At 41.6% G+C, this 134,861-nt stretch overlaps 6 protein-coding genes and 3 long non-coding RNA genes across 20 annotated transcripts; 5 read left to right on the plus strand and 4 right to left on the minus strand.

The window, feature by feature from the left end:
- Positions 1-8,890: 8,890 nt before the first annotated feature.
- LOC147050759 (uncharacterized) lies at positions 8,891-31,221 on the plus strand. The gene is made up of 3 exons (XR_015067258.1): positions 8,891-9,145; positions 9,237-9,327; positions 28,179-31,221. It is a non-coding gene; the product is annotated as an uncharacterized LOC147050759 (long non-coding RNA).
- A 1,411-nt stretch (positions 31,222-32,632) lies between these two features.
- Positions 32,633-70,253, plus strand: ppp2r3b (protein phosphatase 2, regulatory subunit B'', beta). Of its 5 annotated transcripts, none has more exons than XM_085920239.1 (15): positions 32,633-32,779; positions 39,357-39,471; positions 55,812-56,206; positions 63,832-64,017; positions 64,229-64,332; positions 65,222-65,324; positions 66,624-66,698; positions 66,770-66,856; positions 66,925-67,081; positions 67,165-67,213; positions 67,828-67,917; positions 67,994-68,169; positions 68,299-68,417; positions 68,480-68,586; positions 69,720-70,252. In XM_085920239.1, the coding sequence occupies exons 3-15, from the start codon at positions 55,847-55,849 to the stop codon at positions 69,856-69,858; spliced, it is 1,752 nt and encodes a 583-aa protein (XP_085776365.1). In that variant the 5' UTR covers positions 32,633-32,779; positions 39,357-39,471; positions 55,812-55,846; the 3' UTR covers positions 69,859-70,252. The 5 variants fall into 5 exon arrangements, with proteins under 5 accessions (XP_085776365.1, XP_085776367.1, XP_085776366.1 ...); XM_085920241.1 differs by lacking the exons at positions 32,633-32,779; positions 39,357-39,471 and adding exons at positions 54,896-55,143; positions 68,952-68,991 and having other exon boundaries at positions 69,796-70,253; XM_085920240.1 differs by lacking the exons at positions 32,633-32,779; positions 39,357-39,471 and adding exons at positions 54,897-55,143; positions 68,952-68,991 and having other exon boundaries at positions 69,720-69,867.
- Positions 70,254-70,266: 13 nt separating this feature from the next.
- On the minus strand, positions 70,267-81,075 carry LOC147050761 (cohesin subunit SA-2). Of its 2 annotated transcripts, XM_085920235.1 has the most exons (32): positions 80,926-81,075; positions 80,008-80,109; positions 79,818-79,908; positions 79,243-79,407; positions 79,087-79,183; positions 78,919-79,007; positions 78,775-78,846; positions 78,359-78,563; positions 77,962-78,101; positions 77,817-77,890; positions 77,626-77,749; positions 77,440-77,538; positions 77,019-77,098; positions 76,826-76,933; positions 76,578-76,698; positions 76,379-76,496; positions 76,196-76,299; positions 75,890-75,982; positions 75,734-75,820; positions 75,008-75,208; positions 74,701-74,777; positions 74,550-74,637; positions 74,372-74,452; positions 74,073-74,165; positions 73,737-73,911; positions 72,405-72,541; positions 72,149-72,250; positions 71,917-72,074; positions 71,730-71,846; positions 71,219-71,382; positions 70,779-70,848; positions 70,267-70,691 (listed from the first exon to the last, which is right to left on the minus strand). In XM_085920235.1, the coding sequence occupies exons 2-32, from the start codon at positions 80,055-80,057 to the stop codon at positions 70,574-70,576; spliced, it is 3,498 nt and encodes a 1,165-aa protein (XP_085776361.1). In that variant the 5' UTR covers positions 80,058-80,109; positions 80,926-81,075; the 3' UTR covers positions 70,267-70,573. The 2 variants fall into 2 exon arrangements, with proteins under 2 accessions (XP_085776361.1, XP_085776362.1); XM_085920236.1 differs by lacking the exons at positions 79,818-79,908; positions 80,926-81,075 and having other exon boundaries at positions 80,008-80,107.
- A 402-nt stretch (positions 81,076-81,477) lies between these two features.
- Positions 81,478-84,429, minus strand: LOC147050762 (uncharacterized). The gene is made up of 8 exons (XM_085920629.1): positions 84,080-84,429; positions 83,868-83,986; positions 83,188-83,248; positions 83,045-83,112; positions 82,856-82,958; positions 82,223-82,341; positions 82,006-82,154; positions 81,478-81,757 (listed from the first exon to the last, which is right to left on the minus strand). The coding sequence occupies exons 1-8, from the start codon at positions 84,138-84,140 to the stop codon at positions 81,649-81,651; spliced, it is 789 nt and encodes a 262-aa protein (XP_085776755.1). The 5' UTR covers positions 84,141-84,429; the 3' UTR covers positions 81,478-81,648.
- Positions 83,884-86,399, plus strand: LOC147050763 (uncharacterized). The gene is made up of 2 exons (XR_015067272.1): positions 83,884-84,653; positions 86,191-86,399. It is a non-coding gene; the product is annotated as an uncharacterized LOC147050763 (long non-coding RNA).
- Positions 84,758-98,698, minus strand: med14 (mediator complex subunit 14). 4 transcript variants are annotated; one of them, XM_085920625.1, is made up of 29 exons: positions 98,268-98,698; positions 96,859-96,885; positions 96,669-96,774; positions 96,414-96,587; positions 95,895-96,024; positions 95,693-95,821; positions 95,519-95,626; positions 94,910-95,042; positions 94,121-94,271; positions 93,932-94,043; positions 93,605-93,730; positions 93,456-93,534; positions 93,100-93,259; positions 92,812-93,006; positions 92,295-92,429; positions 92,125-92,201; positions 91,667-91,827; positions 91,439-91,585; positions 91,010-91,254; positions 90,228-90,497; positions 89,772-90,015; positions 89,308-89,430; positions 88,912-89,115; positions 87,953-88,191; positions 87,697-87,876; positions 87,160-87,267; positions 86,480-86,605; positions 86,210-86,399; positions 84,758-85,824 (listed from the first exon to the last, which is right to left on the minus strand). In XM_085920625.1, exons 1-29 carry the CDS (start codon positions 98,441-98,443, stop codon positions 85,751-85,753), a joined length of 4,329 nt encoding a protein of 1,442 aa, XP_085776751.1. In that variant the 5' UTR covers positions 98,444-98,698; the 3' UTR covers positions 84,758-85,750. The 4 variants fall into 4 exon arrangements, with proteins under 4 accessions (XP_085776751.1, XP_085776754.1, XP_085776752.1 ...); XM_085920628.1 differs by lacking the exon at positions 98,268-98,698 and adding an exon at positions 97,855-98,261 and having other exon boundaries at positions 84,759-85,824; XM_085920626.1 differs by having other exon boundaries at positions 84,765-85,824; positions 88,939-89,115; positions 98,268-98,697.
- Positions 97,860-99,663, plus strand: LOC147050765 (uncharacterized). The gene is made up of 3 exons (XR_015067271.1): positions 97,860-98,100; positions 98,208-99,542; positions 99,603-99,663. It is a non-coding gene; the product is annotated as an uncharacterized LOC147050765 (long non-coding RNA).
- Positions 99,664-101,267: 1,604 nt separating this feature from the next.
- usp9 (ubiquitin specific peptidase 9) lies at positions 101,268-129,291 on the plus strand. 3 transcript variants are annotated; one of them, XM_085920622.1, is made up of 47 exons: positions 101,268-101,523; positions 104,894-105,157; positions 106,559-106,704; positions 107,036-107,115; positions 107,859-107,971; positions 108,344-108,562; positions 108,671-108,786; positions 108,865-109,116; positions 109,195-109,330; positions 109,406-109,558; positions 110,106-110,210; positions 110,441-110,647; positions 110,935-111,071; positions 113,462-113,595; positions 113,674-113,764; positions 113,887-114,000; positions 114,081-114,309; positions 114,458-114,553; positions 114,639-114,850; positions 114,922-115,162; positions 115,806-115,955; positions 116,059-116,179; positions 116,279-116,409; positions 116,613-116,891; positions 116,990-117,115; positions 117,874-118,011; positions 118,096-118,262; positions 118,371-118,479; positions 118,551-118,697; positions 118,800-118,946; positions 119,110-119,317; positions 119,518-119,738; positions 119,813-120,000; positions 120,071-120,244; positions 120,464-120,605; positions 120,731-121,487; positions 122,312-122,435; positions 122,505-122,730; positions 122,822-122,951; positions 123,082-123,267; positions 123,501-123,721; positions 123,807-123,895; positions 124,589-124,745; positions 124,916-125,128; positions 126,322-126,351; positions 126,633-126,731; positions 127,414-129,291. In XM_085920622.1, exons 2-47 carry the CDS (start codon positions 105,062-105,064, stop codon positions 127,663-127,665), a joined length of 7,809 nt encoding a protein of 2,602 aa, XP_085776748.1. In that variant the 5' UTR covers positions 101,268-101,523; positions 104,894-105,061; the 3' UTR covers positions 127,666-129,291. The 3 variants fall into 3 exon arrangements, with proteins under 3 accessions (XP_085776748.1, XP_085776749.1, XP_085776747.1); XM_085920621.1 differs by lacking the exon at positions 101,268-101,523 and adding an exon at positions 101,704-102,353; XM_085920623.1 differs by lacking the exons at positions 101,268-101,523; positions 126,322-126,351 and adding an exon at positions 101,703-102,353.
- A 1,173-nt stretch (positions 129,292-130,464) lies between these two features.
- rpl8 (ribosomal protein L8) lies at positions 130,465-132,289 on the minus strand. 2 transcript variants are annotated; one of them, XM_085920630.1, is made up of 6 exons: positions 132,129-132,289; positions 131,523-131,666; positions 131,308-131,449; positions 130,933-131,151; positions 130,738-130,853; positions 130,465-130,660 (listed from the first exon to the last, which is right to left on the minus strand). In XM_085920630.1, the coding sequence occupies exons 2-6, from the start codon at positions 131,658-131,660 to the stop codon at positions 130,502-130,504; spliced, it is 774 nt and encodes a 257-aa protein (XP_085776756.1). In that variant the 5' UTR covers positions 131,661-131,666; positions 132,129-132,289; the 3' UTR covers positions 130,465-130,501. The 2 variants fall into 2 exon arrangements, with proteins under 2 accessions (XP_085776756.1, XP_085776757.1); XM_085920631.1 differs by lacking the exon at positions 132,129-132,289 and adding an exon at positions 131,961-132,109.
- Positions 132,290-134,861: the final 2,572 nt, after the last annotated feature.

Raw genomic sequence — 134,861 nt, forward strand, 5'->3', positions numbered from 1 at the left:
TGCAACATTTATACTTTTATTTTTGAAAGCATGGAAGCCTGCATGTGTGTTCAAACGCCTCCTCCGTTGAAACAAAGCTTCCTTCACCAAGAATGACAAAAATGTAAGCAACTCGGATGTTTTGAGAATGAGCCCGTGTCGAATCGTTGTGTATACTTTGTAGCCACGGGGCACTGAGATGTCAGGAGGGAAAAAAGAAAGCATGAAATTGACATTGCCTTCTTAAACTGGGGCTGGATTTGCAAAGAAAACACAGTAATCCACATCGCGTTCAAAATCAACCCCATTCTACTTGTATCTTGCTCTCTCCGCTAACAAGTTACATCCCCACATTAATTGGCCGTTATCTTTTCAATGATCTAAAGTAGGTGTGCAGAATCTGGCACGTGGGACATGCAGGGCACAAAAGAACATTTGATCCGGTCCAGCATGCATTTCGAAAACACAAGTTAAACCTCCTAAAAAAACATTTAAAATACAAATGCTCATATGACAAAATGTTTGAAAAATAAATACATATTTTTCTTCTTAAATTTTGCATGGGTCTCAGAGAGAATAAATGCTTAAATGGGCTCTGATAGGGAAAAGGTCGACAGCGTTGTGGTGAAGGGTGAAAGGCTCCGCAGGGGGAAAAGCAACAATTGCTACAAATCAATAGTGTGCAAATAATTCATGGCTGATCACATGGTGTTTTAGCTCCTGATTTGCAGTAGAAATCCCTGTTTTGTTTGCCTCCCAGAGGGCAACATGAAAGAGAGTTGGGGTAGTGGGGTACACGGGGAAGGAGGGGGGGTATAAATAATAATAGGAGGACATTGATCATTTTTGGGAGGGGTGTGTCGAGACAGCTGAACCAAGACACACACACACACACGTGTGTGTATGTATACATTATTTAGACTGGCTTGTGTGCATTTTCTTGCAGCAAGTTGGCGTCAGCGCCCCCTCGGGAGTGGTGGCGATGACCCTGAATGTGGAACAAACCCTGGTTTGAACAGTCGGTCACAGCTTGTAATTAATTTGGCCAACACCAAGATGGATCGGGTTCCCTCCTGGCAGGGGGAGACAACCCGCAGACGTGTTAACAACGTCTTCAGAGAGCAATGAGGCCCATTTGCAGTAAGTGTCTTGCTTTGTATGCCGGGCCATAAGGGGGGAGTCCCTCTGGTGTCGGCCAGTGGAGGCTTTTTAATGGAGTGATGCTACGCTGTCTCAATCGCACTATTACAAGCTGGTCCACTGAGAGAGTTCATAGATGAGACTCTCCCGCATGTTGCATGCTTGAGACTATGTCATTTGAATGAACGGAATAACACAAAGACCGAGTGAGGGGTGTGAGGAATGCAAAAAAGAAAAGCAGAGGACAGCGTGACGATAACAAAAGGCCTCCTGGAAGGCAGCACAGTGGGACGCGGGTTGCAATCTTGCATCATAAAAAGATGATTCTGGAATCATTTTCGACTTTGGCCTTCCTCCAAATGTATGTCATGTAGTATCACCGTCTTTTTTTTTTTTTTAAATCTGTACATGAGCATCACTGAAGACTATGTAGTGTATGTTGGGTCCATTGAAGACTAAACTGTAATAAATGTTCCTGACAACGAATGAACACAACAACCTTACCGAAGCCCAAATCTTTATAGACTTTTGTATCTTCTTCATTGATTACTCTATACTACCTTACAGTTTAAGCATTGATGACCCAATATTCTTAGATTCAAAAACAAACAAATGTGCATCATTCAAGACCAAATTGTTCCATCCATCCGTCTGTCCGTTCCTCCGTTCACCCATTATCTATCACTCAAGACATTTTTTGCAAGTTTCTTTAGGTATTGTACAGCACCTTTAGAAATTTAAAAAAATGGTGGGCATTGGTTCGTTGATTCTATACTGATCTAAATTGGTGGAGAATGATGAGAGGTAGGGGAAGGGGTGGGGGGGCATGGCGCCTATCAAGATGGTAGTGTCCTTAACGGCTGCAAGCTAAAATTAATCTGATTCCCTGTCGAAGATGTAAAGAAGGTACCGTACATACACGTGTACTACTGACACGTCATGGGAAATATAGCATGCTAACACATTAGCTGTGACATTTCTGATCTTTTGATTACATCTGCCCTCTCATTCCCCACTCACTCGGTCATGTGACGCGCATGTGTAATCAGCATGTATTAGTCGTTGATTTTTTATGCGAAAGAGCCAACAGTAAAAAGCCCTCAGCCATTCTCCTTGCCTCCAAAGTTGTTTTTCTCGAGAAAATTAAACGATTGACTAATGGTATAAATGCCATTAATTAGCAGCAGCAGTTGGCCAAACAGTCGTCTCTGCCTGCCGCTAATAAGAAATCAATTAGCAAATGAATTGGTCATTAAGTGAAGAGCTCATCTTGGCCTGGGCTTTTTTTTTTTTTAATGATTTTTTTTTTTCTTTCTAATGCCTGTGATGGCGGCTAATTGCGTGTGTCATATGGCGCTGGAAGCTTTCAGCATGCCTAATGAAGCGTCATTAGATCATCACTGGCACTCTTGGAAGATTCGCAAGGAAAAACCTGCTTGCCAATTATTTTTAATTGCCACACAGAGCACAAACAAGCGAGCACCCTCCGCACCTTGTCGGCCCAATACCACATCTTCTCCACGACTTCATTTGGTAGCGATTAGAGCGCCGCGGCCGGGCTAGGCTAGTTTTTAAAGAGCCCATCATCTCAAATGGCAAAGCTCGTTGTCACTGCATTTTTTTTTTGTCTGGCTTTGATGGAGGCGGAAAGAGAACACGGCAGACGGGTCTCTTTTTTGCCTTGTCCGTACCATTTTTGTGCCGTTGTAAACAGGACAGACACTGCACGCAATATCACAAATGGCGTGTGACATTGTCATATCCTGTTTAAACAATGTATGTTCAATTAATGTTTTTCCTGTTTCGTTATTTAGTCTTAAGATGCTATATAGTACGCGTTTTGGTTAAACAGTAATGCATTTTTTTCCAAGATAGTATCAACATATGAGTTTTTATCAACATCGAAGACAATTTGGTCTTGAATGGGGGGGAAATACATTTAATGCCTGTGTTTTTGTGAAGATAACTCAGGGTGGTTTAATCTTTTCTGTTTTTGCCTTGTAGAACCTTTTGTCAAAATGACAAAAATCATCCAAACCATTTTTGGAGCAAATTTTCTCCTGTTAAAAGATAGCCACTAACTAAAGAATTCTGTGTGGTTATGAATGTTTATGTTAAGAAGAATTTTATTATTTAGGAGGGAGAAACGATTGTTAGAGAGCATCCCTTCTGGGCATGAATATTAACAAAATGGACAAAAAGCTTGACATAAACGTCATTGTTGTCCTCTAATAAGATTGAGGCTCCTTCTCACACAACACGTGTTTCCAATCTGACCCGGGATAACTGTCATATGATGAAAAGAAAATTGCTCGGAAGTGTCAATCCCGCTGATGGGTTCTGACATTTTCCGCCTACCCCCATTCCAAACGTGGGGTCTTTTCCTCCTCATTGCGGTGCCAACATGGCAAACAAACACAATACGCTGGCCTCAGCCAAGGACCAAGTTTTGCAAATAGAACAAAAGAACCAAATTCAATTGTTGCCAGAACAAAAGCTTGGATAGCGCAAAGTGTTTGTCAAGACAGCTGCCATCCAATCGGATTTCTTCTTTTCGTCCGGAAAAATGCACACTTTGAGACAGTAGCCAAGCGAGCTGGCAAAGTTGCACAGGTGGTGCGGCCAAGGCTCCCGATGTGCAGCCCTGCCAAACACTTCGTCCCAGGTGCAAAAAGAGGGCCGGGCCTTTTGAGTTTGACGGCGGCTGCAAACGGCGCTCCAGATGTCCATCAATATTTAGCAGTCAACAAAGCGCCGGGAGGGGCGGCGACACAGCAGCTGACGACTGCTGAACTGTTGACTCTTACTTTAAGTGCCACAATAAAGTGGGCCACTGTGACACTTCGCTACCGACGGATAGTTAGAGCTTTCTGTATTATTTTAAACGGTCACTGTGTTGGGGTCAGCTGAAATATGTGTCGATATGGGCAAAAGTACTTCATGACAATCTTCTTTGTTTGACGCTATGAAATGATTCTTGTCTTGTGTCTATGACAGAATCTTACGTGTGCTATGGGATGACCTGCCCATCCATCGATTTTCTATCACACTTGTCCCCACAATGGCGGCACAGTAGGGCATTGGTCCGCCTCACAGTTTAGAGGGTGCGGTTTCGATTCCACTCCCGGCCCTCCCTGTGTGGAGTTTGCATGTTCTCCCTGTGCCTGCGTGGGTTTCTCCAGGCGCTCCGGTTTCCTCCTACTTCCCAAAAACATGCATGGTAGGCTGATTGAGCATTCCAAATTGCCCGTAGGTGTGAATGCGAGTGTGGATGGTTGTTCGTCTCTGTGTGCCCTGCGATTGGCTGGCAATCGGTTCAGGGTGTCCCCCCACACCTGCCCAATCATTGCTGGAAACCTGTTCAGATTTGTTACACATGGTGAAAACACCCCCAGGAAGACGCAGAAAAAGTCAGTTAATTGTTCAAAAAATTAGCTTGAAAATTAATCAAGTCTAGATCATAATTCAATTTTATTTTTTAAAAAATAGTACTATTATTTTGCATTTTCAATTTCCCGGATTACCTGCAATACCGCCGCGGACCACTAGAGGGCCGCGAACCACCGATTGACAATCCTTGCTTTAGAGTATTCCAGACGTTTGGAGCAGAAAATTAAAAAGAAGGAATTTGAAACAACGGTTTGTAAAATTGCTGGACTGGAGTGTGTGTCTGGTGGTACTTTAAATTCTTCATTCTTGTTTTAAAGCAAGCTCCCTGACAATGATAGAGTTCGCATTACAATGTTGGATGATCACATTATAACTGGTGGTCGAATTAATTTGTTTAGGACTATTCATACAGTACAAGGCATAATAAAAAGATCCGTCAGCTAATTAAACCTATGAATTGTATTTATTTTACTGTGCCCAAAAAAAGAGAAGAAGAATTTAACTCAACTCTTAGACAGCTGATGGATTGAAGTCAAGAGAGCAGTGACTTCACTTGAGCATGTGCACACATGTGCTTGCAGCGCCCTCAAATCGCATTAGAAGAAGTCTAATTGAGGTTTATGATGCCGAGGAGAGCATATGCTCTCTGGGCCAATTGAATCATTACAAGAGCGCTCAGACAAGGGTGAAGAGCTGCCAGAACCGCTGCGCCATCCCTCCATTATTCACTCCGGTGGTGCGGCATGTAGGGCTCAGTTCTCAGACGCCGGACCCCGCGGTGAGACGCTCCTTGACCGCCCTTGATGCACAGAGACGGCAGGGGAAAGTGAAGAGGACAGGCGCAAAGACAGCCCCTCACACTTAAAAAGGCAAACAGACATTTTATTTTATAAGCTTTCCACCGCCACCGTCGCACTTGATGAAATTTGCATGACACGTCAAAAAGGCCGCAAGAGGCTCTTTGGTGCCTGAAAAATACATCAGTCGCCATCTTTTGTGAGATGGAATAAAAATACACTTTACACACACACACACTTGCGTTAGCGTGTGCAAACAAAAAGGCCGGAGTCGGCATGGCGGCGGCGCAAAAAGCGGGTCGCGCGCCCCTCGGTGTCATGTCTCATCGCGATGATTTAAATGAATGAGAATGGATGGTGCCTTCTACCAAATGCTGTTAGGGGCCCACTTGCTTTATTTAATGAAGGCGCTGTGGTGGCAGGCAGGTGTCGGTGGCAGATCTTCCCTCAAACGGGGTCACTGAATTCACAAATTAAGTTAACATAACACTTGTCAGGGGGGGTCCACTTGGGTTTCGCCTCCAGATGTCCTAGTTCTGGATGCTTGTCTCTTTGGCTCAAGATTATGACAGCATCCCTCCGTTTACTGCTGCTGCACTATGCTCTATTAGACTCCACAGTCTCCACTTTGCTGCAGAACTCCTATTTCTTCTAAAATATGTCTAATAGGCCGTCCTTCTTCTCTGTTGTTGTTTATCAGTGTTTCTAATCTATGTAACATTTATTCTTCCTAGTGTCAATGGCAACTGAAAGTGTGAACAATTAAAACATGGCTTCTTTTAACTGTTCAAATTTAACACTAAATAAGATTTAACTTATTTAAATAATATTTAAAATATTTCATGTGTTCAAATTTAAAATTTAGATTTTCAATGTGCTGCATTAACTATTTTTCACATTTCTGTTCAATTTAAAAACAGATAAAATATTGTTATAAGCAATTTTTCCCTTAACGATTCAATCAAATCAAAAGAAGGAATGATGCACGATTGTTTCTCTTTTTCAATGTGGTGCATTTTTTGCCGTTTCTCATGGCATTATTTTGAAATTACAAACCTATTGTCCTAATGACCCTAATCCACTTATATTAAAGAAAATGCCCTTTTCTACAACACGCAATTGAGTTGAGTTACCATTCCGATTCCTTGTCCAGGTCCATTTGGCTGTGTTCCTTACCAAGTACTTTCTATCCTGGAAGCCAAAATAAATATTGCAAAAGACCAAAAGAAGGTGCAAAAGAGGTGCTGATTCTCAGAGGTACACAACTCAATTGCAGGCCTTTTTAAACATGCCTGCGGGTTCGGCTTCAGCATCCAAGCGTTATTTCCGAGCCTTAAATAAGTGATGCGTGAGTGTTGTAGCTGGCAAAGGCGTCAGCAGCAATCCCGACCATTTTTTTTTTTTTTTTTGCATTAACAATCCTAATTTATTTGACTGAAGCTGGGGCGGCGCACTTTGAGAAGAATGCAAGCGTTTTAAAATCGCCTAAACGGGTGTGCAAGCAGGCTGTCACGCTCATTTACGGCCTCCGCCATCCGCCGACCCACCGGTGACGTAAACTGTTAGCAGCCGTTAGCAGCGCTAAAAGGGATTACAAATGGAAATTGAGAATGAACGGCATTAAAAAAAAGCTCAAAGCCGGCTTATATGCAGAAGTACGTGGTCCATTACCTTCGTTTACCTTGGCTTTTATTCACCGTCTGACAGCAGTAAACAACTGTGAAAAGATCTTTACACGCGGGTGAAACTGATTGTGACGAGTGCTATCAAAAAAAGCACATTTCCAGGGCGAGGGAACTATTTAAAGTGACGCTTTATGGGGTTTATTGCGAAAAATGACAGCAGTTCTGATGGAATTGAGGAGAGCAGCATTGCTTATTCATGGGGAGTTACTCTGATGGATATGTACAGTGAGTCAATCATAAACACCTCTCATCCGCTAATCAGGAGGCAGCGTTGGGCCGGGGATGCCTGCGAGCGGGACTGCGGGACTGACAAATCTAATGATCAACAAATAATGGGAAGAAAAACAACAACGCTCGCAAGTCGAAATAAGACTTTCCAGACAAGTTGTGCTGAGTTTTTTTTTTGGGGGGGGGTTGTACCTTCCTCAGCTACGTCCATTTCCATAAACGCTGCCGGCTGTCTCACCTCCACCAGGAACGCCGCCCGGCTAAATGCCTCGGCTTCTCATTTGGCTCTCCTTTCTCTCTTTCGCTCCCAAATGTTCATTATCAGCATGGCGGCTCGCCCGGGAGAGGAAAAGAGTAGAGAGCTGAGATCATTGACAGCTTGATGTGATGGAAGTCAATTGAACTAACAGGTTTTTGTGTTTTTAGTTTCTAAATGGGACACTTGTGTCGGCTGTTCTTGGCTCACACACACATACACACTGTAGGCTGTAATGAGCAGGTTATGCAAAGGCACAGGCGGCTCAAATCTGTGATTATAATCAAAATCTCTCCACCTCGTTTCCGTGTGCAGGGAATCAATCCATAAAATACGACTTTATAGATTAACACTCGCCCCGGCTCAAATGATCTTGTTTTACATGATTAGCCGCTCAAGAGGACGTTATTAGTTCAGTACCTCACTCTCGGTCCCTAAACTCCAATCTTTTAGCAGTTTACAGCCTTCGGGGCTTGTTTGGACTTTTCCAGCGTCAAGCACTTCTGCAGGTAGGTAGGATGCGCCCGCCTGTCAAAAATGTCTGGCAGCGACACATCTGGCGACCCATCTGGAAGTCAATTCACACGTCGAATGCCACGCGAACTCGATGGTGTACTGTAGGCAGATGAGTGTCAGCAAGGCAAGCGATGCTCCACTTTACACAGAGGAAACTTCACAATCTATAAGAAATTGACTTTAGTTTTGTTCGTAAAGTTCTGACATTTTTCAGACCACGTCGTTTTGTTTGGCAAATTCTACCATCTGTAAGATTCTAAGAGGTGAATGCTGCGTAAGTAACAGTCGCCTCTCTCCATGAAAAAATAAAACATAGCAGACATCACACACTCATGTTAGCCACACTCAGACTTTTCTGTAAAAACGTTGCTGGTGTGCCACATGTCAGCGATGATATAAAGACACCATCCCCCAAAAAATGTCAGTGTGAAAAGAGGATGGTGTCCGTCTCAGCCTCCACCACTTTCATCTGATGGCTGCTCTTTGCAGTGTGATGTCATGTGTTATGAAGGTGCCATCTGTCACATGACATGAACGATCTGACAGAGGCCATGATGGCGCTCAGGCTTAAAACAAAAGAGGACAAGCCCATAGCGCTTTTCCTATGTGTGGCCAAGTTTTTGTAAATGTGGGAGGGCACTTACTTCCTATGTGTGTCAGGGAGTGAAAAAGAAGTAGGAGCTGTGATCATTGCCTTCCGATGAATACCCAAATCATGTTTTTTGTGAGATCGTCTCGTAGCTGTGTGCAGAGGGTGGGGCCAATGAGCAGATAAAATGTGTTAAGTTGTCAACGGGAGGTGGAGCTTGGCTTTATGACTTGAGTGACTTCAGCCCATCAAGGCGATAAAAACATTTTTAAGCGTGGAGACAGCAAAGTATGCTGTACACAGTGTGGATGTGGCTCATGGGAAAATTCAGAGCAGCTTTGATAACCTATTGCCGTTGACATGACAGACTTGCACCAATGGTGTTTTTTTTGTAAATTGCACTTCTGCATGACTGTCGCTTGAAATTGGCTCAGGCTCTTTGCCCAGCATAGCTGGTCATACCATGGTCTGGAAAACTTGCTATATAAATAAGTCCCCGCTGTTCCAGTCCATCAAAAATAGGCAGCTCAAAGATTTAATTTATTTCATTTCACACTTAAGGCAGGTAGGCAAATGCTCCCAACATGCAACTATTTGTATACGACACATTGAAAAGTATTTTTTTTATTTGTACACTTCTTGTGCTGTTTGTACAGGACAGTCCTGTGGAAACCAAGCCGGCTCACACAGGCCGCGTAAAAGGGGCTGTATGGTGTGACACGAGAAGAGCTTATTGATGGGAGACAGGTAAGATCAAAACAGATGGGAGAAGGAGATAATGAGGTGTTTTGATGTGACGTACTAGATAGAGCGTTCAAACACACGAGTCACCTTGTGCGGTGAGATCAACACACATACACAAACGCACACTCGTGCACTTAATAGAGGGCTCTGTCCTTGTCAGTCACATCTTCCTCTCTATTTTCTAACTTGACCTGTTGAACTACTGAGGAGCTCATAGATGCGGCTATTCCAATATGAACTATGTTTAGCAGAAGAGCTAATAAGGGCATAAATCATCTTTTGTAGAAATAATCTTGGTTTTACGACGTTGAACTTCAATTGGGGTTTAAAATAAAATTTGATTCTGCCTCGCTCTCATATCTATACTAATTGTATTCGTCTTTGTTAAGACACTAATTATGTTAATGATTCCTCACAACACCAATAAACAATGATTTGAAAAGATAGAAAACAGATAAATGTCAATATGCAAAACTTCATTCATGTAAATCCTTGCAAGTGTTAAGATTTTCATATGCTCACTTCTGTAATATTTCTCGTAAATCACAATGTCTTATCACTGGTGAGCTTTACAGGCCTGCGGGATACTCATGGGGTCTTTGGGTGCTACCTGCTTCACCCAGGCAACATGAGGGTGACTCCTGATGTAAAGAATATACAGTATAATATTGTGATTTTATTCTTAGCATTATAACATCTCCAAAAGTTCTGATTTTAAGGGGGTAGCTCAATGTATTATTGTAATTACGACTTGTTTTCTTTTTAAGTTTGTCTTGTAAAATGACTTTATTCTAATTAAACACAGTTTTGCACCTACAGCCACAATGATAAACAACTTGCCGAAATATTAGGCCTGTTAGAGTGTCAATCAAAGTTGTGCACTATTTGTCAAAATTCTTCACACATTTCATGCAATGGATCTGAAAAATGTGCAGCAATCCCGTATGTTGTGATCAGTTTTAATTTACCTGAACGCGTACATGGGTAGTATTCGTGTGTAGACTCTACAGTGTAGAAGCAGATAGCAAGGATCGTTGTGTGTGCGTGTTTGTGGAGTGACACGAGCGAGTAGAAGGGTGTCTTTGGATGTGTTCTGTTCGCACTGATGGAGAGATCACAGGAAGATGTTGTCATTGCAGCGTCACACCACAGACTCAATCGCATATTGATGACAACAATCAACAACCTTAAAAAAAAAAAGCAAGAGGAGCAGGCAGGAAAGGTTTGGATTATTTATTGACAACATTGTTGGCATGATGGCCTTATTTCATCAAATAGCGGACAGTCCATTTGAACAAAACTCAAAGGGACGGCGGGGATCACACATACTTCACATCGCGCCTGCAAAGACGGCATGGCCTGTGAAAGCAAAATATATGGTGTCGTTCAAACACAAGAGTAGCAAAAAATTCAAGATTTAAAAATCTTTATTTTTAATTTATCTTCAATAACTTAATAACAAAAACAAATGCCTTCCTTCTGTCGCCTCAGGAAACAAAATGAACACTCGGTGGCTGTAATTAACTTAATGTAAATGAGTTTTGGAAAACGTCTTTTGCGGCATGCTTAAGTTCACCGTTTTGAGTATCAAGAGTGATTGAATGCTTACTAAATGATCCCTAACAAACACAGGAAAAGCTACAAATGACATTTTCAACAAAACTAATAAAACTATAATCAAATGATGAAATATAGTCAGCTCACCTCAAATGAATACCTCCTTTCCCTTCAGGAAATAAAAATAAATGGCTGTAATTAACTGTAAAAACAATAAAAGCCTCTCTCCTTTTAATTTGATGTCGAAACTTTGATGCTCATTGTGCTGAGCTGAGCCCTCGTTTTGAAGTTCTTGCGTCAAAATTGCGGTCGGCTTTGAGTCCAACCATCTTTTATTTTAAAGCGAAAGAGAATGACGGAAGAGGATGCGGGATGGGAGAACGGACGATCTCAGAGGGAACGACGAGAGGCCGGCTCGGATGACTGCTGATGAGGGGAATGCAAAACACATGATCACTGATACAACAGTCAGGTTGTTTCAAAGTAAAATGTAGAGATAAAGGGACATAATCATTGTCAGTCTAAAAAAATATCACATTACTGCTAATTCAAAGAAAAAATAATCCTCAGTTTTGCCCTTAGAGAGTGCATAAAATGAACAATTTGTTCATTGTTGTGGTTGTAGTCCGTATAGGTGAGAGCTGTTTCTATTATTTTTGCAGGTGGAAAGCAGATGTAGAGAAAGGAAGGAAGGAAGTAGGGCAGTAGAATATGAAAGCTTTAGGCGGTCGAGGGTCTTGGCATGATAACAAAGGCACAACATATTGTCACCAAGGGGGGACACAGTTTGATGACATGCAGTATTGGGTAAGCAGTTTATGAAAGTAAAAATGATATAAACGAAACAGGAAATTTGAATCTCGGAAAATGGTCAATCAATGGAAAATGATGTTGTGCATCCACCTGCTGAATGGCTTGTCGAGCCATACTCATAATCGCTAATTATGAGTGACGGCCGAACTGTGGTTGATGTGGAACAGGCCTCCTAGTTTTATTCACGACTCTCGAGAGATCAAGTACACGCAGTACAAAACTCGGTCAGCATGTTTCAAATTTGTAGTTGACAAACCAAAAACTTACACACTTAGATCAGGGGTCACCAACCTGGTGCAGATCCCAAGGACCACATGAGTATCCCGTGGATGTTCTAAAAATAACATACAAGTAATCATTTGAAAATGTAAACATTGTCAAAATTTTTTTTTTTTTTTAAAAAGTGATGCTTTTGGATAATGATTTACATGAATGCTTTTTGGAACGGCTGAAGTCATGCAAGGCCATATCTGACAAGAAGTTGCTCCAGTTAACATTTGTCAATAGGAGTTAAATTTGAATATTCTCTCTTAAGCGCATGTGTGATAAAGGCATATTGTTATGGTTATTAAATCTAAATTGCAACAGTGCTTGCCTTATTTTTACACTTTTATGACAGTTTAAAGAAAAGGTTGACTTACCTCATACTGGGAAGTACCTCTGTTTTAATATAACTTTACGTTGCAATCCTTTGATCATAATTATGATCGGCACGACAGAAATGGATACATATCTTTATTAGAAGGGTTAACTTGTTTTTATACTTCAAAGTGTATCAACTCTAAAGTTGAGTTGAGTTGAGTTGAGTTGTATGATGGTGACAGGTGGACCATGGAACAGAGTAAAAATAAATTATATGTAGTGTGTGCATGCATGTGTGCTTACATGCATGCGTGTACGTAATAAAAAAGAGGGAGGTAGCAGTGTGTTGGTGGAATAAATCAGACCCAGCTGATGTGTGTTTACCTTGCCAGGCCTCGGGGGACTGCGGGTAATTGAGCATGAGCAGATAAGCGTTAGAAAAGCCATTTACCGCACATACAAGGTGCTGGCCTTTGAGGTAACAAAGCGTGAAGACAGCCAACGTGTTGCGCACAGCGGCAAGAGACATTATGTCGTTTGAGTGACTCTATGTTGAGTGATGATACACGTGTGGCCTCATAAAACATTAATAAAAACATCCTCAATTGAGTAGTTGAGCCAGCTCTGCTGATGCATAAATCAAGCGCCTCTTCATTCCAGCTTGCGGCCCGCTGCAACCTGCAGAACATCAAAATGTTATTTCAGTCGGCCTAACTGAGGGGCTGCACCATTTATCTCAACTAGTTCATTGATTTCATTCATATCTCCATTCACCGCAGCAGATGACTCGTGCATTAAAAGCCACAAGGGGGGGCCTCAATCTATCCATCAATAGAAATCAGTAGTATCAAGGGTTACATTAGCAACCGTATGCAGCCAGATTTCTATTATAAATTATTCCAACATACAAGCAAAAAAGATGATGGCCAACTCTACAGCTACTATTGCAAAACAGATAGTGTTCAACCTGTAATATTTATATTCTTCTTTTAAGGTGTGGAGTTTACATGTTTTCCCCCTTTGTTTGCATGTGTCTTCTCGAGCTACTGCGGTTTTCTCCCACATTGTTCATAAGTGTAATTGTGAATATCCATGGTGTACCCAGCCCCTCAACCACAATCAGCAGAGTTAGTCATAATTTCTCAGTGACTGATCCTAATGAGAACAAGCGCCAAACACCACGGCGAAAAACAAATATCCAAAAAGAACATGTTTGATAATTTTGTGAAATCTTCACATTCACATTTCAAGCATACATACCATACGGCTGTTATGGTTATTCAGTGTGGCCTGTACTCTGAATGATCCATGGTCAAATTGCCCATTATAACAAGGCACCTCTGTACGGAATATTCAGATGTTGTAAAAAGCTCAGAGCGTATAAACAACTTGAAGATAAAGCAAAACGCATTTTAACTCTATTTACCGTATGTTGTAACAACACCATTAAAAAGATACATACTGTGCATATTGCACACAGTTGGCACACCATACTGTGTGTGTGTGTGTGCATGTGTGTGTATGCACGCGTGTGTGTGCATTCCCGCTCTTGTAATGGCGTCATGAAAATTCATGATGAGAGCATGTTAAGTGCATTAGTCAGTCTCCTGAGTTCCAGCACATGAATAAAACCAACAAGGCGCGCAGGAAGGAGGAAAAAACATGGAAATTCATTTTGATGCCTAATTATTTTTGGACTTGACAGCCTGGCCTGTGTGCATGTGTGTGTGTGTGTGCGTCTTTGCGTGTGTGTGCGTGCATGTGTGTCTGTGTGCGTGCATATGCTATGCGTGCAGGTCGTCAGTGGTGCTGAGTAGATGCACGCTGCAAAACGGGGGTCCCTTCATTATGGCCAATAATGAGTACATCCGCTTCCCACACACACACACACACATGGGCTAGGGAACCTTTGTTGCAATGTTTTGTTCCGACACCTTGTGCGACAAACCAACACACTGTGCGACAAATCAACACTCGTTGTGCGACAAATCAATACAGTACGTGGCTGGAGTAGCATGGTTGCGGCGATCATGATGTCGCCACGCTTGCCTACTTCCTCCTCTCGTTATGTTTTGACATGTACCAATCATTACCGCAGCCCTAACACCTCAGCGTGTGTATGCGTGAACGCCACACTAAAACACACGCGCACACACAGAACAGGGAAGCAAATTATCATATTGTTGTAGAACATATCTGTTATTTGCTGAGCTGGCTGGCTGTTGTTTAACAATGTCTTGCATTTGATTTAGACCATACACGGGATTTAAAATGGAGTGTGTGTGTGTGCGCACGTGTTCATTTTCTCTAGCACTTGTCCTCATTAGGGTCGCAGCTGACTTTGAGAAAGAGGCTGGGTTGATCCAGGACTGGTCACCAGCCAACCACAGAGCAAAAAAAAATCATTCCAACTCACATTTACACCTCTGGAACAACAACAGTTAATCTAACTAGCGTGCGTTTGGAACGTGGGAGGAGACTAGAGTACCAGGAGAAAACCCGTGCAAGTCGAGAGACAAACTGACGTTAGAACAGAAAGAAGCCTTAATATCCAGACTGTTAGGCAGACCTGCTAAACCCTCGGGATTTTTTTTTAGCTTCTCGAGTTAGCTTGCTTTGTAACAATTTGTGCAACATTCCAACAGCATTGCAGAATGTCCCGTTTTCCACTTTTGTCTGTACGTCATAATTATTAACTGGTGCTTTTCTAAACTTTACGTAGTCATCTACTCCATGTTGATATTTTTTAAGAATATCAGACCCAAGATGGCAAACTTTTGAAGAAAACCTGAGTTAGTGCTTAGACAAATTGCGAAACGTTTTGTTTCTAACCTTTTTGTGTTATTCCACTCAGCCAAGCAACTCCCTTTGAAAGTTTTTGTAATTTTTAAATTATGCAGCTATTCAGTGCAAAGAAAAATCCAATTCAAACCAAGAATCCAATTGTATAATTTTTGTGGCTTTAGTCTGCTTGTAATTCCCACACAGTTGTTGTTGTCTTAGCGCACCTCTTGACTTGTTTTGCTCCAACAAAAACTCCAATTTTCCTGCAGAATGATTACTTATGTCTGATTGCTCCAGTGTGACTTTTTGCGGAACTTCCTCTTCTTGCTTCTTGGAGAAAACCGACGATATGCTTCCTCTCGCTAATGTGCGTCTGACCAAAGATTTTCCTACCTTTGGATAATCACAAGCACCTGTGTGGGGTGCATGCAAACGTAATAATAGTAATCAACCCCATCACTGGGGGAGGAGGGGTGCGGTGGCGAGTTCTTCCTGGCGACACGCTTCACTGCAATGGATGCGGCGGCGGCGGGGATGGGGCAAAGCTCCCAAGATTAGCCGTTAGCGGTGCATCCGGATGGAATTCATTGGTTTATGATTGGCCTTATCCCTACCACATTTGCCTCCTGATTGCTTGAGCAGACATTACTGGACGCTTCCATTGGAACAGGAATGAGAAAAGGGGGAGTGGGGGATAGAGGCTTGCGGACAATCACGTCTGTGTCAGGAATCAAAGGCTGAATCACTCACAATTGTCCTGTCTGTCCATTTTTTTAAATAGTTTCAGACATTATTTAAGTCAAAACAAGGATTCTATTGATAGTTTGTTCAGCCAGTCAGAGTTGGCCAGGGTTCGTTCAAATGTCCGCAAAACGTTTGCCAGTTCTGCAACAGTTTTATGCGTTTTTCTTGTCACAAGGAAGTTTTCAACATGTTAGAAATTCCATTGTGATAAGAAAAGTACAGGAAAAATTTTGGTGATCCTTTGACAAATGTGTGCGACTTTGAACAAACCCTGACGACAACGCAATATTTGCTCGCAAGAGTTTGCCGCTCAGTGGGATAAAGTCTTTCGAATATTTCTTTGTGAAAATGGGAATTCTAATAATCACACTGCTTTGTGTCAAAACAAGAATCCCCCTTAATTTCTCAAACATCTATTTAGTTTAATACTTCATGTCATCAATCTGTCATCAATCAATAATTTCTGTCAAATTATTGTCATCCGTTTGGCTTTCATTTCTCATATTTCCATGCATTTGTCAAATTATAAAAAAGTTCAACCATGATTGCTTGGAATCCTATTGATGGGATGAGAGAAAAGTGGTGCACCCAAATGAAATGTATTGGTTTATCCCGACCACATTAACCTTGTGATTGCTTGAGAAGACATTATTGGATGCTTCCATTCGGGATAAAAATGGTGAAAATAGAGGCTGGCGGACAATCACGTTCGCTGGCCCGTGTAAGGCCGAGCGAGTAATAGGACTCAGAGAGAGAGAGAGAGAGAGAGAGAGAGAGAGAGAGAGAGAGAGAGAGAGAGGAAGACGCAGAGGTTTGCTGCGCTTTGCTGAAGGGGTGGGAATATACCCGATCATCGATTAAAGTGCAATTGTGCAATTTCGTACCTGTTCTTGCACAATGAGGAATGAGATTAAGCTCAATTTGGAGCCGTTCAAAAGAGCTCCTCACCTTTGTGTTCAAAAGCGTACACACACACACACACACACACACACCGTGTCACCGCACCCCGAGGGAAATCAGGCGTCTGGAGACAGGTCAGCCCTGGCCCATGTATATATTCATGGGCTTAATCTGGCATCATTCCTCGCTGGTAGTAGGGAGAGCACAAATGTATTTCATTTACACAATCTCCATTTGGCCCGTGCTCACTCGGCACCAATACTTGGGGAAAACTAGGCCCGAAATGTTCGCGTAAACACGTATGGTCGTGAGGTGTAAAAAAACAGAAGAAGCAATATTGCAGAATGGTGGCAGCTGTGCTCATCAGTCCAAGCTCCAGGATGAGTGTTGTAGCCAGCAGATGCTGCGTGTGTATTAAACAAATGAATTATTAAAAGATGCTTGACACATGAAAAGTGGCTCCTCGGGCTATGAAGGAAAATGTTTATTCTTCTGCCACAAGACTTCTCCGTTGAGCGAGGCCGACACTTTAGGTGCATTCGCGTTCAAAGTGATGGTGCACCAACTTACCAATGCATGCTTTTTTTTACTGGTAAGGGATTTGTTCCCTGCCTGTTTTTTGGGGGGAATTTGACAACATAAGGATGGGCAATCACTAAGATGTCAAACTTCCGTTTATTGGTTTGTTCCAACACTTTAGTCTTACCCCTACCATGCATTTAAAACATTCCTTGGCACCTCTTCTCACTGTTTTGCTTGCACAGTTCTCCAAATAAGAGGCACAGAGTGCCCGCTTCAAGCTATTTATTTGTCACTCTGAGGAGTATACTGAAGAACTAACATATAAAACAAAAAAACACTGAAATTGTCAAGCAACTCACTGTATTTTATCCAGCAAAGGTTAGCTAGCTTGATACCAAGACCAGGCCAATGGAACGTAGCATACATGTTACATAATTAGAAGCCTTCAAACAACTCTAACACATGCGAGCAGCAACACTTAAAAATGAAGCATACAATACTCACTGTATTCTCCCCGCTCTGTGGGAACAACAAATATTAAAATGGCAAAACATGGTACTGCATTACAACTTTAACCTTTAATTAAGCCGCATCTTTTTGAGTATATCGTATATATAGTATGAGAGCATCTGCCCAGGGTGTTGTGGTACAAGAACATGCGCAGATCGACCCCTAGTGGCGCCCAAACGGCAGCCCTTTTGTCTTTGATTGGAAAAGTGCCCTGTCAACAGCAGAATCCAATGTGTTGTTTGTTTGCCTTTGGCCACGTTTTCAATCCATCCCCGTTTTGTGGTACTACCCTCGTCCTAGCTAGCACTTAGCTTGTTATCTACGCATCTACGCCGGCAAAACATAATGAAAGGCAGGCCAAATATAAGCTCCTAGTATGAGTATCAATCTATTTCCATTCATACCACAGAATAAGTTATCAAATTTGTGTTCAATTAAACAGGCGCAGATTCCACATAGATAAGTCACAATAAGATGAAGTACATCGAAAGCAGGGTGGTGTTCAGTGTGATCAGGTTTTGGGTCGTTTCTCCAAACTGGTTTAGTCAGTGCAGAGGGCCTAACCTTTTTGTCTTACAAGGTTGTGTAAACAGATACAAGTAGACCATCTTTTGACAACAAGCAAAGCAAGTATGCACAGATGTAACAGTTTCCACCTCAGGGGTGGACCATGTTGTATAACTCAACGTTTTGGCACAGTTAACTCAGTCACTGCTAACCCAGTTAATATCTTTGACGTCTATAACCGTCAATGGCACTGAATGTGTTAATGATTCCAATCAGCACTTCAAATCATCGTAAGATCAAAATAAGTTGTCAACCCTATAAATCACCATTTAAGAAGTTTAGACAACAGTACGATCAGCGGAGAGAGCTTGTTAAGGCCACTATTTATAAATTTTTGAGGACAAAAAGACTTTTACCATACATCATTAAAGTTTACATGGAGCAACAGAAAACGATAACAGTCGTGATGGTTGAGGTGGGGGTGTCACCATAACGATGAAAGCCTGTTTCCGTGTTAACTTTAATGACTTATGCTGTCCTTATGAGGTGGTTTCAACACAGCATCTGTTTGTCTTTCTGTTTGAGCTACATCGGCTTTCTCCAATTAAGGAAATTCCTCGCGTAGTTTACAACCTTTGAATTTGTCCTCCCATCGCGGTATTGCTTGTTCCCGGTGGCGGCGGCGGCATCCAAGAGCAAGGTGCGCGAGTGATTAGGGGATTGTGTGGACACCACCCGCGTGCTCTTAAACGCACCAGTGCTGGTTTAGCATCCATCTTTTCTACGCTTTGGAGTGTGATCAAGGACTCCTCTGTGACCTTTACGAAGCAAGCCTGTCGCTTCATGATTAGAGGGTCAGTGACTGAAATCGCTGCTCGACCCACGACTTGTCCCCGGTCGCTAACTTGATGACATCAGAGGCCGGAGGGGGGTCGCCGGGCCTTTTCCCGACCTCACCTTTCGCGGCGCAGATAATGAGCCGTCATTCCCTCCTCCACTAACACCCTCCTGCTCAACTGCAACCGGATCCCCCCCACCCCAATCGTTCTGCAGACCAGAGACACCCTACTGTTTCTGCTCCAGCAGCCCTCTAATGACTGGCACACAAGAAGAACATGGACACAACTCTGCCACCTGCGATTCGACTCGGCCTTTGAGCTTAGATGTTCTCCGGAGGAGGCCACCTCCACTGTCTGTGATGTGAACCACCGGCTCCCGTGCTGGCTCATTTGTCAGCCAAATCATTCCCACGGGAGTGCTTTGTGACAGCCTATTGTATCCTTGGATGATAGCCGCATGGGTCTACACATTGGAACACCAGCAAGCATTGGAGTGGAGTCATTTGTCAGCAGGCCATAGAACGACGACATCTTTCCCAACCATGACTTATTATTCACTCCAGTTGATTTAGTGATAATCCACACCACTTGAAATGTAAAATGCAGAACAGAGGTCCAACATCGTCCGGTGCCACTTCATTTAATTAATTTTTCACCATTTTCCCTGGTGAAATGTCAAACAAGGAAACAGCGGTAAATCAACAAAATACGCCCTACTCTATATTTTGGTATAAAAATACTTCTGTCTCAAATACCCCTCGGAAACATTCGAATGGTGTTGAAGCACATCCAGTAGTCTCTATTATTCTTTTTATTAAGATCATGGGTGATCATGCAACATTTCCGACAACTTTGTTTCGATGTTACAGAATCTTACTGTGTGTGGTTCTACGTGTTGAGATAATCACATAGACCACAATAACAGAATATGGGATAGCCTTATTTTTTGGAACATTGGGATATTAATTAGGCTATTGGGCATACAATCATTGCAATAAGTTGATGTTTATTTGGCTCATCTGCCATCAAATGAGCCTTTGAGGTTGGGAACTTGTAACCGTTGTTGAAAGGTGACGTTCTGACTTTGAACACTCAAATTGTCTCGTTTTCCTGAGGTGGAGCGCCTTGACAAGACAACCGTTGTGTTTTTTCGTCGTTGTTGTTGTTGTTGTCACCCAACTAAAATAATCAAAAGCTGTAACACTTTCTCATTTGCCCCCAAATCAGCATGCAGCTGCTTTGGTGGGGGATTGGTGACGTGTCAACGTGACGCCATGTTGTCACCATCTAAAGACTTGCATGCTGCATGTGATTCAACAAGGAAAATAGACAAATATGTTTTAATGTTGAATTCAAATTGATGTGGGACTCTGTGTGCAGAGTAGAAGTCCACTTACTCCATGACCACGAACGCACAACAAATATTGAAGTTCGTCATGGGCCGTGATTGAATGAATTATCACCTTTTGACACAATGTGACTTTACACATTGGCAAAAACGTATTGAAGCTTATGGCTAATAATTTTCTTCAAATTGATGAACACCATTCCAAGCGTCAGAACCTAGAATCACCTATGGAACATCGCAGTTTCATGTTCAGTGAATACAGGTTTTATGTTAGCGACAGTTGGAGCCTTGAACAAATGAATTCAAATAACATTTCCTTCAGGGGGAAAAAAAAATGATGAAAACGTATTTGCAGACAAGTGAAGTCAGCTATTATCACTCAGCTGTATTCACAACTCATTTATATAAAAGAAATATTTTTGTGCTGTAACCTAACATTGCAATCACATTGTTCAGGTTGGTCCCAATGCAAATGTGACCAGCTTCCAATTGTCACATGCAAATCTGTCATAATTTTTCCCACCACTCTCATTTTTCCCAGCTCTCTGCCCTCAGTTAAGCCCTGCGAACATAATTTGTCTAGGATGAATAGTTTGATGATTTATTGGCCAGCTCGCCGCAAAACGGCGCACATATACAATTACATGCGGCGTTCGTACCGTATATGAATGCCATTTCCCCACAGTCTCTTCTTATACGAGACACCAGCCATTTGTCACTTCGGCCACGCCAATAACAAGCCATCTGCCGTGCGTGGACATGAAAGATTAAAATAATATACAGTATGAAAGCTCCCCATTCACTTGCTAATGTCCGACATTCGCTGACGCACAGGCCAAAGCTGTCATCTCTCCCAGGAAGAGGTCATTAGCACTCTTCCTCTGTGCCGGCTGCCACCGGCCAAACCTCATTTAGCAGGGGGGGCCGCAACAATGGGCCGCCAAATGCCCGGCTAATCCTCGCCGTCCTTTGTATTCATTGAGGGCCGGGGGCCTCCTGAGGCGAGGGCCCCGCTGGTGGTGTATGTGTGCCTCGCAGGGCGGGGGTCAACTTCAAGTCCACGTCGGTGATTAGCAAAGTGAATGTGTGTGTGTGCCGTATGCGTTTGTGTGCGTACACAGGCACGCTTGGGTGATCCTGAGTAAATAAATAGCAGATTAGAGGAGGTGCTGGGTGGGGTGGGGGGGGCACAGTTATTGAGCCAAGCAAGTGCAATTGGCCACCATGCAATGATAAATGTGACTTTAGTGCAACTTTACATATGATTTGATGCCACAACTTATTATATTTGATGTTACTAAACATAAATAATTCTGATTTGCAAATATCGATTTTTTTTTTCAATTTCAATATAAAAGATTGAGCTAAAATCATAAAATCCTTGTTCTTATCATAACATAAGATAAAAGGGAGTTATTTTTCATTAATAAAATCAGATGGAAATAAAATGGTTTTATATCAAAAGTTGTAATATTGCATTAAAACATTTTTTTTTATAAGTCATAATATTGTGAATGAAAAGATGTGATGAGAATAAAATCCTGATATAAAACAGTGATGTTTTACAAGAAGGATGTGAGTTTAGGAGACTAAAGTCGCAATATTATGAGAAGATGTGATTTTACAAGAATAAGATTGCAATATTAAAAGAATCCAGTGATATATAAACCTTGCAGGAGAGAAAAGGGCTGTTTAGGTTGTTCAATTGCACCATCTCTAGTTAGTTTTGTCAAATAAACACATGAGCATCATTTTGTGTTTCTGTGTGGTCTAAATACTCCTCCCCCTCTTTCTCCATTCATCACCCACTCCTCTATCCTGATTTCACCTTCACACAAGCTTCTCTTTCTTACACGAGCGTCAATTATAAATAACCTTGTCAGTGTGGCCATTCAAAGAGAGAGACATGGAATCCAGTGGAGAGCGCTGTCTGAAGGGATAGATAAACTAACTTGGACTTTAATGTATGAAGAAGTGACATCCACTTCTGCCGGGAACACGCCTCGATATCATTAAAATATTTTGCTGCTCAAACCTGTCAAAGCAGTCAGAATATTACAGGAAAAGCAATGTGTTTGGAATTAAATTTTGATATGAGTAAAAAAAAATCCAAGAATAAATAAGAGTACATGTGCTTTGTTACAAGATAACACAACAACAACAAAAATCTGAATTTCAAATTTTTTCCTAATCTACGATTAGATAAAATGTCATAATTTTGTCATATGTAGTTAAAAGAGCTGCGGGGGAATTGTGACAAATACATGCTATTGCAAGATCTATTATCGTACAAAGTTCATGTTATAATACGCAAAAAAATAATAATAATAATTTAAAGATTAAAGTCTGGACATAAGGAAAAAAAAATCCACTTTTGAACGTAATAGCGCCTGGCACATCCGCCTCACAGTGTTATGAGTGGATTCCAGCTACGGCCTTCCTGTGTGGGGTTTGCGTGTTTTCCCATGTGCTTGCATGGGTTTCCTCCGGGTACTCAGTTTTCCTTCCACATTCCAATGATATGCATGGTAGGCTGAGTGACCACTCCATGTTGTCCGTAGGTGTGTCTGTTAATGTGATTGATTGTTCATCTCTATGTGTGCTCTGCGATTGACTGCCGATCAGTTTGGGGTGTAGTCTGCTTTTCGCCCGATGTCAACTGGGCTAGTTTTTTTGCATCTCTCGCAACCCTGAACAGGATAAGCGATGTTTAAAATGAATGAATGAATGAATGAATGAATGAATGAATGAATGAATGAATGGATGAATGGATGGATGGATGGATGGATGGATGGATGGATGGATGGATGGATGGATGGATGGATGGACGGACGGACGGGCGGAAGGGCGGAAGGGCGGGCGGACGGACGGACGGACGGACGGATGGATGGATGGATGGATTTTTAGAAAAAATCAAATATTAAAAAATCAAATATTAAAAAAGTCCATCAATTATGATAGCGATTTGCTCCGAAAACCTTCCAAAGTGGGGTCTTCTTGTTCTGCTTCAGTGTGACCACGAGTGATTGTTTCTGTCAGTCGTCCTGATTGGATTAAAGTGTCCGTCAATTACCTTCATCATTGACCTTCTCAAGCTGGTTAACTGCAAATTCCATAACCTAGACATTAATTCCGTGCACAGGTACAGCGCACACACAGAATGGTAGAGTTCATGGCAATATAAAGGAGCTGGGAAAAGTCAACCATGGTAAAAAATAGGTTAGCTCTAAAATAATCCATGTTGGAAGTTTCTCCCTATTTTTCCGATTTTGGTAGAAATCAAAGGCGGGTTTCAGGTCTAATTAAGTAAATGAATGCAGATCCCAGACCTTCTGGCTGCGGCTGAGGCCTTGGAGAGATCCAATGATGGAAATCCACCTCAGATTTAAATAATTAATATGACACCTTGAGCCCCACAGAGGACCGGGGTGGGGGGGTGGCAGGAGGTTGCTCTGTCTTGGAGTTTCGAACAATGTCACTGCCAAGTGTAATGCTGTTTGTCTCCATGAAAATTAGCTGCCACTCCATTGTGCCGCCTCCTCGGACCGCTCCCGTCTTTTGTCATGCTAACGGTGGGAGGCTCTGCTGAAGAAGGCCCGCGGCCTACGCCGCATATCCAGGCTGGAGCAAGCTGGCCCTGAGCTCTCGGGGACTCAGAGCCGAGGTCATTTTATGCTTTTTAATCCTCTTAATCCCCATTAGAAGGGGCTTGGTGGAGACAAATCTGCTCCCAGAGGTCCTTAGGATTCAAACGCCGTGCTTGAGCAACTGTATTATTTGATAACAACAATGGCGAAGGATGGCGAGGGAAACGTGGGGCGACAGACTGAACTAGTGAGAACAGGAACTCAAACAAGAAAGATGAGAATCTACAATGCGATTGAGGGATGGAGATCGCTATCTTGCCTCTCGTGATGGGGATAAACTGCGTCACATGACACACGTGAAAGTCTGACTCTCATGCTAATGACCCTTATGTTGGCCCCTGTGCCTCCAGAGTCCCCCTCCCCTCCGGTGTGTGGACGGCAGGCTCAGTGGTCTAGAGGAGCCCGGCATAATCCAGAAGGGACCTATTCAAATTAATACACTCCTGTTAACCTCATCTCAGACAAGCTCTCTTCATTATCGCTCCATTAAAGCTGCATACATGAAGAGGGCTGGGCCTCTGGAGAAGCCTTCCTGTCTGAGCAGCGCGACCAAAGAATCCAAAAGTCGAGCTGGGATGTAAAAACAGACAGGTCAAGACAAACAAGGCCAAATGTAAATCTAGTGATTTGATTTTGTCTTTTTACCTGCAGAGGTTACAAATATAATGAACTATTTTGTAACGTAAAAATACATACTTGCTATACTTCACTTGCCATTCTAATTAAAGAGTGATCACTTGAATACCCGACAAAGGAACCCAAACGCAGCATTGGTTCATTTTGTGAAACCAGACATGACACTTTGGTTGTAAGTGGTCAGCAAGTTGGGTGAAAGTTGCACAGGAAGTAGTAGCAACTTTGACAGCTCCTCAGATGACTAACTTTAACATTCTTTATATTTGAATCAACATTTTGTTTTTCCACAAGTGCTCCCATATGGAATCCCCTACTTCAGTACGCTTTTCCAGGAGTTGAGTTTAGGTGTTGAAGCAAACGTTGTGGGGAGCAGGCTTGCTGTCTGTGGTGTGCATATAGCCTGCAGCCAAAGACCGAGCAAAACAGCAAACACAAGTCTGGCCTGTCTGCCGGATGCCAGGACCGCTTAACGCACCAGAGGTACACTGCTGTTATATCACAAAGAAAGGCTTGAGAATGCCACGTATTACATAGCTGTGCAATTACCAAGTCAAAGCTTCCTAAGTAATGTTGTGCTTGGGATGACGGTAGCCCATAGCTACATGTTTAATGGCTAAAATCTCTCATTACGATTCATAAATAAACATCTCAGAGTTGTAAATTGTTCATAGATCTGCTCCTATATGCACCTTCCTAAGACCTATGTCTCAGTCTGACTCTTGCTTTAGGCCAACATTTGACAGATAGCATCTTCTACATGCGTTTGGCATCCCATAATTACACTCCTGACAATCCTTAGCAACTTTCCATCATATCATTATGGCAGAAAAATAATCCCCACAGTCACGACTGACAATATCGCTCCAACTCACTCTAAAATTATCATGTGACACATGAATGCGAATGTACGGGTGACTGCAGGGTTCATCCAAATTCTCATCCGACCAGAATGTCCCAGTCAGGACCTTCCAGGATACACCATCATGGGATGCATGACTGGAAGTGTATAATAATAGAGGAGAGTTTTAGACTGCTGCTATTTTTGGTAGAATGTGAAGAAGGCCGAAATAGCATGAACAATAATCTTGCCTCCTTATGTTGTTTAATATGCAAAGTAGAATGAAACCTCAACATAATTAAAAACGTTACCTCCGATGGATATTTGATGTCATTTCCTTAATTCAGAATTTTCAGTTTCAGTCGGATGACAAAATCTCTCTAAATGTTCTGAATTCCTGTTTTATCCGCTCAAATTCATTTCAAACACACAGTGCAGCTGGGAGCGTGTGTGTTAATGCTTGTTTGCACGTGCTGACAGCCTTTGAGCCAGTTACTCGCCTCCACTAAAAGCGCTCAGGGCACAAAGCTAGAACCTACCCCCCCCCCCCCCCCAACACCCGCCCCACACTCCTGAACATGGCCCCTCCGCCTCTGACAGCCGCTGAAGGTAAGCGTCAAAGACATCCTGACACACGTGCGTAAAAAGCACTTTTGATGCGGGGAAAATGGACCGCTTTGCCGTGTACAAACAACAACAAAATGTCAACGCCAGGCAGAGGGTCCAACGGGAGGCAACAACACACACACACTAGCTAACATGATATTACTGCAAGCACCAAAGGCCCTTTTGCTTGTCTGCCTCCATCTTGACACTGTTTGTATCATGATGCCTGTCATGCAATCATTCAGTATATGACAAAGAAACACGCATATCAACGTGTTCTTTCACAGATGCCTTTTTCAATTCACACTGGGGGACCATTTGTGGCACGCAGCTGCGTTTTGTCACTATTTCGTGGCATGGGGTAATATAACAATTAAAAAAAAAGTCCATATTAGAACATTATGGATTTGCTTGTGGACATACTTAAGTCGATATTCAAGGAGGGTCACATTATCTGTGGCCACACCGGCCAAGCGCAATGAGTTATGTTGCGGTCACATGTGGATTGCTGTGTTCTTTTCCGCACGTCTCCATTGGAGATTTGAGAGATTTAAAGCCGGCACATCGGCTGTGTTCACATGACTTTATTCCTTCCTTGCGCTGTTTTGCAATTGTGCGAAATAAAAAAATACACACAATGATGCAAACGTCCGTTTTTAAAATATGACAGCTTGCGCGCATCTGCAAAATCATCAACACCCGATCTCCCCACGCAGTTTTCGACCGTGCTCTGCACCAAGTTTCACGGGTCACAAAAACAGAACCCTCGGCCTGCGTAGTACTTCACAGTTTCAATATTGTGTTGCTGCTGTGGTAACAAAGGAGCAATTGTTGAGTTGGCTTGAAATGTAACTCGCAGCACTGTGGGCAAATAATAAAATTTGCTTCACTTCTTCAAACCAAATGTTAGCTGGCTCCCTCCTATCTTGAATCTGTCCTTTTTGCAAAGAGATAAACAAAATGATAAATGTTACAGACAAGAATTGAACAAGTTAACAAGGCACACAATTTAAAATGTATCCTTGTCTTCCATAAAAGAAAAAAAACATGCAAGCAACCAACTTTTTCCTTGTTGGTTGCTCCATTTCTTTGTGTAATTGTAAATACTGCTCCAGTGACCAGCTAATGGTTTTTGTTGCTGCTATTATTTGTTGTTACAAAGTTATCAAACATATTCTATAGAAATAGATAGATAAATACCCAGACCACCATTGTATTGGTTTGATGTGGGATTAATAAACACAATGTGAAGAATAAAAAAGTTATTTATATTTATATTCTTTGATTTTTCTGCATCTGATGACACTAATGGATGCTCTATTGGTGATAAAGACCTCTGGTTACCAAGTTTATCATCATGTCACAGCTACGGCATACAGTAATTCCCATTCAAAAGTCAAAATTACAATGTACAATCTGATAAAAGTTAGCAATTTATATATATATTTTTTGTTTACCTCAAATTGTTGCATTTTGTTTTTTTTAGAAAATGATCCACTTTGTTGTGCTTCCCCTTCCCAATCAATTTCCTCACATTCCCTGCAGCTCCTCACTCCCCCATCTGCCATGTTTCCCGTGGGTTCGGCCTTGGTGGAGGGATGGGGGTGGAGTTTGTTGGGGTCAGGACCCTGCGATGCTGTAGAAGATAAGTGCGTGCTTTAACCCAGGGCTACACCTGTAGGCTGGTGCTCAGCGATGCTAATCCCTCAGGCGTCCGCTAATACTGATGATCCGCATCTGAGACCCTCTCCCGTGGGAGTGCAGCAGTGTTGCATTGTGGGGGCTGACAGATGAGGCTACAGGGGGCTAACCTGTATCTGCGCCTGCATGGGGGCAATGCTTTTTTTCCCTCAGTGTCCACCTTTATTCTCGTATCTTCATTTGCAGTCAACAATGAGAAGAATTGCATGAGCAGGTGGCATCACTCTGCCTTCCCTGCTCGCATGCAACAAACAGATGTTTCTGTCTGCAAGTACCCTAACACCCCTCCTTCTTTTTCTTCTTGTCGTCTTCTCCCTTAGGCTTCTCTCTTTCAGTGAATCACACTATTGCCTCACAAAGGAAAGTCACAACTGCTCATCCTTCTGTTTGCCTGCCGTACATCTCAATGGCTACGTTTGCATGGATGCATTTCTTTTGGATAAGAAGCCTGATGGGGAATAAAAATGCTTCATGTACACAATTCAGACCTGATCCGGCCTCTTCCGATCAAGGTATCATTGTATATTTCCTTCTGTTTACAAATAAAAAAAATAATTTGTTACCAACTGTAAAAACATCAAGAGATGACTTCAACAAAAAAGTTGGTAAGAAGAAACTCGGTTCCTTTATCCATCCTGTGCGAGGTATTATTAAAATCAATAATTTTCTTTTAAGAGGACAGTCATAGCCAAGTGAGACATTTAATAAGGCCATGAACTTGCAAAACAGAAAAGGCCAAGTAATTAAATAAGGGCCCTTACAGTGTAGCACTATAAAGGCACCTTGAAGAGTGGCGGTAGCGCTCCTCGGGGTCCTCGCTGCTATCTGATGTGTTAATAAAACAAAAAAAAATCATTAGGCTAAATTAAAACGTTTTTTTGAGCGTAAGTGGATCCTTTAATGAGGTCAGAGGAGAGGAAGGCCATCGATTATCAATCATAGAGGTCATTAAGACACACACATACCCACGCACGCACACACACACACACACACACACACACACACACACACTGGTCAGCTGTCTCCACGGCGTCTTTCAAGGCTCACTTACAGGTGTCGCTGACATCCCCCGTCTGCTTATTTGGCACCTTGGAGCACCTCTGTCTATTTAATTAGCGATGCAGATATTCCTCCAGCAGCAGGCGTGCACATCTAAAAATACAAACAAAACCAAAAAAAGAAGTGATGTTAGAGAGACAAGATGCTGTAAAAGCTGACAATTATGTTAATGTAGTTGACTTTGGGATGGCGGAACGTGTGTGTAAACAGGACAGGATTAGCATCTCGCAGCAAACAAACGTTAGGAATGTTAATTGGATCCTACTTTGAAGCGTTAGCCTCCATCAAAATGTGCTGTTGTCTGGTTTAAAGAAAAGCCATTAACATGATCAAGTCATAAGCGTAGCGGATATGTTACAACAAAGAAGTCTTTTTTTTTTCAATTAGCTATCCCTTTTAAATATCAATGAATTGATATTCATATTTTACTGAGTAGCTTTTTTTTCCTTCCAATTTGGCAGTAAGATCCTTTTTTCTGTTTTCCGCATGATTATTTGAACTGCTGCGGTCACCCTGCTTTCTTGAAGACTTGTTTTGTTATGGTTGCCTGCATGTCTCCGTAAGGACACATCCACTCCATGTGAAGCATCTGTAATGTGTTGTGCTTTAGTGGAGTAGAGACAGCGACATAAACACGCAAAACATTCCCACCACTGACAACTCCGCCAAAGCCACATCCATACAAAAACACAGAGCGTCCCTGATCACAGCCACTCTCGGGCCTCTTCTGCTCGACACGATCGCTGCCTGTCATTAGTCAGCCAGACGCTAAATTATTCAAGCGTGCACATGTTTGGAAGCATCCAAACACAGTAGACACAATGCCGTGCAAAACGCTTTCATGCGCCGGGCGGGAAAAAAAAAAACAAGAAAAAATCGGACCCTTGGAATGAATGAATGAATGAATGAATGAATAAATAAGCGAAACAAACAAAAAACAAACAAGGGGGGGGGGAGTATGGGAGGAATATGACGACGTAATTTAATGCTTCCACTTCAATGGCTGCCAAATTAAAAGGGAATCTTAATGCACGTGTCTCTCGGCATTGATGTGCGCTCTCCGCAATATGGCTGACAATCTATTCCCCCACTGGCGCCCGCTGCCACTCAAAGCAAGCAGAGCGGCGCTACTGTAGCGATTAGACAGCCTCTTTTGGGGGTGCAACTGATGCCTTTTTAGTGGAAATAAAACCATCAGCTCCGTTGCATGTGTGCGTGTATGTGTGTGTGCGAGTTTGTGTGCTCCCATCCAATGTTAGCACTCCAAAGCTTCTCAAACAGTGTGATAAATAAATAAAAGTAGCTGTAATTTACAATTTTAGAATGTAAATAAATACAAATACAGAAAATCAAAAATAATCTAAATGTCAATATTTATACCAACAATCATCTGAAAACAGAAATACATTTTGAAAGAAAATAGTGTTGGACAATTGCTTTGTTATTTTTAAGATATGTGCACCAAACGAATGTGAAATTTCACAGCCAACTTGAATTCATTACACCGTGGAGCATTGCCTCACATGTCTTGATCACAGTTTGAAAATACAGGATTCAAATCTTGGCACCTGTTCTCTTCATCCTTGCTTGAGTTTTCTCCTGGTACTCCGGCTTCCACCCACATTCCAAAGACATGCATGCTAGTTTCACTGAAGACATTAAATTGTCCATAAAATGAATGCTTGTTTAATTTATGTGCCCTGCGATTCACTGGCGACCAGTCTAGAGTGTAGCCCGCCTCTCTCCTGAAATGCGACATTTCAATCAATATCCTTGATTCAAAAATGAGTCTAATTTACATTTGCATGTGTTGTCAATGGGTGACATCACAACCGCAATCAGTGGTGCTGAGTGACATCTATTTTGCCCAGTGATGGGTCAACAAGGTCGAAAAACATATATTGCTTTTTTGTTTTATTATGATCAAATGTGACAAAATAGATGTGGTTTGTCTCTTAAATCTTGCTAATGCCAAATGCTGGTCTGGCATGTCAAATGCAATCAATTAAATTTCAGTATAAAAACAAAACTATAAAAATAAATTATTATTTCTAATAGCGTAAAGGGGATGAGTCACAATCATCAAAAAACGTACCCTGTATTGAGTGCTTTAATGCAGATGCTTTCATTTTCAGTAAATTCTTGTTACATTACCATTTTGAGCAGGTGTGAGGAATTTCAAACTGGATTCATCTTTTTATTCCAAATCAAACTAGCAAAACCCATTTATGAACATAATCCATTCGATGCACACTGAGCCCAGGTTTGCTGACATCTCACATGATTACTTTTGTAACGCGTTACTCCCACCGCTTGGTCGGAAGCAACGCGGGCGTGGTAAAGTGGGTAAACAGCATTTGACATGTTTTCAATGTGGTTACATTAGAACACGCTGCGTTGGTTTGAAAAGCTAATAATCCAGCCATGCAAATCATCAATCATGGGAAAAGGCCTATTAATTATTCAGTCAAAGCGTCTAATTCAAGAATCAATGTCGGGAAGCAGAGGGAGTGCTTGGGATGAAGGGGGGGATAGGGAGGGGGGGTAATATAAAGGAATAGGGAATTACCCCTCGCTCTGTGAGCTGTGGCCCGTCTCGTCGCGAGCTGTCAAAAACAACTCGTTTCATCTCTTCAAGTTTAAAGACGACTTTGGAAACATTTTCTCGCACAAAACTCGTTAGGTCTTTGTTCCTCATTAGTTCTCCCCTTTACGGCTCCGCTCCTCCGCCTCTTTTGTCCCCCCACCACAATTCGTCCATCCTTTCTTTTTTCTTCGAAGTTCTTCGACCGCCTCCCTGACTCGGGCGTTTTCTTGAAGTTCGCCATTGTGCCCTCTGATCTGCGGCAATTACAATCTCTTCCTTGGGAATTCATTATTTACGTTCCATTAAACAAATCCCGTCCTCTGTGTCTAAGTGGTCGGCGGTAACGATGTCGTGCTCAGTCAGCTCTAATACAAAGACTGGCCATGTTAACGCCAGCTCCTCAAAAGGTGTTTCCGCAGGCTTCATTACTCGCCATAGACGCCCCAACCACTTCAAAGATCATTACCATCTATTATTAATGGATTAATATCCAATATCTGACTATCGTTAAAAAAAAAGTTGTGGACTGAGAGTTAACTTCAGAACGCTCTCATTTGTGCATGGGCTTCTTAACTTTTTGCACAAGAGTTTAGGCCTTGGAAGCTGTCTCCAGGCTTTTCTCATTTAGGTCACGGGAGTTCCTTCGATGCATTTAAAGTGGCACAGACAGCCTGAGACCACCTCGTTCCGAAAGAGATGAGGGTTTAAATCTGGCCATTAACGAAATAAAACCCGAACTGAAATCATTTAAAACTGACTGGAAGGTGCAGACAAAGCTTCTTGCAAAATGTCGTGTGTACATGTGCATGGAGAGCTTGCATTTGTACCTACAAAAGACACACAGTTATGTTCTGGCTTTGCTTTGCTACACCTGGCACTGTATGTCTTCAATCTGTACCAGGTCCAATGAGATATCAAGATGATCAAATTGCATCAATGGCCCAAAATGATATTGACCAAAGACAGTCCTCCAAAAAGGTAAAGATCCAAAACACACAGCTAATGCACTCAAGAAGAAAGAGAACGAACAGAGAACAGTATTGGTGCCAACCATTTTACATGTTGTCTCCAGTGACTATATATAAAAAATGAAAAAAAGTTAAAATGCTATATTTTTCTAATCATCAAACTTTATACACCTTCAATGTAACCTGTATTATATGCAATTTATCCATCCACCCATTTTTAATTGCTCTTTGTCCTCATTAGGTGAACTGGAGCTGATCCCGAGTCAATTTTCCTGGACAAGAGGACAACATGGACAGCCAGTCAAAGGTAAGCAATTTAAGTTAAAAACAGGTTGAAATTTTTCAATAAGGAGAGCTTTTAAAAGAAAAAAAAACCATGGATCTATACAGAACTCACAAACACATTCTCGAGTACATGTCTGCCCTCATTTCCAGCGACTGTTCTAGTAGGATTCTCCCGTGTTGCATTGTAGAGCAAAAGCTGTGGTCCGCAGAGACCATTGGAGCAATGTCATTTATTCAAAGGTATCTGCTAGGAGACGAGTGCAAAAAAAAAAGTTCCAAGCCATTAACCATGGAGCATAGTCAAGACAGTCAAGTGGACAAAATTCTGCATGACAGCTATTTGTTTTAACTAAAATCGATGGACTATTTTCAAGCGAGAAGGAAGGTGAGTTGGTGGTACCCTCTGGAATGTTCTTAAAATTAAGCTCCCATAGCCAGTATTATTTTATAAAATAACTTTTAGTAGGTGTGTGAATAGTACCACAAGAAAAAAAATCAAGACTCAAAACACAGGAAGTCTGCCAGACAACAAACAGTTTGTAGCCATTTACAGAAGTAAGTAAAATATTGCTTTAGGTTATTTGTGTTTTCCAGCATTTTTTGTGATTATTTTATCTCAGTCACGTCATTCCCTGTTTGTTATTTTGTTAGTTTTTATCCACTATAATAAGCTTGAAAATGACTGAGAGTCTTTGCTCCGCGAATATGTAAATTTCTGGTACTTATTACTTTTCTTTTAAACTCATCTGTAAAGCATTTATTTTTGGGATATTGTTGACAGATGAGTTTGGAATATGTCACTGTGTTTTGAGTTTGTGATATAGTATTTTCGCTTCAAACGATTAATCGAGACAAATCGATATCTTCAATTATTTTTTTGCTATTCAGGTCAGGGCTTGGTTCATATCCCCTGAGAAGTGGAGCTTTACTGTACACGTTTTATACCCATTGTAAGTGGACCTGTGGATGTGAGACAGTCAAGTGCACACAAGGATCAGGAAAGACAACAGAGGGCCTTCTCTCTACATGTTCAACAACACTGTGACTGTCAACAATCGGGCATAAATTATCAGCCTTGGCCCTTACTCTAGTTATTCTAGTAATTACCTCCCTCGAGGGCATGTGCGCACACACACACTCATTTCGAGCGCCGCACGACACCTCATGGTGAAGGGAGGGGCTTGCACACATCAACACAAGATTCATCCGGCCTCTTTGATTGGCCGCGGAAATAAAAAGAAAACAAAGTAAAACGCTTGAAACCTTGGGAATGATGATGCTGATGAAAGCTCATCACCACTTCCCATTAGGGGACAGCCACCTCGTAGACAGACGCTGACTGATTGACGGACAGTTGTGAGAAGACGAAACATTGCCATATCAGAGTTCAGTGAAAGCGGGCGGCGAGACAGAAGGGAAGAGTGAGACAGGAAGGAGGTGGATTGCTGACAAGCTCATCTCCATTTTTGACAATGGGGGGAGCGTCTGAAGCGGCGAGAACAGAGGGAAGACTTTAGCGCCTTTCATCTTGTCATAATTATCTCCAAGAAGCCACATGAAACGCTAAATCTCTAATTTTTTTGGTTGTTTATAAATTAGAGAACAAGGACATTTTTTCTGTGACAACTTTGATGGCTTTTTTTTTCCCCCTCTCTTCCCTCTGTGAATGCTTTAGCAGTCCTGGGCTAATGATGGCGTCTTTTCTTAAGGCCAACAGGGGCGTGAGGATGAAAATTGCAATAAAAAAAACAACACTAAACACAATTTAGCAAATGAACAGCGAGCTGAAGTGTCAGGATCGTTATCCAAATTACTGTGAGTCAGTCCAGTGCTGTCGTTCACCACTATTAAAAGGAGACATATTGTGCATATGCATTTTTTCCGCAATTTAAAACGCTCTTAGTAAAGCGTCTGTGATGTCGTTTGGTTGAAATATCTCAAGGGTGGAAAATGGTGTTAAAATGGTATGAACAATAATGGAGAAATATTGTTTGGATGAGAGATGGATCCACCGTGGAATGGTTGCCAATCAATGAATTATTGTCTATGAGAAAATCAACACAAATCAAATCAATATAGAGAATTTCGTTGCTTCGATTCTGTATATTTTTACATGTTTTAAAAGGGAGACAGACGCTGTCCACTTGTATGGACAAATTTGAGACGGCTGACCTGCGGTGACCTCGGCCAAAGGTTAAAGGTGATGAGGAGCACAGATGGCTGGTCAGCAGAGAGAGTGGACACTGAACAAAGTCAGATGTAGCAGGAGATTTTTGTCCGACTCATATGTGAATACAAAAAAATACACTTTATTACTGCAACAGCGCTATTTAAACAAAGATGTCATGTGTTGTATACTTGATTCATTGCTGGTGTCTGAGAGCTCAGTGCGCCTGTTCAAATTAGGGTTTTAAATAAGTACCTTCGGTGACCTGTGAGTTAGTAGTGACCAGTCATGGGTACACTGCCCCCTCTTGCCCAAAGTCACTTGGATAGGCTCCAGCACCCCAATGAGGACAAGCACAATAGAAAACGGTTGGATGGAGGTAAATTCATCTTAAAATTGCTGTTCAAAATCATAAAATGTCAACCGTGCACTGAAATCGAAAGAGTCTGCGTTGAAGCACTTAAATGGTGCCGTATGCTATCTGAGACAAATAGGTGGTGTCCTATTAATGAATTTGTATTTAAAACAAGAGTAGTCCAATTCTGTCTTCTTTGTCACCTTCCTTTATTTAGCCTTAATGGTAGTTTACAGCCACAAGGTAATCACTTGTTACTTTCTCGCCCTCGGTGTGAATCCCAAGCAGGTCTACGGTTGCGTCTGTGAATCCTAATGTCTGGATGGGGAGCGAGGCGGCAAGCCAGAGCGAGGCTGACAGCGGCGCTTGACACGGGCATTAAATCATGCCCCGAGGAGTCCTCCATCCACGCGCCCCCTGACAGCCACACTGTCATCACGGCCAGGCCACTTCCTATGTCTCTTGACATTGCCGATTCAGAATTAGTCACAGCATCAGATGTAAATTGGCGCTGTTCAAGGATGATAATGAGCGCCAAGATACATGTCGGTGTCGGTGACGCCACGCCGCCGTGATGGGCTGTCCTTAAAGCCGCCCTCCATTAGGCCTAATGGCGTTTTGGTGAGGGCGCAAAGGGGGGAGCAGGGCATGGATGAGGAGAAAGTTTTCTTGTTTGGGCGCCTGTTGCAGAGGCTGATGTGAAACAAAGTCAATTCAACCATTCCAACTTTTCCAGACTTCAACTGGAATGACTCGGTAGAAAGCCAAACAATTCTGAACATGTCTATTTTATTTGGGTGGTGGAGTTTCACTCCACTACTGCAGGAGGTCACCATTTTGTGACGCGTATTACAGGTGCCATTCGGCAAACTTTTATTCACTGATGCCTTTTGCGTTATCACAAAGTGTCATCCAAAGTATCAAAGTGTAATCCAATCCAATTCAACTTTATTACTTTGATTTAAGAACAACACAGATGGCCAAAGTGATTGTGTTTTGAGAGAGGATTTAAAAATAGGACGTTATATTTTACTGTTTTCCTGGTGGTCAGTTGACGGTTGAAAATTGTGTCAGCAATTTTCTACATGCGAGGGCATACAGTATATTAAAATCCATTAAAAAAAATGAAAATCGGATTGTGGAGGCCTGAATAAAAGTGGAACACGATATTGAAAGAAAAAACAAAAACATTTTTATGACTGCAGTTTTGGAGGGTAGCAATAACATTGTTCAAAAAACACAACAGCAGTATTACAATATGATTGCTTGGACGTAGCATGCATGAAATGTTTAGGCAAATATGCGACCAGTTATTTCACCATAGAGTAGTTAATGTAGCGGTTCACTTAGCTGACCTCAGTGCAGCCAGCATGGAATTCTATTCCACCCCCAAACACCTGACAGGTGACCAATCTCGGGAAGTCCACTCATTTGTCAAACTTCCGTCTCACTATTTTCCAATTGACAGTGCCCGCGCATGCATGCGGCGTGTACACTTACGCTAACATAATGCAGTAATGGCTGCCAGCGTTGCCATTTTGCCTGCCCATGAGCCAGCTAGCGCCTGGCCCAGATGCATACATTTGCCATAATGAGGCAGGTGGCCTCGACAGACGCTCATTCTGTCGCCACGGTGACACCGCGGAACACCGCCTTGCGCTCTGGGCATCTGACTGACAGTGCCAGTCCTAGTCCTGTCCTTACCCCACTCACTTTTCGAGTGTTTTTCTCTCTCTCCGCCTCTGCGAGTGAGTCTACATTCTCCTGCTTCCAAGCGATTCCAAATGAAGATAGCTCAAGGTCATTAATTGCAGCCCCCACACACTAACTGCGTTAAAATCTTGCCATAATTAAAATGTAATAAATAATAGATGATGTATATTTGCTATAATTGCCTTCTTGTTAGCCTCGTACATGCTAATTTGTGCAGGGGAGCTAATTATCGTTTCAATATGAAGCTATCGCTGCATCCAAAGAGAAGATGAAGCAGTGAGGTCCCGTTGAGGCTATTCCACAAGGTCAAGCCCCCGTTTCCCCTCAACCCCACCACCCCCAGCGCCCCAAAAAAGGGAGCGGTCCAAAATTCCCTAACAGCCATTTAATTATCAAAGTAATATAGGAAGTGAGAAATGGCAAGGATAAAAGCAAGTCGAGGCATTAACGAGAATTCCCAGTGGCCTCAAAGTAAAGACGAAAGCTTAAGACGCAAAATGGGAAGTGCCAGAAGCTGCTAGCTTTATGAAAAACATAACGACAGTGATCATTCAAGAAACACTTTTATTCATGGCATTAGTTGCTAAAGTGTGTTAAAGGCACATGATAGGGGTGAAACAATTTTATCTGTAGGCTGATGTGATCTCTTTTTTATAGTGGAGGTACAGACAAATGGGCAAACATTTTTTTTTCTTCCAATTTTGGTACTGACATTGGTTTCCTTTGAGTCGCCAGCCATGAATTTGGTGGAGCAAATGTACTTGTGCAATACTTACAGCCACGGTGGCCAATATGCTTTTCAGGTAAATGAGCGCCAGCAGAACAATAGAACACAAACACAATGAACACATTAGCACAATAGTTACTGACGGACACAATTCATTCCCAGAAACTCACACAAAGAAATGTTAGATTGCAATCAACTTGCATGTATCCACTATTTGTGACATTTTTAGGGGGTATGCTAAAAGATTCTTTTCCAGATTGAAGATCTACCTTGGCTTCATAAAAGTTGGAAAACACACACTCACATTCACACACAAAAGACAACGGCATGTAGCTGTGAAATAACACAAGCAAATCTCCAATGGGTGCCAATCAAAGGCTGCATTGTATTGCACTGTAGCCTGCAACATATTTTCTCCCTTGTTTTTCTATTTGGGATGCGTCGTTTTGCGGCTTTGAACGCTCCCCGCGTGGCATCCTCCCGCTGCTTTGTGCGCGTTTAATGTATCAGTCATTCAGGTGGGGAGTGACGGCGATGGCATTGTCTTTCAGAAGCGCCTCGCTCTCCCATTTTGCCGCCGCCGCTCTGGGTGAAAGTGAACGTGACACATCTTTGGATGCATGCAGGAGGCATGTTTATTGAGAGAGACGTGTCTTATTCTCCACACGTTTACATCACGCGGAGCTCGGCCAGGGCGCTCTTGATCCCAATCCCTCTGTGGATGCGTGAGGAGGGGTGGGGCTGTTCATGTGTATTTGTGTGAATAGAAAAACAGTCATTTCAAATTGATAGACACGAGAGTTAGGAACTTCACCAGTCTCTACCCCGACAATTCATAGTAGTATACCCCACAGTCTCCACTTGGCTGCAGTGTTCCATTCTTCTGATGCCCTTAATCTCCTCTTGGAACAAATTTCTCAACTTACTGTGCCAGAGAAGTAAATAGAGGATGTTTTCAATAATGGGCTGCCACAAGCCAGTCAGTTAGAACAGAAATATGACTTGACTCAGCTTGAATGAGAAAAGAAATTCAATAATGAAAATGGAATATTAAAGTGTTTCAAAATATCTGTGTAACTATTGAAAACTAATAAAACTAAAAAAATGAGTGGCTAGAATGGGTTAATGGCATTTCAAGTCATTTTAGTATATAAAATACATTTTAAGAGTAAAGAGTTTACCGGACAACTTTATCTAACAATATAAATATTCTTCTTCTCCATCCATTTAGTGTGTGCAAAACAACAGACTGAGTAACAAACTGGGCCGAGGTGCTGATGCAGTGTAAAATTGCTCTGTTCCTTTAAATTAATGAGCACCAGAACACTTCTGCAGTGCTTGGCTATTAGAAGAGGAAACTATTTGAAAGTGAATTTTAGATATCCGGTCGTGGTGCCTTTTTTTTTTGCCTGGGAGTGGCAGGTGAGCACACACACACACACACAGCATGGATGATCAAAAGGGGCCAACGGCTGCCGACCATTATGCCAATGACACTTTGAGTAAAAAGTCCAGAGAGCGCTGCGACATGACAGCCATTAGGGATCCAAAGTGGGACTTTAAAGGGCAGCTGAAGGATGACTGTCAGCGCCCAATCAAAGGCGCACAAAGTTAAATCTTCATAATGTGTCGCGCAGGAGAACTCCAACGCTCCCAAGGAAAAGAGGAAGAACAAGTGTCCCGTGTACAGCGGCGACGCCAAGCTCGGGCCAGCAAACATCAAGCAGACCCCTGAAACAAAGGCCTGATGAGGTGAGTTCAGAGAGAAACCAAAACCAATGGCAGTGAGCAGGCGCCATTGTGCGGATAGATCATTAAGTTTGAGCTAAACTCCAACACCTTTGTTTCATGTGAAAGAGTCACTGAGTAAGTAATGCATCACACTCAGGGACCCCTAAAACTTTTTCACATGGAGTATCACACACTTCATGGACAGTTGTGGGCATAATATGAGTTGGGGCTTGCATACGGACACCCCCATTATTTGTTCTGACCCACTGTACAAGTCCAATCATTTTTATTGTTTTTTTTCCCTAAAATTGTGCATTGAAGCTGCATTAATTTTATCCTTTTTTTACACAACCCATCAAAGAAAAGCAAAATGCATTAATTAATCACCAAATAAAAAGTTAAGTGAAATACAATATTTTATAATTAATAATATAATCTATCTATCTATCTATCTATCTATCTATCTATCTATCTATCTATCTATCTATCTATCTATCTATCTATCTATCTATCTCTATCTCTATCTCCCTCTCTATCTCTCTATCTCTCTATCTCTCTATCTATCTATCTATCTATCTATCTATCTATCTATCTATCTATCTATCTATCTATCTATCTATCTATCTATCTATCTATCTATCTATCTATCTATCTATCTATCTATCTATATAGATACTACATATATGTATATATACGTATATACTGTAACTGTAACGTAGTTAATATTTTTTGTTTTATTAAGTAATCGTACATCATAAAAAATGACTGAACTATATTTAAAAAGGATAATCTCACCGCTCTTTTAAAAATACTGTAGCCCTTGTGCACAAAGACTTACAACCCCCTGCTTTATTAGGGTTCATGCTAATGAATTTTATACCACCAGCATCTTCTTTTAAGATTTGATAAGACACAGCGTGCAGCATCAGGTGCGTTTATGTTACCACATTGGACTGGAGGTTTGGCATTGGCACGGGCCGAGCGTTCACCGCCGCTTCTCCCTTCTTGGCAGGAGGACAGCATCTAATGCATCTCTGTGTCGCATAATCAAGGATTTCACACTCTTTGAATCTTTGATGTGGGAGAAGCCCACCACCATCACTGTACACACACACACATACACAAACACACACCTCTGATCTGCCTCCAATTAATGATGTCAAATGAGTGTGTTTACAGGCTCATTAGATTACCACTGCCGAAGTAGAGCACCGCCCTTCCACACAGACACACACACACACATGCACATTCACATGCATACTCACACACGGACCAAGGCTTCCTCTTTATTGACATGTCCTTGGAGGGAAGCCTCTTGGTAAACCACCCTTAAAGTACTTGCCAATGTATTTCCTATCTGTGGCTCAGTATGGTAACTCATCCATGATGGCACACACACACACACACACACACGTTTGGAGGCTTTTTTGTGCTGGTTTGGGTACAGTCAGCCAAGCAAACTGCAAGGGCATCTAGACTCAGAATGACAGGTGTGCTGGGCCTGTAAAAGCTTTATTTCTTCATTTTGCTGTTCTGAATTATTTGAATTGGGAATATATTTAGGCCTTTAGAGGTAAGGGAATTTTACAGTGCTGGGACAGCGATGGGAAATGTAGCATCTGACTTGTTTTAAATGCAGAAAATTAATTTCAACTGTCATTACATTAAATCCTTATTTTGATAATGTGGCATAATGAGAAAAAGTTCTCGGGACACAAAATATGATTTGCTGACTTGCATAGTACCTTAGCAACAATGGGGGGGGGGGGGGGGCTTTGTTCTGACAGAATAATAAAGACTCAACTGACGACAGGTCCTGCATGAGCAAAACAAACAATCTGAAAATGTTTCAATTTGCTAATAAACAATTGAGGAAATAGACAACACTCGCATGTGCTTCCTAGGCTAAGAACCTTTGAACACCAGAAGCTGGTGACTTTTAGGTTGGCATCAGACAATGAATTTACAATACAGTACAATACAGTTTTATTTACAGTACTATATAGCACATTTTACTCAGTGATCCCCAAAAATTGGCGCATCAAAACTGAAACAGAAGATCTCAAATCAATCCACTTTCAACATCTCGAGCCTCTGGTGTCATGTGTAAAATAGCCGTCAGAAAGCACCAAATGTTTTCAGCCCGATAAAACCTGAGAAGTAGGTGTCAGGTCTGCAATGTCATACAGATTCTGGCATTGTAGTGTTTCCTGTAAATTGTCCCGCCTCTCTTACTACTGACAAAAAAGTTGTCGAGCCAACACCTTCTCACAGACAATGAAATAAAAGTCATCAAATGACCAACTCTTGTCAAGAATAACAAAAGATGAAGCGGCAGTCAAGCTCATTACTATGCGTCAGAGTTATTCATGTTTCATTCATCAAGCAACTCACTCATCCTTTGGTCCATGCACCAGCTTGTTTGCATGCAAAGCAGCTTTTACCTCCCTATCGCCCCCTGTTGAGTTGGAGGTCAGCCCCCCCCCCCCCCCCATCAATGCGGACTCTCACCCTAACGCACGCCAAGGGTTCTTCACTTTCAATACAGTACACTAATGAGATGAGTGTGAATCACAGGCAGCTGTTGTCATTCATATTTCATAGCTACATATATGTTTTACCGTACATCTGTGATGGATGTAATTGCCTCTTTAATTGGCGAGTAAAGTGTGGTAAAGTGTTCAGCTGGGTTGTATGGATGTGAAAGGGAAGTCATTAAAGGTCATAAAATGTCTGCTTTAAGTGTGATGTAAATCGGCCTGCGAAGGAAGTTAGCATTTTGATGTTTCTTGCAACACGTTGGTGAGTTGTAAGGTTACCCACTGTTGGTAAACTGGGTTAAATAATTAATCTACAACAAAAGGAAGTATATGTTGGAATGTAAATTCAGAGTTTATTTTTCAATTGAAGTTACGTCCAGAATTATTCATACCCCTGGGGATGTACCCCGCTCTTGCTTAAAGTTCGTGAATGGCTCCAACTCGTGACTCTAGTGAGGATGAGTGGCACAGAAAATTGATGGATGGTTAATTTCACATTCCACATTTTTTGTCACTCCTAATTCAAATGAGTTGTATTTTTTCCGTGTGAGTGACCTCCACTGAACAGACATAACATGCCTTACTCAGCACTACCTGAACAAAATAAACAACACACACACGCTTGTGCACGTACACGTATTCACACTCACCAGAAATTGATGTGGTGAAAAAGACTGCTTTCCTAATATATTTTTTGACTTTGTAAAATGTTTTAAACCGGAGCAATAGAATAAACTGCACTTGCACACTCATTTTGAAACTACACACACACACACATTAATCCTCTAACATTTATTGCCTCCCACTGGGAAGTCACTACATTAAGATTTTTCCCATCTTACATTCCCAAATGTTGGCTTAAACTGTTTAAAGACTTACTGGTGGCAACATTCCTATCAGGCTTGATCACATGAGCCATTCCGACTGAAGCTTTTTTTTTTATATATATATTTATAATGTAGCCCAGGCATTTCTTTTTCACCCCTATGGTTGTCTCATATGTGGTTCCACACACTGGAGGCTTTGTGGTTAAATTATGTATTAAGGTCAATGTCAAAACAGGGAAGATGTGTAATCTGCAGGGAGTTTCCTTTTATTCATTATTACAGTGAAGGCTGAGCACAACTGTCAGCCGGCCGTGCTTGTGCTTAGCATGGAGCCCCCCCCCCACCAGCATCACCATCATCATCTCCCCCTTGACTCCCCCCCTCTCCCTTCACCTCCACCACCACCCTCTTCATCATCATCCCCCTCCCTCCTCCCCCGGACAGGCTCCTGATAGATTTAGCCAGCTAACCCATCTCACTTTGGGATCTCCCTCTTCTTACAGCGCCAATCTGAGAGCTGTCAAGTGCTCCGACATGCCGTGTCATCAATCTGATAAAGAGGGAGAGGGAGTAGGAGGGGGGATGCAAGAAGGGAGGTGTCATGCCATGCACTTGTATTTCGGGGTATTTGTCTAATGTGGAATCATGTCAGGATACAGCGAGGCGACACGCAAAAGGCCGCCACGTGTGACTTCACACTTGTAGAGGAATGGGGGCCGGGGGGTGGGGGTGGGGGGGAATCAGAGGAGTAGAAGTAGAAGTGGTGTGTGGTTTTGGTCAGGGTGTAATGAAATATCTATATCCTAAAATTGCATTATCAACTTATCATATTGATACGACACCAAAAATATGGTGTGACCATAGTCACCTCTGAGTTATTATTATTATTAGAACAGACTTTATTGTGTGAACAAAGGAACACAATGGCTATCAATAATGGAGACATAATGAACACAATTTAATTATTATTATTATTATTATTATTATTATTATTATTATTTAGCATTTTCTGAACCACTTCTATTTTTTTTCATTATTATTATTATTATTGTTACATTCATCCAAAATGTGTTGAAGAACATGTAAAATAAAATAGTTTGCATGATTTGTCTCACAATTGATGGGTTCTGGCTTTGAAACTGTCAGACCCTATGTGATGTTTGTGTGTTAAATATTATTTGTTTTCTACTTTTATTTCTAGTTGAATTTTAGTTGATGACCTGATACCAGGACAACCTGCAAATTTCATACAGGGCTAAGCCAAGATTCTTGACTGTGAGACAGGAATTGTTTTTCATGCTGAAATTCAGAAATCAGCGAATACAATTTTAGCTTATTTATTTAACAGTAAATATATTAATAAATACAATACTACTTTGTTGTGGATTTGGGGGGGCATTTTTTCAATGTTAAAAAAAAGAAAATAATCTATTATTGATTACTGAATTTGCATTACTGCAGAACTTGTATTTATATTTTGTGTTATGTGCATCCTCTTCACAAATATTTTGGAGAATTTAACTCGTGATTTTTTAAATCTTAGGCCTGAGTTTTTCAACTCACTACATTTTGGTGAGAAGAATTCACATAATGAAAATGTGATTAGATTTTGAAAAAAATATGAATCACATTTAGAGCTGTCACTATTGAATATTTTTGGTGGCAATTGAGTATTCCATTGATGAATCCAATAATCAAAGCTGAGCAACAGGATAAACAATGGTATCATCCAGTATTGGAATATTTGTTTATTATTCTGCATTGTGACAATTTTTGGGGTTAAATGTTTTGGGAGCTTGGTTGGGCTTATATTTGTTGAGTCATGCGTTCAATGTCCTGCCAGTAAACAAATACCAAACACGGCCCACCCCTTCCACGACCTTGCGCCTCCAGTGTCGACCGCTCCTCACGCGCTCCACTAGTGGTGCTCGCCAAAATGACTCCTGACTGCTGGGCCTAATTAGCGGCTCCTCACTGACCCGCGCCGAGGCGAAAGGCCTCGTCAGAACACTGATTCGACAAGAGCCCCGTGCCGGCCCAGCGCCTCACACTAATGAATACTAATGAACGATTAGCACTGCGGGGACATCGACAACATGTCAGCCCTGTCCAAGTGCCGAGGCGGAAAGATGACGCCGCGCGAATATGCAAACGTCTCAGCGGAGATGCCGGGAGGAGGCGGAGAAGGCGTGAAGGTTAAACAACAAAGTGTGACGCATTTGTTTAACAAGACAATATTTGTTAACATTGTCTTGACCTTCACTCCAGTTTGATGATGACTCCTACTTGAAACACATTTAGTACCTTAAGTGGATGTTCACTTGCTAGGCTTGGCCAAATTGAGAATATTCCAGACCTTTGCCTTCAAACGGTTTCAAGACCTTCTTTCAATAGATGTTTTGTAGTCAATATAGAGTCAATAAAGTCTTTGCCTGTCTTCCATTGCAGAAAAGTATGTTGAAGATGATTCAAATTCTGTGACCTCAAAAAGTCTTTTCACAGTTTAGGCTCATCATCCATCCATTGGTTTGATAGCATTTGGCCGAATGTGATCTGAGAGTATCAGATATTCGTTGTCAGGCCATCACTTGCTGCTTGTTCTTGCTCTTGCTCCCTTTACTTTTGTCTTCAGTAGTGAAGCGCAGACTTTGTTGGTTTTCAAAAAATTATGCAATCTTTTGCCTTTACAAAGTCTTAACTTGCTTTCACAACATGGTTTTTGAAGAATATCGAATTTCTTTTCCTTCAAAAAGTCTTTGCTTTCAAAATATGTTTCAAGTCATACAAACTTTGCCAAGCCTCCATTGCAAACCAATTTACTCGCTGCTTGTTTGTGGGTACACCTTTGTCTTCAGTCGGTGAAGACAAATATCCTCAACTGCATAGAAATGAGGCCACTGAGTAGGTCAATAAATAATATTCATTTCACCAAATGTGAGCAGTTGCATTGCAAGGCCTTCACTTGCCTCTTGTTTGAGAGTCTTGCTGCCTACATGTTAGCAAAGTGTCCTGTTCCTTTCTTGTCATAGCAGCCAAGTGTGTAGATCTTAAAGCTCGCGTATCCACGCGCAAACTAAAGTGCGTGGATATTTGTGTGTTGTCTGCCAATGAAGAGATCTCCAACTTCTCGCCGTGTTTGATCTGCGCGTACATAATCTCCCGCTCTTTGAATTTCATTTCCGCCGTCACGTAAACCCTTTTCATCCCAGCCGACTGTTGCTGCTCTAATAATAATATTCAGCTTTCAGGTCACCGCCAAATGCTAATTAGGTTGCTATTTTAATTAATATGTCCCTGCAGGTTTCCAAATCAAATCAGCTTTAACGCTGCAGAGTGCACAATAAATTACAGTCAAGCCCAAAATATAAGCATTTCAATGGAAAAAAAGGAGGGTTTTACGGTGAAACAGGAGCAGCTCTCATTTGAACTGTGTTTACATAAATGGCTCATTGTTTAATAAAATTACCTTGCATACTGGGAAATGTTTGAAGGCACTGTTTATGTTTCACTTTATTACTCATAGAGGCACAGATGAACCTGATTGTAAGTTTAAAGAATCAGTTTAACCCGATTTTAAAATGTGCCTGAGTAGAAAATGTGTGTTTGATGTGTGAATGTGATAGTTGGTGCACAATGTTTAATAAAAAGTATTTGAGAAATAGTAGGATGCAGGAAGTTTCTGTCGTTTTTTTTTTTTTTTATATATAAGTGGCTCACACGTGAAGGTTTCTCAAAGTCAAAAGTCAAAGTCCGCTTTATTGTCAATTTCTTCACATGTTAAGGCACACAAAGAGATTGAAATTACGTTCTAAGAGCGTAACTAAATTTTAAAACTGTATAAAATGTTGCCATGTGTGTTTATTGCTCTCATATTGAGTGACAATTGACAACCATTTGTCAACAAAAGTAAATGAACAAAAATATCAGGTTTATTTTCCACCGCCGCATAGTCTGGATTACATAGATGATGTGACATGCACATACTACTTTTAATGGATTCAACTGGTAAATGTGCCAAAGTAGAACCTGCACATTAAGCCAACCACAAACCAAGTGATACCGCTGAATGACCCTAAAAATTTCAACCAGCTTGGACTTGGCAGTTCTGAGGGTGAGCGTTCGAACCCGGGTTACAGCATTCCTGGGTGGGAGGAGTTTGTATATTCTACTTTTGCATCTATGTTGTGTGTGTGCTTGTGTGTGCGAGTGTGTGTGTGGGGGGGGGGGGGTCGTGCATGCGTGCACACACAGTATACACACTGCATGTGTCGTATACTCCGAAATGAAAAGCTGGGTTAGTTAATGTTGGATGTTGAATTAAAGATGTAAATCCTGACACTTTGGCATGAGGGACAGTGGTCTCCAAGGTCTGGATTATTCTTAGCATCTACCAATTAACACCATGTCTCTTCTTTTATGTTCACTTCAATTAGAAGCCTTTACCATTTTTAAATTCTTTTCTTCTCACTAGTTGGATAGTGTCAGTGAGACTGATCAAAGGCGGCCGCGCACCATAGGTAACGCTGCTTTGCATAAAAATATCTGCATATTTCCTTTTCGCATGAATTACACAGAGGAAGTGCGGGGGAAAGCAGCTGCACCAGGACACTCACGTCAAGAGGGAAACACTTAGACGTGCACATGGAGTAGTGCCAGGATCCGGTTACAACCCGGTGCTGACCCTGTTCAAGTGTTCAAGAATACGTAGGATGCATTAAAGGGGAAGTCAAGTCAAAGATTGATTTAATTTGTTCTATGCGTCCCCACAATACGGCATTCTGATTAAAATTGCATTTGTGGAAAATGAATTAAGCAGCAAAAGCCATCTGCTTTTATCCATTTCTAGCGGCTGCCATTTTACCACTTGCTGTCGACTGAAAATGATATCACAGTCCTTTTTTTTTTTTTTACACTTGCTAGATTATTTAGCTCAAAGTATTCTAATGGATTTACAAATGAAGCTTGCTCCTCCGATGAACACACGACACCAGCTTTGTTTGTGCATCATCATTGCATTCCAATCTTTGCTCCTCCAATAAATCAATGGGTAAATGAAGTGAGTGGCGCTGAGCGTTAAGCAAGCGCTCTATTGATGCTCGCTCTTCCTGCACATATTGAACGCTCTTAAGGCCAAGTGCTGACATCGGAATAAAGAGGACGGCCGTGCGGTTCAGCAGCCTCGGGCAAAATGGAGCCATGAAGAAGAAGAGGAAGAAAGCCCATCATCTGAGTCTGAAGTGCATCCAAAGTGCTCTTTGTGGTCACATTTACTGCTTAAAAAGACTCTTTAATGAGACATATGGCGGGTAATATAAGGAGGAACTCCACTCTAGTCATAATTACCACATAACTGTGATAAATGATGAATTATGTGTAACTGTTGGCACTCGTACAGCAGCTCGGGCTTGTTTTGAAATGTGTCACTTTAACTGAAGACTCTAAACAAAGCCAGATGTTGTATATATATCACGTTTGACATTGCATAGATTTAGAAGGGAGTATTTTTAAATGTGCTGCACTTTCACCCCCAGTGAAGAACTGACAGTATATTTGATCCATTGTTCTTGACTTTGTGATAATAATAATGATAATAATAAAATGGAATTAAAGGTTGCCACATTCAGACATCAAAAGTTGACGTCTGTGTGTTTTCATAACCTGAGTGTCACAAGGCATTAGGAGGAAATGATGCTGGGAGAACACAGCACAGACTGCCATCTAGCGGTCAAACAGATCACTATTTGGACCAGAAAATATGAGACATCCTCAAATCATGCATGCACATAGATTTTTTTTTGATCATGTGATAGGTTTAGAGAGTAAAAATGTGTGTTTGAAATTTAATTCATAATTGTGTACTTTCAAGTCCTATTATAGTAATAATATGAGAACACCTTTTTAGGTGTATTTTTAGGTCAAAGTCATAATATGATATTAACGTTGTTACACCGTGGTTTGGGGTACAAAGGTCATTTTTTTTAGATCAAACTAGTAATATTACAAGAATAAAATCATTTAAAATTTTGAGATTCATTTTAGAGTATATTCACTCCCACAATCCAACCTACTACAGACAGTTTGTAGTGTCGTTTGAAATGTTTGATTGAGAATTTGTGATGTACAGTACAACCTATAGTTACTAGAGCACATCTGCCTCACAGTTCTGAGGATCGAAGTTTGAATCTTTCTTCCAGCTTGTTTACATGTTCTGCCTCCCACATTCCTAAAAACAGGCCTGTTAGGTTCATTGAAGACTCAAAATTGCCAATCAGTGTCAATGTGAATATATTTCTCGATGTACCCTGTGATTGACTGCTAGTCAGTCCAGGTTTCGCCGAAAGTTAGCTGGGATAGGCTCCAGCTTACCCACCAACCGCACGGGGTCAAGTTATAGAAAATGGATAGATGGATCGGCAACCCGACAGCTCCCTCGGCTGGATCTTTTTTTCCCATTGTCCCTGTTAGCCCCGATGTAAATAAACTGTAATGTTAAAAAATGACAAGCGATTCATCTTGGATGAAATTCTCACCCAAATTTTTCCACAAGTTATACGGTAGTTAATTTTATAGTTTTTGTTTTTTTTCGTGATCCTACTAACAAACAACACTGCTATTTACACATCAGGATGACAATCATCACACAGTGATACACAAAAGCGCAGTCTCACATTAGGTTCAAAATGATCCTGTCAGTCTCTGTGCATTAAAGCTCGTGAGTGCGGTGATGTCCCGCCCACATTGCCATCCTTCAATTGCTTTTTATTGATTCTGTCCTGTCAGTTAGTGGATGCTCATCCTTTTCTGCGACAGTCCAGCAAACAACACATAAATTAGGTTATTCTGTTACTACTGTGCTTTTTCACATTTATTACCATTTATGTTTCAACACCAAATAACAGCCGAGCAGATCGAAATTAGGTTACAGGTTATTTTAATGAGATAAAGTACAATAGATTACCAAATGACTTGTTTTGTCTTTTGTTTTCATACTGATTTGTGCATCTGCCTGTCGCTATTGAGAGATTATCTCAATTATCTATAAATTTTATACATTTAATTAATTGATTGAAACTGACAAAAACAAACACTTATTTTTTTTATGCTTTGTGTTGAGAGCCAACATTTGAGTTACGAGCAAGGAAATAAAAAAAGAAACATTTTAGGCAATATAATACCCTCGCATTTCCTGTGTGGCTAAATATAATTGAAGTCAAATTATTGATCTACTTTATTTTGGTGCATGTATATACAGTAACAATAAACAATTGGAAGATGGAAGATTTCATTGCATTTATCTATGGCCTTAAATTTTGAATCACTATTTAGAAGTTTCTGCATCTATGTTGATGATGTTGCTCCTCTGCCCTCCTTTTTTTTTTAAAGAGAGGCGCTCGTCAGGGGAGGGATAGCAGCAGAGCTTTTTTGATATTGCGGTAAGGGGGCCGACATTAATGCTCATAATTCATAACACCAATCAAGCGGGCTATGACAGTAATTAGCTGCTGTTTATTGTTTGCTTATTGTTGTAGTCTCTTCCTATTTAGAGGTTGGCAAGCAGAGAGGCTCCTTTGAAGCATATTAGATGACGCTTTCAAGATGAAAAGGAGAATTGCAGGCGCTCATTGGTGAACTGTGCACAAATTGCTCACCTTTGTGTGCAACAAATGTGTTTCAAACACTGAGATCAAGATAAAGATTGCTAACGGAATAGCATTAACATGCCAAGTGAAGCTTTGATTGTCAATCTAAGATAGGTGTTCACTTCTTTCTACTTGCTGCAATAACACAATCACAACATTGACGACAGAGTTCAAATTTGTTATCACGGGGCCAGCGTAGTAGATCTTGATGTCAGTATTTCACATTCTCTGTTTGGTTGGTCAGACGGCATTATTTTAGTATATGATGTGTACGTACTGCGACGTGACTAAAATCTTCACTCAATAAAGGTAGGTAAAGGATGCCGAATGAATACGTATAGAGGTCGTCGTATACATGGAGGCGGTTGTAATTACATCCTTGATTTTACTAGCAATAAAGTATAAAAAAAAAATGTATAAATGGATCTTAACATCCTGGCCGAGATTCACTGTGGTTGTCTATGACGTCGTGTGGGCTAACATTAATGGTCGTCCAGACCAACCTGCCTAGTTCTCCTTCTTCACAGCATGAAAGTAAGAAAAAGATGGAAATAAGTGAGGCCTTGGTGCTAGCAAGGTCATTAGTGCTTGCTTTTATCCTCCTCTGCACTTATTGAAGGTTAGGGAAGCCTTGTTCTCCATCACCCAAGGCCTCACCTTTGAACATACGTGCACCACACACACACACACACACACACACACACACACACACACACACACACACGCACACATACGCAGGTATCTCTTTCATTTGGCCTGCTTGAATTTCATCATTCGCTTTTACATCACATTAGCGGGATGGGGCGTGTCGGCGCGTCACGGGGCCGCTGTTACTCCAGGAGAAGACGTGAATAATGTACGGGCCGAGACAGCGGCAACATGGCACATTGCAGAAACACAGCAGAGGAGGGGGAGAAAAAAATTCAAGGACTTATCTGCATAAATGTGTGTCTAGATTTTATTTCATTACAACGTGGATTGGTTTCATGAAAGGGATGTGAGTCAGTCAGTGAATATCAAAGTATTACAACTAACTGCTTTAATGTGATTGACAAGCTAGCGTCTGGCTATTTTTTGACAACAAATGAGGACATATTTGATTTAAAAGAACATATTTTTTCCTTCAAATGACTTAAAGGCAATCAGTGCTTCCCTGTTACTATCACGTATAATTATTGCCACGTATAATTATTATCGGTGGGCATTGTATGAAGTGTAAATTGACTGAAATGTAATACCGATATAAGTGCAGTGCTCAGTGACCAAGACAGCATAAACATTTTGTTAAAGTCAAAGTCGGCTTTATTGTCAATTTCTACACATGCCAAGACACACAAAGAGATTGAAATTGCGTTACCCACTATCCCACGGTGACAAGACATATTACAAAACATCACAAAAAGTAAAAACAAGAAACCTCTGATGGGCATTAACGTCTTTGTTAAGGAACAGTTTTTGTATTGAATCTCAGGTGTCGATAATTTTGCAGCAATTGTGCTGAAATGTGGTTCTCTATTGGCATTTTCAACACTAGTCGTAGCCTTTCATGAATATATGATTAGAGAAGGAAATCTCCAAAGGCCTCAATAGACAGAGTCAGTTTCTAGTCACATTGAAATGAAAGGAGCGCCCTACATTTTTTTTTTTTTCACATGAAATCTAAATGTTGACTCAAGACAGTTTGATTGTGCGTCATGTGATCCTCTCAAGGAGTAGTTTTTTTTTTTTTGTAAAAAAAAGCAGTGTAAACCATGAAAGAGTCTCTGACTATCCATCGCCAGTTTTAGAGGTTCATAACCACCGCGGTTCATTTGAACAGTTTATCAAACAGGGGAAATGTTTGGGATCAAAGTCATTCCCGGTCCAAAATATCGCAAGAGCGGCGGCGGCGGCGTTTTTGTTAAATACACAAGCGCGTATTTCAACAGTGTGTGGCTATTATTGGAAAGCAGATCCATCCACTAATCTATCACATTGACTTTGAAGTGGTGCACACTTGAAGGCATTTCAAGAGCACAGTGAAGGCTCACATTACTGCAGGAGTACATGTTCAAATCAGACTGCATACCACCTGGAAAATCTTACCATTTTATTCTACAACTATTTTTTTTTAGGCAGTGAAGTGCAACATAAAAATGTTTACTTTTATGTTGTAAAGCAGCTACAAAAATTACAATTTTGAGTGTAGCGTTGAATACTAATGATGTCTCGGTCAAGATTTTTTTGGCTTCCGATTCGATCCAATTTTTTTTTAAGGCGTGCTCTTTCTGTTACGGATCTGATACTGAAAATTCGATGCTGGATGGATGGATGATAGACAGATAAATAGATGTGATCACATGATCCGACACAATCAGATATCAAGCTTTGTGAGCCTAACTCGCACCAAATAAAACAAAGTTGTGGAAGAAAGTTAAATCCTAAGTGTTTCGATTTCTACTTTATACTGTGGCAATAAACAACAGCAAACAGCACAAATCCCTGGCCACCGTACAATACTTTCAAGTGTGTTTGCGGCGCTTATTAGAGCAGATTGCTGTTGGCCCACTTCACAGAGCAGCCCGTGCAGCATGGCTGACAGCAGCACTGCACACGTGAACTCCTCGCTTAGCACGGTGCTACACTAAGCAGCAGTACCCCTGTGGTTTCAGCCTCGGCCAAATACTTTGAAATGTCCTTCAAGGCATGAAGAAAATAACATGCGCTGCAGTGCTTTTGGCTAAAACATCTTATTTGTACGCTGTAATTGCACTTTGAAAACTTGCAAAGTTTCAACTTTAAAAGACTTCACTTTTTATCCCTCCATTGGTGATATTGATTCGATTCTCGCAAACACATAAAGACAAGAAAAAGCTGAATGTTGTGAAGGGGAACAAAGTGTTCTTTTGCCGCCGCCGTCAACTTTGAATGTTTCACTTGATTTCATGGTTTTATCAAGGGAAGCAAAAGAATACAAAAAAAAAAGTCAATAATCTTCACTATTGTTTATTTCTTTTTGGGGAAAAAAAGAGGCATTACAGGGACTGAGGCAAACAAATAAGTAAGAATAAATTCAACATATTTGGCTTTAATGTACTTATACATATGAAGTGTGTCATCATCACATGCTGACTAATCTTTTTTTTTTCCAGACCATTTTTCCTGTTTCTTTGAGATGACTTTTAAGCCACTATCTTTGGATCCCTTTACTGTTTTCATGCTGATAAAACACATGAGGAAACATACAGTAGACAATACATGTCTATTTGTGACATTTGAGCTAAAGGTAAATTTTTTTGTCAGTTCAATAACTTCTAACGACAGTTTGAAAAACAACCTACCTACCTCAGTTTACAGTACTGACCTACACTAACCAATGTATGAGGTTGGTGATTTGTTTCAAATCAAACGATTAAAACTGTGATGGGAAAAAAAATACTACTCGGGTGGTAGGACCCCAACTTCCAATTTCAAGACGGTTGGCGTTTCCGGGGGAATTATTGTATGTTAATTACACATTTAATGTTTGCGGCTGTTTAAACTGTTTGTGAATGTATGGTGAACGTCTTTGTAGCCTTTTGCAACCTTGAATGACCCCTGCCGAAAAAAAACAAACTTCTGGGCTCTGCGCAAACACTCATCAATTTTGCCGTTAAGGATTATGTATGAGGGCTCAGAATTTGGTGCTATGCACGTTGCCAGCAAAAGCCTTTGGGTCATCATTTAAACAAACAAGCTAATTGTTAATACTTGTGAATGTTAGTTTTGTATTGTTCCTTTTTCGGGGGTTAAGATTGAGGGAGCCATGATGTCTGCGGCCCTCTACAGTAATCATTTGAAGGATGTGCATCTTGACACACACCCACAACACACACACAGGCGTGCGAACACACACACACTCACACGCACACACACACACACACACACATAGCCTCTTGCTTCGGAAAGTGAAATCAGGGACAGATGGAGAATTGTCATTCATACAATTGGTTCAAAATAACTTCAATTCCTGGAAATGGCCTGCTGATATGTCAGATTTGATATTATTAAGTGTTTACAATGAGTCTCTTACAAATGTGACATCTATGTGTAACTGCATTTCCTTTGTTGTACATTTTAGAGTATTTGTTTTAGGAGTATTTAAGTCTTTACTTTGCGGTTAGATTTTGTTGTTGTGTTTATATGAATGAGAAAATATATGTTTATTTTTTTTTATTCCCTCTCCTTTTCAGGCATAACTGGAAAATAATAAATTATTGAACTTGTAAAATAATTGAAAAATCTGTAGCAATACAATCGTCCATCACTATTTTTTATTTTATTAGTTTATTTATTTCATATTGCATGAAGGTGTATATATATATATATATATATACACACAGAAGTGACAGGATGCAAAGAAAAAACTCTGAGAATGACTAGCCATTTCGTTTGAAGGGTTCTACTTGTGTAGACGAACTCCCCTTCAGACATTGAAGGCATCAGACCAGATCTCGCGATAATATCGCGTGGTTACCAGGGGAACGCGATTTTGAAAAAGTTGGAGCCGAGTGTCATGCAGTGTGCATTTTGGAGGAAATCAACGCCGGTTACAATTCTATATTCCCTTTTAAAATTGAATAAACGCTCAGCAACATTTCCAAATGAAGGGAATAAGGTAACGTAGTGTTGCCACCGTACTGGGACTTTACTTGCTTCAAATACAAGGTTGGTCTTTTTTCTTAGCTTGCTAGAGCTAACTGTTATGCTAACTCAGACTGAATTTTAAACTCTTTAGTTCCTTGTCTTTTATGTTTTATTGTTTTTTCATATTGTACTGCATTTTATTGTTTTGACATTTGCCAGAGCCATCCAGGGACTACAGATGAAAAATAGCCTTTTGGTTAATTCTGGTGCATCTACAGAAATGTTCATTGATGTACACTGTCCCTGTCAAATAAACAAATATATAAAAAAAAAAAAATACAACTCCGCTGAACCGATCTACTCTTTTATTAACGTCTTCATGCATTACCATCGATATGCAGATAGTTTGCGTTGTTATTTCCCACTGCGGTGTTTAAAATGGGTAATATTTGTGGTGTGCGAGCCTGAGGGCTCAAAGCATCGACGTGCAAAAATTCAATAATGTTTGTGTATATGTGATCGTGTAACATTAGAAAACAAGGTCGACTGCTCGCCAACAATTGCGCTGTGGAACTACGCTACATTGTCGTGGTAATGTTTGTCGCGTGTAACCACTACAATTAATAATTTAATTTGATAATAACTTAATAAGCAGTCAGGATATGATGTAGAAGAATGCAGTCCAGTTTTACAGCGTAATAGCGCTAACCACAATGAACATGAGTCATGCTCTTATTATTTCTCTGCAGGTTCTAGACCTGTGGAATCTTGGACTTCCTTCAAAATGCCATCCAGTCAGATTCTTCAGCCAGTCCTCAAGATGAAGGTGGATGAGCTCTTCCTCACTTGGTTGAGCGAGCCCAAAACCCAGGCGATGCTCAAGAACTACCTCGCCCTCATGAAAAGCGGGCATCACGCTGATTTAAGCAATATGGGCATCAAGGAGAAGTGCACTCTGACCTTCAAGCAAAACAACAATGTGGCATTCGAAAAGAACTTGACAGAGAAGAAGCCAGCCACTTTAGCTTTCAACCTGTCCTTGAGTCCACCTTGTGCCTCTCCCCTACCCTCAGGATGCAGCTCCAGCACCAGAGTGACGGGACCACACGGCAGGATCTTAAGGAGGTCCGTCAGCTCCAAAAAGGTTAGTAATCGAATACAGTGTTTCTATACCTTTTATGAGCAAAGACATATATTTAAATGAGACAAATTGCATGGCACACCGACCCTCAGCCTAGACAATTAAGTCTAACGGCACTTAGCAAGTTAACCTGGAAGTAAAAACCATGGATCACCTCAAGTGCAAATAAGCAGGTATGCTAACATTAGCTTAATGTACTTTATACCAAGTGAGTGTTTGTGAAAGTAATGCTGTGTCCAGATTTGTTTGTGAATATGTGGTTTCTCAAAGCAACACAGAAAAAGCTAGATTTGACGAGTAGTGTTCAAAGAGCTCGTGTAAATAAGAGGCACATTTTTCGCCTGTGATCTTGGCAGTGTGGCCACAAGAGGAGGCTGAGTAGCGTCCGAATGGGTCTGTCCGTCCACACTACTATGTCCTAGACCAGTCTCCCCATAGTCATAATTATGCAGATGCTTTCCAAACATTCCAGCCTCGCCCATGGCTTACTGTGTATGATGGTGGTAGTGATACTGACTTGGCGTGTTGAATTTGTCTTTTTTTTTTTTTTTCCTGGTTCAAGTTTACTTTCTAGAGGCATGCACCAATTTCTGTTTGTCAAGGTTTGTTTGGCCTTGAAATATTTGCTGTACTAACAAGATGAGGTGCAACTATGTCGAAGTGCTGGCTAGCGTTGCATACTGTGCATATGGTGCAGTGACAGTGAAGGAGGAAGACAGCTGGAGAAGGGCTGGGGGGTGCTTTCGCTCCTCTAGGCTTTACCTTCTTGCATGTTGTTGGCACGCACAACACCTGAGAACATGTTTTTCCACATTAATGATCATATTACCGACATAACTGGTGTACATGCTCTATTAGTTGCTGTTGTGCATAAATACTTTACATACTAGACGTGTTGAGAATCAATTTGCTGCAACAATATGACTCTTTTAAATCTTGATGTTGCAACACTCCTGTTTCTGGTTGACTTTTTTTTTTTTACACCTATATGTAAACCTATTTTTACACATGCGCAACAGTGTTGTTAAAATGTTGTGTGCAGTTGAAGGATTTATGAAGGCACTAGAATGTTGTTGTTTTTTCCTATGGGAAAAATCTTAGCTCTACCAGTTGCCTTTGGAATTTTATGAATAAGATCTAAAGTAACAGTTGGACAGTATGTAATGGGGCATTTCATGTGGCGGCCATGTGTCACTCAATAGTAAAGGAGCTGTGTGGTTATGGGGGGCCGGGGGCTTCTATTTTAAGACAACAAAATGGATTCCTACGCACTGATGCATTCTTGGGCAGATTAATGGAAAAAATTTGATTTATGTCCCTGTGATGCGGCCCGCAACAGCTGGTGTGACTTTGACACTGGACACCGCGTGGAGTCCCATGTCGCCATTAAATACCCAGAATTCTCTTGCTGGGCAGAGGCGTGGTGGCACACTCATGCACTCGATCAGGTGCTCGTTGCCAATGTTTTATTGGCGTTTTGGTCACATTGTAAAGGTCTTCGCTCGTACTTGGACACAGCAGCTCATGTCTTCTTCGATCGCAGCTTGTTTCTTCATAATGTGCCTGGCTGGCCCAGTCATATTGCAGCTATTTTAAGCGGGGGTCGCTAATCTCTGCCCCGCAAGTGTCTTTATTTAAAGTGGCTTGTAAGTTAATGGAGGTTGGTATTTACATGATGTAGATGTAAGAAATATGAGCTACACTTGGAAGATGTCGTTCAGGTTTTTAAGTTGTTCTCGTGCCAAATAGAAATGAATGACAATTAGAGCAAATTAATCATTAGCACGCATATCCGGCCACTTTGGTATGACTTTTTAAGTCTGTGAATATAGTAAGACTTATTATTTATTACGCTGTATTCCAAACTATTATTTAAGTGACATGAGATGAATGACACTGGACAATAGAACTCTACACACTATTAGATAATGCACCAGAGTGAAGTTTAGGGCTGAAACAATGAGTCAAATGGTAAGACTCCAAAAGTATTAAAATAACCTTTACAAAATTTGTGACATTTTTAACGGACCATTTACTGCCAGTGTCATTGAAAACATTGTTTTTGACTTTGGATGTTCCACCGTCCAGTCATTGCAATCTTGACAATGAAAAGTTTCCGTAGCTGTTGTCTCTCAGGATTAAATTGCGGCGTAACTACGCTGTGTATTGTTTGTACCACCGAGTGCAGCTGACATGACAGTTGTCGTGGGAACACCTATCCGAGGCAGCTGACAGCTCACATCATTTTCTTGCTGTTGGCCTTCCCTGAAAGCCTCAATCTGACCGTGTGTTCCACCTCATTTTGGCCCACTCGCATGTTTCAGCCCCTCCGCTGTGTATTGACAGATTCTTCAGCCTCCTTTGGTAACGGTTCCTGCAAGTTTTGTCTTGCATATATAAAGAAAACCTGCTTGCATCGAACCTTTCGTAACCTGTAATTCCAGACTCTCTGGCTTTCATACACTGTTATGCAATGTGCAGAGCATGACTGAAATTGGGTTTCTGTTCAAACTGCATTTAGCTGCGTGGTTAACGGTCAGCTTGACTCGTGTGTCACAACAACTCTTTGGAGTATACGCATAACACTCCAGTAGACACAGTAGCTAGCCACTACCCGTGTGTTCTACTGTTCTGCTGGCGTTCAATAAAATGCTGAAATGAGCAACTCTAACTGTGGTTGACCTCAATATGTGTACCATGGAAACTCTGAAGTAGCACACTTTGGAAGCTTTTTGTTTAAAAAAAAAAAAAAAAAAAGTGCTCCAAAAATGTCATGATTTGAATCACAGTCATCATTATGTTTGGTTTTCTGGATACATTTAAGCTATCATCAAAGTACTAAATCAGGCAGTAGATTTATTTTTATTATTTTTTTAATTTTATTTTTTTTAATTCAGATGATTGTGGCAAAGGACCTACCATGCAAAATACACGTAAAGTCAAGTGGAGTTTCAATTCCCTTTGAAACTTATAAACAGCTTTGAACTATATCTATTGATTTTCTTTTCTTTTTACTTTCCATTGCTTCCTATGTAAAAAAAAAAAAAATAATTGTTAATATGGACAAATCAACATTTAAGAGTTCTATTATGCTTAACTGATCCTTGCTTCCATTGGAGTTCATAATACGTACTGTGGATGTGTACATGATAAAAATGTATAGTGTTTATATTGCTTCATTCATTTTGTCTGCTCCATCGAGCAAAACACAGTTCAACGCGACATCATTATGTCCACTCGCAAACTGTATTCATGCTGCAGTCTTCACATTTGGTTGCTTCCAAGCAGACCGAGCCAAACCACATGCGAGATGACAGTTCCTTGTGATCTTCTGGTTGTTTTGTTTCCACGTATGGCTTGAATTGATTAGCATTAAAAGAAGAAATAATAACAAGGCGCCTGCAAGTGGAAAAAGCTATCATACAAACAGCTTATCAAGCTTGTGCAGTGTCCTGCGTGGGGGGAAACAGTGGAAAAACTTTAGTCTTTGTCATCCTGTCATCTAAAAATAATGCGTGCGGGTGCAGGCGAGTTCATAACGTAACGTTAACAAATATTGGTTTGTTTACGTGGCTGTGGTGAGCGTGTAGAAATCAAACAGGCTTTTTGGGGGACGTGTGGAAGGCGACACCGTTAGATCAGCAACTTTGTGAGGAATTGATGTAATTGCCGTCACTTTTGGGACATTAGCGGGCTGAAGTGGACCGCAGCGCCGTCGCAAACTGTGTTCGCCCGGTGCTTTTAATAGGCACAGACTACTTCGGACATCATTCTTTGAATTTGACGTGTGACGTCCCTCCGCTATCCCCCTCCTTCCCCCACTGTCGCCCATCAACTATAATAAGATGTGGAATGGCTGGCAGCCCGAGCTCGCAGAGGGAAGGCAAAACAAAGAGCAGCATAATATAGAGGAGAAGGCAGAGTAGTTAGATGTATGCCTGATGTGCGTCGAGGAAATGTGTCACACGCTAATTTGGACGATTCTCTTAGGAAACTAAGTTTTCATACCTTCGCTGTCATACCGAGTCCATTTTCTGTCGTTCGTGTCATTTACTGTACTTACAAAAAGCAGATGCTGGTTATGATAATAATCCTCCATAAAATTCAGTCACTGAAAGTTTTTTTTTTTTTCCTAGTCACAGAAGATACATGGAGATTTGGTATCAAGAATACTTGGAAGGAAGGAATTTGTGAGCAAAAACATATTTCCACAAGTCAAATAATTAGGATATTTTAGTCTCAGGAAACAGAAGTTGACAATTTTTTAAAAGTTGTCGTCTCATATGAAAATGTTATAATTTTACAAGAGTTGTCATATTATGAGTAGTAAAACCATTCTAAAAAGCTCGCAGTCCTACAAAATGTGGTAATGATGTCATGAATAAAGTCCTATTAAATTAAAAACTAGGATCATATTCATTTTTTGTACTGGTTTTTCAGTACAATATGCATGTACATATTGAGATGCAGCTGGAGTGCTGATAAAACTTGAAATGGATTTCAATTTTTCTTGACATTGCTTGACATTGTAACTTTTTAAATGCATTTAATCAATGTAAAACTTGAATGCACCTTTACAAAGTAGAAAACAGATTAATGCAAGTAGGTTGCCTGAGTGGATCTTAACTGCGGATGCATTTATGGAACTACTTAATTTACTTTTGCTGGACAAGCTCGTGAACTGAAATTGGCATTGGAAAGATGTGATGTCCACTGGCTATTTCTATAATTGTTGTTGCTGGGATAGTTCAACTAGTGAACCCTTGTACCGTGTCACCACGCCGCTCAGGTGCGTCCCCCGATTTCCCGTAGTGGCCGAGCCGCAACAACAGGTCTTCATCTTTTTGCGTAACCTATCACGAGCGCACAGGAATGCTAACTGGAAAGGGCAGATCCAATGCGCAACACCCCTCCCATCCCTATACGCAAAGAGAGCGAGTCCCACACACAGACGTCCTGTCATTCCTTATCTTCCCGGCAGTATTGAGGAGAGCGCTCCCTTTGCCCCCCGTGCACTGTACGTGTGTGTGTGTTGCGTCGCGGCAGGCAGAGTTGAGATTGTGCGACCCGATCTGGAATGGGAGAGGGAGTTGCAGCTGCTGCCTTGCATTAAGCTGCTCTCACTCTGACAGAGGACAAACACAGGGATACGCACAACTTGTAGATAGACTTGTCCCGGGACCCTGCTGGATTTGTTTATGTGTTCCCCGCGGTGTGCGTCGCGAGGATGAGGATGAAGGAGCTGTCTCTGCGTCAGGACCCTGACCTGAGGAAGGAACTAGCCTTGTTAGCGCGAGGCTGTGACTTTGTGTTGCCCTCTCGCTTCAAGAAGAGGCTTAAAGCCTTCCAGCAAGGACAGGCCGAGGTTCGTATGAGTGTGCCGGACTCACGCCGAAGGACTTGAATTCTATGTTGTTATGCTACTACTCTCGTAGTCTTGCCAACCAGTCATCCACTGACAAATTAAAGTTCCTATAACAATGCCGTTCTTTGTTAACCAATGGGGAAAGTGTTCCTTTGGTTCAGTGACGTCAAGTGTGTGGCATTCGTCTTGAACTGTTGGTCACCGGTGGTTTTTGTCGCCATGTCGGTATTTGTTAGCCAATGCCACAGGTGTTGACTTTGGCCCCGTTACATCGCCTGATCGCCACATTTATTGTTCATCTTACTCAGTGAACCACGACTTACCTGCGCCACCATCCAGAGCCAATTCCCGTCACCACTATCGTTCTTTGTTAGCCAGTGGCAAACGGTGTTCTTTAAGCCCTGTAAGACCAAGTGTGTGCCACATTTATTAGTGTGGGTACTACAGTAGTCCTGATTTCCAGCAAGTCCCAGTGATCCACTGATTCCTGGATACCCCGAAAATTGAAGTTCCTTCAGTTCCAAACATCTTGCTATTCATTGTTAACCGATGACACAGGTGTTCCTTAGCCCCTGGGAGATCCGGTGTACGCCACATCAACTGCGTGTTAGTTTTCTTGCGGAGTGTAGCCCCGCTCTTCTGCTTTTGCTTCAGGCCACATCAGTAGGAATGTGTAAAATGTCATGAGGATTAGCGAGTGGAGCTTCAGGCACTCAGCTAGTGGTTTGCATGGGGGGGGGGGGGGGGGGGGGGGGCGGTCCAAGTGTATCGCAGGGTGGCAGCAGAAGAAGTTTGAATGTCCTTTTATAGCCATGGCAGACACCGGCGTACGGTGAAGCGCCGCACGCAGCAGAGGATCAGGCGCATTTATCTTCTACGGTGTACCATCAGTCGTGTTTAGAGTTTGGACCTCGTTATTTGGTGTTACAGGCCAGAAACAGAAATATGATGGCCATAGTAATGGTTTGTTGTCACATGTGTATGTTAAAGCTGTAACAAAGTAATTTTTGTATGTTGAAGTTGTTTAATAAACATTAGCACTTATTATCACTTCAGCAAAACTACATATTAGATTGAAGTTTTTATTTCCGAAAGGGAAAATCATGAGGGAGCGTTATCTACTGGTGCCACCTTAACCACAAAAAAATTCAATGAGGCCCTAAGATTAACTTCAATGCCAAGTCAACAATAGATTAAAGTTAACCGAGTTTTGAACAAGATAACTATGGTGTTGAATTTAATGGGTGGTTAAAGCTACTTAATTATTGGTTAAAAGGAACAACCTGGCATCGGTCTGGATACTGTCCTCTCTGGTTACAAAAATTCCGATTCAGGAGGCCTTATGGAACGTAGAAGAGGGAAATTTGTACTCATGTAACTAAACAGACCAATCACGAGAGATGATACGCGGGGCTTCTACCCACAGTAACCATTTCTGACGTGTGTTGCAGACCGGTCGCAGAGATGCTGCGCGTCCCAATGCGTCAGTCACGTGATGCAACGCGGCAGTTGTCGCCCGTACGAGTATAAATAGGCCTTTCGACATATCAACATAACTCATCCGTGTGTTTATTTCCATAACTGTACACCAAATTTGCCTGTTCCATTTCAACTGTTGCTTATTGTGGCTGTAGCTTGACAATTATGTCGAGCTCCACTACATTATACTGAGGGAGGTTATCTTATTTAAATGGTTAAACCCGAGATGGTACGTGATATGAAACATTATTTCAGTCCCACAGATGATGTTAGTTTCCAAGTCGGGTCAATTGACTAATGTGGAGACATCGAGACATCAAAACAGAGAACCAGTTGGCTGTTTATTATCTCTAAATAGAGAACATTAAGTGTTTGTGGATGAAAGTTATTGCAGAATCCTCGAGCCAAATCAGCTGATGTTCTTGTTTGAATGTTTTTCAATCTTTCAGTCCATCACGCAGCACGGCACCGCATTTCCTCAAATAGTGGCCTACCTTCTTATAGATTAAATGCCAAATGCCCCGTCTACTTTAATAAACACACCCAAATAGACTTTTTTTTTTTCCCCCCATATTTTCCCCAGAATAAAAATAACTGGTGGTCATTTATGACAAATACCAAACAACGCCACCTTCACAGCAAATAAGACATGCTGATATTCAAGGCGTGGTTTAATTTTATGAATATTATTCATTCAATATTATTCATGAAATACTTTTTCTTTTTTTTTAAGAAATAGATGTCTCAACTGAAGTTTATTTCTTTTTATTTTTTTTTGCATCAGGCGCAGGTGAGGACAGAGGAGCCCGTCAGCCGTGCCCTGAGCGAGAGCATTCCAAAGTTTCACTTCCCGCAAGGTCGGCCCCAAGCCAACGTTAACATCGACAGCCTCATTTCCAAAATTGAGGCGACGTTCGGCCAATTCCCCAATGAAAGGGCTACCATTGAGGACATGGGGCAGGTTGCCAAGGTAAGAAAATGATTTGCAGCATGCCACCCAGTCAAATGATTTACCTGTTTGCTCTTTTCGTACTAAAAATATGAGCCCATCCTCCCTGTGGTTTGAGGGCAACCAAAGTGTTTCCTCTGGGAAATGATCAAATAATGCAACTCCGCTTTTCACCACCACTTTAATGATGTAATTGCGCCTCAATAATAACAATAATCAATATTTTGCTCAGGCTTGCGAGTGTCCCCTCTACTGGAAGGTCCCATTGTTCTGCGCGGCCGGGGGCGACAGGACGGGCTTCGTGTCCGTGCACAAGTTTGTGGCCATGTGGCGCAAGTAAGACAATGACCTCTTTTGTTGATGATTTCAATGGGGCCACGCGTGCACACGCGCGTACAATCTGTTTGAACTGTTATTTCCTTGGCATCGGTAAACACAAACGATGGGTGGCAGAGGCCTTACAAACATTTGCACTGTGAACAAAAACAGGACAAGAAAAACAAGACTTTTATGAATGTATGTATGCACAGTTCTCAGGCACCATTAGGTTGTTGTTTTTTTTTGCAATTCTGTAACGACTATATTTAGACTGACTCACAGCACAAAACACCCTGGAATTGCTGAACTAGCTACAACATAATCAAATGATTGTTATTGTTCATTCAATCCAAAGAGAATCAATCCGCTTTTATTTAGGATAACTGTTGACAAGCTGAAATTCTGAGCAATTGGACAATTTGACATTTATTACGTTTTCAGAAATCATCGATGAATCGTTTCCTTTATCCACATCCTCACCAATATGCATCCATGTACTTCATATAGATATGCAATCCACATCTGATACAAACAATAAAACAGCAAAGGTCATATAAGACATTTGGATAATACTGTGTGTGATAGTGTTGTACACTCTGAGCATACCCTTGTGTTAAGCATTTGGAAAGCTGGACAGGCCGACCTTTGACTTAAGCTCATAATCGAGCTGTTCCTAGATGAAAGGCAACAACAGATGCCCCGCCCCCACACACACACACAAACTTCCACCGCTCTTAACAGTCATAATTACTCAGAAGCCATCCAGAATCCTAATTTCAGAATGTATTAGTGCTGTTATCCTTTCATAATAGGACACAACAAAAGGAGCAAAAAGTGGGAGTAACCTCGCCACCATCTGTTCTCTCTTTCTCAAACACCCCCCCCCCCCCCCCCCCCAACCGTGTAGAACGCTGCAGACCTGTCACGATGAGGCCGCCAAATTTGTGCACCTCCTGGCCAAGCCTGGCTGCAATTACCTGGAACAAGACGACTTTATTCCCTTTCTGCAGGTACTGGCAAGGCCGCACGCACGCTCACCACTTTGGCTCGCCTCGTCGCTCCTGTTGGACTAATTCATATGCACTCGCCGGCCACTTCTTTAGGAACACCTGCACGGTCTTGCATTTTGATTGACAGTGTCAGTGATCTTTCTTAAACCAGAAGTGAAAAGAGAACTACAATTATCTACACAAGTAAATAATTCATGGTACCCAGAGTATAGGTGGTCCTTGCATCAAAATCTAAGCATGATTTATAATATTTTTTTTTAGTTCGCTAACATAACAAATAGCCAGTGGCACTTTGCTCAAAATTACAATCACTCTGTTGTGTTTATCGTGTCCAAAATGACCTGGTAAATATCATGGGAAATTTAATACTAAATTTAATTTAATTCTACTAAATTCACTCTTGTGCTACATTTTAGCATTGCACGCATTCAAATGGAGAATAAATATCGCCCTTTAGCTCTTTCTTGTATTTATTTTCTCTCATTTGGTTCTGTGTATATGTGTATATATAATTCAAATTGTAAGAAGTGTCTAGTTTTCATTAGTTATTTTCATTTACTTATTTATTTTTCGCAAAATGTGGAGGCCCCTATTTTTGAAGAATATTCCATCGGGGTGTAGGCGGTCTTCACGCTTGCGATTGATTCCAGTGGCCCGCTCGCTTTAATTTGTGTGCTTGCACGAGGCGGGAATGCCTTTTGACTGTTGTGATGAATGAGAGGGCGATTGCAGCGGAGTAGATGCGACTGTCCCTGCCTGTTTCCCCCAGTTTGTGATTTATGTGTTTCGCTATGATTTAATTTCTCACAGTGGGAGTCAAAGAGGCAGAGAAATAAGGCCTTTTAATTCCTGCGTAGCTCCAACATTTATGTCAACGCATGGGAGTGAGGATATTGAAAAAAATGCTTATGATGTATAAAAAATAAAAATAAATACCTGCAGTTTTCCTTTGCCTTGTCACCACTGTCCAATTACAAGGTTCACTGCAGTTAAAAGAAATGAAATTGAAATTGAAATTAAAATAAATAAATAAATATTCAGACAGGTACTTTAGCTAGAAAGTGTACAAGCATAACATAATAAATAAAACAAAAGCATCTAATGTATTGTGTAATGAAAAAAATGAAAATGTTTTTGTTTCAGATCTAAATGATGGAATTTTTTCTTTTTTTGCCGTATTACCACTTTTGTCATATTTAGGCTGAATAATATAATATTAAACAAATGTTTCAGACTTTCATGAAGCTACTAGCTAACTTTCCTGAAAAGTCTTAAGTGAGCCGACTTGTCGTTTTTCAGGATGTGGTGAACTCTCACGCGGGCCTGGCTTTCCTGAAGGAGGCAGCGGATTTTCACTCCCGATACATCACCACGGTGCGGTGCCGATGATAAGCATGACTTGCACGTTGCCTTCACGTCATAGTTGAATGTTTCCATGCTTGCAGGTGATCCAAAGGATATTTTACACTGTCAACCGCTCGTGGAATGGAAAAATAACACGCCACGAACTCCGGAAAAGTAACTTCCTTCAGGTAGGTCGACACGAGGGCTGCTCCGATTAAATACTTTTCTAATTCCATTTTTTTTTTTTTCTTGACAGAACGTGGCCTTGCTGGAGCAAGAAGAAGACGTGAACCAGCTTACTGAGTTCTTCTCCTACGAACACTTCTACGTTATCTACTGCAAGTTCTGGGAGCTGGACACTGACCACGACTTGTACATCGACCCTAAGGACCTAGCGCAGCACAACGACCAAGGTAATGATGCCACATACAAGATGGACGCTCCGCAATCATGTAGCAGGACTGATGCCTGCTAATTGTTTTTTTTTCCCCACCAGCCATCTCCCAAAAGATGATTGAGAGGATATTCTCAGGAACAGTCACAAGGTAAGGAAAGAAAAATACACTATGGATTTAATTTTTGTCCTTTAGACATTTTTTTTTTTTTTGGTGTAACAATAATGCCATGTTATTCTTGTAATGTTTGTACTTTATTCTCATAAAAATATGCATTCTTTTGCTTACAAAGAAATCCTGAATCTTTCCAAGTTTTTGTCAAATGACATATTGCAACTCAACAAGTCCTGCCCAAATATGAAATGAAAAGACCCCAATAGCTTTTGTTTTCAGAATTATTTCATTCATGTCAAATGACTACATTTTCCTTTATTATTATCCTTTATTTTTTTCCTCATACAAATATTTATATTGCCTTTATCTTTATTTATACTTTTTTATTGTAGTTTTTGTGAAACAGTAATCCTATTTATATATAATTGATGAATATTATGATATGTTGTATTATTACCTCTATATTCTTGCAAAATGACAAAATTGAGATTTTATTCTCATTCATGTAATTTAAGGCCTTTATTTTTGCAGTAGACTTTTCTTCCCCCAACAGTTACTGCTTTTTGGTTTTTTTTAGATTACCTTTATCTACGAGTCAGACTATTTCTTGTAAGATTTTATTTTTGGACTGATTTCTCTTTTGGTTTCAGGGACCGGCGTGTCTTCAAGGAAGGCCGCTTGAGTTACGCGGACTTCGTGTGGTTCCTCATCTCCGAAGAGGACAAGAAGACGGACACCAGGTATGCCCGTCTCACACGTCCTCTGTTGGTCTTCAAAACAAACGCGACCACCTTACCCGCATGTGGTCACATCCAGTATAGAGTACTGGTTCCGTTGCATGGACCTGGACGGCGACGGTGTGCTGAGCATGCACGAGATGGAGTACTTCTATGAGGAGCAGTGTCAGAAGCTGGAGAGCATGGCCATCGAACCGCTGCCCTTTGAGGACTGCCTCTGCCAGATGCTCGACCTTGTCAAGCCTCGCCTCGAAGGTCAGTCATCTCTTACTGAGTTCCACATTTCCTCCAGGCTTGACCGATAAGTGGTCCACAGCTGCGTGTCTCGAATTGAGCTTATTTTAACCCTGTTCCCCTTTACGCTAATGCGGATGATGACTCCAGGTAAGATCACGCTGAGGGACCTGAAGAGGTGCAAGATGTCGCACATCTTCTTTGACACTTTCTTCAACATTGAGAAGTACCTGGACCACGAGCAGCGGGACCCCTTCTCCGTCATCAGGGTGAGTGTGCACCACGCCCGTCACGCCACTCCTGAGTTTTGTTAACTCGCCTTGTCTGACAGGAAGTGGAGCCTGAGGGACAGGAAGTCTCCGACTGGGAGCGATACGCCGCGGAGGAGTACGACATTCTGGTGGCTGAAGAGGCTGCCGGGAATAACTGCGATGACGTGTAAGATCACGTTTATGCTCGGAGGTCGCAATATTTGGCACGCTTGTACAAATACGCAAGCTGGATTCAAATTAGTTACACACACCATTAAAATAGAATAAAATTCACTTTATTATTACCATTAAATTGTTGCAAAATTGAGGGAGAAAAAAAGGCAATTTAACTTTTTTTTTTTCAGTCATTGTATTTCACAGCACCGTAAAAATGGTATAATATACACTATAGAAATGTTTTGATGCAGTTCTTGCATTTGATCATATACATATCGTAAACTCAAAACATTTGAGTAGTCCAGTTTATTAAACGGAGTCTCGTCACACTCTGAGTCAGCTAATAGTTGATAAGTTTGTTGTGTGGAACTTTAGGACCACCACTAACCTCTGAAGGTGGACCACCTCCAGACAGGTAAGACCACCACGGTACCAGAAAGAACCAAATGTTCTCCTCCTTCCTTCTCTCTGGACCAGTCTGGTCCAAAAATTACCCTGACCTTAATGGGATCTGGATTTTGTTTTTCCAATATTCTCCTGCACATCCACACCTCTGTGTTCTTCTCCTTTGTCTTCTCCAGTCACACATTCGTCTTCTTTTTTTAAAAATAGTCAACATTCTGCATGACACAAGTGTGCTTCCTGAAAGGTTGATGCAGATTTCTACTTTATATCTTGACGTGAACAGTCAACAATTTTGTTAAGGGTAGTTGTAATTTTAGACAAATGTTTTGAAATGGTATAATTTTAAAAAGTCTTGACAGTAATGTTGATTTTTATGAGAATATATCTTGTTGAAAATAATGTAATTTTACATCATTTACCACGCAAAAACTAAAATAACTAAGGACAAAATATAAGATTTTTTTATGGGTATTGTAGTAAGATAAATCTCATTAAATTGTATATATATATATTTTAAGAGAAAAAAAAAGAACTATTATGGCTATACTGTTATCTAAACATCCACCGGTGTGATCCACTTGGGTGAAATAGCACCACCTGTTGCTTTGGCGTGCATGAGACAGCCTGTTAAGACTGAGCTTTATTTGCAAAAATCTATGTGGACAAAGACTTGACTCCTGTGGCAGCAGAAGTGCATTGCATGAATATTTTTCCCTTTTGTGCTCATTATGTGTTCAGGTACGAAAACCCGCTGAGTCCCGTGGAAGCGCACATCTCGGCCGACCTGGGCCTGACGAAAAGACACTTCTTCCAGATACCTTCACCACACTGCAACCTGGACCTGGATGACTACGAGTATGAAGATGACTTTGAATGAGCGAGTGCCGTACCCCTAATACCTGAGTCTTTATGTTCATACAAGCAAAATACTGACAGCCAACCGCAGCTTCTTCTTGGCACATTTGACTTTTTACACTTTAGACTCAATGAACAAGTTGCAATGTCATCACAAACGCCACCTCCGTCCCGTCCATTGGTTCACTATACATTCCAGTGATCATGCCGGAAGCATCTGTACAACAAAATGTCGAGTCATCATATTGGACACGTGTGTATTAAAGTGTGTGTGAGATGGGCCTTGTAATTTATTAGATGAATTTATAAATATATTCAGGTGTAAATATTGTTTGCTGTGATGTAAATGATTTGAGCAAGTTGAAAGACTGTGTTTTCTATGTAATAAAGTTAATAAAGCCTCAGTCATAGACTACACATGCTTGGGTTTTTTTCTTTTATTTTAAATAAGATACAGGTATCATTAAATACATGAGCACAAAGAGAAATCGTGTACTGGAAGGGCAATACAGTAGATCCCTGCAAATGGTGAAACTTGACTGGCCCACGAATAGTGAAAATCTGCACATACGTGCATTCGTAACAGACACCAGAAATTATTGAATACGTGTGGATACATTGGCCATATATTAGCAAGTTTGCAGCTATAAATAAATACGAGTATGTGTACATGTTAAAACACAATACACAGTACATTAGAGAAAGACAAAAGAACAAGTGAGAGCACCAAATCCTTGTTAGAGTTCAACTTCGACACCCTCTAAATCATCGTCATCATCACATGCTTCAGCGTTGAGTGTTCTTTGAGATGGGGGTCTTTTCACGAGAGGTTCCAGGCTACGTGTCATCTTGTTACTGAGTATCATACAAAATGACAGATGAAGATTCAACTGGTGAACAGGTAAGGGAACAATAATCAACAGAAAAGTTTACGATCTGCACCTAGGACCCGATCTGTGAACTTTTCCAAAATGGGGCTCGGTGGGACTCAGTGGTCCTAAAGACTTGGTACCTGGGGGGGGGGAACAAAAGAAACATGAAGGTTGGCTCCAGAAAGTAGGCTTTATGTTCTTTCTTTCACAAGCTTGAGGTTTCATTTCAACTGTCACAGTCCAAAAAAATGTCCAGAAGTGTCCATTTGTATACAGACCATCTGGTTAGACAAGCTTTTTATGTAGAAAAGATGGCCATAAGGCTTTTTTGTATAAAAACTAACATGTATGGTAAGGTTTGTTTTTTTAAGAAAAAAATTATCATTAAGGCTTTTTTTTAATATAAAAGTGACCATGTAGGAAAAAAAGGCTATGTATATAGTAAGGCTTTTATTTAGTTAAAAATATGACCATGTATCATAACAATTTTATTTATTAATAAAAACTGACCATGCATAGAACGGCCAAACTGCTTCACATCCAAGCTGCCGTGAGAGACGGCATCATCTCCTTCGGCCAATAGCGAGCTCCGGTAGTAGAGGAGCGGCTGCCAGCACTCCTCCTTGAGATCCGCCACGTGATCAGATGTGTTCTTCTTCTTTAAGTAGGCTAGCCTGGACATATTTCAGCAGTGACAACCACTTGTATCCTTACAGAAGCAAATAAAAGCGAATAGCAAATATTTATATTATATTATATGTCATATTGACACTCATCAACTCCTTAAAAGAAAGTTCCTTGGCACAAGATGGTAGCAATGAGACAAGAAATCACTGCTGTAAATCAAAACTCCTCAACCTACTTCAACATACGTTCTTGAAACAAGATTGCGGCAAATCTCTACTTATATCTCAATGAAACTCTTCAACTTCAAAATAGTATCTTGCTATATAGTGGCGGCAAAGCACTGCTTGTGTCTAATAGACCCAGCTCTTTGAGGATACAGTGCAGGAACACTCACACTGTCCTCTTGTCGGGTTTGAGCAGCTTGCTAGAAAATTCGGCAAGGATGCTCAAGTAAGATAGATAAGTCGGTGTGGAACTTTCAAAATCCCGGAAGACGAAGTCGATGCCGCTCCTGCAAAACATAACGTGGACACTTCAGGCACAGAACATAACAGAGCAGACACGCAAGTCCACCGGCTGACCTGTGGATGAGGACGAGGCATTCGCGAAACTTGACGAGGTCGCCGAAGGTGAGGGCGAAGCGTCTGGCCAGCTCCTTGATGCTGCTGAAGGTCTGGACTCCCTGCTGGATGTGCAGCGATCCTCCAGCTTCCTGCTCGTGTTTCAGACGAACAAACAGCTAGCCGGAACACAAGAGAAATCAAGAAATGCCTCTACAGTTATTCATAGAAGAGTTTATGAACGTGCACTTACCTGCTGTAAGGAGAGCACCAACGTATGAGCGCTTTCGAGCTTATCAACGAGTCGACTCCTATGAATGGTCTCCTTGATGATGTCACCAAAGTTGCTCTGATACTGAAAAACAACAAAGTCATAACACTCCAAAATAGCAGACAGAAATGAAGAAGAGCTACCTCAGCCGTGTGGATGTTTATCAACATCAATATTTGCTCTTCATGTGGTCATTTATGTTCTCGGCACTTTCATGTCAAAGGTGAAGACAACATACCTTCACATAGAAGGTAAAGATGTCAGCCGCCATGCTCATCTCCAGCACGCCATGTAGGATGAGCTTGCAGTAGGCAGCCAGCGTGCGTCTTTGTATATGAAGCGCCTCCATCTTGTCCTCCTCGGAATGCCGGCAGGCTGAGTGGAAAAACGTAGAAGTGAAGAGACATGATCAAAAAAGACTGCTAAAAGTTGAAGTATTGATCCAAACCCTGACTTTGTAAGTACAAAAGAAAACCACCCAGTCTTGAATGTTTATAGTCAAGCACATCTGAGGTACAAAGACGCCATATGATGTTTCACGGCTGGGGGCTGAATACGGTTTAAATGTGTCTGCATCTTTGCTCGCAAGACAAGGTAGCACAATATTTATACTTCCATCTAACTACGTCTGCAACACTACAATGGTTTTAGCAGGTGCAACGTTAAAGCTAACACGTGAAGATCTTTGCGGCGACAGCATGTGGCTTCAATTGGCGGCGAGGCCAATAAAACAAGCGAGTTGGTGAGCCAGAGTTGCGTGAATTTTTCTCACGGAAAAAGAGATTGAAGCCAATTGATGCTTTCGCCTCGTCATGATCTTTCACACAAGAACAAGTGTCCATAAAAGCCAAAGCGTTAGCAGGTTAATCCCATAAAACAGCAGCAATAATCCTCTAGTCTAGTGTGTTGCTTTGAACATTGAAAAGCTTTCCACCAGACCACTCGCTGCTCTCGTAACCATATTTGGATGCGATAGTCCATTCAGAGTAGTACAGTTATTAAAAACTGCTGAAGGCATTTATCACCTCTGATTTTAATTTACAAAGATATTTTTGTCATCTTAAAATACACACATCAAAACATAAACCATCCTTTAGGTGCTTGGCCATATTGTTGTCACAAATGTAACATGTAACAAATTATTTTTAATTTTAATTTTTTTGCAATTGCAGGTGAAAATGCCATGACAGCACAAACGCAGGGCGAGGGTGCCACCTAGTGTGCAAATTGGATTCTACAGCATTGAAATGTAGATGACTATTTTGTAGTTTGCAACAATTTTTATGATAGAAATTTCATGGACTTGTTACACATGACAATGTTTTTAAAGGTTTCTAATTGTTTACTTTTAATATTTTATTATCAGAGTTTAATTGTTTTATATTTGTTTGGTCTCATTATACAGTATATTATGAGCACAGATCAAATGTTTATACACACTGTACTATGTATTATTCTCTTGTAACAGTTCATGTTCATATCACTTTTATTGGGTTTTTTTTACATTATTGTTATGAAACAAAAAAAAATGGCATGGGATCTTTAACAATTAACAAAAACAACACCTCACCTTTGCGTTCGTGGTCACCGTCTGGCCCGACAAAGACGTTTTTACAGACAAAGTTCAACAGCGCCGCCTGCAGTTTGGGTGTGGGAGTGTAGGGCAGGGGGCTCAAGGAGGTGGGCCGCCAAACTTGTTGCTGGTAGGAGTGAGCGCTCAAGACGTCACAAACACCTAGGAATGCCTGAAATAAAAGAATAAAAAAAAATAAAAAAATAAATAGGGTGAGGGATGAGTGGATTATACTAAATAACACTTTGTACCTGATGCCTGACATAAAAAAAAAAAATATAAAAAAAAAATAGGGTGAGGGATGGGTGGATTATACTAAATAACACTTTGTACCTGATGCCTGACGCTGTAGTCGGGGTGGGAGAGACAACGATGGCTTGCCTCACTGAACAAACGTACCTGGAGTCTCTGGGACACAGCTTTGTCCTGATAAAACACACAAGTATAATGTATTGTTATGTCAACCAATATTTAATAACAACACATACCATAAATTCTGTCTTTACTAAAACAACATGGCTGTAATTTAACAGAATGTTCATTTTTTGTGTATGCAATGGTGTAGATCAGCACTGTGAGCTGAATTCTGACCTTCGTAATCATGTTGTGTGTGACATTTTGCAGTAACTCACCCTAGAGTTCAGAATTTCACTGCTTGTGCTCAGTGACCAGAAAACACAGTAACACAAACATTGTAACACTTCCTTTAACACCTGTCAGAAAAAAAAAAACATTGCTCTTTTTTGCAAAGGCATAAAAAGTCACATTAAATATTTGAAATCTTAAAATCTCAAAGGTAGCTTTAATCACCAGAGGTGGCGCCCCCTCCTGGCTGCCCTCTACCGGCAAGAGAGGCAAGAGCAGATCGAAGAGATTCCAGCTGGACAGATCGTGACAGCTGTCGGAACACATAAGCAACGTGAGCGGAAGATCTTGACAAAAATTCAATTTGTTCACTTACTTGTGAAAAGTGCTGACTTTCTTCAGTGTGACTAAAAGGTCTCCGGTTTGCTTTTCACCGACAGAGAAGATGCCTCCCTGAAGAAAAGAACTTTGCTGTTTGCATGGAAACTCTTCTTGCAGAGCAAACATCTTGGATTGAGTATCATAAATAAATCAATAGGGTTCTCTTTCAATGAGACAAGAAGTTTGAGTGCTGCAAGGATGTTGAATAAATGTTATTTCTTGATCTGACATTCAAAAGCATTAACTCCAAAAATGAATATGGTTCTAATTCATGAGTTTGCTATTCCTGGTGGAAGGCTCACCATGAGAGAGTCGGTGAGCAGATCTTTCAGGTGATCCACCCAGCCCTGGACTATGGAATCTCTGACAGGCAAGGCCATGGAGCCCCAGGTGGTCTCCTCTGCACACAGACTAAGGAACGTGCGGGACGCCACCTCCAGAACGGCTGCGTCTGAGTGGACCTCCAGAACAGCTCGAATTTCCTCTAACAGCCTGGACACCAACTGAGAAGAAGTTGGCATTCACAATTAATGAACAATTTATGTTTTATTTTTGCACTATCCTCCACTCACACGCAATGACAAAAACTAACATTCTTTCAAATTTGCTCTCGTCCATCTGTCTGGTAGCAATCTGACAACGTGTAAAGGACCCCCGGGAAATGGCCAACATGCTCCAAAAACAACCACTTTAAATCAAAATGAGCATTTTGGGCATGGGAACTTGTTTGTGACTCGACTCATGATGGACACAGTGATCAAATTTCAAGTTGCTAAGTCAAACCACCTTTGGGGGCTGAATTGACAAGAAAGCCTTGGCACTGCTTGAGTAAATATCAATTTATTTTTAAGTATATACATTTTAATTTATAATTCACCCAATTTATTATTAATAAAAAAAATTAATAATAGATATGTTTTTTCTCAATTTTGTTGACTGGCAGACAAACTAACACAGGCGTAAACATCATTAAAAAAATGCCATTTTAACTCCATGACTTGAAGTTTAAAATTCGCCGGAGTGCTGACCTGTGTGTTTTGGGCCTCGGGGCTATCTGGCAAAAAGTACTGAGGAATCCTCATCAAGGAGGCAACAATATTCCAGCGACCTGAAAACTGAAGGTAGCGATAGGTGTCAGTCAAACATAATGATGTGGTCAATTGATGACCGGCAGGTAGGCATACCTTGGCAAGTAAGTGTGGAAGCACTGTGAGGAAATGCTGCGTGAGTTTTGAGCAGTCATCAACCTGAACTTTCTTCTCTTTGGAACTCATCATCTGGTCGCAAAAACACACACGAATGAACATCCACTCATCATTTTGGACAGCACAATTAAATTTGGAGTAGTTTGTTGAATGTCCTGTGCTCTGAGAGAAGTTGCAAAAAGAGATCCTTTCCAATTTTCTTTTTCGAACTTTTTCCTCATCTTTAATACCTTCATCCTGACCAAAAAAAAAAAAATATGAGTGTGACTATACAAAATAAGCAACCTTCTTTGCACCATTCCTCCCAGGCAGCACTGGTCCTTCTGATGCTTGACGCACAGAGGCGAGTATGATCTCCACGAGCACAGCTTCTTCCTCCGCAGTGAAGCCTACAAACAAGCAACATCATTTGTTTGGGGGGGGGAAAAAAAAAAAACTACATCAAGAACAGGTTCTTCCAACCTGTACCTGGCAAGGGATCTTGAAGGTCTTGCAGCAGTAAAGACGTCATGGTGGGCCAGTCCTTAAGCAGGGCTCCACTGCAATCCCACAGGCTGTCCACAAGATAGACTACATGGTTGTGTAACTGTAAACATCCACTGATGTATTAGTAATGTCACAGACATGTACATTATTTGAAAGCATTTGAATTAAATAAGCATTTCACCTTCGCGTTCTGGTGGAATTCTAGCAGTGCCTTGAGTTGAGTAAACGTTTGCTGTTCATGAGCCGCCTCTTGACTTATTTCATGCTGACTCTTAGCAGCAGGGTCATCAGTGCTGAGAATCCTGAAAAAAATACAAGTATAAATTAAATATAAATATATATTTTTACCACTACCATCATCCTTTCCTTTGAACCTAGTTATTTGCAAGATTTTGTTCCCCCTCCCTGCCCCCTCAAATAAGTGGCTACCTGAAGAAGAGCAGCTCCCCAGCTATGGCTGCAAGGGGGCGTTGTGAGGAATAAACACGCTCAAAGAGAGGCTTGTAGTCATCTGCGGTGAGCACATCATCATGCGTTCTGAAGGGTTAGCAACAGAGAGCGGTGACACAATCACTATTATGAAAGAAGAAATATTATTATTGACACAGGAGTGGTGGCTAACTTGGAGATGAGCAGCAGCAATTTCATTGTCTGCAAAGCCACCTCGTTGTCTTTGTCCAGCGTCATAGAGATCATACGGCTCTGGAACACAAGCGGTACTAATTGGTGAGGCCATTCATTTTCTTACTGATATTTTGGAATCGTAAACAAACAAAAACAAATAATAAACACAATGTATTCATTGAATAAATTGGCTCAATCAAATAAAAGAGTTCAAATCCAGGCTCCCGTGCCTGCGTGGGTTTTCCTTGGATTCTCCGGCTTCCTTCCACCAGTGCTGGATAAGTTACTTTTTTTTCATGAACTAGATATTGATCAAATAGAAATAAAAAATCTGTCCTCTAAAATCATTTGTTGAAAAAAAAATCTTCAAAATGATGCTGTTTGAGGAGTTCATCTCCGACTAAACAAAGTGTGGGAACCTTGAAGCGGCTGGTGAAGAGGGTCAGTTGAGGCAGAACAACGGGATCGCCGTATAAATGCTGCAGGCCCAAGACACACTTGAGACGCACATCTGGAACCTACAATACAATCAATCCAAATGGTAAAACAGGATTCTTTAGAAATAGACAATTACATTAGTCACGTGTGTTATATAACTTGTTCACCTTGTCATACGACATCCAGTCCATGTATTTGAGGTAAGTGTCATTGAGGAACACCGAGCCATAGAGCCTCATCCACAGGCCCAACTCCTCCACGCAGATGGAACGGATTTCTGGAAGTACATCGCTGTACCACCCACACACAAATATATGAGATCTAAACAATGTGTTACGAGCACCACGGAGTAGTTTACCGATATCTCTTGAGAAAAACGGTCTTGAAGAGGACGTCCATCATGCTCTCAATCTCGGCTCTCTTCTCCTGCAGCTTGAAGAGAAAAGACCAGATGTTTAGAATGTTATTTGTATCCTGGCAGAGGGGAAACCAAAGTCTCTTACCTCCTTCAATTTCTGTTGTGCTTGCTCCACTTGTGCCTTTTGTCTGCTTGGCCTCTGCGCCTGCTGCAGCTTTTGACTCTTTTCAGCAGCTTTGCTCAGATTGACAGCCACGTCAATCAGAGAGCTAAGCAGTTTTATCGCTAAACAAAACGATGGAAAACATATCAAATGATCAATTCATCTACTGAATAATGTACATATATATAATTTCATATGACAAAACGGACAGGGCATGATGTTATATTTTATCCATTTAAATTTTGCGTAATTTCAATTACCTTATTGGTACTTCACTAACCACTAGGTCTCATATATGGATATTATCAAGATTTTTAATTCAAGAAAATGACATTTTTGAAATTACTTTGTGTGTGTGTGTTGTGGGGGGTGGCATTACCTGCGAGCGTGCATGTGTGTCGGAATGCTCGTATGTGGGAGTCGGACAGCTCGGACAGCAATGAGATCAGTGTGTTAATCAAGTAGCTGTCGAAGAGGAGGCTGTGTTGACACTGACACACGAAAACAGACACAAAATCGCACAGCTCCGAGTAGAACCAACGGCCGTACGGTGCAGGCTGGATAAGAGGGTACTCCATGCTGTCCTACAGAGGGCAAGAAAAGCATGAGACATGTTTAAACATTTTCACCATGAACAAATTTGCACAACTTTTCTTAGGTTATGTATCACAGTGGAAATCGAACAAAATGTGAAAGTTTGGCGATTGGAGAGAAAGAATGGAATAGTTTTCTGATGGTAAAGTCATTGTTATTATGACTGACTGACTGACTGTGAGCTGAGGAGAAAACACTTACAGTATCTGTGGGCCAAGTGACCGTGAGAATCCATGGAAAAACCATAAACCTCTTGTACTGCAGACCGGCAACCTAAAACACAGGATTTTGTGCAATCTTAGCCCAAAGTTGCATAACAGATACAAGAGATTGCCATCTTCCGACCTCATCCAAGTCCTCCACCAGCTCATCCACCATCTTGTCCATGGCCTCAGTGTCGCTTTTGATGTGACACATTTCAGCTGTGACCACCCCTGCAAAACAAAACAAAAACACATTGGGTATTATGCATGCTTGCTGAGCTATTATCATTATTGTGTGATGGTTGCTTGCCTTTGCAACCACAGCACTGAATGAAGAAGCTAATGAGGTCGAGGAGGGATGCGTCCCTGTCGGTCGCGTAGGCCTCCGCCCAACCGTCGATCACCACCTGCTCAGATGTCAGTCAGACTCACCAAAGCACTGAAGTGTTTAAATGGTGGATCTTACCCGTATGGCGTCCGGACCCATTGTGATGACGTCAAACAGAGTGACAGCCTCCGCGTGCGCAATTTTGCGATGGCAGACATTGTCCTTTCGAACGCTGCAACTGAGACTCTTGGTCTTTTTTCTTGTGACGTTCTCCGCTTCCTTGTGAGTTCTTTTCCTACGCTTCTGTGATTCACACAACCACGGTTGGAAGATAAATGAAGGAAGATAACTTACAAGTCTAATTTGTTTTGTGACCAAGCTCGTAATGCACTTTCCAATTACTTTTAATAAATGCTCCCCATTGAAATGACTTTTTGAAATTACGGTATTATGTTTGGAAAACCACAGCTTATAGTGTCATCATTAATGCAATGTAATTAAAAACAAAAATCTATACAACTAAATTTGTATACATGCTTTGTAATGCAATAATTCTATAATCATTTAATTAAGATGAATCAAACGTTCAGCGAATGTTACTACTTTAGTACTTTGTGAATCAGACTTTCAGTGCATTCTAAGACACTTTTCCTCCCTGGGGCACTGAAATCTCAGATTTGACAGTTTTCTACAATGCACCATAAATAACTTACCCCTTTCTTGTGTCTGTTTTCATTGCCGGACTCATCCTCGGAATTGTTGACAACTCCTGAGGAGTTTGCTTTGTCCTGACGTGAGCATTTACTGACAAAAACAATGAGACATTATTGTCCATAGATATAAAATAAACGAGGTAGAAGAAAACATCCTATTTTTTGATGTAAAAAACAAATAAAAAGATACTTCAGCTCAGAGGGTCTGGATGTGCCTGCAGACGCGGGGTCTGGTATCATCTTCTTCCCACAGCACTCACGTGACTTGCTTCACTGGGAATGTCTCTTTGATCTAAAAGTCAGAAAAGGACCATCATTTAAATACGCCTACATTACCTCAAGACTACCATGATGCACTTTGCTCCATCTCCATGTGTTCACATTAACATTTAAACGTGCTACTAACTTGTCACAAGGGAATTCTCGTTCAAAATTCCCTTGCTACAATGATAGTTGAAATCAAATTATATTATAGCTTGAAAATTAAATTAATTTTAATAAACACCTTCTATACAATTATTTAAAGTGTTCATTCATTTTGAGGGACATCATGTATTTCCATACTATGAGTTGCTATTATGTAATCATGACGTAATGTCAATTCATCAAAGCTGGCATGTTTAGTTCTGGTCCTTAAGGACCACTGTCCTGATCGTGTTCCATGCGTCCGTGTGGTATATAACACAGCAGATTCAAATGAAGTTCTGAAGAAGCTTGATGACGATCCTCATCATTTGAAAGGGATTTATAGCAATTTGCCGTCAGGGACACATGAAAAGCAGGCAGGAAAGTAGCCCTTATGGACACCCCTTTGCGGAATATGTTCTAAAACCTCGATGGGATAATATTTTGTTGTTACTTGCCGTTCTGTACATGGTGTTAAATTAAAGTACAGTGGTTCCTCATGCAGAAAAGACTAAAAGCCCCATTCATCAGGAAAACTATAAAAAGTACATTTTGGTTCCACAAGGAAGGAGCATTTTGCCCGGGGACACAATCAAGAATCCACTCTTGTGTACTAGAGTATTTAGAGTATTCATAACACGCTCATAATAAAATAGTCAGACCTACCGTATAATAATATAAAAAAAATAACTTGTATTCTTACCTTCATTGTCATAGATAATTCTTTGGGGAACATTATTTTCATAATTTTAAAATGAAAATGTGTCAGAAACAAATTACTCATTGGATTGTTGCATGTTTTTCCTCATATTTTTACAGTGCCTCTCACAGTCAAGTTGACAGGAAACCAAAAGGTTCTTCATTGGCTGAAATGCTGAACCGGAATTATGTGATTGGATTTTCCCCATACGTCAATCTATCTAGAGTTCCTCCCCTTAACCCCCCCTTAACCGATTGGTCCATGCCGTGCTGCATTCAGGTACCGCTGTAAAGGGTGGTTAATCACTTCTCCCTTTCTTTACTTGACGTCCGTGGGAATCTCCGTTGGGAAAATTATTTTTTTAGGTTTATAAAAAAAAAAAATACTTCCATAAATAGGATAGCAGATAGACGGGCGGATGAACGGACGGATAGAACAGACAGACAGACAGACAGACAGACAGACAGACAGACAGACAGACAGACAGACAGACAGATAGACAGACAGACAGACAGACAGAATCCAATACCACACATGACAAGCTAATATGTGCATTTAAATTTATTGTCTCAGGTATAAAAAGCATTCTTAACAAGGAGACAATTGGTGCAAGATTCAGACAAATTTTATAATGGATTTTACAAACCCACCGTTGAGTCTAATGGCGTAGCACCGTGTGAGTCCTTAAAAAAAACTAAGTCCACTGGGGGTAGTGGTCACACAACATCAAGACACAAACTGGGACATGAAGGTCATGGCCTGGTCAAGGTCATCAGTGAGCTCCTCCGGTAGCAACAACACTGTTGATGTCAGTTTCTGAGTAATGTCTAATATCCTACACAGGGGGGGAAAGGTCATTTGTATAATATCTTCATGTTATTTCATACATACCATAAGAAATATTTAATAAAATATAATGAAAATAAAAATACCCCAACCAAAAAAAAAAAAAACACATTATCAATGAAAAAAATTGGAGGGGTAAAAAAAATTTTGCATCCTATATTCTCATATACAGTATGACCCTCATGGGACCCGTGGGACATTTTGCTCCTCTGTTTTACATGATACACATGAACTCACCAGTGGATAAAATGAGCAGCCAGCTGAGGCTCATGCCTGGAGCCTTCTTTATCCACCACCAGAGATGCTTTCATCTCCTTAAAATTGGCCTCAATGTTCTTCTTTGTCTCGGAGAAGATGTCGACGCCATGGAAGGAACTGACTACTTGCTGTGGGGAAAAAAGTCACTTTTTTATAAGCAAGCCACTCAAAAAGAAAAGAAAGCATGTGATCTTACGTATATAACAGAGAGCTGGTGGGCGATATATTTGTGACTTCCCAGGTGCCTGATGTCCTCCTCCAACTGCTGACTCAGCACAAGCAGCTGATTCAGTTTGGCAATGTGGGAGAAATAATCTGCAAAGGAAGAATCTTCTTGCAGTTACTTTGTCCATTTTGATGGTGCTTCAAAGCATGCATACACAATTTATGAAGAATATGACATTACAATTACACAAATAGGTGTGAGCATTTGTGTGATTCGATTTAATTTGATTATAAATTTTGTGCAAAGGCCCTCAGGTACGCTTGACAAATGAACACCACAAAATTATGAAGCTTTTTTGCCTATGCCTTCTAATGCGGGCGGAGCATCGCATCTCAGTTTTGGTGATTCCGTGTAGAAGTCAAAAGTTGGCGGCAAAGCACTACCTTTGACTAAATACAAATCCTCAACTCATTTCAACATAGTTCTTGGGCAACAAGATGCATAGGTTTGTGTGTATTTTAATAAATAACAAAAGATTCATGATGACAATTTGGGATGAATAATTTCTAAATCTGGTGGTCAATTGTGCAACAGTTCAATAATGGAATCCTTCATACATTTCACACAATATGTACATACGTATGATAGAAAGCAAATCCTCACCGTCCATTGGTGGCCTCTCTAGCATGTCCACCGGGCTGCCTTGAATGAGGAACACCTCCACACGTGGAAACATTGCAGACAAACCCACCATGTCCAGGTAGTCCTATGAAGGGAATATATCAACTTTCTTAAACACTTTTTTTTATGTTTGCCCACCCCTGTTTTGCAGCCATGTGCAAGACATGATACCTCCAGTTGTGGCATAGGCTTTGGTAGATGTTCAAGGCACTGCAGCATCTGGTCGAGAATCTCCGATCCTGGAGGTTGACAGCAGAAACACATTGAAATACAACACAATAGTCACATACTGCACAATAGGGTGGCACATTGACCTTGGGTTTGGAAGGTGTCTGACTCCTCTGGGCTACAGCCTTGTCTTAACTGCTCCTGAAACTGTCACGGAAATGGAAAAACAAACAAACATGAATCCGACATGTGACTTGGAGAAGAACATAAAAACTGTAGAAAATAATCAACCATTACTTTTTCATTGACATAATCAGATTGGTTTTGAATAAAAATACAGCCACACATAGAAAAAAAAAATGCTTAGAAATGTACAAAATATTTTAATGTCCAAACAGGCTTTCAATATTACCAGGGATATACTTTTTATTGTATGAACATTTAAATCTTCAAAATGTTTACGTGTAAGGCATCATTTTTATTGTTTAGACTCGGCTTATTGTTTTTACATTTGAATACCTTGCCTACCGGCTAGCACAGCTCCCTCATAGTTTTGAGGTTCAGGGTCCAAAGCCTCTGCATGCATTCCTACATTCCAAAAACATTTACTGGTATGTTACATTAATAAAATCATTAACTCGGTGTGAATATGAATGGCTGCTCATATTTATGCTCGTCTGAGAAACAATTTCAAAATTTATTTTAGAAGAACTATGCCGATTTCTGAAGTGACTATTGCCCCCCTGGACCTGGGCTAGCACCGTCCCTGCCTCAGCTAACTACTACCAACAATGATGCGTTCATGAAAGCTCGGGTGCGCCTCTACCTCTTGTATCTGCGCCCTGATGAGGAGGTCCAGCTGCCCGCAGAGACACAGCATCTCCACAGCCACCTGCTCTGGACTCAGGTGGAACGGCATCAGGGGTCTCTTTACCTGTAGCTCCACTAAGCGCATACACATGAGCAACGCATAGTTATAATACAACTCATGTTACAATAAAGTAAATGGATTTTTTAAAAAAGCTAGCATTGACTCACCTTTAAACGTCTCATGGTAGACACTCGGTTGACAAAGAGGCTCAGATAAGCATCCTGCCATATTAAAAATCACTTTGGTGACGGTAAATAAAGAAAGAAAGAACTAAGAAGGAGCGACTAGTTTAAACATGTTTGAAGCAGCGATAGCCCGTTCGTGTGGGCGGGCGTCGGTCAAAAGAGAGTCGCGATAACTATTTGGGCAAAATGTCTTATTTTTTGGTTTCACAGGTGATGTTTAGGGGTTCTATTTGAGCAGTTGGTCGGATGGATACATCGTAGCGACCACCCCCCACAACATACGCCCTGCTTCCAGTGCCAGCCGTGCAGCCGCAGTCAGTGGGGGCCGTGAACGCCCCTCCTCGCTTACAATGACGTAATCTTTAGCGAAAAGGCTTTGATTTCTATTTTATTTTCAGTATTTTATTAACACTAAGGAGTACAGTATATGGATGTTTTTTTTTTTCTATCATGGAGTTTCCTAAACAAATGAATTGATAATTCAGAACCGTTGCAGTAAAGTGGAGAATGTGGAGCAGTGTACTGTACTGCCCGCCGGACTGTGAATTCATATTTAGTAAGCAGTTGTCCTGTAATTGTATAATTCTTTTTTCTTTCTTGAAGATGGTTAACACTTAATTGATAATTCTTATTCCATTTACTATATCCTCATAAGTTTGTCAGCGGTATTGCACATAAGAAAACAATGCTAGTAAAATGGTCAATTTTATATATGTATAAAATTGCTTTATTTAAAATACTTAGCCTTCATAAAACATGAATTGTACAATTCAAAATGAAAAGTACTTAATGAAAATAAACCCACTGTTTCCACTCCTGTTGATTTATATACACTTGCTAAAATATATACATGTCTATATGTAGAAAAAAAGGATGCCATTGTGTTGTTGTTCAACTCAGATTAATTGTTATTAAGGCTCTTCGATGGAAGGCCCACCCCAGTTTGGTTTATTAAATAGCAGAACGTCCATGGAAGGGAAAAATCCTTCAATCATTAGAAACAGATTAAAAAAAAACATCACGTAAGGACAGCTGCAGCAAAGTGGAAACCAAAGAGTCACAAGTTTCAATCCATACTTTTTACAATAGTACTAAAATAAATGTGTTATTTGGGCTCTAGCAGTGGAAGACCCTCCTTGATTTGCTTTATTAAATAGCAAAATTATACAGAACGTATTAAATCCTTCCATCTTTATCAACTACAGCGGGCTTATAAAGCGTGTCACAATTGAAGGTGAAATGAAATGCAGACAGCACTTTAAACAAAAGACTAAGAAATCTCATGATACTACATCAGAATGGAATAATATAAAACAACAAATGAGACTCACACTCAAATATACAGCAATATACATTTTTTTGTAAACAAACTTAGTTTCAATAGATAATATTCTGTTTACAAGTTCCCCCACGAAGGCAAAAATATTAGTGATATTAAAAATATACCTCATCTGGTAATTTAAACCAGTAACAACCACCAGCACTTTGTGGCTCACTGTGGTTTAAACTGGGCTCCATGACAGGAACTGCACATCATGTTAACACCCAATGAGACACCACAGCCGTTCAATGCGGGCATTGTCATTGTAAAGGTAGCAATTAATTCACTGTCAGGGTATCAAAACTGATATCCTATTGTCTTTTGGTGGTTGTTCACTGTCGCGTGCCGGGCGGCAAGGTGAGGTTGGCCATCAGCTCATGGACAGATGCAAATATGGTGCACTCCCCTGGACAGGAAAAAGAAACACATGTTAAAAAAAAATAAAAAAAAAAATAAAATAAAAAAACAACACAAGAGCCTGATTTACCATGCAGGTCAAAATCAGGACCTACAGTAGGTACTGTATTAAAAAACACAGTATGAATTATATTGATTTCAGTATAAAATATCAATGCATCATTTTGATCCAATTCAGAAATACTGTTTGACCTTATTACGCACAACTCAATAGTATCAGCTGTTCAAGAAAGTTATATTCAAAAGTGCACATACGACTACATTTTTTGTTTATTGTGGTTTTTAAAAAATGCATAAAATTCATTGTTATGGTGGGTTTTATGAAATAATTTGCTTTGAAATGCTGCATTTTTAGGATTGAGAGGCGGTCTCACCCTGTCTGGCAGGGTGCATCTCATTGAACCGCTTCAGGATGTTTGAAACCATGAGCGCCGCCGCCCCGGACGAGCTGTGCTGCCGAGGGATGTCAGCCTGCTGGGTGAGCCCCGACGCCATGTCGTACACGATGGGGACAATAATGCTTATGGGCTCCTGCGGCACGGGCACACGCTGTGTCAGCTGCAACTGTGGAGGGTGCAAAAAAAAAAAAACAGCGTTAGGGTTTGAATGATGCATGCTGAACGCTTGCAATGACTTGAACTTACAAAAAACAGCATCTTGGACTTGAGTACCACGGCGATGGTTCCAGGTGGAGCAATGGGGGGAGCGCTGGGAGGTATGGTCAGGCAGAATTGGACGTTCCACTTCAGCTGGCCGGCTTGGTCGGGGAACTGCAAGAGAATGATCACGTTTACAAAATGGTAGCGCGCCGATTAATTGTCAAACAGTGGTACATATACTAATATTGGTATACGGGCTTCCCTGGTCCATGGAAGAGTCACTAAATGAAATGTTCAAATGTTCTGTTGCTGTTTTACATCCAGGATTGGGGTTGGAGGTACATAATTGTTTTTAACTTGTGATTGTACATTGTAATTATTTTAACTTGTACAATACATTTACATTTAATCTTTTGGAACTGTTTGTTTTGAAACGTTTTTGAAACGTTTAGATTTTTCTTTAAAGGGAAAGTCAAATTTTCTTTCAAATATGTTCTATGTACTCCCATTAAAAACATGATTCAGATTAATACTGTGTTTGTGGCATGTCTACTGAGTATGAAAAATCCACCCGTTTTCATCCATCTTAAAGAAGGGGCTGCTATTTTGCCACCTGCTTAGTTAACCTTCACGGCTCACTTGTTTTCTGGGTTTGGTCATGTGATCTTCACACGCTTTATACACTTTTAAGTTTACAATTTCTTCAAATTGCAGGAACAACCAACCAGTTCGAGCTTCATGATGCGGACACAGTCCCTGAGGATGTGCGTGGGTGCCCCTAAAAGCTTCGTGAAGGCATTCAAAGTGTTGTACTTGAAAGGGGGGCCAGCAACCTTGAAAAGAGGACAAGACATGAAGCATCATTAAACCGGCCTTTGCAGTATGAACTTTGACCAGACACACTGTAGTCAGGACCACAAATCTCCTTTGTGTGTCTGCAACTTCCTGACTGCGTTTTTTGTTAGGGCAAACAGAATCTTTTTTTTTTTTTAATGATTAGTATACATTATTCCAGGAGTGTTCCCCTTTAAAATTCTGTCAGAATTAACAATGAAAGAATAAAAGGGAATCACAATTTAACATATCGGTCACATAGCGTAATTTTTTTTTTTTATAATTATGGAAAACAAGAAAAAAAAAAATTTAGAACACAATATTTTTTTATTAGTAAAATCATAGCTGGCAAGTGGTACCATTATCAGCTGCAAATTTGCCTCTCTGCATTTGCGAGAACATCGATAGAAGAACCACCGAGTGCATACCCGTGTCTCAAAGAACTTTTCCAACACTTGAAGTTCCTCCTGGGACCACGGACCTGCATTCTCCGGAGTGACCTTGAGTTGCAAGGTCTGGTAGTTCTTTGGATTAAGAGCCACGCGACACTTGAGCACATCCGTTTTGAACATTATCACACCAGGCTCGTTGGAGTTCACGATGGATAGCTGCATAGGGTGCAAACAGTAAGTGGAGGCATAGAAAAAATATACTCCCAATTTGCTGAGTCGTCAAGCAGCTCACATTGGCTTCCTGATGAATGATTCGCTGTAGGTGTCGTCTCATGATGACCGAACCTAGGAAGCGCTCTAGCGGTGAGCAGAGGTAGCTGCCCGCCAGGCCCGGCACTAGACATGGGGTGGGCGAGGGGAGCAGAAGCACGTGCAGGGCATTGTGGGTGAGGATAGTTGGGATGGAGGCGGCCCAGGGACGCTGAGGTAGCTTGCGAGGTGGAGGCATACTGGTTGGCATGATTTGGGAACCTACATGAAAAAATCCAAAGGTTTACACACAAGCTGGCAACATTGGCAACATTTTCACCAGTGAGATGATTTTCAGTGAAACTACAGTGAAAATGCCTAAGCTGAACACAAATCATAATATTTTCACATGATAAATTATTATTATTATCATCATCATGATCAGACAGGTCACATTCTGTGGTGGCTTCACAAAAAATGCCCAAAAAAGCTTTTAGATGCTCATGATTTGAAGTCTCGCAAGATTTGCTGATGTTTGTTTGACTTTTCAGTCATTCTATGTATTTTGCTGGAACTCTTAATTGTTTAACTTTTTGGCATTCCATTTTAAAAGTCTGCTGTACCAACTTAAAAGAAAGATTTAACACATCTGTAAGCTGTCAAGCATGAGCTCAAGTAACTGGTGGTCTTGTAAAAATGGATTATAACCCCATTCGAGCTATTGAAAAACCTTCCAAAGAAACTTCCTAAAACCGCTCACCAAATAAGGAAATTGAAGGACAGGGTATCGAGACATAAAGAGGGAACAAGAAATTGAATTACTCCTAAATATTAAATATGAACGTTTATAAAAAATTGTCCAACAAATGTTCCTGAGATAAAACCGCATAGCATGACACAAAAATAGTTAAAGCCCCCCCCCCTTCCCATTCTGTTTTCTGACACAATTTGGAAAACAGTTTACTTTTTAAAAATGCACAGATATATAGCAAGTTCATGTACATGTGGTGATTGGAGAGAGGTATTTACTAGTTCCAGCACGCGGAGAGTGAGGGTCAGGAATTGGCGAGTGCAGCGACGGGTTCCCGGGGGACATGCCGTGGATCCTCGCCCCTGGAGATGGACCTGAGACCTGGGGAGAGCCTGGCCACTGGCCCCTGTGGCTTGGAGACACCATGGCGTAGGGAGAGCTGGGGTCCAGAGCACCTGGTGTGAGGGAGAGTGACAATTTTGATACACACAAAAATAAACAAAGACAAAAGAGTAAATACACAACCCTGTGTGCCTGCTCTTTTGAGGTCATGTGTTATTGTCCCGCACGCAACCTAAACAAACAGCTCGGGAAGGGAAGTTGGTGTTCAGGCAGCTTCGAGGCCTCCAGAACCGTGCCCGTCTTACCGTGCGGGCTGGCAAAGCTTGTCTGACCCATGGCTATGCCCAGAGAAGATGGAGACGGGGTGGGGCCGAAAGGAGAGGGGGCCCTCAACGCTCCACTAGGGGAGCCAGAGGCATGGATGTTCCCTGCACATACATACACCACATCTCGTCAAGACTGAGCAGCTCGGTCACTCAGTACTCACTCACACACAGACTCTTTCAACCTCAAGTGCACATGCTAAACCTGGGCAGCACGGTTGGCGAGCTGAGATGGCGCAACATGGAGGGGGCAGGACTTCAGCTGTGTGCGTATTTGAAAAATGTGGTTTAAAAAAAAAAAGAGAGATGTAAATAAAATGACTGCTCCTTCTCCATGAAATGGACTTGCTCAAGGAGGTCAGCATGGTGAGGACACTACATGGCAGGCCGAAGAAGCTCGCATGAAGCAAACAATATCCACTGGCATATTTTTACCCATATATTACCTGGTGATTGCGTGGGCATCATGGATGGTGAAGGCGTGACGTTGGCGTGGTAGTTTGGTGGCGGCGACGTCAGCGGCGGGTATACGCTGCCGCCAGCGCCCCTCATAGTTTGCGGTTGAGTCTGCAGCTGGCTCACGAGCGTGTCCATCATGTCTACGCCCACTGGCGACGGCGGGTTGTCATCTTCATTAACCGAACGCCTGCGGGCGTCCTGGTTGCTGTCTACGAACATGCTCAAAAATGTCTGGAAAGAGAATATTTAGGAACACTGTAACTTGGTCCTTAATCAATCAATCAATCAAGTCAAGTTTATATAGCCCTAAATCACAAGCAGTCTCAAAGGGCTCTGTCCTCTGCATTTAACCCATCCCCATGTGATTTTGATCCATCCCCTGGGGGAGAGGGGAGCAGTGATAATACAATACAAATTCATCCGAATAACTCCACGAGACTTACTTTGAGTCCAGGAGCCGGGGAAAAGCCCTCCACAATTTTGGTATTGTCAAAGAGACTGTACGCTCCGTCCCTGATGGCCACCACACCGCGACTGCGGCAGTAGATGTCGATGCAGTAAATGTTGCGAAAGGCCAGGCGGATATGTGTAGGCGACTGGGGCAATATAGAAAAGCACTGGTAGGCAGTGTTGGTGCGCTGGGTCAGACCCAGCATTGGCACGGTCGGTAGTTTGTTGATGGCATTCAAAGGGGCCTGCGTGTCGTAAAGCACCTGGAAGAAGAAAACAAGCACAACATCTATGTTCTCTAAAGGAAATTAATTATCGGAATGGAGCAATTTAATTTATTTCTATAGGTATTTCTATAGTGTCTGGTATTTTCTTTTAATGGTGATGAGAGATCATCATCATCTTGACAAGAGATCTCAATGTCTTTGAGAATTTTGCTTGGCACAAGCCTTTGTCACTAAAATCTGCTGCATCAGAGCCATAACTGAAGATTTACCTAGATTTAAATTTTATACAGAAACATACAAAGGTGGATACACCTGTAATCAGGAGCTCATGCAGCAACACTGCAAATCAGATAATTACATGACATCCGCCCCATTGATGTGACGTAAAAATAAAATACTTGGGCGCACCATCACAGGGCAAGAGAAGTGAGTGCGATTTTAGGATTAAAACAACGACTTTGTCCTTCAACGATGTTTATACAGAATAAACACGGGAAAAAATTGAAGAAATGTCAGCTGGAGACAGTACATGCTGCCTGCGTGTTTACCTGCAACAGCTGAATGACATTGGGATTCTTGTTGAACATCTCCTGCAGCTGGTGAAGGATGATGTTGTGGCAGTTTGAGCAGCCTGAGTTGGGCCCCACCGTGCCGAGGGCTAGATGGAAGCGATGGCTGTTGGAATTCCACTGGATGGTGACGGAGCTTCCTTTGGTGGTTCCGTAGCACAGCACCAGCTTACGGAAGTTGTACAGCCGCACTTCCGAAAACAGGCCGAGGTACGACGGCAACTCTGGGACATCACAACAACGACATAGTCTATTGAATTGCAGATGCGAACTAACTTTATGAAACATACTATACAATGCTCTTACACAGGATTTGTTACAAACGTGTAACGGATTGTGTAGGCCCTTAGGGGTTCCGCTGTAGAATTAAATTCAAAATGGTGGTCCGATCATAAAGGCCACTGGTACCTGGCAGTGCCCGTGAGAAGTGAAGCACACACTGGTACAGCTGACTGATGGCGCTCCAGTCATTGAGAAACATTTCAACCACTTTGCGCCCACCCACAGGCTCTGACAAGGGGTTCTCATAGGTGAGGTACACGTGCCGTGTGGAGGCTGCCAAAGACAAGATTTTAGGTCAGTGTAAAGTGTGCAAATAACACAGGGGAGGGAACAAAAGCAGACTGTGCTCCGTACATTGCTCTTTGCTGTTAGTGCTGTTGAGGGGGCAGTTGGCCAGCACTAGCTCGGCCACCCATGTCCGGTTGTTCCTGCCTTGCAGACGGAAAGTGCAGTCTAGGAGGGAACGCTCCAAAGCTCTTCTGGTCTCCTCGCCCACACCTTTGCAAGGAGGGATCCTACAAGAACATGACATTTATGTTTGTGTGTGATAACTCAACTGTACAATATCCTAGATATGGGCTTAGACTCCATAGAATACAATGCATCGTAATTCATAGAGCCCATATCACAACAGCTGTAGCTGTGACAAAGCACTTTACATATACTGTAACATAAAACATAGAAGAATAATATAAGACGCTCCTTTTACTTCATCTATGTGGAGTTTTTGGAGCCCAAAAATCAAATCTGTGACTTTTCAAATGTGCGTGGGATTATTAGATACACGTGTGCTTATAATGGGGTCTTATTACTTAAGTAGCCGGATGGCGTGACTGCTGCCGTCTCCTTCCACTTGCACACCCTGGTTGGGAATTTCCATGTTGGACAGCTACAACACAACAGACAAAATGGGCGCCGCCAGCAAAAGTGAGTTGAAATGGAATGGAGGAATCATTTGAGCTGTCAAGTCACTGTGACTCACTTCCGTTCTCAGGCCAACAAAAGGCATGTTGGTGTCACACATGGCCACTAGGTGTGCCAACTCCTTGTTGAAGGCACTCATCTCTCCAGACCTCTTGGGCTTCTTTGGCTCCGTTTCTGCCTGCTCTCCAGTCATCTACAGAGACATTGACGGGAAATCTAGAATTATGACTATAGCAACACAATATTATAACATAAAACATTTGTATTCCTACCAATGTTTTATTGTTTTATAATCGATGACTTCTGATCTCCTTTAAACTAGGGTACCCTTTTGTACTTCTCAGTGGTTCTTCTGTTGCACTTGTGGCAGTTAATGTTTGAAACAATGTATTCTGCCATTAGATCGTATAATTCATGTAAAATGTCCATGACTTTACCCAAAACGTCAGATCATATTTTCTTTTTGAACAACTTTTCAATGACCTGGAAATTATTATTTTTTTTACTCACAATGGAAAATAGAGTACCTACTGGGATACAGCAAAAACAAATAGGAAGTGGCTGCCAATGCTGACCTTTCTCTTGGAGACAGCCCGGTGCGTTCGCGTCAATGTGGTGTCTTGGACGAGGTGCTCAAGGTTTGGCTTGAAATGCTGCAGGAGCTGTGCGCACATGGGCCCGTCATCACCTTCTAGCTGAGTCACGAACAGGAAGGAGTACTTGTACTGCAACGCTGTCGGGTTGCTCGGTAAATCAACCATTTCCACCACCTAAGCACCAAGACAGAAAGAATCAACCATGTAGAAAATGGAGTGAGATGTCCGACGCTTATTGCTATTGTGTGATGGAAGAGATAGACTAACAATGTAGTACTGCGGGAGACGTGTGAGCTTGATGAAGAGCTTGTTCTTGCTCAATTTTCCCACAGGGTGTGTAGCAGCGTTGGAAAGATGAAGGACATCAGTACACACGGTGGGAAGGTGCTTCACTGAGTGCCTACAGCGTTGTTCACCCAGCCAGAATCTATCCACAATGGCAGGGGGAAAAAAAAAAGGCTTAATCACATCTCTAACACTTTCTTGCTCAGACTTGTCATGTTGTCATGACAGCTACTCTGGCCATCTTACCGAGCCAGAATCATCAAAAAACATCAATGAAGTTTCACTGTTCTCTTTCAGCTGCAGATATTCACTGCCTGCTCTTTGACAGGCAGACTTACCGGAGTTGTTGGAGCCACGAGAGGATGCGCTTTGTGTCGTCATTGATAGTCTTCTCAATGTCGTCCAGCATTGATTGATCTAAGGGAAGAAAGCACCGTCGTTTCAGAACCACAGATAAATGTAACAGATTCGAACGGCTTCCACTCACCTAATCCATACAGCATGGGCTGCAACATGCCAGAATGTAAATCGACAAAGATATGGAGGCACTCTGAGCGACCGCACGGCTCCAGTATGGGAATGACGAGAGTTGGTAGAGCGGTTTCAATGAATGCTGAAGTTGAGAGACAAAAGAACACAGTCATTCTTTTCTGACAATAAGGCTATGAATTTAATAAATGTTGCAACAAAAGAGTAACAGGTGTGCAGCCATTTTGTTACATTTAGTTTTAGGTGGCTTCAGTGTTAGAAGACACGCTTTTCCCGAGAGGATGCATAAGAAGTTTACGTGGTTGACTTTATGAGAAATACATACAGCTGTCACAAGGATTGTTGCCTTTCAGAATGGCTTTCAGCTCAAGCAACTTCTGGTGGGAGCGTGCGTGAACACTGTCGATCAAAAGCTTCTCCACGGACAAATGGTCAATCTATAAAGTTGGAGGAAGGCAAAAGTTATTCATTTCTGACACAGACAAACTGTAAACTTTGGACTAGTGTAACTCACTTTCATTGCTCTCTCCATCAATTTGGAGTCACACGCAGGTAGAGGGGGCTCGTGGGAGATCTGCAGCGGCTTCGATCCATCTGATTCATCAATCTTGATGGTGACTTTATGTACAGAAGCCGTACCCGTTTTCCTACCAAGCACCTGTTGGCTGCGGATAACCAAAGAACCCATGATTAAGTTTTGGTTTGAGACGCTTTGTTGGTGCGCCGCATAGACAACAAATTCAGGGTGTTGAAATCAAGGTTATGATAGTTAACAAAAATTAACAAAATAACCAAAATAACCTTGAAAAAATGTTCACCCACGAAACAAAATGACGATTATAAAAAAGGCATAATCATTTTTTGTGTTGTGACTTTCGACTTAATCACACTTAGTTTCTTTTGATATATTCTCTATCGTGACGTATTTTGATTTATATATTACATGACTGTCATTTTTCCTTCACAAATAAACAAGCAACAAAAAACTGGTAGGTTTTGGAGGGAGCTGGAAAGAATTAGTGGCATTTCTATCAACTTCAAAAGGGAAAGTTGATTTATATGATTTGAGATACTAGAGTGGTCATACAACTTAGTCAACTCACCACTGCCACTCAGCCACTTATTCGTTGTTTGCTATCTATTTATTTATTCATTTGTTTATTTTAGCCTTTTTTTTTTGGGCAGTGGCAAGGTCCCTAGGAAAATAAATGGAAGCCTGAGGTATTCAATCAAAGACTCTTTTTAGGTATTACGTAGTATGTGATCACCCGAGTGTTCATGGCAAGGCTATTTAAAGGCTTACTTCCAGACAGAGAGGGTGAGGTATTTTGCTGGCATGTATCTCTCCTCCTGCACCAGGTCCCCCCAGCGCTCCCTGATTAGCATTAAGGTCTGCGAGTGGAGAACCTCCAGCTGCAGCGAAAGACAGAAGGAGTCTGGAGACAGAGCAGTTAAAGAAGACACGTGTGGGGAAAGAACCAAGTGCTCATTAAGTATCACACTCATTTCTCCCATCAGCATTCAACATGCACTCGGGCACGTATCCTTCGTCACAGCACCGGTAAAAAGAAGCGTTTGTTCGCCACACAGGCTGCTCTTTGAAGTGTTGGGATGCACTGCTCGCGCTGGTGCAGGAAAGGCAAAGCGGAGATACACTGATTAGCATTATTTAGCACAAGCATGCGGTACACTAAAAGCAAAATAAAGCACCTCTATTTGTTCTAACGCATTTAAAATGTGTTTGGCTAATTAATGCTTGCTGCATGTGACCAACAAACAAGCTGGCTTGGTTCTACTTTCCCTATTCTTGAGTAAGAATTAGATGGAGACTGACGACTAACATTTCCGCTGCAAAGGTATCAAGTAGTGACACACAAATGCTTGCAAGCACACACAAACAACAAAAGGATACGCAAACAGTTGTACATGTCCTGTAGCGGTTTCTCATCTGCACACAGGCGTGCTTGCACCAGCTCGTGAATATAGTTCACCTGTAGGCTGTGCACCAAGGCTCGGCCATCTGTTTTAAGAAGATGAAAAAATAAGAACTTGCAAAAGACAACACCTTCCATCACTTCATCCTTACCCCCAGTTTCCTTATCCTCCACCAGAATCTCCAACTTTAGCAGCCTCCAGGGAATATCTGGGTCATCGCCCATCACCGTCAGCGTGGCCTCAAATTCTCCCTCCACTCGAAACTTCACACGGCCATTAGCTGCATGTGCAAACGCGTGTGTAAAAGAATAATCAAAGCAGCTAAACACGCTGACATGATTAAGGATGCTTACCAACTGTAAGGTTGGCTAACTGGGGGGGCAAGTCTGTGGTGACGAGGCGGTGTCGCAGGATCTGATTCAGCTGGTTCAGGGTGGTCACTTTCTCAACTTTAGTGATAGGGTCAGGCGGAATGATTTTATCCTATGCAAAAAAAAAAAGACCAGCGTAAGATGATTACTGTCTTACTTTGTTGAAAGTCATACAATTGGATGCATGACGATAGCTGGACACTAGAAGACGGGATCAGACCTGGTCAACGTCTGGCCTATGGGTAACATATGGCCCATCCGGTTTGTAACTGGTCCTCACAGAGACCATAAAGTCAAATGTGGAGGATGCGGTGCTTTTATTTTCAAAGTTGTGCTTTTATTTTATGTGCACACGTATGGATCTTCGTACAAGGGAGGTAGACAGAAAAAAAAAAGAAACTAGAAACAGATCATCAATGAAGTTGTCATTGATTAGCAAAACTCTCCTCAGAGAAAAAAAACTTACTTTGAGCCACGCTGAAAGCAGAATTGCTGACTTACTCGTATGCAGGTGGGCAAGCGTGGGTAGGAGCCCGTTGTGAGGACGTCAATGGCGAAGGGGATGGCAAAGCTGGGCAGGCGTGCATGCACCAGGGCATCTCGGGCGAGTGATGCTAGTCGGTCCGCTGTGTCCACAAACAAGATGGTCTGCTGATCCAAGAAGCTGGAAATCATCTGTCACCATGGATATCCCAAGTTTCAAAGTGAAAATTGCGCAATATCACGAATAGATGTTTATTCTTTACGTAAACTTACAGCACATTTCTCCACCTTCCCCGCGTTGCTTGCCCACTTTACCAGGGCCAAGAGGCGCACAAATAGCTGCCGGGTACGACTCGCAAATTGGACAATCTCGATTTTCCTTGAATTAAAGTCTTAATTATACGATTATATGAACATAAACACGTGACACGTTGAGTAAGTGAAGTAAAAACACTCAACATACCTCTCCATGTCTGTTTTCCTTGGAAGCCTAAAAGACATTAGAACTGTATTAGATCCAACGTACTATATTGTTTTGATAAGTATTCAACTTGCTTATTATTGAGAGAAACCTATGGCAAACACAATCATCTTCAGACACAACATTAGGTACACTTGTTTAATCTAAAGAGATCTGATGTAAGATTCGAGAATGTAAAATCAAAGATTCTAAAATTTATTTAAAAGGCCAAAGATGTGCATTAATGCAGATGTGCAATTTGTGGCGTTTTACTTTTGCGAGGTCCACCCAACTCAGGGCTAGGGGGGGGGGGGGGGGGGTCGTTGGCCCATCTCAGTACTGCATGTGAAGGGATAGGAGGTTAGGTTTACATACATAGATGACTTACTTTAAAAAAAAAATATATATATATGGACGTGATACGACGTTGGGCTGTAGCAGAATATTTGGTACACAAAGAAGTGTGTCTCATGTTATGTTTAAATGACAAAATGCATTCTTCTGTACATGATTCTTGGAAAGTCACTGTCCCACCACTGGTAAGTTAATCATGTTGTCCTATTACCCGCTGGCACCATGTTTATGCAACTTTCGCTCATCCGATCATATGCCTTGCTTAGAAGCCCATTAACTGTGACAAACTGTATTTGTGGTTGACTGGAAATTCTGCATTCAGCAAAACCTCACTTGGGTGAATGGTAAAGGAGACAGTAAAACAGCACCCGTGGGAAATTGCCAAGTTCACAAGACCGTAATCTGCGAGCTTGATTTAGAGAAATGGCAGAAGTCTTTTTGTAGACATAACAGTCCTCACAGAGCCAGCGAGAGGACAGGTATTGTTTTGGTCAGTTTTTTTTTTTTTTTAAATATTCGTGTATATTATATCATATTTGTATGAATAAATGTATAACATATTTATTTAGGTTTTTTTCAGGTTCTACTTCACTCACGTCACACCGTTCTTTGGCTCCTCAATACAACATGCAGGAAGCCGCTTACCTGTTTTCCGGGTTCAGTCACGTGATCTTCCACCTCGCAAGCCAGTTTAAAGCTAGCTGGCTTTATGGGGACTGGTTAAAGGAATAATCGCATTGCTAATGTAGTTTGTGTTACTACTGATAATTAACACATGAATACTTTTGAATATCATTCTTTCGAACCACATTAGATGTGAGCAGGTGTACCTAATGAAGTGATCGGTGGGTGTCCACTTCTCGTAGTCATGATAGATGGTGATGTTTGGAGGTAACCCCAGCCCCTTCCCTTATTAAGTTAGTTGTTTTGGGTTGGAATTTACGATGAACACTTTTAAAGATTAAATCAACTGTGTGTGTATATGTGTGTATGCACAGGGCAAACATCCCGGCTAGCCTAGCCTAGCTTTTGAGGCCTTCATTGCTTCATCTACTTACAGCTCCGCCAGCAGGGTGATTTCATGGTAGGTTCTCTGCAGAAGGAAGTCAATTAGCAGACTCAGCCGTATCCCATGTGTAGCCATGGCTCCCGGTGCCGGTGGCTGGGGCCCCGAGACGACCGGGCCCCCGAGTGGCACCAGCTGCCCGTCAGCGCCGATCTGCACTGGAGCCATTTTACAATGACGATAGCGACGAGTTAGCTAGCGACGAGGCTCGACCGGCGCTAAAATGCGGGACTGTCGGCTTGTGGTGGCCAATATCCAGGAGGAAAGTGTTAAGCCGCGGGCTAACTACATCTCTCTCATTGGACGAGTTGAGTTATTTCAACGGAAGTGTCTCTAACAGGCACTTTAACCTGGGAACGCGGTTGGGGAATATATTCAATGCTGCTCGGCCGCCATCTTTGCTGAGGGAGCTCATTTGTAAGTAGGCTGGTGAATGAGAAAACCCAAACAAGAGTCTCGGGGAGTAGGAGTTAGAGTCCAGTGACAGTATATTCTATGCTAGTTTGCAACCAATTAGATATTGCGATGGTTGATTTTTTTTTTTGGGGGGGCGCAATAATTTTTTATAGCTTGTGTTTTTTTTTATAAAATTCTGTAACGTTTTGAATGAAAACAAAATGGAAAATTATTACACAATTGACAAAAACCATTACGATAACCATTCACGCCTGACGACAATTCTTTAAGTAACTACATATTTTCAGAATGTGAGAGGAAACTGGGGTAGCCAGAGAAAAGCAATGCAAGCGTGGGAGAACATGCAAACTCCACACAGGAAGGCTGGAGCACAGATACAAACCCATGACCTTTGAACTTTCTGTAACTGTATCACCTCAAGAATAAAAAGGCTATATCGTAATAATAATAATTCAGAATTTTGATTTTATTATGTGACTATGAGTAATAGGGTAATGTTGGTTCTGCGATCAGCAGGCGACCAACCCCAGGTGTATTCTGCCTCTCCCTTGCCTGAAGTCACCTGGGATAGAGTCCACGCAGTTTCAAAATGGATTATATTTCAAAAATGTATTTAGTAAACTTTATCTCGGCAAGTGAGTACAGACTCCTGCAATGCTGACCGACCTTGCTGCAGACTGCAGAGTAAAACAAGGCAAAATATCTGCAAAACACAAAGACATGGTGAACAACAAATGATCAAGGGAGCTGGGATCATCTTGATGGCACGGCCGCACCATCCATGTCACTCCAAGATGAGTTTGAAAAACAAGCAAGTGTAGTCCTTCAACAGCTGATAATTCTTCCATAGGTGAGCAGCAGAAAGATTGGTTCAAATGTTCTCATCTTATTTAGTTGCCTCTCGTTTCAGTGTCCCTTTTAGTGCCAACTCTTCATTCCTCCTGCGGAATGCACTTGGCTTCACGTGGTCCAGCTCCCCGTATCCGTACCATAGTAGACAGTCCAGTAGCACCAACATTCTCCGCCCAACAAAAATAAAAAAATAAAAACTAGGCAAAAATGATAGTTAACTCATTCACTGCCAACCATCCCTGTTACAATGCTTATTTTGTATTTATACTAATTCCTGATTAATATATTTGGCCTTTTGGACACAATTTTTTTTTTAAACTTGTCTTTTTTTTTTTTTATTTGGTCATGTTTTCAATGAAAACAAAATGGTAAATTATTACACAATTGACACAGAAGAACAACCATAACCATTTGGTGTCTCTCAGATGGCCGTTATGACCAAACAATAGAAATGTGTAATCACCTCATATTATTACTTATACGCAACATATTGGTACAGTTTAAAAATTAAACTGATGAAAAGTGTTCAGATTTTTTTGTTGCATTTCAAAGGGTAACTGGTAACAACACACTTGCATTTCCCACTGTCATTGAAGGTGAGGACAAGTGGCAAATTTGGTATTTTAACAAAACAAAAACAAAAAACATGAAGCTGGAGCACATGATTTGTTTTTACAGGCCAAATGATGTGGTGGGCAGGATCTGGCCCCCAGTCCTTGAGTTTGACACCACCTGGGTTGTAAGTGAAAGAACACAAAGCAACTATGTTACGGTGCAGCTTTTGTTTCTTAATAAGAGCCTTGAAAATTGAGCAAGAAGACCAAAGCCACATCATGTATAGAATACCAACGATGTCACGCAGACAGAACATAGCACTTAAGCAAGAGGGGTTGGGACAAAATATTGGCTTTGCAATGTACTGTATCATTGTTTCTAAAGACAGTACCAATTACTGCCATCGATTTAGCTTCTGTTTGGTGAAAATCCAATACGTACAATTGTGAAGCTCCATTTAGTCTCCATATTTCCTGTTTACACGATTATTTCCATTCCTTCCATCATATATTGACGTATTGTTGTCTTCCAATGTTTCAATTACCACACAATGCTGTGATGTGACATAATAACGTCACAATCCTACTGAAATTTCTCTGCAACTGCTCACATATGTACAATAACCACAGATTGTTTTTGATAAATTTGTATCTGTTAGCATACACAAAGTATAAACGGTACTTTTGTATTTTTACTTTTTAATACGTAATATGGAAATTTAAAGTTGGCTTCGAGTTAGTTGTCAATATCTTTAAAATACTAACCCTACCACCACATCAATTTATTTGACAGGAAGATATATTTTTATAAAAGAAAAGGGTCAATAAAATATTGGGATTTTACCCTAATATTTTGTCTGCCTTTAGTTTGATTGCCTTGCAATCTTTTGGTTTTCTTCACATTGCAAGTGCGACGTTCCTCTACCCTCGGATGACGGAAAGCCAAAAAATATTATTTTGCGTTTTAATTAAAAGTTTCCGTCTGTATTCTTGACCCGTACATGATGAAAACTCCACATTATCCATCTGCATATACAAATGGCCATTTATTATGAGTTTAAAAAAAAAAAACATACGGGGAAAAGCCACAACCACGTCCGTGTTCTCGCGCGAATGTATAAAGATGATACGCACATGAACATCACAGACTTGTAAGAATTCTGCAAGGCCCCTTTATAAATCGTTGTTGTATTAGTCTCTGAACCATACGTGAGTATGCGAACAAACGACATGTTCCTTAAGAGTTAACCGACATCAACACTAGTAGTTGGAGAATAGTGCCATTACAGTAGTTTATTCGGGATCTACACTTGAAGTTGGAGCATTAATAGCGCAATTACATTAGTTTATTCGAAATCGGGAAGTTTTGCTTTATAGTATTTTTTTTTTTCAACAAGTACAACGCTGGATAGCGGCGACTAACGGGTAAGCAACGTCAATTATTAATTTCGCATTGACAGTTGTTTACACACGGAAATATGGCATACAGTTAATAAGCAGGACTTGATTTAATGTGACAAATAGCAACAATGCCAACAACACTCTGGCTGGTTTCACTTGCTCTTGACAGTCTCCGTGGCCATTTTGAAAGTGGAGTTCAAGGTTCCACCATTTTTCGAGTGCCATAATGGGTGCACCTGTTAAAAACACAAAATTGTCGACTTTCCGTGTTTCACTGGAACGCAACATTAGTAAATGGTGGGCGGCGATGGTCTTTCGGGCTGAGCTCATCGTCCAGTTTTAGCCAAACCCCGGAGCTGGATTTTTAATGGATCCGGACTCTCAGGCGATCAGACTGGACCAGTTAAATGCACTTTCCGTTCAGCTGATGTGTTGACTGGGCTGCTCCACGGCTGCGCCGCAATCTCTCCTTACAGACGAGGGCCGACGCTTTTGGAGTTGGACTCCGCTGCTCTGGCCTATTTTAAAACGGAGCGCCGCTCGCACCCGACTGCGCTTCCGCCATGTTGTACTGATTCAAGTTGTGCGTGAGTGACTGCTGCTGGGACCGAAGTGACAAGCCCCAGAAATTGGCCGAGAGTCGGGGGGCTGTGACTGCGCCGGTGACGCAGGGAAAAACACCCAGAAGCAAGAGAGGGGAAACGTCGGAATTAGAGATTTTTCTAGCAGTGGGTCCGTGTCTCCTGCGAAAAGCCGTCACCAGTACCAGGCCACGCTTATATAATATACGACGACGCCGCCGATCAAGGCTGGATGTAGCCGGTGAATAGAGGGGAAGTCATATCAAATTCCTGGTGAGTTGTTAGCTAACTAGCTCCGTAGGCTAACGCTTGAGGGGATTGTTAGCCGCACGGCTAGCAGGTTACTAGCGTCAGCTGCTGTGGTGCACGGCAGGTAACCAACTATTGCATTGATGTCATTTGTGCTTCTCATGTGCTGAGATGCAGTCCACTCACTGTTATCGCTTTTTCATTGTATAATCGTGTGACAAGGTGGTTAAACTGCGATTCATTGTCCTAACATCACGTACGTTCCCACGAACTCACCCGGTTTTACTGGCTGGACCCTGGCTACTGCTAGCTATCCGTCAATTGTCGACACTGTCTACTAACTGAACACTTTCTATACATGTTTTTGTCTAGCAGTGTTAAAATTTATGATTTCGATAACAGGTATTCACAACCTAAATGAACAACACGTGTTAAATGCTCTATTGTATTGGATGTTTTTTCCCCATTTGGTATTATCGAAAGTGCATCGTTGTTATGAGTTAAAAACTTGGATGATAGAAGTCTAAACTCAGGAAATAGACGACCCCTGTATTCAGTTATAGCTCTTGTTACTCATGAGCAGCAGATCACCTTTTATCTTTTCACTCAACAATGGCCTTGTTCTTGCTCGCCAAAGTTGATTTACATACAAGTTGGACAAAATGCTTAAATGTTGAGTCATATGAGCTCGGATGCTTGTCAAAATAGAACGGGGTTAGCTAACTGCACCGACTTGGGACGTTAGCACCGATGGCTACCAGCTACCATCGTTAGCGCGTCCCAAGCTAACTGCAAATGGCGATTCGGGAACACAACTTGGTCAACGGGGAACGCCTCACAAGCCCACCCCGACTTTGTTACTAGTAGTGTGGGACGCTAACACAATTCACCCTCTTGTCATTCGCTTATTAATGCGTTTGCTATGGGAGCGGTTAACGTAATGCCAGGCCGGGCCGAGTGATGATGAGGCCTGCACGATTCAACGCAATTCGCTTTTGACGACAAGGCCTCCACGGAGGCTCGACTGTTTGGGTGGATCGCCTTGCACGTTCGCTAAGGTCTTCCTCGAAAAGCAGACGTCAAATAATGCTAGCCATTTACCGAGAATAAGTAAAAGGGCTTGTTAACTCCCCCTCCACAATTGTCATCCTCTACTTCTTTCTGCAATGGACGCCACATTCATTCGTTATCGGTTCGTACTTGACGCTAAGTGAATGCTGCGCGAATGTTGTAAAGCCGGTTCTGTCCAAAAGGCCGGTCGACATGAAGTTTGTTCTAGAATGAGCTGTTGGTGTGTTAATTGTATTGTCAGGTTGGTTAGCAACACCAGTGGGATGGTTAGCTTGTGGGGGGGCTGGGGTTCAACCATCTTTTGGTTCGGTTAGTATTAGTATAGGTTAGTATTTGCAGAGCTAGGATAAAAACCTGGGTAAATAAATGATTGATAAATTGCTGTTAATTTCAAACGCCATCAAGTGAAAATCACCGGAGCACAAACACTTTAATTGACTTTAATAAATGTAAATAAGGAGCCAACAACTATTGTTCAGAGGGGCAGAATTTTACCGGATAGTCAGCTTGCTGGACCGACCCTCAAATAATAACAATTTCGGTATAACATTGATAGTTGTTTATTGTTTGAATATGGCATTCAATTTAATTACAAAACCTAATGCATTTTTCGGCCTTTATAGTCTTAGTTTTTGCAGTTTCAGTTGCTTTATTGTGGGTCACATGATCTTTTCTCTCTGATCTTCAAAATGATGGAATACAGGCGCGAGCCTGATTGGACGGTTTGGCGGGCCGCCAGTTGATGATCACTGATGTCACAGCAATCAGGCTTAAAACTGGCTTGCCTAAGAGTGTAATGGATGTTTCTCCCTTGCAGGAAATGATGGTGGGTGCCGCAGGTTTGACACTGATTGGACACCTCAGACAAATTTCTGACAAAAGATATTGACGACCCAATCTTTAATGACGTGTTGTTCCTTGACGGCGATGTTTAAACAAATGCAAGTCTAAAAATCATCCTTGATTACCGCTTTGTGAAACGGTTGTTTAATTTTGCCCGTGGACAGATTTGTTTGGTAAGACCTTTTGTTTGCTCATTATTGACTGAAATGTTGACGCTTAAAGTATTTGTTAAGGGGAATGAGGCTATTGTAGAATGCATTGTTTGTCGACTTCAAAGTATGACTATCCCACAAACTATCCGCATAAGAGCCATAACTTCTTTTGGGTTTTACTCAGAAGCTAGTAAAGGTGGAAAATCTGTTGGAAAACCTGTTTCTGTGATGGCTCTGAACTCCCTCCGAAGTTGGGATAGTAATATTCATGAACACGTTTGTCTCAAATATGTTTATACATAGATTTTTCTGTGTTGGTCTACAATTAGATATCATTGAAGTCACAATGTTTTTGTTTCATAGGATTGATGCAGTGAAAGTCCCTTTTGCATATTTATTGCAAGTAGCTTCCCTTGGCCTGCTGATTAATCCCAACCTTTTAACCTTTTTCTCTTTCTGTCTCTCTCCCCTCTCTCTCACCGTCCTTCATCACTCTAGGTTATGCAATGGTCTCAGCAGCTCATCCAGATCTCCAGGTGCTTGTGTCCCTCTCTCGCGTGTTCGGCCTCTCTTCCCTCTCCTCCACGGCTGAGGCGGCTCTGATTTCCCTCCTGGTCAGCGCTGCATAAAGAGGCCAAGATTGCCAAGATCTGCCCCGTGGCGAGCATGACGGCCACCACGCGTGGCTCTCCGGTGGGGGGCAATGACAGCCAGGGCCAGGCGCCTGATGCTCAGAGCCAACCTCCGTTGCCACAGAATCAGGTAAGCAACATATGAAATATGTATTAGCTCCAGGTTCCAACTTTGGTCATTATAAATACAGACCGCGATCAAATTGTTTGTATATCACTACACTGTGTCCATGTCTGTTTTTATTCTATTGTTTTTTTGTTTTTGTTTTTTATGATGCCGCGTGTCTGCTTGTGCGACGCGATTATGTAGGTTCAACTATTGGTTTGTCTGCAAGGTCAAACGCTGTCTCTTGGACAACTTATTCAAATTGGACAATCTTGGGTTGCTTTGTATTCTCTGACTAAAACGTCTTCTTTAAACATGATACAATTTCATCTCACTCCCAAAAGGTAATGTGCACTTTCAACTCGATACCTCTGCCGTTCATGCACGCTGATTCGCCGAATGAGGATTTCATCACTTCCTCCTAATTTGCGGCCATCAGTAGACTTGTTCACCTTTCCTTTTTGAGGCAGTATTAATACTCGATAATGTAAAAGCAATGTTGATAAATATCACCCACCCCTAATGTCAATTAATAAGGACTAGGATATGATATTTAGGTCCTTGGGTCATGTTGCCATTTTGCCCCATAATAATAATAATAATTCAGCAATGATACTACTGATAGTTTACGTTCTAAACGATTCAGGGCAATTTCAAATGCCCTTCCACAATTCAAGACATTGCAGAGCAGGTTTTAACAAATACATCTTGCACCCTGCCATACACATGCACAGATGCCCAAGGGGATGAAAAGAGAGTGGTGCAGCAGGGAAGCGGAAAGAGGGGCAAAGTGAAGATGGGGCATCAATGAACAGAGCCTCCTGAGTGATGGATGTGAGGGTCTGTGTGTGTCTGTGGGTCTGTCTGTGCACGCCACGCGCGTGTGTGCATGTGCACAGCAAGTGTGTGTGTGTTGATGAGCTGTGGTGATACGTGAGAGGCAAACTGTATATGTAGGTCAGCCAAGCAGGAGGAGCCTTTGCCGCACACATCTCATTTCACATTTCTCACTTTTGCATTTGTCCAGCCGTCATGTTGACTCTCAATGGCGTGTTTGAGACCTGGTCTCACACCTGCCTACAGCAACATTGATCATATAAAATCATGGGGACCCTCATACAGTCTACAGTACACAGACTATATTCAAATGAGAGCCAGGTCTCCTAAACTTGCTGAATAGAGATTAAAGCCAAGTGTTTTTATTTTTCATTGTCGAGCTCAGACCCGCAGCCAAAATCTGCATTTGCCAAGCATGTTTACATCAGCGAATGACATTCGCATCTTGCACCGCCTCCCCTCCAAAAAACGTGTTCTAGTCAAACAGATGACAAATCAATTTTGATTAAAACCAGTAAATGGCCTTCACTTTACAAAGCCATAAATTCATGTATAGCTGCATTTGTTTAAATTTTTATTATGTTTCAGACTTCATCTCCTAACTCATCTAATGAGAATTCTCCAGTGAGCCCACCCAGCGAGCATGGACAAGGGGATGGACCTCCCCAGCTGGAGGAGGAGGAGCCCGCCTTCCCCCACACTGACCTAGCCAAGCTAGATGACATGATCAACAGGTACACAAGAAGCCTGCACACTCTACTATCACAGGGGTCAGGAACCTTTTTGGCAGACAGAGTCATACATGCCCATTTTTTTTACAAATAATTTTCCCGTGAGAGCCATACTAAGATAGTACAACGGCCACAAGAGGGCAACTTGGTACAGATGACTGGCATAGATACCGATACATTGGAGCGCATACTGATACTTCCCCAACCCAACTTCTCATGACTGAACTAGATTTGTATGACCTCACACAACACAGAAATGGTTTGATCAATTATTACACCACTAAGTCAGCACCTGCTGGAATTTCTTGACAATTGTTGCTTTCCTTCTTCCCAGGCCTCGTTGGGTGGTTCCAGTTTTGCCAAAAGGAGAGTTAGAAGTCCTTTTGGAGGCTGCAATAGACCTCTGTAAAAAAGGTAGGCGGGTGCTGCACAATAGTAGTTGTAAATGTGCTCATACAAATAGTACTCGTTTTTAATTGTATAAAATAAAATTCCGCAGCCAGTTTGAAGTACAGTGTCATGATAGTTTTTTTTTCTTTTTTTGCAGAGTTTTCCCACTTTACCTTTTAAGCCCAACAAACAATTGTAAATATCAGACAAGGGCAACCCAAGTTAACAATAATTGCAGTTTTTAATGGCGGTTTAATTTTATTAAGGGGAAACTATTGAAAGCTTCCAGGCCCTGTGTAGAGAAAAAGTACTTGCCCTCAGAATTTATTTGCTGGTTGGGCCACCCGCGGCCGCAACAACTGAAATCAAGCATTTTGGTAATGGAAATGAGTTGTTCATATCTTTGTGGGGATTTTATTTTTCTTCCATTGACAATTGCATTACTTGAGCAGCACTCAAGCATTTTCAAGCGTGACATGTCTTTTAAAGAGCTTGTCTGCAATATATTTCAATTTGATTCTGGCCTTGTTCAGACTTTGACAAGGCCAACTTCAAAACCTTGATTCCCCCCTCCCCCCGTTCTGTAATATAGCTATTCAGAAGTTGACTTTCTGCTGTGCATTACATCATTGTCTTGCTGCAGAACACAAGTGCACTTGAGCTTGAATTAACAAACTGCCGGCCAACATTCTCCCTCAGGACTTTAAAAAGCAGAATTCATGGTCGTATATGTGTGATATCTCAGAAATTGTGTTTTCTTCCTGCAGGACTGGATGTGAAGTGTGAGGCATGTCAGAGGTTTTTCCGAGATGGTCTGACTATCTCGTTTACAAAGATTCTAACAGACGAGGCAGTCAGTGGCTGGAAGTTTGAGATTCATGTGAGTACTTTTGCAATCCTAAAGCCTGTATTTCACTGAGCCGCGAGTGTTTGCACACGTAGAAAATGATGGTATTTCATTAGGGCTCCTAAAAGGTTGCGAATACTTGATGACTATTAGAACTGTTCGCGAATGTCTGGCAAACGTCTTTGCGACAGTTTGCCACTTTGAACGAACAAAAAAAAATCAACATTCAGGCCGTGCACAAACCCTCGCTAAGTGAGATACACAGGCTTAATATATGTTAACTAAAGGAATATTATGATGAGCCAGGTCCCATATTGATAGTTATTTAAGCGCCAGGACATAATTTTTATCTATTTTTTTCCCAATTGTTTTTCTGTCTTTTTTATGTTATCACAATGTTTCCAGCGGTGTATCATCACTAACACACACCGCTTGGTGGAGCTGTGTGTGGCAAAGCTCTCTCAGGACTGGTTCCCACTACTGGAGCTTCTGGCCATGGCCACCAACCCTCATTGCAAATTCCACATCTATAATGGCACGCGGCCCTCTGAGACCGTCCCTGCCGTAGCGCAGTTGGCCGATGATGACCTTTTCGCCAGACCACCCGACCCACGTTCGCCTAAGGTATATCCACGCTTATCCTGAGTATCGCCTTAGTTGTAGAATCAAAGTGTCGTAATTTTGTTTTTTGCAGCACATTGCACAGTCTTGTCTCTCTTTTGTCAATTGCAGGGCTGGTTGGTGGACTTAATAAATAAATTTGGCACATTAAACGGGTTTCAAATGTTGCACGATCGCTTCATGAGCGGCGAAGCACTGAACGTCCAGATCATCGCTGCACTTATCAAGTAAACTTGTGGACGAGCCCGTGTTTCTCTCCATGTTCTGTCTTGACTATTCATGTTTCTTCCTCGTTTTCATTGCAGGCCTTTTGGCCAGTGTTATGAGTTCCTCACCTTGCACACAGTGAAGAAATACTTCCTCCCTGTCATTGAAATGGTCCCCCAGTTCTTGGAGAACCTCACTGACGAGGAGCTTAAGAAAGAGGCCAAGAATGAAGCCAAAAACGACGCACTGTCCATGATAATCAAGTCTCTAAAGAGTCTTGCATCACGCGTACCAGGGCAAGAGGAGACTGTGAAGAATTTAGAGATTTTTAGGTTAAAAATGATTCTTAGGTAAGAACAATGCATCAGACTGGGAAAAACAACACAATGTTGAAATTATCTGGTATAAACATGTTTTTCTTTCACCAGGTTATTGCAAATTTCTTCTTTTAATGGCAAAATGAATGCACTAAATGAAGTGAACAAAGTGATCTCCAGTGTGTCCTACTACACTCATCGGCACAATCCTGAGGAGGATGAATGGCTCACTGCAGAGCGCATGGCGGTGAGCCCACTCGCCCAATACTTTTGCACTCCATTTTGGTGTCTGTACTTAAGTTATTTATTGTGGGTGCTTTAGGAGTGGATCCAGCAGAACCACATCCTTTCCATTGTCTTGAGGGATAGTTTGCACCAGCCTCAGTACGTCGAGAAACTGGAGAAGATCCTTCGCTTTGTTATCAAAGAGAAAGCTCTTACCATGCAGGATCTCGACAACATCTGGGCAGCACAGGTGGGCATCCCATTATTGTCCTGATGAGGTCTTTATGGCAAAACTACTCCTTTAATATACTGGAACAGCCAAGGTTCCAGTGTTCACAAAATGGCTCCATCTTTGGTTGTGAACAAATGAGCCTTTTGGGAATATTCCTTTTCATACCCAATCATGACACTCACATCTTTCCAAATAATCTTGTTCACGTTTATGATATTCCAAACAGGGGTTTTCTTTTCTTTTTTTTAAGGATTCTTCAACTTTCCCAGTCTTTTGCGTTCAAGGTTTTTTAAGTTGTTATCGGCATCAAATTCAGAATGAGAGAATATTAAAAAAATCAATCAAATCAAGATTAAAAAATCAAGTAAAAAAAAAAAAAAGCGTCATAAAGAAAAAAACAAGTCACTCGGGAGTGTAACGGAAATTTGTTCTAAAAATCTAGACAATAAACAGTAGAGACTTGCCCACAAAATCCCTGCTTTCTAATCAAAACTCAGCATATCATTGATGGATCTTTGGATTTGTAAGGATGATTCTCTCGTCTCCCCCCGCCTTCTATGTGCAGGCTGGGAAACATGAGGCTATTGTGAAAAATGTCCATGACCTCCTGGCCAAGCTAGCATGGGATTTTTCCCCGGAGCAGCTTGATCATCTATTTGACTGTTTCAAGGTGAGTCGAAGTCTTCATTATTTGATGTGCAGAGGCCATTAGACTGATGTAATTATTTACCTTTTTTAAATGTGTGATCCGAGAAGGTTTGGGGTTTTGTTTTGTAAAAGTCCTGATGTAATTATTTACCTTTTTTATCCAAGAATATTTGGGATTTTGTTTTGTAAATGTCCTGGTGGTAAAATTCATTGGATGCCATCAACAAACATCACGAACCGTTTGATGTGCAGGCAAGCTGGACGAACGCCAGCAAGAAACAGCGTGAGAAACTGCTGGAGCTTATCCGCCGCCTGGCCGAGGATGACAAGGATGGCGTGATGGCCCACAAGGTCCTCAATCTGCTGTGGAACCTGGCCCACAGCGATGATGTGCCTGTAGATATAATGGACCAAGCCCTGAGTGCTCACATCAAAATATTAGATTACAGCTGCTCACAGGCAAGTTTTTAAGTTCTTATCTCTATCTGTGTGGAATGTTGTATAAAGAGATACAATTTTACAGTATTATTAACGGGAATGATTCAATTTTTTTAGTGTTATTGACGAGTCAAATTTGTACCTGTGAACCAAAAACTAAATGGTAAAAAATAGTCAAATACAAAAGTACGATATGTCATTTTTGCCGGCTCAAATTCATGGTACGATACTATTACAATGCCTGACATTAACAGTGATAAGATTTGGAGACATACTCACTGACGGTGGTGCTCTTTTTGTATTCATAGGACCGAGACACCCAGAAGATCCAGTGGATTGATCGCTTCATAGAGGAGCTGCGAACTAATGACAAATGGGTGATTCCCGCCTTGAAACAAATCAGAGAAATCTGTAGCCTTTTCGGAGAAGCTCCACAGAATTTAAGGTGAGCTCCTGGCCGACATCTACTGCAGTTAACACACAACAACCACAAACAAGCAAACTCCGCTTCCAATCGGTCAGACTTTGTAGCTGTAATGCTTGTGGTGTGTTTCCTTCTAAAAAATATGTAGTCTGCATGCCTGTTGTTTTTTCAGAAAGAAAATACGAATTAACATGCAAATGAATTTAGTGGGGTAAGTTGAATTGCAGCACTAGGGTTCTACCTGCTTCTCCACTGGCCAACATTGCAGCTTTTCTCTTTGACATGTTAATGACAAACATTTCTCTTGGGCTCCATCTCAAATGATCATATTAACAATTTGATTTTTGAACCCCCAATTGCATCTTGAAGGCTACAGGTACAGCGTAAGCTCAAGTTACAGATGAGCCATTTTATGAATTTTTCAACTAATGCACAAACCTTTTGCTGCGTACATACGTTTTGTTATGCAAACTGTCTCAGCATAGATGAGCGGACGGCTCAGTGCCACTTTCGCCAACATAGCGAAAGTTGTCTTTTTGTTTTTTAATCATTATTCTTAATCAGACCTTCAGGATGACTTAAAGGTTACTGTTGGCTGTAAATCCCCAAACATCACATAAAACCTCATATCTCAGGAGAAGCAAACAGAAAGCCGTTGTGTGTGTGGAGCCAGAAGCACTGCTTCCAATCAAGTTTAATACCAACCACCTAGATTTCGGATTAACATGGCAAAAAAGGTTTGACAGTACGTATAATATGTTGGCTATAGTAATTATTGTCTTGTATTCAAGCATCTCTGAAAAACTGGGAGGGTTAGGGTGGAGGGGGGTGTTTCTGTTTGTTCACTGTAGCAGCAAGCTTATCTGCATAGCTGGACTGGAAGTTCACAATTCAAACCGCAGCCACCTAGATTTCTAATTCACGTGGCTAAATAGACGTACTTCCCTGGATCATTTACAAAATGTAGAGTAAAGGGAAGAAAGTCTAAATCTGAGTAAGATTTTTTTTTTCATTTCATGCAGGAACTGTTGTCCTTCTCCCCTCATCACTTAAAACGCAATAAGCATGAACACTTTACTGTTATTTCTTCTCCATGAAGTACATTTTCATTTTTATATTGTACTTTATATTTCAACCACATACTGATTCAAATTACAAAATATATTTTTCAGAACATTAAGTATAAAATATTTTGAGGCTGGAACAGCGTTCTTGCTTTTTTGTTCGTTTCAATAAAAAAAAGTTACCACAATTTACGAGAGATTACAAGATGATTTGAGATGGAGCTCCACAATCCTTGCGGCCAGCATTCATTTCTTCTTGCCTTGCACCCATTTAATTTATTTGATGTCACGAATGTATAAAGATAGTCGTCTCAGTTACAGCAGAACACAGGTTGCAGTTTAATGTGAAAAATGTTGAAACACTTTGTTTGACCTAATTTAGGATCTCAACATGAGCTGTCTCTTTGAGTTCATTTTTTTTCTTTGAGACAAGTGTAGACCGTCAGAACAAATGGCATTTTGTCTGTACAGCTGCTTTTTTGGTCACAGAGTGATTTTTTAAAAAAAAAAAAAGAAAAGAAAGAAAAAGAAACTCTTTCCTTCCATAAGCAAGCGATCTAGCGTATCGCTTAGAGTGGGCCCTTGCATTAAATGGAAGCCAGTGGCATTATTTTGGCAAGAACAAAACTAGTCACAAAGAGAACATCAGATATTTATCAATCTATCAAGACCTCGAAGTTGGATCTCCGGAGGTACACGTTAAATCAGTGCGGGGTACCTGTTTGCTATACTCCAGAGTTTAGTTAATCTGAGGGAGAACACCTCTTCCTCCATAGATGCTACTCTTTTAATTAGCAACAGAATTCAAGTCGGTTTAAAGAGTTTACATCTGAAAGTCCTTTTGTTAACATAGCATTTCTGAACAGATATTGCACTTAGTCACCCTTTTTTCTAATGGGAGAATTGTCATTTTCAGTGGATGAAGCACACGGCCCCAAGTTGGACTGCAGTGTTTATTGGGCGTCGATGCCGGTATTTGGGGCAATTGAGTATATCCTGAATTTCGTAGTTCATCTTGAGCCTAGCCAGTTCCGGTTAAGCGATAAAATAGTGACGACAGATTGCTGTATTGTTCTCACATGGTTCTTGTTATTTCAAGGTTGCAAGTCAGGAAATAAGTATTGATGTGAGCTCTTTGACAGACTTGCTGTATTGTTACACAGATATTCCAAAATCTTCCTGTTTTGAACATCTTTTGCGCTGCAGATTAATACCAATGCAAAATTAGCTGTTTGCCGGCATTTCCCTTGCCACCGTATTGCCAGTTCTTTTTGTTTCACTGCTCAATATTTTTGTCCTGCTTGTGCTGTCTTCTATATCCATTACTTTTTTCTCTTGACTTTGTAGTCAAACCCAGAGGAATCCACATGTGTTTTACCGGCATGACCTTATCAACCAGCTGCAAAACAACCACGCTCTAGTTACACTCGTGGCTGAGAACCTGTCGGCCTACATGGAGACAATGCGACAATTCTCCAAAGGTATACATTGGAAAGATAAGATCTAAAAGTTGAATAATCAGATGGACCGATCATTTGTATGTTTTTGAATGATTACAGAAGAACAGGCAGAGTTTGACCCTCAGATAGTCCGACCGGGAAGCCGCTACAGCCATGTCCAGGAAGTGCAAGAACGACTTAACTTCCTGAGGTACTGAATGATACTGAAATACAAAGGTAGTCAAAGGATTGCAAAGTTTGATGTTACTTCCAATTGCCGCTAACTATCTTTTTTTTTGTTTGTTTGTTTTGTTGTTGTTTTGTTGTGCAAAGGTTCCTTCTTAAAGATGGCCAGCTGTGGCTCTGTGCCCCTCAGGCCAAGCAGATTTGGAAGTGTCTGGCTGAGACTGCAGTCTTCCTCTGTGACCGCGAGGCCTGCTTCAAATGGTATTGTTGACTTTGATCCTGCATTTTTGTGTATTCCATGCACAAATGTGTTGAACACTATTCCAAATGCCACATTGCAGGTACTCCAAACTTATGGGCGATGAACCCGACCTAGACCCAGACATCAACAAGGACTTCTTTGAGAATAATGTCCTGCAACTTGACCCGTCCCTGTTGACGGAGAATGGCATGAAGTGCTTCGAGAGGTTCTTTAAGGCTGTCAACTGCAGGGAGGGCAAACTGGTAGCCAAACGTAGGGCCTACATGATGGACGACCTGGAACTCATTGGCCTAGACTACCTTTGGAGGGTGAGAAGCGCATATTCTTTTTCTTCCAAATCTTTACTTGTGATATTTTCAAGGCATGCCTCTCCTGATTAGTCCACTACTACCTCATATCTCTTAATCATCTTGGGTTAATTGCAAAAATATTTACTATTTTATTTTTTTGTTTTAGGTGGTAATTCAAGGAAGCGATGACATTGCAAGCAGAGCCATCGACTTGTTGAAGGAGATCTACACCAATCTTGGACCAAAGTTACAAGTCAATCAGGTACACAATAGAACTCTGTCCAAACTTGTGTGTTTCAGGTTGCATTATCTTCTACAATGACAAGGAACTTGACATGTAATCGCAGGTGGAAATTCATGAAGATTTTATCCAGTCATGTTTTGACCGTCTGAAGGCGTCCTACGACACCCTGTGTGTGTTGGATGGAGATAAAGATAGCATAAACTGTGCCCGCCAGGAGGCAATCCGCATGGTGCGTGTTCTTACTGTGCTCAAGGAGTACATCAATGAATGTGACAGTGATTACCATGAAGAGAGGACGATCCTGCCCATGTCCAGGTAGAATCACAAGCTTCAGCTCATCAACAATTTGGAGAGTCCATTCTTAAATGTTTTTATTTCTCTTTCAGAGCGTTCCGGGGAAAACATATCACGTTGATCGTGCGCTTCCCTAACCAGGGGCGCCAAGTGGATGACCTGGATATCTGGTCACACACCAATGACACAATTGGCTCTGTGCGCCGCGGCATCTTAAATCGCATCAAAGCGAACGCCGCACATACCAAGATAGAGCTCTTCATTGGAGGAGAGGTGGTTGACCCTGCAGATGACAGGAAGCTTATTGGACAACTGAACTTGAAAGACAAAACGGTAACTTTCAACATTGTAATTCCATTTCGTCTTAGGATGCTTTTCTTGGATGGACTGTGATGTAATCGACATTGTCTAGGACAGAGTTTCAAAAATTCAATTCACAGGAATTATTTCAATCCTAATTGCTATCTTGCAAAGCAAAGACTCGTGGCTAACAGCAAGCTTGTTGGCCATTCTCCTATAGCACTCAGTCGGAAAGCGCGGCCACTCAGCTGTTGCCAGCGAGCTGCGAGTGTGCAAAAGTCCCCCGACAGACTGGACTGGATTTCGCACGTACAAGGCATTCTGGCAAAAAAATAAAATGTTGTTTTTTCTGGCTTTAGTTATCTCTAAGAGAAATGGAGCAAAGTGGAAAAACTTGAGGCAGACAGGACCCACACACTTTAGTATGGTCGTGATAGTCTACTATAACGCTATTTGTTAAATACGCAGTTATCACAAAGATCTTAAATACAGAGCAGAGCAACTTTACATGATTTAGTAGGTGCTGCTTTTTTTAGTTAACAACAGTCATCCAAGGGAGTCATCAGCGAATACCTGTTCACTACTCTGAAGGCAAAAAGGGAGTTGTCTATGAGAAGGGCAGCTGCAATATGAGGAGATTCCATATTTTCTAACAAAACGGTTCATCTTTCTTTAGCTGATCACAGCCAAGCTAACTCAGGTGAGCACCAACATGCCCTCCAGCCCAGAGAGCTCGTCCGACTCTTCCACTGGCTCACCAGGGAACCACGGCAACCACTATGGCGATGGGCCCAACCCCGAAGTGGAGAGCTGTCTTCCTGGCGTGGTTAGTTTCAAAATGGTCACTTTTTAGAGTTGCATCTCAAAGTGAAGTTTGACTGTCATTGTATTTTAAGAGCATCTTTCTAAGTAACTTTTCTGTTTTGCAGATCATGTCGCTGCACACGCGTTACATCTCCTTCCTGTGGCAGGTGGCTGACCTGGGCTGTCAACTCAACATGCCCCTACTTAGAGATGGAGCCAGAGTTCTCATGAAACTCATGCCTCCAGGTGCTTGTTCTACTGTGCTTTCATTGTGGGGCTGCCTTTTGAGTTGAGGGAAGCTTAACTGCTGCACTGCTTGTGTGTGTTTTCTTTTTTTTACTACAGATAACAAAACTGTGGAGAACCTGCGTGCTGTGTGTTTAGACCATGCCAAGCTTGGAGAAAACAGCCTCAGCCCTTCACTGGACTCCCGTTTCTTTGGCCCCTCACCCTCACAAGTGCTCTACCTCATTGAGGTACAACCAGGACTAGCTTTGACCTACTAACTACTAAATAACTATAACAGATGCTCAACTTAACAGATCAGAAAATATTGAAATATGACTCATGCAATGGTTGTTACGTGTTTGTTTTCATGGCTTTTTTTAAAGTTTGCCATTTTTAGATCTGCACTACATACCAGATCAACTTTTGTAATGGCTTTTTACCTGTCTTCCAGGTTGTGTATGCTTTGCTGATGCCAGCCAGCGCCGCTTTGGGCGAGGATGCTAGTGACTTTCAGTACAACTTCCTGAAGAGCGGTGGCTTGCCGCTGGTGTTGAGCATGCTCACCCGGAATAACTTCCTGCCGTCAGCCGACATGGAGACACGGCGCGGGGCTTACCTCAATGCACTGAAAATCGCCAAACTCCTCCTCACCGCTGTAGGATTCGGTCACGTGAAAGCTGTGGCAGAGGCCTGCCAGCCCACCGCTGAGGGAAATATCCCTGTTTCCCCGGTTAGCCTGAAGATAGAAAAATTTGAAAATCTTTCCCCAAATGTTCTGATTGAAAGTTTACTGACGATAATCTTACTTCACTCTCCAATTCCCAACAGATTAATCAGGCCACTCATGATCAGGCTCTGGTGCTGCAGAGTGCCCTGCAAAACATTCCAAATCCTGCCTCAGAATGTATGCTGCGCAACGTAGCCATCCGCCTGGCACAGCAGATTTCTGATGAGGTAACAGCAAATGTAATTATTCTCAGGTTTGAAGATTGTTTTCTTCAGATGGTATGTTTCAGCTCTTTCCACAGATCTTTAATAAGATTCAGACCGTCCAATTCTTTGCTCTTTGCAATTCTTAGGTGCTTTAGCTGTGTTATGGGTCATTATCCTGTTGCAAAACCCCATTCCCTGCAACTGAGACCAAGCTGACATAGGGCAGCCATTTTCTCTCTAGCTGATTTTCCGAGAAGCTTTGTGGGTTTTTATTCCCCTCCCTAAAATGTCATGTTTCCTCCCATGAAGTCCACTTTGACTCAAAACGGCGACGACCGGGGCAATCCGATGTACCTTGACCTTGGGGGATCACTTTTAATTTGTATGGAGGTTGTCCTGGGCTCTATTTTTACCATTTGTATTATGAGCTTGTGATCAGTTTTCCCCTTGCGGCCCACAAGAAGGTTGGCGGTAGTCCCGTGGATGAAATTTCTGAACAGGAATATTTGAAATGGTCCTACAACCTTTAACTTCAGTGCGCGGTCTATATTTGTGTCTTATCTCCCGAGCTAACTTTCACAGTCTGTACTCCATGTGTGTGGTACAAACCAACATTGTCACCAACATTGCCTCAAAGTAATAACTACTCATCCTTAAAAGGTTGACTGACTGTTTTGACAAATGCGATGCTAATTAGATGATGCTACATTTGGATTTATTTCTACTATTGTGAATTGTCTTCCTGTGTATATTAATGGATTTTGTCATGGGACTCTCAGAATTTTTTTCAGACATCAAAGTCTATTCCAGACATCTGTGTCATCAGAGAGGTACAGAAAATAGTGTGGGCCTCAGGCTGTGGCACGGTGCAGCTTGTCTTTAGTTCTAATGAAGATATCAGCAAGATATACGAAAAGGTAAATATCTAGTTAGGATGGCTGAGAACTTTACAATGGCAGTTTTTTTTTGTTTTGTTTTTAAATGTTGTTTTTCCTTATCAGACAAACGCAGCTAAGGAACCAGATGAAGAAGACGAGCAGGTGTGTTGCGAGGCCTTGGAAGTGATGACATTATGTTTTGCCTTGATGCCCACAGCCCTTGACACCCTCAGTAAGGAGAGGGCATGGCAAACCTTCATTATTGACTTGCTGCTACACTGCCACAGCAAGTAAGTGTGCTGCGCCACTGTGTGGGATATGTTAAGTAGAAATGACTAAGCAGCAGTAGCAGCATAGGTTGCAGTTTTTATAGCATGGTTTTCTGTACCTTTTGACAGATCAGTGCGTCAGATGGCCCAGGAGCAGTTTTTCCTCATGGCAACCAGGTGTTGCATGGGCCACAGACCCCTCCTTTTTTTCATTACCCTCCTTTTCACTGTTCTAGGGGTGAGTGACACAAAATGACGTGCTCTTTTTCCAGCTGTTGATTACATCTAACTTTCCTCGCCTGCGTACAGACCACCGCTAAGGAGCGAGCTAAACACGCCGGGGACTACTTCACTTTACTCCGGCATCTCTTGAACTATGCCTACAACAGCAACATCAATCTGCCAAATGCCGAGGTGCTGCTCAACAATGAGATTGACTGGCTCAAAAGGATAAGGGTAGGCAGTCCTTTATTTTTTCCGCTTAGCATGGGATTCAGTTTTTGTTGTGTGTCGCCATTGTCAATGTGAGTTGATGTTACTGGTCTTAACATCTTCTAGGATGAAGTCAAGAGAACAGGCGAGACCGGTGTGGAAGAGACCATCTTGGAAGGCCACATTGGTGTCACCAAGGAGCTTCTTGCCTTCCAGACCCCTGAGAAGAAGTATTACATTGGCTGTGAGAAAGGAGGCGCTAACCTCATCAAGGTACACCTTGTGTGATGCATTTTATGCCTTTGAGATTAAGGGAAGGATTTTTTACATCTATCGATGTAAAACGACACTGTTCTTCCATCCCGATGTGATAAAACGACGATTGCTGTCCAACAATTATTATATAATTACTCAAATTCATTTTGTTCATCATTAGGAGCTGATTGACGACTTCATCTTCCCGGCGTCAAACGTTTACCTGCAGTACATGAAGAGTGGCGAGTTCCCCACGGAGCAGGCCATTCCAGTGTGCAGCACCCCAGCCTCCATCAACGCTGGCTTTGAGCTCCTGGTCGCGCTTGCTGTCGGCTGTTTCCGCAACCTCAAGCAGATTGTCGACACGCTCACGGACATGTACTATTTGGGTAGGTCATTGGTTTAAAACAGGCTTTTCCCTGCTTCTTTCTCTCCAAGATCTAAACCCTAATTACTATATTGTATATTACAATATCTACAAACTATAATGCAAAGAGCAGAAGCCACACGTGCCTGCTTTTGAAAGGACAATCAGTGGCCCAATATAAACCCTTGAGGACGTTTTGAGCTCTTCCACATCTCTCTCCAGGCGGTGAAACGCTAACCGAGTGGGAATACCTGCCTCCTGTGGGCCCACGGCCAAATAAAGGCTTTGTGGGGCTGAAGAACGCTGGAGCCACGTGTTACATGAACTCTGTAATTCAGCAGCTGTACATGATTCCTCCCATTCGGCACGGCATCCTGGCCATCGAGGGTACGGGAACCGATGTGGACGATGACATGTCAGGTGATGAGAAGCAGGAGAATGAGGTATTGACAGTACATTATAGTTTAATGGCCAAATATGGCATTGTAGAATTACTACGTAACTTTTGTTCCAACAGACGAACGTGGATCCTCGTGATGAGGTGTTTAGCTATCACCACCAGTTTGACGATAAGCCTGCCAGTAAAGCAGAAGACCGGAAGGAGTACAACATTGGAGTTTTACGTCACCTGCAGGTCATTTTTGGCCACCTGGCTGCTTCCAGACTGCAGTACTATGTCCCAAGAGGCTTTTGGAAGCAATTCAGGTATGTAATTTAATCATTTCCACTGGTTTAGTTTGGAAAGGTGATGTGCGTTCTACTTGTGGTCCTGCAGGTTATGGGGTGAACCTGTGAATCTAAGAGAACAGCATGACGCTTTAGAGTTTTTCAATTCTTTGGTGGATAGTTTGGATGAAGCACTGAAGGCCTTGGGTCATCCCGCTATGCTTAGCAAAGTGCTAGGAGGCTCTTTTGCCGATCAGAAGATCTGTCAGGGATGCCCTCACAGGTGAGTATTGTTTTTGCATCTCGAAGAATGTGACCATGACTTCTACAATCACGCAACACTATTTGAATAAACATCCAACATCAGATAAGCGTCATTATTGGTGCAATTTGTTTTTTTTCTTGTAGTAACTGACTCACACAAAACATTTCCACTGCCCACCAGTTTAGAAGATTGACTTGTTGGCAAGGCATTAGGCAGAAACTGTTGCTCTGTTTTCAGATATGAGTGTGAGGAGTCATTCACAACACTTAATGTAGACATCAGAAATCACCAGAACCTTTTGGACTCAATGGAGCAGTACGTCAAAGGAGATCTCCTTGAGGGAGCCAACGCGTACCACTGTGAAAAGTGTAATAAGAAGGTAAAATAAGAATTATAAGAAGAAGAGCAGCCGTTTTTTTAATGTATAAAATTATTGGGCTGTAATGGGCAGATTTGTAATGCATCAATTTGTTTTTGTTTTTTGGTGGGGGTCTTCTTGTTAAGGTGGACACAGTCAAGCGACTTCTGATCAAGAAGCTGCCGCCGGTGCTTGCTATCCAACTGAAGCGCTTTGACTATGATTGGGAGCGGGAATGTGCCATCAAGTTCAATGACTACTTTGAATTTCCGAGGGAGTTGGACATGGAACCGTACACAGTTGCGGGCGTGGCCAAGATTGAGGGCGATGACGTCAACCCCGAGAGCCAAGTGATCCAGCAGAACGAGCCCTCTGAACCCACTCCTGTGGGCAGCTCCAAGTACCGTTTGGTGGGGGTGCTGGTCCACTCGGGCCAGGCCAGCGGCGGACATTATTACTCGTACATCATCCAAAGGAATGGAGGCGATGGTGAAAAGAACCGCTGGTACAAGTTCGATGACGGCGACGTGACGGAATGCAAGATGGATGACGAGGAGGAGATGAAGAACCAGTGCTTTGGCGGCGAATACATGGGCGAGGTGTTTGATCACATGATCAAAAGGATGTCATACCGAAGACAGAAACGATGGTGGAATGCCTACATCCTTTTCTATGAGCGTATGGACTCCCTAGACAAGGACAGTGAGCTTGTCAAGTACATCTCTGAGTTGACCATTTCCACTGCGAAGCCACATCAGGTCAAGATGCCTGGTGTAATCGAGTGCAGCGTCCGCAAGCAGAACGTCCAATTTATGCACAACCGAATGCAATACAGCCTGGAATATTTCCAGTTCATTAAGAAACTTCTGACCTGTAACAGTGTCTATTTAAACCCTCCTCCAGGTATGTGTTTTCTCTGAGCGCTGCTAAATCATCACCAAAACACCAATAGGCACTTAATGTGACTGCACAAAGCTTCATAAGGTTAAACACCATGTTAGCTCAAAAAGCAGCTGTCCCTTTAATGGACAACTCCGCGGTCAGATAGATACCAACCTTTTCCCATCAGGAAAAAAAAAAAAGTTCAATCTTAGTTCATAACCGCTGTTGTCCATATGGTTAACTGCTGAGCTAGATCAAAGTATTTTTCCGAATGAAAATACCAGCACCCATCGGAGAAGTACATGTAAACTCCACAGTACAAAGATGAGCTTCCATTCTGTGGGGACATTGGATTTAACAGCGAGAAGCGTTTTTCTGCATTTGCACTCCATACCTGTGTTTTTTAACTCCAGTGTGTTCGTTTTTTTATGTGACGCAATCGGTGCACAATGTTGTTAATGATACTTAAATTGGACTACTGAACAAGATCTTACGGAAAGAATCGGTGGAGAGTAGCAGTAAGTGTCGTATAGATGATGATTGAAAGAAAATTCCTCAAATAGCCTCATCCAACCATGCCTCATTTTTTTTATGGTGGCTGTAATTGCATCACATCATCATCATGTGTTGCAGTAAAAATGTTTACTGCAGTACATGTGGCTGTAAACTAAAGCTGAAGTTTTAAGATAACACCGCATAGACTTTTTAGCACGAATGTCCTACGAAAACGTGAACAAACACAATAAATGTATTGTTTTTTTTAATTGGCTTTGTTAAACTGTTTACTCAAATGCTTTAAATCAATAGAGACTGCTGTTCCAAGCCTTGCTCTTTCTTTGTGTCAGGGCAAGACCACCTTCTGCCAGAGGCTGAGGAGATTGCTATGATCAGTGCTCAGCTGGCTGCTCGGTTCCTCTTTAGCACAGGTTTCCACACCAAGAAAATAGTCAGGGGTCCTGCCAGTGATTGGTAAGCATCCTTTTCATTGTTTCTTCCTTCCATTTTATCCTCCTTTAAACACACCTTCTCCATTATCAGGTATGACGCACTCTGCATCCTGCTGAGACATAGTAAGAATGTACGCTACTGGTTTGCACACAACGTCCTGTTTGCCTACCCCAACCGTTTCTCCGAGTACCTACTGGAGTGCCCGAGCGCCGAGGTGCGTGGCGCCTTTGCCAAGCTCATAGTTTTCATCGCTCACTTCTCGCTGCAAGACGGCCCCTGCCCCTCCCCCACTGCCTCGCCCGGAACATCTGCTCAGGTTTAGCTTTTTGTTCATGGCTTTTAAGACAATTGAAGGTTTCCCCACTTGATGCGCTTGAAGTCATTTGTTGGATTTTTATGTTGATCAGGGTTGTGATAACCTCAGTCTAAGTGACCACCTGTTAAGAGCTGTCCTCAACTTGCTCAGACGGGAGGTTTCCGAACACGGCCGTCACCTGCAACAGTACTTCAACCTCTTTGTCATGTATGCCAATCTGGGTAAGGAGTGTACAGCCCACCTGTCATGCACATCTGCAGGAATTTACTGGATTAATCCCTGTTAATGCATTTCTTCAATTTTTTTCCCCCTCCCCTCATCTACTTTTTTTTTTTCCTCCTCCGCACAAAGGCTTGGCAGAAAAGACCCAGCTGCTAAAGCTGAATGTGCCTGCCACGTTTATGCTAGTAGCGCTGGATGAAGGCCCCGGCCCCCCCATCAAGTACCAGTACGCTGAACTGGGCAAACTCTACACGGTGGTCTCTCAACTAGTCCGCTGCTGTGACGTATCATTGCGCATGCAGTCGTCAATCAATGGTGCGTTGTCCTTCGCTTTCAGCTGCCTTAATTCAAATACATATGAGTTGAACACGACGGTAGAACTTCCCAATGAGGATCATCATCCTTGCTCAGGATATAGTGACTGACAAACCAGGCACTCTGAGCTTCTGTGCTGTGTTGCCAGAGCTTTGAGCTGAGGGGCTACTTCCACTCACACAAACACACACGTTCACAGACACATTCTAATAATTGCACACCCTTCTATGCAGGTAACCCCCCTCTGCCTAACCCCTATGGGGACACCAACCTGACAGCCCCGGTAATGCTGGTGCAGCAGCTTGTGGCTGAGATCCTCTTTGTGAGGACCAGCTACGTGAAGAAGATCATTGAGGACTGCAGCAACTCTGAGGAGACGGTGAAGCTTCTCCGCTTCAGCTGCTGGGAAAACCCCCAGTTTTCCTCCACTGTACTCAGTGAGCTACTGTGGCAGGTAAAACTTAACAATCATCACCACCACCAGAATTTTCCTGTTGGTTGCATGTGGTCTTAAATGAAGTGTTTGACCTTTTGCACAGGTGGCATATTCCTATAACTATGAGTTGAGGCCTCACTTGGACTTGCTGCTACAAATCCTTCTCATTGAGGACTCCTGGCAGACTCACAGGTCAGACTTGATTTGTTCAAATCTGAAACCAATTCTTTTTCATGTACAATTTTTACCTTTGAACAATTTGACCACTTGCTGTCGACTGAAAATGACATCACGTGCTCAGCAAGTCAAATGCATTTTAAAGATGTTATTTGTGCATAAAAGTGATCAAATTATAGATGTAACTTTTTATTGCTGATAATGGCTAAATTAAGTCAATTGTCCCATGATATTTCCAGTGTGTCTTGCGCTGGATTCCAGCTCCCTAACACTACAACTGTCTGGTGTTGACAATTAATCATCTGGCAAACAATTGCTGGAGCGGGTGCTGTGTTTATGTTACAATAATAATCTAAGGAAAGTGGTTGCTCCTCATGGCAAACTTTTGTTGAATATTGAAGAAGCAAAGCTTTGGCTCTCATGTCAATAGTTATTTACTCTGTAACAAGCCACTACACTGATTGCCTCCAAGAATTAGAAGTAAAAGATGTGAACGTGGTCCTCGAGATTCTTTACCGCTACAAGAAATGATGTTAATCTGTTAATTGTAACTGGCTTGTAGATGGCAGTGATGAGAAGCAAGGTTGGTCCATGCGTCCAACATGGAACAGTGCGCCTCTTCCACTGATTGGTAGAAAAATTGTTGGAGAAGCAACCAAAATAACAATCTTTGATAATAATGCTCTTCTCCTTGTTTTTGTGGTGTAGGATCCATAATGTGCTGAAGGGAATTCCCGATGACAGGGATGGTCTCTTTGACACCATCCAACGTTCCAAAAACCACTATCAGAAACGGGCATACCAGTGCATCAAGTGTATGGTGGCCCTCTTCAGTAATTGCTCTGTGGCTTACCAGATTCTCCAGGTATACCTGATCACATCATTCATAGATGATACAAATGAACTTGGGCAGCATGTTCAGAGTAGTGCTTGGCGCATTTGCCTCACATTGGGCTCGCTGCCCTAGTCTTTGTGGCATTTGCATGTTTTATTTCTTGCTTAGCATTTTTATTCATATCTGCCGTGTTCACGCAGAGTAACGGTGATCTGAAACGAAAGTGGACGTGGGCTGTAGAGTGGCTCGGCGACGAGCTAGAGAGGCGGCCATACTCCGGCAACCCGCAGTACACGTACAACAACTGGTCACCTCCGGTCCAGAGCAATGAAACGTCTAACGGTTACTTCCTGGAGCGCTCGCACAGCGCACGCATGACTCTTGCCAAGGCCTGCGAACTTTGTCCTGAGGAGGTAATGACTTGGCACGCCAAACACTTGTTCCAATACGCTGCACATTCATGCATGTATGTCACGCGCTTTTAGCATTTTGTAGGTTGGGTTACTACCGAAGCAGCAGATGCAGTTAGAAGTTGTTCAAATTTCAGAAGAGAATTTTATCCGGTCAGAAATAAATTAAAACAGCTCACCCTTTTGAAGTCTTTTGATAGAGGCGTCATGATAGAAATCTTTGAGAAATCTATATTAAAATGTCAACACAATTATGGACAATGTCAAACTAAAATGTGCAAAGCATTTTGTCAACAATTGGAATGAATATTTATGGTTTACATTTTTTTTTAAAGGACTTTATTGCTCCAGCTTTTATTGGGAGTCAGGACTAATTCATATAGATATGTCAGGTTTGGGATATTTTACATTAGGGTATTTAAATGTCCCAAAGCTAAGGTAGGGACTAGAAATAATTTTTTTGTGGATTTGTCTGTACTTTTGAAAATAAGACATAATACCAAAAAAAACCTTTGGACCTTAAGGGATTTGAAGACCCACTGTAGTTGTTCACATTATACTCCGCAGCTATATGCTGTTTTCAAGTGGAAGTATGGTTACTGTCAAACTTTCTCTCTCAATCTTCTGTGGTGAAAATATACTTCTGGACTTACAGCCGCACCAGCTAAAATTAGAGGAAAATCACCACTCCACAGTGATCACGTGTCTGCTGGTCACATATCTCGCCGCCCAGCAAAGCGGTCCCGCACAACAGCAGTCCACAACCATTTTACTAAAAAGTGTATTAGACATCACAGAAATCACGAAAAATCCATAGATACGCCGCACCGGACTACAAGCCGCAGGGTTCAAAGCTTGTGCTTAAAGTAGCGGCTCATAGTCCGGAAAATACGATACTTAGCCAAAGTCGATCTAAACTGTACCCCGCTGTTGGTCTTTGTAGCCTCTGCTGTGAAGAATGATGTTACATGAATTAAAGTGGTAGGCCTGGAGTGAAATGCATGTTGGAAAATGTCAGTCAGATGCTTTTAGTTGCGGAGTTTTGAGTAGCCATCCAAATGGGCCCCCCCCCCTCATCTCAAACCCCCAACCCCTCATTACACTGAGCGTTGTGTGTGTGTGTGATTAGTTGTATTTGTTAATGTTTAAAAGAATTTCAGTGGAGTGACATGCTTCTTGTAATATTTCATACACAGCTCAAGTGTACTCAGGGAAGCCCAGGGAAGGTCAGTATTCCAGGCACCACGGGATATGGAAAAGGTCAAATTACTGGTGTTAAGGGTTACTGTGGTTATGAACTGACCTCCCACCCATCTTATTTTCTTTTCTTGTAACTTGATTAGTCATCTGTGGCTTAAGGTACATAAAGAATGATGTGTATGAATGAAAGAGGTATTTGTGTATGTCAGTGTTGAAATTGATTGACCATAGTTTTAAATTAATCTCAAAATATCATACGGGTGCATGCAGTCAATATATGCGTGTTGTTTTCCTGTCCTGTTTGCAGGAGCCAGATGAACAGGAAGCCCCTGACGATCAAGACTCTTCGCCGCCTGAGGACACTTCTTTGTACCCACACTCTCCTGGAACTACACAATTTCAGCAGGTAGTCACAACCAACGGTACAGATGTACAAGTTAGTTCATCACGCTGGTAATAATTTGAGGTCTAAAAATCCAATACACAAATAGACATTTGTACCGTACTTTCCGCACCTAAAAACCTAAAATTTTCTCAAAAGCCGACCGTGTGCCTTATAGTCTGGTGCGCCTTACACATGGACCAAATTCCTAAATTTAAACTGCCCCGAAGCATTGTGTCATGAAATCAATCATAAGTGGCCCGCTGAAAACTATGAATCAAAAAGACTGGATCATTATTTTGTGATTATAAAGTAATTTGTTGCATCTGAAGTTGAAATAAAAAAGATAAAATGGAGAATGATATGATTTGGATTAAAAATCTGACATGATGCATAAATGGTGCGCCTTTATATAAGGACAAAGCTTTAAAATGGGCCATTCATTGAAGGTGCGCCTTATAGTCCGGAAAATTCTGTATGTATGCAATTACTTATGAACCACTTGACAGAATCCCCAGCTCTTTTCATCACATGATTATGTGGTTTTAGGTTCAGTTCAGTATACTGTTCATTGACTGTTAAAAAAAAAAAAAAAAAAGTTGTCCTGTGTGGTCAAATTAAAACGTCAACAAAAAAATTCTAGGCCATCAATCCTTGAAATTCTTCCTCTATCTTGTGATATTTTTGTATACTCTCTCTCCTCCAGAACAACCACCCACATGGGCAGCCATACACTGGCCCCGCCGCGCAGCACATGAACAACCCTCAGCGCCCCGGCCCGGCCTCGGCTCCACCCCCGGGCCCCACGCAGGCTCCGACTCCAGTTCCAGCCCCAGGCCCCGGTGGCCCCAGTCCGGGCCCGAGAGCACAAGAGAATTGCGAGAGCACGGAAGAGATAGCCCCCGTCCCGACCCCAGCCCCCGCTTCCACCCCGGCTCCCGCCCTGCCTAAGGAATAACGCCACCTTTCCTAAAAGCCTCCTTTACCGCCTCATCCCTCCTCTGCTGTGCCTGGATCCTCTGTCGACCCGCTCTCCTTACTCCTCTGCTCTTCTTGGTTCCCAGAGCGTGGCCAGCGGGGTGGGGTGGGGGGGGGGGGGGGGGCACAGGAGTGGAGAAAGTGAATTTGAAGAGTTCTAAATCAATAAATTAAAAAAAAAGAAAAAAACAGAACTGGCGATGATGGAAGGTGTACATAATGTTAATGTTGGGTGACTGTTGGGATTGCCCAATAGCATCACTCGCTGTGCTTCGCTGTTGGGATAGAGGTTGCAGATCATACTGATGACAACAATGGATACTATACAGAAAAACATCCCTGCCCTAAAACGAAACACTTTGTTTTCGTCACCCATGTTCCGCAGTAAAAGTTTGGCTCCAGTCATGGGATGGTTTAACGGCCATTCAACTGTAGAAGAAGATGCCGAAGAAGGATGCGTTTGTTATTCTCACCAGTATGTTGTTGTTGTTCATTAGCTCCCCCTGGCGTCAAGTTTGTTTGATGGCTGGGTGGGCTTTTACGCCCTTGGAGGTGAAAAAGCAGTTCATGCAACATTTGGTCGGAGAATCATTTGCCTTTTTTGGGGGGTTTTTGTTAATATTTTTTATGCTCAGTCAATATGCTGTAACATTTAGCATGGCTTCTCACCAGAATAGTGTAGCCCGAGCAAGGACGTTCATAACAACCTAAAGCTGTTCTTATTCCACATCTTCACAGGGGGTGCATTACTTTGAGGATTTTTTTTGTTTTGTTGTTGTTGTTGTTGTTGTTTTCTACTCATCTACAATGAGGGCAATATTTTTGAACCAATGTACGACTAAGTGGCTTTTCAATTGCACATTTAATCCTACACATTTGGCAGTGGAGTTTGGCCGGTGGGATAGACGGCTTAGGGAGGAAACAAATCCCCCACAACCCCAGAAAAAATAAATAAATAAATAATGCAACAGAATTGCAGCACCCGGCGACCATCTTTGTGCGGTGTATCATAGACAGCGTGGTTTAGCTTCCGGCAACTCTGGAGCCGGCACCACCCCATGCCATGTTGAGATGAGACCTGCTTGGGGTTCACCCACCAGTCACAACACAGGGTGGTGCCTAGGAATAGCAGCTGGTTAGTCACATTGCAACTAACTTGTGATTCTGTAGTAAAAAGGTAAACATAAGTAAATACTGTATTTAATTGGTAACTTGAATATGTGGTTTGTTTTTTTCCTTTTTTTTTTTTTTTTTTTGTCTAAAACATACCAAATACTCCTGCAAATGAAAATATTCTGCCCACCGTATTATATTTAAATATTTTGCTCTTATTTTATAGAATTTATTTTGTTGTATTTCACTAAAAAATAGAATTTGATTTAAAAGGAACATTTTTGTCCTTTTGTTATTTTTAAAGACAATATTGACTGTACAGAGTTCTAATCTGCGCCCTGTTTTTTGCCGACTTTTGTTTTGGCCATGGTGTGACATTGAATTCTGGAGCTACAGTCGCGATGTGGACTTTCACTTTGTGAGGTTTTTTTTGTGCACAGAAATATAACAAAAAAAGCATTGCGCCCTTAGCAAATAAAGAACATTGAATCTTTGTCTGTGTCATGATTATTTTGCTACAAACTTAAAGTGGTGGAACATTTTAAAACAATAACATTGTGAATGTCAATTTATTCAGCAATTGTAGCAGTCATTGAGCTTTTGGGCATTTTGTCACTTTTCAGGTTTCAAGCAAAGATACATGATCAGAGTAAAGAATCAACACCAAGTGGGACACAATCATGAAGTAAAACTGATTGAGTAGGATGCATCAAATTACCCCCCTCCCCTTTTCTTTAAAAAAAAAATGTCTATACTTTAAATACATTAATGAGCAGCTCTTGAGGAAGAATTGAGGCACCGCATTGGCCCCAAAAGATGTTAACCCACTGGGCATCCACGTTGTACACCAGATGGCTAGTCATGCTATGCCCGCAAATAGGAATATGTAACCTAGTTGACATGTTTTAATTGATATTTGCATTCATTGTCCTCTCTAAAAAAAAAAAAAAAAACTGTTTTCCCACATGTAGCAAATGCATTGTGCTTTGGAGCTGTATATATATATATTACTGTATAAAGTATATAATATAAATATGCAAATGTTAAAAATACTTGCATCCAGTGCTTGTATACTCTACAAAAACAGAACGATTATACTTTATGAAAACCATCATAACTCATTAAGCTGCTGGGTTGTTAGCTACTGCATACTATTATGAAATTTTGGTTTATATCCAGCCATTGACTTCTCTAAAAGATTAAGATAATGAACATCAAATTTGTAGACACCACAAACTATGAGCTTTATAAATATTTAAATGCATTCATCAGCCTTGTTATCATCATGAACTCAACAGTATTTGAGTCATTAATCACTCGGAAAAAGAGCTTGTATATTGAGACACCTATATTTATTCAATTGAATGTCTTACCATTTCTGTTCAAATGTTATTCACTCACCCCCCCCCTCGCTTCGGCATTGTGGTAACCTTGTGTTCAACATTTCGACTTAGACCAAAAGCATTAGCATTTTCTTCAAATAATTTGAACTGTTGGTTGTGTTTTGTAAACCATCATTACAAACAGTTTCAATCTTCAAAGGAGTGCGTGCGTCATTCAATCAGACTTTCCCTTGCACCAAGCATTTTAGAGGATTCTCTATTTGGCAACTACAACATGTTTGAACACAAACTAGCAAAAAAAAAAAAAAAACATGAAACAATGATACTTTGGAACATTTTTTTGTTTTATTTTGAATAAACTCAGTTCTCCTTCTCCTGGACGGTCTTTGTTCCACGCAGCCTGCCAGTACGACGGGCAGCGATGAGACCGACCTTACGACCGGCAGGGGCGTCTCTCCTGATGGTGGAGGGCTTGCCGATATGCTGATGGTTACCACCTCCGAAGGGATGCTCCACAGGCTGTGTGTGTACGAGTGGAAAATGAGCGCACGTATGAAAGAAAGCATCACAGCGGGCGCCGGTGCAAGGACACTTACGTTCATGGCCACACCACGGACACGAGGCCAGCAATTCCTCTTGGCCTTGTACTTGTGGTAGGCGCGACCCGCCTTCAGGATGGGCTTGTCAATACGACCACCACCGGCAACCACACCTGGACCCATGAAAAATTAAATCTAATCTTCTAACAAGTACAAAGATGGTCACGAGGAGCCACGTCGGCCAATCCTTACCGACAACGGCTCTGTTGGCCGAGGAGATGACCTTCTTTGAACCAGATGGCAGTTTAACTCTGGATTTCTTGGTCTCCGGGTTGTGCGAGATGACGGTGGCGTAGTTTCCGGAAGCACGCGCCAGCTTGCCTCTGTCGCCGGGCTTCTCCTCCAAGCAGCAGATGATGGTGCCTTCGGGCATGGTGCCCACAGGAAGGACATTGCCAATGTTCAGCTGGGCTGAAAGGCGGAACACAAGTCATTCACTACAAAATAATTTCAATGTAGACACCAGATTGCATAAAATAGCTTCAACTGTTGCTGTGTGGGTCACCTCAACAACTTCACACGCCATCTTTCCGTTTTAAATGTCAATGTGAAAAAAAATCCTCTTACCCTTCTTCCCACAGTAGATGAACTGTCCTGTGTGAATACCCTCAGCGGCGATGAAGAGCTCTGTCCTCTTCTTGAAGCGGTAAGGGTCACGGAATGCCACTTTGGCCAGGGGTGCACCACGGCCGGGATCGTGGATGATATCCTGGGAGGGACCGGGAATGTCACTTCAGAAATCGCTCATCCAAAAAAAAAAAAAAAAGGGATGACGGACGTACCTTGACGATTCCCTTGATGTAGCCATGACGTTCAGCGAAGTCAATGTGGCGGAGTTTAGCGGCGCCTTTCCTGTGCTTAACGTGGGCTTTAAACACGGAACCCGCTCCTTTTCTCTGTCCCCTGATCACACGTCCCATTGTGAACTGGAAAGGAAGTTAAGAAAAATATAAAAACACCATAAATAGGAACACGAGCTATGGCTTCGTATTGATTGACGGCTAACGCAAGTTAGCAAGCTAGCTGCCGGTCTTTTCGTAAACACCATGCCTTCGACTCATTACACTATTGAAAATCAATAGCTGGACAATAATCCGTGACGTTAGAAGAAATGTGACATTTTCTAAATAATTATTGTGTAAATGCATCTGTTGACGCGGTGTCAAGCAACTTAGCTTGCTCATACTAAAATTACGCCATTGCGCCGCTTGGCCACTCACATCTCTTTTAAAGCAACAATTTTTAGGGTTATATTTCCAAAATAATCACTATGTTCTGTTCGCTAAAGTGTTTGGCATCTTCCTAAATGTCCATTTAGAGTGGATGACTGAGTTAAATCGTGATTTGCAGCAGATTCGAGAATCACAATGGTGCAAAAGTTGTCCTACCTAAACTCCGTTGACGGAAAGAGGAAGCGGTAGGCACAAGCCAAGATGTTCTTCCGGAGAACTTGCCCATGAGGCTTGTGGGAAATGTAGTCATGTTGAGCTATCGCCACCAATAGCAATAATGGGGCATTTTGGGGACGTTTAGAAGCGAAATACTTATCTATTAAAATCAATAATGTGTTTAATAGGTGCGGAATAATCACGTGAATGCCTGTGCAGTGCGAATTTTAAAGGTATTATGAAACGATTGACTCTATAGAAAGGCAAGGCAGCTTTACAGACAGATGGACGGACAACGAAACAAAGAGAAAACTGAAGTAATTGTTTTTGGAGCCAAAGATGAACGATTAAAAGTCACCACTCAGCTTCACTCAGTGATGTTAAAGCCCACAAACCAAGCTAGAAATTTTGGTGTAGTTATGGACTCAGAAATGAATTTTAACAGTCATCTTAAAACTATTACAAAATCAGCCTACTACCACCTGAAGAACATATCAAGGGTTAAAGGCCTTATGTCTCAACAAGACTTGGAAAAGCTTGTCCATGCTTTTGTTTTTAGTAAACTTGACTATTGTAACGGGGTTTTTCCAGGCCTTTCAAAATAATCAATCAGAAAGCTGCAGCTGATTCAGAATGCTGCAGCTCGAGTTCTCACAAAAAAAAACAAAAAAAAAGATCATATCACTCAAGTTCTGAGGTCCTTTGGCTTCCTATCTGCCAAAGAATAAATTTTAAAATGCTTTTATTGGTTTATAAGGCTCTGAATGGTCTAAGACCTAAATATATTTCTGACCTGCTGATCCCTTACGAACCATCCAGACCTCTCAGATCGTCTGGCACAGGTCTGCTCTCTGTTCCCAGAGTCAGAAGCAAACAGGCCGTTCAGCTTCTATGCTCCAAATATTTAAAACAAACTCCCAGAGAGAGACATGCAGGTCTGCTGTAACTCTCAATTTATTTAAGACAGAACTGAAGACTTCTTTGTTTGCTGCGGCCTATTGCTAATTTTACCTTAACTTATACTACACTGTAACTCCATTCCTGTTTTATTTGATTTTTACTGATTTAAATTTTAATCAACTGTTTTTAATCTTATTTTTTCATGTTTTTTAACTGTACCTTGATGCTCTTAATGTTTTCTTTTTCTTTGATGCTTTCATGTCTTGTGTGAAGCACTTTGGATTGCCTGATTGCTGAAAAGTGCGATACAAATAAACTTGCCTTGCCTTGCCTTAACAAATAGCCCTCCCCCTACCATCTAAACAAAGACACTGTATGCAAAAAGACCAAGCTCCAGAGCAGAAAGACGAGGAGAAGAATGAGGTGTCGGCGGGGTTCTTTTGGTTATGCTAATGCACCACTCTTGCCCGAATCTTATTCAAAGGACATTTAAAAGGAAATAATTAAGAGTCAGTCAGTCACAGATGCCACATGATCGCCCTCGGAACAGATTTGGTGGACAGCTAATATTTGACATATACTACCATTTCATTTAAAGGGACACCATATTATTAAGCAATTGAGGGGCACCTGGTGGGATACATTGTGGTGGTCTGTGATAATTTATTTCTTGATATTATTAATTTTACAAACTGTAAAAAATAAATCATCTAATAGACTATGTAAAATATGGTGGGCGATGCATCTGGTACATCTCGATTTACTTGACTTGATACACCTCCTTATACAACCACTATCACTTCACAGATATAGAAACCGTTAATATAAAAAAATCTATAAACGTATGAAGCTGTTACATTATTATAAAAAACTATAAAAGTATGAGCTGTGACATTGCTTAACATAAAAATTAAAGTGAAGTAAAATACAATTTTTTGCAAATTATTTTCAACCCATAGCTGATTGAATCCACTACAAATGCAAGATACTTCATCCTTAAAATGATGATTTTTATTTTTTATTTTTCTGAGCCAGAAATTCTTTCGATGGGGTGGCCATAATGTATGAGCGATACATATGAGCAATATGTAGGTTTTAGAATAGATAGCTCTCCCTAAAAAGGAAGGGCTGGCACTGATTTCTAATTCAATATCTCATAGCGGGGTGTTGCCTAACGTTCTGATCTCATAGTTTTTACTTGAAAATTTTCTATTTGTCCTATTAAATATTTAAAGACAAATTTAGTGTATCATTTCATTTGGACACAATGTCACCTATAAACATCAGGTGTAGGAATTCCACTGTCGATACTTTTTCTTGATGAGGCCGAAAAGGGCTTCCACGCTGGTGGCCTCGTCTTCAAATTTCTTGCAATGCGTATGTGCAGAGATTTCAGTAGATTCTCTGACTCTTTTTTTATGATGGACCAGAGACGATGAAATCCCAAAATTATTTTCAATTGTACGTTGTGTTTAATTGTTGGATTATTTGCTCACGGAGTAGTTCATAAAGTGGTGAACCTCACCCCAGGTTCCCCCCCCAAAAATTTTTTTCTTTGTTTTCCTCAGCTTTTCCAGTCTTGTCATCTCCTGCCCATCTTTTTTTGGAATGTGTTGCCGCCATCAAATTCAACATGAGTGGATACTGCAAAAACGAGAAAAGCAACAAAATTCATCAGTATGTCACGAGAGATATTTATTATTAAATGTATCATGTATGTATACCTTATGTGTACCATACCACATGTGTTTGTAAAGGTTATTTGTATTTATTAGTTATTATAAAAATATGAGCTACTTCATTTAATGTTTGATGTTGAATTGAAAACTGCTT

This window comes from Syngnathus leptorhynchus, chromosome 9 (genome assembly GCF_054491065.1).
Source record: "Syngnathus leptorhynchus isolate UIUO chromosome 9, UIUO_Slep, whole genome shotgun sequence".
NCBI lineage: Eukaryota > Metazoa > Chordata > Actinopteri > Syngnathiformes > Syngnathidae > Syngnathus > Syngnathus leptorhynchus.

Excerpts from the sequence above, each read along its gene's own strand:
- LOC147050762 (XM_085920629.1), bottom strand. The coding sequence starts at position 84,140 with ATGGCAGGATGCTTATCTGAGCCTCTTTGTCAACCGAGTGTCTACCAT. Across the intron at positions 83,249-83,867 it reads TCAGGGCGCAGATACAAGAG|TTTCAGGAGCAGTTAAGACA; the intron begins GTAGAGGCGCAC and ends TTTCCGTGACAG. Across the intron at positions 82,342-82,855 it reads AGAGAGGCCACCAATGGACG|ATTATTTCTCCCACATTGCC; the intron begins GTGAGGATTTGC and ends CTTCCTTTGCAG.
- ppp2r3b (XM_085920239.1), top strand. The coding sequence starts at position 55,847 with ATGCCATCCAGTCAGATTCTTCAGCCAGTCCTCAAGATGAAGGTGGAT. Across the intron at positions 67,214-67,827 it reads TTCTCAGGAACAGTCACAAG|GGACCGGCGTGTCTTCAAGG; the intron begins GTAAGGAAAGAA and ends TTTTGGTTTCAG. Across the intron at positions 67,918-67,993 it reads GACAAGAAGACGGACACCAG|TATAGAGTACTGGTTCCGTT; the intron begins GTATGCCCGTCT and ends GGTCACATCCAG.
- rpl8 (XM_085920630.1), bottom strand. The coding sequence starts at position 131,660 with ATGGGACGTGTGATCAGGGGACAGAGAAAAGGAGCGGGTTCCGTGTTT. Across the intron at positions 131,450-131,522 it reads ACATCAAGGGAATCGTCAAG|GATATCATCCACGATCCCGG; the intron begins GTACGTCCGTCA and ends GGTCCCTCCCAG. Across the intron at positions 130,661-130,737 it reads TCCGTGGTGTGGCCATGAAC|CCTGTGGAGCATCCCTTCGG; the intron begins GTAAGTGTCCTT and ends GTACACACACAG.
- med14 (XM_085920625.1), bottom strand. The coding sequence starts at position 98,443 with ATGGCTCCAGTGCAGATCGGCGCTGACGGGCAGCTGGTGCCACTCGGG. Across the intron at positions 91,828-92,124 it reads CACGCCATCCGGCTACTTAA|GATCCCTCCTTGCAAAGGTG; the intron begins GTAATAAGACCC and ends ATGTTCTTGTAG. Across the intron at positions 86,606-87,159 it reads GCATCATGAAGCTCGAACTG|TTCCCCGACCAAGCCGGCCA; the intron begins GTTGGTTGTTCC and ends ATTCTCTTGCAG.
- usp9 (XM_085920622.1), top strand. The coding sequence starts at position 105,062 with ATGACGGCCACCACGCGTGGCTCTCCGGTGGGGGGCAATGACAGCCAG. Across the intron at positions 114,851-114,921 it reads ACGATCCTGCCCATGTCCAG|AGCGTTCCGGGGAAAACATA; the intron begins GTAGAATCACAA and ends TTTCTCTTTCAG. Across the intron at positions 118,698-118,799 it reads ACTGGCTCAAAAGGATAAGG|GATGAAGTCAAGAGAACAGG; the intron begins GTAGGCAGTCCT and ends AACATCTTCTAG.
- LOC147050761 (XM_085920235.1), bottom strand. The coding sequence starts at position 80,057 with ATGATACCAGACCCCGCGTCTGCAGGCACATCCAGACCCTCTGAGCTG. Across the intron at positions 79,909-80,007 it reads TCCAGACCCTCTGAGCTGAA|TAAATGCTCACGTCAGGACA; the intron begins GTATCTTTTTAT and ends TGTTTTTGTCAG. Across the intron at positions 78,102-78,358 it reads ACACACATGCACGCTCGCAG|CGATAAAACTGCTTAGCTCT; the intron begins GTAATGCCACCC and ends CGTTTTGTTTAG.